The sequence below is a fragment of the Mirounga angustirostris genome, unplaced genomic scaffold (assembly GCF_029215605.1).
Source record: "Mirounga angustirostris isolate CCGP_5_RB_7025 unplaced genomic scaffold, mMirAng1.0.hap1 SCAF_13, whole genome shotgun sequence".
Lineage (NCBI taxonomy): Eukaryota > Metazoa > Chordata > Mammalia > Carnivora > Phocidae > Mirounga > Mirounga angustirostris.
Window position 1 is genome coordinate 3,784,472 of NW_026991721.1, and position 140,776 is coordinate 3,925,247.

A 140,776-nucleotide genomic window follows, 5' to 3' on the forward strand; every position below is an offset into this window, starting at 1 on the left:
TGGGAAGTGAGGCGCTACTTTCCAAATTTCATTTTATACCTTCCTCTCTCGTTCGGTGTGGAATGGGAGTGGGCTCCCACACAGGTGTTGTGCCGAAGCCTGGTTTTACTGAGTGCGGAGAACTTCTGCAAAGAGCCACAGCTCCCTGGCTCTGCTGCCCGGGCTTGGGTGCTAGACTGTCCCCGGGGACAGTTTGAACATGGAGGGGAGTTTCCATTGTTCACCAGCATAAGCGGGAGTATGACAAAGTTGCCCGTGTATACATGTTTACATGCTTAGGTGATCATTCCTTCCAGCTGGGTTTTTTAAAAACCACCTGGGTGGCTCAGTCGGTTAAGCGTCTGCCTTCGGCTCAGGTCACGATCTCAGGGTCCTGGGATCGAGCCCCGCATCGGGCTCCCTGCTCAGCCGGGAGTCTGCCTCTCCCTCTGTCTGCCGCTCCCCTTGCTTGTACTCTCTCCCTCTCTGTCTGAAATAAATAAATAAAATCTTAAAAAAACCCCACCGTTATAGAACTAGTGCAAGGTCTTTGGAGATAATTTAGGAGGTAGGAAAAATAGGCAGAAGAAGAAGCCTGGCAGAGCCCCCTGCGAGCCCCCCTCTTCCCACTGCCACCTGTGAACCACCCCCTGCCCCCCAGTGCCCTCCTCTTCTTCCCTGCCACGCCGGGTTCATGCTCGCACTGAGCTGGAAGCCCCTCCCAACACTTCTGCATTGGGGGTCCATGTTTTGGGTCCTGCGGTCTTCCCTTGGCTGCTCAGAACCCAGGCACAGAGGGCTTCTGGAAAACAGGGCAGCCATCTCACCCCTTTCCTCCCGGTTAGAGACGGGTCAGCGGCGCATCATGTCCGGCGCCCGAGCCACGCCTGTCACCCCTTGCTTCCCCCGCTCCCACCTGCCTGCCTTACTCCAGCACAGGTGGGAGAGCTAGAGGGGGGCACGCACAGTAAAGGCGGTCTACCCACCGCTCCTCCTCGGGGAACCTCGGGCTACCTGGACCTTGGCCACGTTTCTCTTTCTCCGGCTTCACTCCCCACTGGGCCCCCGACTTGATTTATGCAGAAAATATTTACTGAGAAGCGACGACGGAGGTGCAGAGTGCGGTGTTAGGTGCTGGAGAAACAGTGGTATTCAGGGGGTGCCTACTGTGTGCAAAGCACGGCACGGGGTGCTCAATTACTCTTGGGAGCAGCCCTGTTTTACAGTAGAGGAAACTGAGGCTCGGGGTCCAGGGAGCATCACAAAGCAGGTCAATGTCAGAGCCGGGAGCACACCGAGTGGGCCTGGCCCTGATCTGCAAGAGGCCCCCCTCCCTCCTATTGGAAGGACCACAGGTAGCAGCCCCCAATTTGTTCCCTGCCCATTAACGGCCCCGACCTCTGAACCATAGTGGGCGTCAAGGAATTAGAGCAGAGATATGCCACCTTTTGGGAGCTGACACCCCTATTCTTATTTAATTCCACCCCGCCTCCCTCGGTCCCTCCAAGTGTCAGCTGGCAAACATCTGTCCTGTAAATCAAAGCGCTCACGGACTCGCTGGGTTTGACGGGTCTCTGAGAATTTCAGGGAGCCCTTTGGAGAAGGCACCGTTGTGAGCTGCGAAAGCATTTGAAAAAGTTAAAAGCCTTCTTGGCTCGCACAAAGTGGCCCAGCGAGTCCGGCTTGGCGAGGGGGTCACAGCCTCGGGCAGCAGGGCGGCCAAGCGCCGACGCCACCCCAGAGACCAGCTCCTCTGACCCTCTCGGGGAACTCGGGGAAGGTTCTGGCTGGAGAAGTCTGAGTGGAAGGCCACTGTGCAGGACTCCGGGGGTTGTTCGGGAGGAAGGTGACACTCGGGGACCTGTAAGACGGTGCCGTCTATGCACCTTTGACCACTGGAGCCTCACGGACATCCCCGTATGTGGTCACTCACTGTCGACGCGGCGTTTCAGCGACAGAGTGGGGTCACCCAACCATGCCTCAGGCATCCTTTGTCTGCAGGCCCCGGGGGGATGTCTAAACAATATTGTTGACCGATTTACTAACTTCTGTGTTGTGATTATAAGAGGGATCCATTTCCAGTGGAGAAAATGTAGGGAAAAGCAGAGAACTATAAAAAGAAGAAATAAAATAGGTGAATGCTCTCACTTTTTATTTTTTTATTTTTTAAAGATTTTATTTATTTATTTGACAGAGAGAGGCACAGCGAGAGAGGGAACACAAGCAGGGGGAGTGGGGGAGGGAGAAGCAGGCTTCCTGCTGAGCAGGGAGCCTGATGTGGGCTCGATCCCAGGACCCTGAGATCATGACCTGAGCAGAAGGCAGACGCTTAACGACTGCGCCACCCAGGCGCCCCAATGCTCTCACTTTTTAAAAATGTACCTCTGTGCATGTTTTTGTGATGTTGTTTTTTTTCTTTTTCTTTCTTTCTTTTTTTTTTTTTTTTTTGCTTTTACACAATCAAATTTTACTGTATATTTAGTTTGGTGCCCTGTTTTTGTTTTTGTTTTTCCACTCAGCCTTATATGGTGACAATTTGAGGTGGGGGCACAAGTGCTTGGCTGGACACCCCCTCATTTGACCCTTTCGTTCCTTGTCATTGATCATTTGCCCTTTCAATCTGTTTCAGACTTATGGATTCTCTCCCTAAGCCTCGTCCGCTGTGGGAAGCCAAGGCCCAGCTTCCTAACGTGGGGTCTTTCCTGTGGGAACATACCAGCAGTGTGCCAGGGCCGAGGTTGGAGTGGCCTGGGGAGGGCACTTGGCAATCCTACCAGGCTGGTGGGAAACCAGGCCAAAGAGCCCCGTTTGGCCCCAGGGTGCCTGGAGGGGGTGCCTTAGAGAACCAACAGTCGGGAAGAATTCCTGGCCCTCTGCTGGGCTGACCATCCGAGGCCAGCCTCAGGGGCATCTGGGCCTGCTAGCCTCTCTCCAGGCTGCTTCTGCCCAGAGGACTCCCATTACTCCTCCACCCTCCTACCTGTGAGTGTGCTCTCCTGTCTCTTCGGGAGGACTCTCCAGCACCAACCTCTCACTACCCCATCTCCGGACAAAGAAGGAGCTATCTCTGTTGATGGAGAGGGCAATGTGTCCCCAAGAGGTGTGTCCACCTGGACCCTGTGATGTGACCTTATTTGGAAAAAGGGTCTTTGCGCGTGTAATTAAGTGAAGGATCTCAAGATGAGATCATCCTGGATTATCCTGGAGGGGGGCTAAATCCATTGACAAGTGTCCTTGTAAGAGCCAGGGGAGGGAGATCTGAGACAGAGACCGGAAGAGGAGGGACCGTGTGGAGGCTGCAGGGGCGCAGCTGCGAGCCCAAGGGAGCCGGGAGCTCCCAGCAGCTGGAGGAGCAGGGAGGACGGTCCCTCAGAGTATCTGGAAGGAACCAGCCCTGCTCACATCCTCATCTGGGACGACCAGCCTCCAGAACGAAGACAGGATTGGTTTCTGTTGTTTGAGCTGCCCAGTGAGAGGTTCTCTGTTAGAGTGGCCCCAGGACACTGACACAGGGTCCGAGGGTCCTGACTTCGAATCCCAGCCCTGATGCTTGCGGGCTGGCCGGCCTCGGGCGGGAAGAGCCGCGCCCTCTCGGTCGGTGGGAGGACCCCAGGTCACATCGAGCCTGGCACATAGTAGGTGCCCAGGAAATGGCCACTGCTGTTCTCGCAGATGCTGACCGTCAGTGGGCGGGGGCCCCTTCGAGTCCAAGAGCACGGAATGTCACGTCCCTATCCCTCGGAAAAGTCCCGTGTGAGCTGGTGGAAGGCAGGCGGTAGTGATGCCTGGGGGACGGGTGGTCTCTGGGGCCTCGGCTGTGCCCCCCTCCTACCCACCCGGCAGCACACTCCATACCAGAAAGGGGCAGAAGAGCCAGACGGGGCTGGCCACGTTTCACCAGGGCCATCACATAAACACATTCCGGGTCATTGGTCCCAAGTGCAAGCAAGACGGCTACCGAGACTCCAACTGTCTTGTGAGGAAGCTTCTAGAAGGAACCCTTAAAACAAACAAAATCACGGGAATCAGACACTAATGAGGGGAGAGGAAACTCCGCCCACGAGAGGCCAGGTTTTCTACACTGGCGACGTGTCCCCATTCTCGCCTGGCCAGCGTCTCTGAAGTGCACACCCCACCCGCCCATTACCGACACCCCCAGGGAAGCAGGCCGGCCTGGCTAGCTGAGCCACGGTCAACCTAGGGGAGGACAGAAATCAAGTTCACTTCTGCCCTAGCCATTGACCTTGGAGAGTGAGCCCATGGCTCTCCTGGCAGCTCAAGGTGCAGCCACCTTTTTGGACCCCTGGAGTGGCTGCCACCAGGGTTGGCTGCTGGAAATCCTGTCCAAGGACCACCGAGCACAGAGCGAGGCTGGAGATGAGCTACGCACAGTGAGGAGAGGCCTGTGCGTGGGGGGCACAATGCCTGCCGGGCTCAGGCTCAGAGGACCCAGTCCATCCACAGGGCTGACTCCTGGCCTCCCAGGGTCATGAGCATCCCAGAGAATATGTTGAGAACTGTCTCTAGGGCCCAGACACGAGATATCAGGAGTTCACGGATCTGAATTAACACGCGGGTAACGTCGAGACTTGAATGGGGCCTGTGGGCGGATATTTGTGGGAAAGGGCAAGAATGGGAGCAGGTTCATGGACAAAAGCGGACATGGGAGGGTTGAAGAGAAGGAGGGGAGGGGGTAGAGTAGGAGGAGGGGCATGGGTTGGGAGCCCCCCCCCCCAACCAACCTCTACTGGTGAGGACCAGATGGCTGACCGTCCCCAGGCCTCAGTCTCCATGTCTGTAGAATAGGGCTGGGGAGAAGTGGCATGCAGCCTAGGTCAGGCCCCTGCACACATGCTGCCTCCTATAGACAGTGGGGGAAACAGGAATCAGACCAGGAATAAGGGGGCAGTGGGAGGAGCGTCACCTGAGAAATGATGGGTCATCCCAGAATGGAGGGCAAGGCTACAACAACCCTGGGGGTGGGGGGCAGGGACCTAGAGGCAAGACGGGCTGGCTGGCAGCGTCGGAGTCTGGACCAGCCCCGGACAGGGCTTTGGGAAGACGTCCCTTCTTGTCACAGCTTAAGCATGAGAGGTCTGGATTGGGGCTAAGGGACCCACCCTCCAGAGGTGCTGGGTGCTGAGTCCAGCCCCTGCTGGCCTGGCCCACCTCGGGCCTCGGGAGCCTGGGGCGCTCCCCGAGCTTCTCCCTCCTCAGGCAGCCCTCTGTGGAGTCTCGTCCCATTTCCTAGATGGGGAAGCCGGGTCAAGTGCTAGTCCCAAGGCCCACAGCAGGAGCCTTTGGAAGGAATCTCCAACCCCCTCAGTCTGTGGTATGTGCGGCCAGAAACCCTAGCCGGAACTGAGCCCCGAGCATCTGTCTAAATGCCTCAAAACAGAAATACCTCTGGTCTCTGCTGACCTGCTAGAAAGGCAGGGCTGGAAGCCGGGAAGGCTGAAGTTACCACCCTCCTGTCCTTCTGCCCTTCCTTCTCTCCTCCTCCCTTAACCCATGTGAATCGTGCAGTTACCTGCCACGCCTGTGCTGGGCCTGAGCGGCAACGAACGGTAGGGACCGAGACCTCCACCCCCCGCCCCCCACCCCCGCCACGGAGCGTACAGACACCGGGCGGAGGGAAATACTGAGCGCACTGCATACATCTTTCTATGACAGTCATACTAAGTGCTGCCGAGCGACAAGGGTCATTCACTCGTCTGTGCAATGGAGACAGAACCCTCAGGACGTCTGCTGTGGGACCCACAGGTCACACACGCGTGCACACACATGCACAAATGCACACTCATAAGCATGCACACACTCATCCACACGCATACACTCGAGCACATGCTTAAACTCATGCACACGCTTATGAGGGTTTACTCGCACGCACACGCACCCCCGCACGCTCATGGGTGCACGCACACACACGCACACAGGGTCTGGCCCAGAGCAGGCACATTCAGCCAAGTGGTGACCATCATCGGTAATAAAACAGTGCAGAATGTTCTGGCACGTTGGGCTGGAGCCGGACTTCTCAAGATCTCTTTGTTCCTAAAAGGGCTGTTCCCTGTGACCTGGGTGCAGTTCTGCTCTTAGGTCCCACACAAGAGCAAGCACTTCAAACACGGTGCTGAATTCCCAATGCAGAATAAGACCCAACTACTGAGTTTGTAAAAATCATTTCCCATTAAAAAAAGAAAAAAAAAAAGCATTTCTTTTACCCCAAAGGAAGCTACCAACTGACAAAAGACTGAGTCACTATCTACTTGCACAGAGTAAGATGGGGGGTGGGGAGTGTTCCCGCGGGAATGACAAGACTTTGGGGTCATTCTCCAGGGAATGGCTGCCTCAGAAAATATGTCCTCTGCCTGTGACATCAGGGATGCAACAGGACTCCCGTTCATCTAGGAGACACGCCCCCAGAGACCCAAAATAGCCAGACTTCTTCTCCACACCCTACTTGGTGCTGCCGCTGTGGGTGGGCCACGTAGCCTCCCAAGCCTTGGTTTCCTGCTCTGGAAAATGGGATCGATGACAGCGACGGCACCCATTCACGGCATTCTCATGGAGCTTCCCCAGGACCGTGGCTGCGAACCCGGTTTGTGGGCTGCGAACCACGTGCCTGCTATCAACTGAAAGCCACAGACTGCTGTCAGGCAGGTGGGTTGGGTTTCCCCCCTCCAATATTTTCACTTTTGAAAAAGTCCACACCTCCCGAGAAGTTTCTGGAATACTGTAAAGAACACCTGTTTCCCCTCCACCTGCACCACCGCCCCAATGCCACCTTGGCATTCTCCCTCTCTCGTACACACACGCTTATTTTTCTGAACCATTTGAAAATCAGTTGTGCATATGACCATGTGACGGGGGCGCGCGGCTCGCATCTCAAGGACACGCTATGTAACCATGATGCGAGCATCCAGCCCGGGAAACGTAGCCACACACCTGTTAACTGACCAATGATAGTCCATCTTCAAATGTCCCCGAGGGTCTCAGCGATGTCCTTTGGAGGAGTTTACTTCCTGGTTACTGTTCTAAAAATTGAGGTGAAATTCACATAACATAGTGTTAACCATTTTATTTACTTAAAGATTTTTTTAAATTTTAATTATTTATTTTTATTTTTTAAAAAAGATTTATTTATTTACTTGAGAGAGAGAGAGAGAGAGCATGGGGTCAGGGAGGGGCAGAGGAAGAGAGGAGAGAGAATCTCAAGCAGACTCCTGATGACTGTGGAGCCCACCAGGGGCTTGATCTCCTGACCCTGAGATCATGACCTGAGCCGAAATCAAGAGTTGGACGCTTAACTGACTGAGCCACTCAGGCGCCCCCCCCAACTTTTTTTTTTATTTTTAAGTAATCTCTACACCCAACACGGGGCTCGAACTCACTACCCCGAGATCAAGAGTTGCACTCCATCAACTGCGCCATTTTAAAGCTTAAAATTCAGCACTTAATGCCTTCACGCCACCCTAAAAGGACAGTCCTTACCCATCAGCCGGTTTGGTCAGTCCCCAGGCATCCCTTTCCCCAGACCCCTGAAATAGCCAATCTGCTCAAGCAGCTGTTTTTAATAAGGAATCATCAGCATGTGGAGTTTTTCTTTTTTAAAAGACTTTATAACAAATCAGATGTTACGCCGGACTCTGTGGTGTTCTGGTCCCTTCTCTGCTGCCCACAGGATGAAGGTCTATGGGCAAATCTTTCCCCCTCTCTGGTTCTTATTGTGTTCGTTTGCTGATTCGGGGCTTCCAAGAAAGCATCTTCAAGGTCCTGTCCAACCCTAGAATGAGTAAAATGACTTGGAATCACTAGTTCAATGTCCACGTAAGCTTAGCCTCCCGGACTGTCTGTCCTGCCTGGCGGTCTCCACCCAGGCCTGGGGGGCAGCGGGGCAAAGTGGCAGGAGTGCTGTCCCTGGGGGATCTCACCCAGCTTCTTCCTCGGAGCCTGCTCGCGGCTCCTTACCTTCCCCATCAGCTCCTTACTGCCAGCCTGGCTTTGTGCCTTGGTGTCTCTTTTGCCAAATGGGTCCATAGCTGGCGCCCGGCGCTGCCGCGGAAACTCTGTGAGAAATGGCTTTGCTAAGCAGACCCTTCTCCAGAGGTGAAGTCTTAGAGGTGAGCGATGCAGGTGGACTGGCTCTGGTCCAGGGTGAAAGTCGCTGCCCTTCGTCCTCCAGCGCCGGTGGGTTTCTCTCTTCCACGGACTCCTCTCCAAGAGGAATTCCAGCATTCCCAGCGTCATGGTGAAAATGAGACTGGGTATGGCTGCCTCAGGAAGCACTCCAAAATATGCTTATGGTGCAGGGGGCAGTCCTCGGGGGTGGGTGCACTGCTGGGGACTTCTGGAGAGAGTTCTTGTTTGTGCTACTTCGGCTGGCCCCACTGATCCTGCAACAGAAACGCTGAGCTTAACCCTCCCTGCTTGCACCACTGGGTGCCCTAAGCACACCCCTCTGGCTGGGTCGGGAGCCCTGCCTCTGGGGTGCTGCAGGGCAACAAAAGGTCCTGCAACAGACACGTTGAGCTTAACCCTCCCTGCTTGCATCACTGGGTGCCCTAAGCACACCCCTCTGGCTGGGTCGGGAGCCCTGCCTCTGGGGTGCTGCAGGGCAACAAAAGGTCCTGCAACAGACACGTTGAGCTTAACCCTCCCTGCTTGCACCACTGGGTGCCCTAAGCACACCCCTCTGGCTGGGTCGGGAGCCCTGCCTCTGGGGTACTGCAGGGCAACGAAAGGTCCTGCAACAGAAACGTTGAGCTTAACCCTCCCTGCTTGCACCACTGGGTGCCCTAAGCACACCCCTCTGGCTGGGTCGGGAGCCCTGCCTCTGGGGTGCTGCAGGGCAACGAAAGGTCCGATGCATGAGATCTGACCCATCAGAAGTACTCCAAAAGGGTTGGCAGATCAGTGAACAATGAATATATCCAGCCACGGAAGCCAGGGAGAGGTGGAAGGAAGGACGGACAGAGTGTGCAAGGAAAGGATAGACAAACAGAAGAGTCCAGTGCATTCACAGCCACATCGACACCTCCCGGTTTCCTTTCAATGATTCGTACACTATCTCTCGACCAACGGCTATGCGTCAGGTTGTGCTCAAGGCACTGAGGACATGGCTGCAAACCGAGCGGATGCACTTGCCACCTCCATGGAAACGTGTCCAGGGAGGAGACAGATGGCAGTGACTGCACCAGGAAATACCTAACTGTGTCCGGAGCGCAGCCAACCGAGCCCCTGCGGCACTCCAAGGGGGAGCCCTCTTGCTGTCTCGCTGGTCAAGGGGCCACCGTGTCACAAGGGACTTTCCCCTGTCAATATTTTAAAGTTGTTTTTTTTTTAAGATTTTATTTATTTATTAGAGAGAGAGAGAGCACAAGCAGGGGGAGCAGTAGAGGGAGAGCGAGAAGCAGACTCCCCGCTGAGCAGGGAGCCCGACGCGGGGCTCCATCTCAGGACCCTGGGATCATGATCCGAGACGAAGGCGGACGCTTCCCCGACTGAGCCACCCAGGTGCCCCATCCAAGATCCATATTTTAATGTTATGGCTTTGAGAGACATCACTATGAGCACAGTTCGAGTTTTCTCATTCAGCTATTTTTTTCTTTAGGTGACATTTACCGTGTTCCTGCATTCTTGGATATTGATACACCAACAGGTCCAAATATTTTCCATTGAAACACAGGTCTGCCTTGATGAGTAGAATTCATATATGGAAATCAGCTTTCTGTGCCACTTGGTTGGCTGCTGGTGACTGTGACGTAAACATAGTCTCAGACCCACCTAAGGAAGCCTGGAGGAAGTTGAGCCTCCTTTAGTTTGGCTAGAGAAGGATAGTTTCCCAAATTCCAAGGGAAAGCTGCCGCACCCCACCTTAATCCAGTGTTTGTACGTGGACTGGGACCTACCTGGGAAGAGAGGCCATGGGGCCCGGCAATTCCCCTTCTGAAAGTGGATAGGTGTGAGATGTTTCTCCACGGATTTCCTCCCCTATATGATGTGGGAGAGGAGACTGGAAACAACCTAAATGTCCAGCAGCAAGGAACAGACCGTAACTCATGGCAGCCCATGCAGATCTGCCAGCGTCCAAGGGGGCTGTAAAATGGGTTTGATGTCCTGGGAGATGTTCACAGTAAGTGGGGGAAAGGAGAAGACAATCCAAATGCTGGTTGTTGCTTTTTTTTTTTTTTTAAGGTACATATATATTTTTTAAAAGTCTGAGAAAGAAATTCACCTAAATAGAAACAGTAGCTCATAATGCAATCATAATAGTCCAGGTTTTAGACTTGTCCCTGTTGTGGTTTTCTGTATTTTCCAAATTTCCATCCACCAACAAGAATAGCTTTCTCAGTGAAAATGTTCAAGGGTCCCTGGGTGGCTCAGTTGGTTAAGCGACTGCCTTTGGCTCAGGTCATGATCCTGGAGTCCCAGGATCGAGTCCCACCGGGCTCCCTGCTCAGCAGGGAGTCTGTTTCTCCCTCTGACCCAACCCCCTCTCATGCTCTCTCATTCTCGCTCTCTCTCAAATAAACAAATAAATAAAATCTTTAAAAGAAAATGTTCAAGCCCCACGTCACTGAGGCATAACTTAAAATAAAATGCACCCTAATTTTAAGGGTACCATTCAATGAGTTTTGACAAATGTCATTGCCTGTTACTCATCACCTCAATCATGAAAAAGGACATTCCCCTCATCCCAGAAAGCTTCCTCTTGCCCCTTTCTGGTCAATCCCCACCCCCATCTCCCGCCTCAGGCAACTACTGATGAGCTTTTTGTCCCTGTGGACTAGATTTGTCTTTTTTTTTAAGGGTTGCTACTGCATTTTAAAATAAGAACTAAACATGGCAAAGATAGCCAGAGTAGTCTTTAAATAAATAACAATAGCTACCCCTTCTATTATGCACCCACATATGCCATGTGATCTCTATGTAAGTATTTATCTCCCCATTGATAGAAAGATCTTTGCTAATTCTCACATTAACTTATCTGGAGGTTAAAAGCATTCCTTTTGCTGTCTTACAAATAAGGAGGCTCAGAAAAGTCTTCCCTTCCCCCCCCCCCCCAACAGCCTCTGCCAATTTCTGGGCTAGTGGGGTGCCGCTTTTTTAGGATAATGATCCTAGGAGGGGAAAAATGGATTTTGAGGACACGGAATGCTTTGGGGGAAATGATGCATGTTCTAGCAGATTCTAGCCAAAGTATTGGACTGACTCAGTCATCCCTGAGTTCCATTCTTGGCTTGACCGGGTACCAGCGGCTTCCCCCAACCCAAGTATTCATAGTCCTTTCTGTTCCAGGCTTGTTTTGCAGTTCTTACTTTTTGATGAAGATTTTTTACCACCACCCAGAAGTTTCTGTAATTACAAAGAACTTCTCAACTGTGGGGCGGGGGCAGGGGATTTGGGATGGGCATGAGGAGGTGCTTATGTACTTAAGAAGGCATGTTTGATATTGTAACGTAAATTTCTAGCCATAAAGCGAAAAGAAAAACAACTATTTTCCTAATGCAAAGACTGGAAGCGAAGCGGAACAAGATTTTCGTAGCTGCTGGGATGTGGGTTTAGAAACAACGAAAATCCCTTAGTGTGGATCTCATTTGCCACCATCAGGACCAACTCAGACAAGCTTGGGTTGAGAGAGGGTGACCCCGGGAAAAGGGTTTAAGGCAGCTCCAAAGGTCCCAGCTGATATCAAATCCAGAGCAAAGCACCTGGGCCTGAGACCCCTGAGGCCCTGCGGGGGCTGAGCGGGGCACCGGGGGTGACTTGGACTCTCGCTCCAATTGCCCTTCCACTCAGTGAATGAAACCTCACCGGGGTAAGTCACCTGGTTCAGCCATCACCAGAAGAATCCAGATCATCCCATCCCAGCACATCGCTGGCTGCAGGGGTGGGAGACTGCATTGGGTTCCTCCTGGGCATCGCTCACCTGGAGCGTTAGCCGCAGCGCCCCCTGCCGGCCAGCACCGCCTTTCCTCTGCCCCTCTAGTCTCCAACACACAGACCAGGGCTATCAGCAGACCTGCCAGGCCCCCAGCTCAGGCGAGCTGGGTGCAAACACTTGCTGCCTGTCTGGACAGCTCTGCATGCCTCAGTTTCCTGATCTGCAGCATGGATTAGTCACCCGGACTTTCAGAGCACCCTGTGACGATGAAATGCGTACGACCCTTAGTCGACCCTTAGGATGGCCGTCGCTCTTCATGAACTGTATCTGGTACCTTATGTCCACTCTCCCATGTGACCCCAGGACAAGACTCAAAGCAGGCATAAGGAGGCCACAGGCCCAGCAGGTCTATGACCTGCCCAGGGAGTGGCCAGGCATGGATCTGTGGTGGAGCGAATCTGACCAGGGAGCCCTCGCCCCTGCCTGGAGGCCACACCACCTCTCAGAGAGGAGGCACGGCCTGGATTTACAACTTGATGGCCTACGTTCCGATTCCATGTCCACCGCTTGCAGGCTGGGTCCCACTGTGCTGGAGCCCTCGTTTCCTATGTGTTCAAGGAGGTGGGGACAGAATACCATGGAGGTTCTTATAGGGGTTTAAGCTGAGAATACCCATAATGTGCTTAGAACAGGGCCTGGGCATAGGAAGCTGCAGCCTTTACCACCTTCCCCAGCTCCGTGATCACAGTGGACTCTCTCCTGCCACTGTGGTCATGGGAGGGGCAGCAAAAGAGCAGGGGTGGGGCCAGAGGCGGGGGTTCCCCGCCCCCAGACCCCATTCGGGGTGCGTCCCCCAAGGCAGCTTCTGCCATCCGCCTCAGTGCCCCACATTTATCCAGGATCTTTAAAACGAAAGCTGCAGGGGAGGGTAATTAAGTTTAATAGGAGCCGCTGTCGATTTAAAGCCACAGGGGGGAAGTAATTAGATTTAACAGAAGCAGTGGCTTTCTGAACCAAGACACGCAGCGTGGGGGTCCTGGTCTATAAAGCCTTTGAGATGATGTCTTTTTGTAAAGCCTTTCCTGGTGACATTTTCCGCACGCTCAGTCATTAACGCCAGTCACTGACTGGGGTATGAACATGGCCTTTACTCATTGAAATTCATTAGGCCTGGCACTGATTTCTCTCCCTGGATCCGACTGCTTGCCCGCCCATCGCCTTTGCGCTGAGACAGCATGGCTTTCCCCCCAAAACTGGCCTCCTGGGGGCCCCCCACCCCACACCTGGGGGAATTGGAGAAGAAATGAGAATCAGTGTCGAGCCGAAGATCCCTAGGAGGACCCTCTCCTTCCCGCCAGGGCATTCTCTGGATGCTTTTTCCCTTTTCTGGGCATCACTAGAGAAAAGTCTGGTTTGCAGGAGCGACTTCACCAAGTGGCCCCAATTTCCCGGCCTGGCGCCCGCCCCCAGCCCAGCAGCGCCCCTCACTGCCGCTCTGCCCCTCCCCGACCTCTCCTCCCCCCCAGTCCCCCAAGACATCGCGCCCTGGCCCGGGAGAAGAGCTCAGGGACCCAGGGACCGGACCAACGACAAAAGGCACTCAAACACAGAGGGGCCTCCCTGCGCTGCGCCTGGCCCGAGCTGGGAAGCCAGAGTTTCCCCGTCTGCAGAAGCAAGCCCACCTTGCCCCCGCGAAAGGCGCCTTCAGGACGACCGCCCATCCAGGCTCCAGCTCCGGGGACCGCGGCTTGAGGCCGAAACCCGGGCGGAAGCGCCATCTAGCGCTCGCCGCGCGCCACTCCCCCATTGTTCCTCCCAGGACTCGAGCCCGGCCCCCCGTCGGGGGGCAATTTACCGGGGTAAAAGGGGCGGGAGGGGGGCCGGGATCGCGAGAACATAAGACCAGGAAAACGTGAGCTAGTCCGAGCGGCAAGGGGAAATTCTAATGGACGGCTTTGCATCTGGAGATATGACGGTTGGGACCGTCGTGGGAGGGAGTGGATGTGGGCTCTTAAGAAGAGAGAGCCCCAAAGCCAAGGCGAAGCTTCTCCGGACAGGGGGTGAGGGATGCAAAGGTCAGTGCCCCAGTCTCTGGTCACGGGGTTCCTGCTCCCAGCTCCTGCTCGCGCCCCGCCACGAGCGCATTCCCTGGGGGAGCCGGTGGCGTGGGGGCGGGACCGGTTGTCTCCTTTATTGCTTTATAAAATCAAACTCTCCCAGCCAAGAGAGACCTGGCCCCCGGCCCCTGCGCTGCGGGGAGGAGCTCGCCGAACCCTCCGGTGAAACGGGGCCTCCTCCCCCAGATCCGGGAGGCCTGGGCGGGGTCACCCGGGCGGGGTCCGGGGAGGGGCTGGGGCAGGAGGCGGGGTGTGAGTGGGTGTGTGCGGGGGGCGGAGGGCTGATGCAATCCTGATAAGAAATGCTCGGGTGTCGCGGGCACCCACCCGCCGGGAGGGTAAGGCGCGCTATATAAGGCCGCTGGCCTCGAGCCGCCTGCCGTCGGAGCAGGAGCGCTGAGCGCCCGGAGCTCACCGCTGGCTCGAGGGACGCACCCCGCCTCGGCACGCACGGCTCTGCTGCCACCCGGCCTCCCGCACCCTCGCCGCCGGAACTGCGTGCGGAGCCCGAGGGAGGTGCCATGCGGAGCGCGCTGAGCTGGTGCGCGGTAGCCCGCGCCCTGGTCCTAGCCGGCTTCTGGCTGGCCGCAGCCGGGCGCCCCCTAGCCTTCTCGGACGCGGGGCCGCACGTGCACTACGGCTGGGGTGAGCCCGTCCGCCTACGGCACCTGTACGCCGCCGGCCCCCACGGCCTCTCCAGCTGCTTCCTGCGCATCCGCGCCGACGGCGGCGTTGACTGCGCGCGGGGCCAGAGCGCGCACAGTGAGTGCCCACTTGCCCCGGCGCCCCTTCCCTTTACCTCCTTCGGGAACCCCACGTTTGGGCGCCTCTGCGTTCTGCTCCCGGCCCGCGGCCCCTGACAGCGCGAGGAGCTGGGGGGGGGGGGGGCGCCGGCACGTGGACCCACCGCACCCACGCGTTATCCTTCACTTGCCCCCTTCCCTTCCCGCGGACCCCCCACTCCCAGGAACCCCAGATCTTGGCACGTGGGCGGCCCGTTCCCTCCCCAGAGTCCTAGACAGCACAAGGCTATGGGGGAGTGGGGGAGGGCCTGGGCCTGTGCACCCACCGCATCCACGTGCCGTGGGCCCCGCGGGTCCCGGCTGCAGCCTTCTGCTTCTCTCGCGCCCAGGTCTGCTGGAGATCAGGGCAGTCGCTCTGCGGACCGTGGCCATCAAGGGCGTGCACAGCGTCCGGTACCTCTGCATGGGGGCCGACGGCAGGATGCAAGGGCTGGTAGGTATCTCCACCGGGGAATACGCGCTGGGGCGCGGGACCTACGCCTGTCCCCAGGGGGGCCCCGCAGGGCAGCGGGGCGCGCAGGATCGAATCCAGGCTCTCCCCGCTTTCTGCCCCGGGTCCGGCGTGGAGCTCGGAAGGGAAGACGGCGAAGGGCCAGATTAAGCTGAAGTGAGAATTTTTTTCTACGGAAGTTTATGGGTCCCGGCTAGTAGCCAGAGGGTGAGAGCTGCCTTTTGCATTTTCAATTGCGCCGAAGGCCGGCCCAGTGGGACGGAGGAAACGCAGTGTTCGGCTTTCTTTGACATTAAACAGTGAGACCCACCTCGGGCCTTTTCAGTCCCGGCCTGCGCGTGTGTGGTCCTCGCCTCCGTTTCCCTCCCTGCGGTATGAAATAAAAGGAAGGCACGAAAAAGTATATTCACAACTTGGATCTTTTTTAAAAAAAGCCAATCTTCAAATAAGTCAGAACAAATTACATTCGGGGTGGGGGAGATTTTTTTTCTTAATTTTTATCCACTAGAAGAGGGTGGTTTTTGGTGACACGTTAGAAGAATATTCCAGTGGCGTTTGTCCTCGTGTCGCGCTCACCTGTACCGCAGATGCTTTTGGGGGAGGGTGCTGGGGGTGGGGGTGGGGGGTGGGGACGGGCTGGGAAGGCCCAGGTAACAACCGTCGAGGTCTCGGGGCAGGAAGTGTGCGGAAGCCGGGTCTCGGTCTCTGGGAACAAAAGACTGGGAGTTCAAAGGGAGCCCGCGCCCCTGCCGCGCCCCCGGGCTCACAGAGGAGGCTGTGTGAGGTCCCGGCCCCGCGCAGGGCCTCAATGCAGCCTGCTGGGCCGGGGGCGCGGCGGGAGGAGCGGGGCGGGGGGGGGAGGGGCGGGGAGACCGCGCCTCCTGGGATGCCCCCACCTCCCAGAAAAGATGCAGATGCCGGGCCTCCCCCGCAGCGCGAATCTTTTTAGTGTCCCAGTTGTTTTGTGCCTCGGAGGCCAGTTTATCCCATTTTTCCAGAGGGCCTGTTTCAGGTTTTATGGCGGAGTCCTGCGTGAAAGGACCAGAACGGAGGGAAAGAAAGGAGGTGGTCGGCTTGCTGAAAGCTGACACCCAAAGCCACTCCAAACCCGCAGTTGCAACTTTTGTTGTGACATTTACTTGGGGCGGGGGAGTAGGGCTGGAGGACCCGCTGGCGCAGATGGGTCTAAACCACCATTCTAGTCCAAATTTTGGGGTGGGGGTGTCCCTTCCCCTAAAATCCTGTTCTGCCTCTTGATCCCGTGTGTGGCTTAGCCAAAACGAGGATTTTTTTTTTTTTTTTTAAATAAATTCCACTTTCTCCAAACAACTCGAAATCATTTCCTTTTCTGTTTGGAGAAGAGAATGGGGTGCTAGTTTCTCCCAGAGAACCGGGAGAGTAAAATAGTGCCACCATTTGCTTTTCCTTCCCTTGTTTATTTATGCGTTTGCATTTCCCCCCGCTGTCTGGTGGCTCTGTCTCAGTGCAGGGAGCTGGGCATGTTGTTGCCTCCTTAGACTTGAGCCTTATCAGTGCCTTATCAGCACAGCGCTCATCCACCTGCAGTTCAGCGACCTTTGTAGGCTTGCGCACAAACGGGACTGGGTGCCTCCCGGGGTTGTTTACCGCCCTGCGCTCCTTGGCTCCCCGCCCTCTGCGTCCTCACCGGGTAATGACCTTCCCCAGTTTGGCACAGGACCTGGCCCACTGGTATACCTCTCTGCCTACCAGCGTTCTGGGACCCCAGGGGCTGCTCTCTGCCCTTTGGCTTGCATTTCCCGCCACCCCGCTGGGTGCAGCCTCCGTCCTGGGCCTGGGGGGAGGGGGCCGTCTTTATCTTGGTAATCCTGGCAGGCTGCCTGGAAGGCTCTGGCCACCGAAGGAAGGCGCTTGCGGGGGGCTGAGGTTTCCTACAAGGGCACCAGACAAAAAGGCCTCAGAATGGCCCACCGTTACTCAGGTCTAAATGGGGAATAGATGCTTTAATCTGGGCTCCAGACTGGATTAGGAGAGCACACCTGGTTTAGCCATGTCTCCCCAAGTGTGGCCACCAGGGGCTTTTTCAAGTCAATAGTCCTGCGTTTCCCGTAAGGGTGAGGGGTGCAGACATGCACGTTTTCGCTTCTGATTTTATGCATCTATTGCTCAGAACAAGACTAAATTTAAGAAGTGACATGATTTAGGGAGAGATATAAAAGATACACAGATATCTGTATATATAGGTATTGAGTACATACGTAAACCATACATGAAATATATGTGAAGTATATGTGTATATAAAGGTTATGAATGTATATAAGCACATATACGTATAAATTTGTTAAAGTGCGTATAATGTGTCATATTTAACATTTAGTGTTATAATTTATCATATTTATATATGAGTATATGCTCGATGTGTATATTAATGTGACGCATACTTTATGTAAGTATGAATTTACACGGTAAGCACGTACTTTATACGTAACTGTACACACGGATACATAGGACCAATCATGTGGACCCAAGTGGGAGTATGTAGCCCAAATGCTCACCTGGTGGCCAGCCTCTCTGCCACTTCTGGTGATGTCACCCCAGGGGGCTCCCACTGGTGCTCACGGCCACCCCTTTTCTCCCTAGCCTCAGTACTCTGCCGGAGACTGTGCTTTCGAGGAGGAGATCCGCCCCGACGGCTACAATGTGTACCGGTCTAAGAAGCACCATCTCCCCGTCTCCCTGAGCAGTGCCAAACAGAGGCAGCTGTACAAGGACAGAGGCTTTCTGCCCCTGTCCCACTTCTTGCCCATGCTGCCCGGGAGCCCAGCAGAGCCCGGGGACCTCCAGGACCACGTGGAGTCTGATGGGTTTTCCGCCCCCCTAGAAACAGACAGCATGGACCCTTTTGGGATCGCCACCAAAATGGGACTAGTGAAGAGTCCCAGCTTCCAAAAATAAGTGGGGCTGTGGCCTCCCCTCCACCGCCCTCAGAGGCCAGGACCCCCGACCTGTGGTGCTTGCAAAGTGGGTTCTGGCTATGCTTCTGCAAGTATAATCCTGGGCTCGTGCTCCGAGTAGCTTTAGGAAGAAACATCTAGAACTTGTGCATATACAGAGTTGTACATTGGCTGTGCCAGTTCCTAGCGGATAGACATGTATGATCTTGAAATCGTAAGCCCTCCACCCCGCACCTTTGCCATTGCTGGACAGTTTGCTGTGCTGCCCTGATTCTGCTTGAATACCTCCACTGACCGGGAACTCACCACCTTTGGGGAAGTTCTTATGCCAAGCTGAAACGTTCTGCAGTTCTCTCTCCCGTCATTTCCAGTAGGGGCAGCCAGAAGAAAAGCGGTCATTTTAAACTCACGTACGGGTGATCAGCTTTGTGAAACCTTAGGTAAATTTGACTCTACCACATGAGAATTGATCGAGGTCTCCACTCCAAAGAGGATCGTTGGTTCTCCCCCAGCCCCTCCAGGACAGAACTGATCAGGCATGGCCCACCAGGCTTTGGGAACAGGGAGAACCCAGAGGCCTCCAGCCTGGGTAAACCTTAAGAACTCCCCGCTACGGCTGCTTCTGGGACAGATGACCTTCACCGGACTACTTGGCAGTCTGCCCAGGGTCCATCGGGAATTCACTTGCCCCTCCCCTTGACCTCCAGCGCCCTGTACATAGCCAACACTTACCAGGGCTCACTGGTTCCCCTAAGTGAACGACCACCTGCTTGGGGGGGACAGGACGTGAGGACAGCCTCAGTAGCCCTCCTTCCCCAGGATCCCATCTGCTCTGGGCATGTGGGTTTCACACTTGAGCGCCCCTCTGGACAGAACCCCGTGGGCCCCCCCTTCCGGGTCTCCCACACAACGCTGCGGCTCTGGCGTGCTCCCTCCTTTCTCCAGCGCCGTGGATATGGACCAGAGAGGAGCAGACATGCCTTCTGGGGCTGTTTCCATGTTCCCAGCCCTTTGCGGGGCAGTGGGACTTGGCAGCCTCTCGCCTTACGTAGACCTGCTCATTGCGTTCAAAAGCCAGGAAAGGTTAGACTGGGAAGCCCCCGGTCTTGCCAGTAACTTGCAGAAGCAGCGGGGAGAGGAGCCCTTCCCAGCACTTAGTTGCCAACGTGGTATTTATGCGTAATTTATTTTGTTGGATATGTACATCTCTCTATTTTCTTACTTTATTTATACCCCCCCAAGTTGTATTTATGATGTACGTGAGTTTTGTTTTCTACATTAAAGCACAATTTGTACCAAAAGTGGCGTTTCGTTACCCAGCTGGATGCCTGTGAGGGAGAGCGGGAAGGGAGGTAGACCCCGGCACTGAGCGCAGAGGAGACGCTTCAGGTGTTTGCTGCATTTATTTTTTTTATTTTAAAGATTTTATTTATTTATTTGACAGCGAGAGACACAGCAAGAGAGGGAACACAAGCAGGGGGAGTGGGAGAGGGAAAAGCAGGCTCCCCGCAGAGCAAGGAGCCCGATGCGGGGCTCGATCCCAGGACCCTGGGAACATGACCTGAGCCAAAGGCAGATGCTTAACAACTGAGCCACCCAGGCGCCCCTGTTTGCTGCATTTAACATTGAACTTTCTACCGAAGCTCCTGGTCATTGGCAACCAGCCCCTAAGCTGCGGCTCAGATGGGTCGAATACTAGATGAGATTAACCCAGTGGTGGAGGCTGCTTGGGCCTGGGTGCCGGCTTCCTCCCACCACCCCTGCTAGGAAGGAGTCTGTGTGGTGAGGACAGCCACGGCGTAGGTGTGTGTCAGGTGCAGGAAACAGACTTCAACTAGTAGTGTCCCCCTCTGCATATTGACATAGCTCTTTGCTGGGGGCAGGTGTTCCTGACTGAGCTGGGATGATGAACAGCGACCCCGGCCTCTCCATCAGCTAGATGTGGGTGGTAACCCGTCATTACGGCTACTAAAAATTGAGAAAGAAGTTGCTGCATGTCTTAGGGCAAAATTCTCCAACCAGCTGTTCATTCTGGAGCAAATCATCCACTTCTCTGAGCCTCTGCCCTCACCTGTAAAACGGGGACAAGGATGGAGAGAGCAACGAGGAGTGGAGCCGCCATTCCATGCCTGGCACAGACTCCATCAGCAGGGAGTTACTGGGCACTCATGTCGGCAGGTAGTCCACCGAAGATCAAAGTTAAAGTCTCCCGAGGCCATTTCTTGGGCGCCTCCTGTGCCCCCTGCAAGTGCTCCCCACTCCAAACTGGCATGCACCCCACACTGCGGACAAGCCCAGAGTTGACCCTCCGCCACTTGCTCATCATGACGCTGCCTCACTCTTGAACGCCCCCCCCCCCCCGCCCCAGGTGGCAATGCCGAGTGGGTGACACCTGCTGACCACATCCTCTACCCCTTGTTCTACAGGTGAGGGAGTACAGGACCACAGAGGGAAGGCATGAGCCCAAAGCTGCGTAGCCCGGAAGCAGCATGGCGGAAGGGCTGTGGGGTCAGGCCACGAATCCACCCCCCCACGCCTGTTAACTGTGTCACCTTGAGTGAGTCAGGTCACCCCATAATTCTGCGTCCTCGTGTGGACGGTGAGATGAACAAGGTGTGCATTGCAGGACTGCTGGGAGAATCGCATGGAATTCTGTCTGTGAGATGCCTGGTACAGAGTGGGCTGCCAGACAGCAGCCCTCACCAGGACTAGAACTCGTGACCCAGAACAGTTATTTCCACTGGTTCTTAAATTCGGTTGCACGGTGGAATCACCTAGGGAAAAATCCAGTCGCTAATAAATAAATGCCACGTCCCCAGAGATCAGGTCTAATTGGAATGGGTATGGCCTGGACATTTAAGATTTTGTGAAGATCCCCGGTGATTCAAATGTGGAGCCCAGGTTGACAGCCACAGGAAAACCATTTACATGTGATTTTCTGTGTCCTGGAGACAAACACTTCAGGGGAAAATGAAGTGGAGTGTCCTCCCCACAGCACAGCTGACAATAATGACTAAATGTACATCTTTGTGAACTAATTCACACTAGAGTGTTGATGGTTAATACATTTTCACTCTGGGTCACGTTTTCACTTGACCTGGCAGCCAAAAAGCTGTGATGACCGTTTCTCTGGCTGACGTGGGCACTCTGGCAGGAGAGGGGGAAGATTATTCTTCAAGGGTGCACCTTGCATTCACCCCCCTGACCTGCCTCTGCTCCTCATAGGAAGGTGGCCTTGCCCTCTTGTGGCACCTCCCTTCCCTGCCTTAGAGAGTTGTCAAGTCTAGCAAATAAAAACACGGCATGCCCAGTTAAATTTGAATTTCGGATAAGCAACACACTTTTTAGTAGAAGTCTGTCCCATGCAACATGAGACGTACTTATGCTCAGAAATTATTCATTGTTCATCTGAAATTCAAACTTAACCAGGTGTCCTGTATTTTGTCTGGCAGCCCTACCTTTAGATCCACAGCACTGACGTGGGGTCAAATAACGAGAAAGTAAGTACCAGGGGCAGAAAGTGGCTCAATTGGATAAGCCTGTCCAGTGGTGAGATCCCAGAAGCAGAATGCAAAAGAATTCTTTCTTTGGGCTGTTTCTCCACCTGTGATGTGAGAATCCTTACCCTGCCTCAAGACTGTTATCCTGGGGGGTGGTGCACCTTCCTGAAAGGCCGGGCGTGCCTGGCTTCAGGCATGCTGTGAGAATGGGGGTGGCTGGACAGCACCAGCATCTCTCTGTCTCTTTGCATCTTCTCCCCTCGAAATGACAGGTGGTCCCCAGCAGCTGCAGCTTCTCTTCCATCCTCCGGCAGCCTCAGTAGGGGTGACAGACAGTCCTTTCCCACCAAAGGCTCCTACTAGGGTCCCAGAACCCTTCTCCCGTCCCATGTTAATTCCCCACCTGATTCCGGCAGCCGGGGGCCGGGATGCTCTGATTGGCCAGGCCTGGGTCACCCCCTCCACGCTGGGAGGGGTCAGCCTGGGACAGCTCAGGGATTGAGAGTGGGGTGCTTCCCCAGAGGAAAACCCCAGAGGGGACAGAATTCTCCCAAAATGCCTACATTTGTTGATTCACCATCCAGCGTGCTAAATTGGGTGAGCTTCCATCTTCTGGATCAGGAAACACCACCTAGAAATGATCCAAAAGACAGAGAAGTATAAGGGGGCGGTGGGCATAAGGCCTCCCTGGACCCAGAAATGGGTCATCCAGTTAGAGAGGGCAGGAGAACAGCGGCCCCTGCCTTGGGTTCAGGGCACTATCAAGGTCATGAGAAGGGAGTCTCAATTAGGGGATGGGGAGAGGAGAGAAGGGGTATCTTTTGCAACTAGGAGCAGAGGGAGAAAGACAGAGAGACAGACCGACAAGAGATATATTAAGCACCCCATCACATATTGTTACAATTTTTGCCTCAACTGTCAAATATGATTTTAAAACGCTCATGAGAAGGATCATCTAAAGGTTTACTCCCGGTTTTCCCAGTCCGATGCTCTGTTCCTTCCTGAAGTTCCAAGCCCTTTTCTGTTACAGATTCTTTGTCTTCAGAGAACTTCCTTTTGCCACTCTTGAGAGGCAGGGTGGCTTTTGGCAACACGTTCTCCTCGCGCTCCCTCGGCCCGAGAATGGCTGTATTTCTCCATCCTTCCTGCTTGTCTGGTCTGCGGAGGGAGACAGAACTCAACCACTTTCTTCCTCCCGTTCCCTTCCTTCATCCCCCAGCGCCCCAGAATGTGACTGTCTTTGGAGATGGGGCCTTTAAAGGGGTGATTAAGGTAACATGAGGTCACCATGACGGGTGTCCTCATAAGAAGGGAGGAAGGACCGGGGCGCACAGGGAGAAGACCCATCTTCTGCAAGCCAAGAGGGAAGCCTCCCTCTCGAGCAGCCAAACGGCAGACTTCCAGCCTCCAGACCTGAGACGACAGATGAGTGTTGGGATTTTTGGCACGGCGCGCTCAGCAAACTCCCGTCTGTCTCCGGATGGTCTGTTAGTGGCCAGACAGAGAAGGTGCACCTCATTCCGAGGGCCACGGGGGGCCACAGGGGTTACTCAGCACTGGGCTGCAGGTCCCTGGGAAGCTCCACCTGCTGCAGAGTGTAGCACAGAATGGGGGAAAGGGGGAGCCTGGGAGGAGTCCTCGCCTGCCGCAACTCTCACACCAGAGGCAGGACCCCTTGCCCTTTTGGGGGCCTCCACCTTCCAGCCTGTTGAATGGGGAGGGGGTCCTCGGATTCTATGTGAGTTTCCTTTTAAAGGGGTGTGTATTTAATCACACTAATGCCAATGTGAGAGTTATTCTCCTTGTGAAAAAGCCACAAGAGATGAAGTCCCTCCTAGTCTACCCTGTCCCCGTCCCCATCCCCGTCGGCTGCGTGTGTGTTGCCACATACTTGAGAGCCTCTGTGGTTCCAGGCGCCACATACGCCCCTCTGCACCCCTCTGCCCTTGCTGCCCTCACCCCTGCCTCCCCGTCTACCTTCCAGCTTCCGCTCCGCTCTCTGGCCTCTTCACGGCTTCTCCGCGCTGACCACTCACCGTGGGCTCTTTAGTCTCCACAGCCTGGACCCATCCCGTCTGTCTCTTTGATCCAGTCTTTCCCAGCCACACCAGCTAAGCTAGCCTGCCTGGCCTGGCACAGGATCCCATCCACAGAGGACAGCGCTCAGCACCTCGGCCTGTCCTGTCCGAGGCCCTGGATTGCCGCTCTGTCGCCTCTTCCCAGCAGCGCTCCCCAAACATCCTGTGTTCATTTCCTAGAGCTCCCATCACAAATTACAAAGAACCAGGAAGCTTAAAACAAGAAAAATTAATTCTCTCTGTCTGGAGTCCGGAATCCAAAATCAAGGTGCAGGTAGGGCCTCGCTCCCTCTGGAGCCATTAGGGGAGGATCCTTCCTGCCTCCTCCAGCTTCGAGGGGGGGGGCCCAGGCATCCCTGGGCTATGGCTGCACCCCTCCAGCATCTGCCTCTGTCTTCATGGGACCCCTCTGTGTGTCTGCTTTTCTGTGTTATGACATGACACCTGTCACTGGATGTAGGGCCCAGGTAGGTAATCCAGGATGATCTCGTCGCAAGAGCCTTACTTCTGCAAAGCTACGTTTCCCAACTAAGGTCACATTCTCTAGTTCTGGGGGTTAAGACTTGGACACATCTTCTTGGGGGCATCATTCGACCCATGACAGATGGAAAGACATGAGTGGTGTTGCTTTCTTGGAAAGGGTATGCACGTTACAAATCTTTCCAGAGGCTGCCGGATTGCACAGTCCATTTATCCAGAGGCCACTTTAATGCACACTAGGGCACAGTCAGTCCTCACAACCACCTCACCTGAATTTACCCGTAGGGAAGACTGAGAGCTGATGGGGAGGGTGCCAGGTCGGGGGTTTCACCCTCCACTGACACCAGCCGGGGTCTGCTAGGGCCCTGGCAGCTGGGCTTGGGAGAGCCCCAAGGCAGGCTGGGGGTCCCCTCCTTCCTTGTCAGCTGCCTTGCCCTGTGGTTCCTGGGCCCCAGGTGGAGTGCCTGCTGCCCAGGTAGTGGGGGGGAGCCCAGGCCCAGGTGAAGCCTGGATTCAACACCAGCCCTCGGGAGCTGGGCAGCAGGGCCCAGACCAAAGCAGGCTGATGGGGAAAAGCTCCAGAGCCTCTGTGCTCTTCCTGGGAGACCTGGGATGAAGTCTTCACGATCATGTTCCTCCATCAGAGCTGGGTAATGTCAGTTGGCCCGAGCGTGCATCCTCTATATGTGATCTGAGGGCTCAGAGCTGGACACGGGTGGTGGGCCAGGGCCTGCTCTAATGGGGGCTGGGTAGGTAGAGGCTGGGGCAGGTGGTAATGGAGGGCCATGTGGTCTGCCCCTTAGAAGCCAAGTAGCGCCCCCCCTCCCCCGACCCAGCCTCAGTGTCCACCACGAGTAACTGGTAAAATCCCTCTTCAAGACACGTTTTTAAGAATTACAAATGATAACCTAAGAAAGGGTCTGACACACAGATAAGTGGGTCCTTATCATCGTTATTGCAGCCTGGCTGGGGAAATGGAAGTTCGGGATAAGAACGTTCCAGCCCGGTCGAAGGGCCGCGGGGAGGGGTTTCCGAGCCCGGGCGGCTGGTGGCCAGAGCCGCGCTGGGAGGAGCGGCCAGAAGCGCAACGGCGCCCCCCAGTGGCGGGTGCCCTGGCACGGTCTCAGCCCTCCCGCGGTGGAGACGAACCTCGGACGCTGGACCCCAGGAGTGCTGCGAAGGGAGAGGAAGGCTTCTTCCCTTCTGCGCCCCAACATCAGATATACACCAGGAAGTTACCATGTTGCTAAGAGTCATTAATATATTTACTGCATCTCCTGCATGCCACTCATTCTCTTACCAACCCTGCAAGAGGGTACGTGCTGTATTCCTCCCATTTTACAGCTGAGCAAACTGAGGCCCCGGGGGGAGGTGCATTCCCCTAATGCCCAGCTGTGAGACTGCACTTCAGATCCCCAGAAGAGCTGGTTTCCTGGAATAGCACTACACACTGAGCAGAGGAGGAAGTGGAAAAAGGGGTTCCCATACTGGGTGTCTCCCCCCACCCCCCAAGGCTTACAGGGACCCTCAGCCTTGCCTTCCGATGTCACCGCCCTGTTGGGAGGGGGATAGTCAGGCCAGGAGAAGGAAGTGACAAAGCTGGCCCCACAGCAATCCGGGCTGTGGACAGAGCCCAAGCAGGAATGCCTGTTCCACAGAGACAGGAAAAGAGGGAGCTCTCCCAGGCGGGGGAGGGATGGGGGAAGCCAGGAGGGGCAGCGGGGAGGGAAAGCCCAGAGAGGGGTGCTGGGGCCAGAAGGGGTCACAGCCCTGGGAAGTCAGACACTGGAGGACCAGAGCTGAGGCCCTCTGAAGAAAGGAAGGGTGTCACAACGCAGAGACCCTCTACAGCCTCCGCTAGGGGTTTGTGAGCCCTCACACCTCCTCTCCAGGAACAGCAGGTTGGGGGTGGGGGGCAGGGCTGGGTCCTGCCTTCACAGCCCCATGCAGCCTCAACAGGACCGCTCCCTCTCTGAGGGGCCACGGTGGAAGGCCACCCTCTACGGGGATGACCCTGCACTCCGTGGTCAAACATGCCAGGTAAACAGCCCTGCTGGCCTCTGGCCCCTCCTCCCTCCCCTGGCCCAGGGGGGCCTTCCCAGCCACCTGCCAGCTGAGTTCATTCACTTACTCACTTAACACCATCTACAGAGCATCCACTCTGTCAAAGGCCCTTTGCAAAGGAAGCTTCGCAAGTTTGGCATCTGCTAATATTCAAACATTCATATGTTCTTTTAGAACTGTATTTACTTTGAAAATCACAGTTTTGGAGACACCTCTGCCCAGCCCATACTGGAGTCTGTGTAAGCGGGAATGAGCCCTTCCTGGCAGAAACCACGGAGATGTCAAGATGTGTGTTTGGGACTGTGGCACAGCCAAGCCTAAGCAAACGCAAGGGTGCATGGGAGAAGTTGGCGCCCTCTCAATGAAAGGGCCGAAAACAGATCTTTGTGCTACTCTCCCCCAAATAGTCTGCTTCTCCATAAGCATATGACTCCCCTGAGACCAACGAGCACTACAGAACTCTGGTGGGGCCTACTTGCCCAGACTCACCGTTTCTCCTTCTTGCATTTGGAAGCACTGATTAGGTCCCTGTGAGTCCCAGGGCAGTCAGGACCATGGAGTGATTAGGAGCTTGGGGGCGCTGGGGTCACAGGCTCTGGCCCAAATCTCAGAGCTTGTCCCAGGGGTGGAGGTTGATCCCTGCTGGCTGGGGCCCTTCTGTGGGTGTGAGTGTTCCAAGAAGCCTCTTGGTCACCGGTCACAGCACCAGACCCTCAGTCCCCCCGCAGGTCTCCTACCGTTTGGCTGCAAGAGATTCCTGAGCAGGCAGGTAGAAAATGGCCCTCCTAGGAAGCCACACTGGTCCAGCCACCGTGAACAACAGGATGGAGGTTCCTCCTCAAAAAGTTACAAATACAGCTACCTTGTTATCTAGTAATCACACTACTGGGTGTTTACCCCCAAAATACAAAAACACCAATTCAAAGGGATACATGCACCCCGATGTTTATAGCAGCATTATCTACAATAGCCAAATTATGGAAGCAGCCCAAGTGTCCATTGATTGATGAATGGATAAAGAAGAGGTGGTATATATACACAATGGAATATTACTCAGCCTTCAGAAAGAATGAAATCTTTCCATTTACATGGCGCCTGGGTGGCTCAGTTGGTTAAGTGTCTGCCTTCGGCTCAGGTCATGATCCCAGGGTCCTGATGGAGCCCCACATCGGGCTCCCTGCTCAGCAGGGGAGCCTGCTTCTCCCTCTCCTCCCGGCTTGTGCTCTCTCTCACTATCTCTGTCACTATCTCTCTCTCTCAAATAAATAAATAAAATCTTAAAAAAAAAAGAATTTGAAATCACTTCTTTTTTTTTCTCCTGATTACAAAAGGCACTTTTGCTCCATGACTAAAAGAAAAATCAAACACAGAAACACCTACAGGAGAAAAGAAAGATTACTTATAATCTCATCAGTCCATTAGCCAGAAATGAGCACTCCAGCTCCGTAGCTAAGGACAGAATTAATCTGCAACAGGATAGGGCTCCTACCCTTGCAGATTATTTTTAAACATATATCAAAACTGGTTGAGAGACCCGCAGTTTTCTTCTTTAACCACCATGGGAACAAATGACACTTTTTTTTTTTTTTTTTTAAGATTTTGTTTATTTATTTGACACAGAGAAATAGCGAGAGAGGGAACACAAGCAGGGGGAGCGGGAGAGGGAGAAGCAGGCTTCCCACTGAGCAGGGAGCCAGATGCGGGGCTTGATTCCAGGACCCTGGGATCATGACCTGAGCCAAAGGCAGACGCTTAACAACTGAGCCACCCAGTCGCCCCGACACATTTTGTTTTTAACTCACTAATAAATGGATGTGATTCCGGATTAGCAGTATAGATCTACATGTTCAGGTTTGGTTTGGTTAGTTTTGCAGGCTGCCAAGTATTTTGTGGCAGATACATGTAGAATGTAAAATAAGATCAATTCCAGTAAATGAATACTTTCCAATGAACTTTGAGGAATTTCGTTTTTCACTTTAGTGATATCGATTTGGTTCTCTTTGAACTTGAACAAGAATATGTGAAACATTACAATTTTTCGAAGTGTATTCTATTTCACATGGTAGATTCTCAGGAGTTGATTATATCATCCCCTTTATACCTTTTGTTATAAATTAAGTATTTAATAATAGTGTATTGAAGTCATTAGAATAAATACAATCAGGCAGCTTTCAGAGATCCTAAATACGGAAGCTCTATACCTTTGAAAACCTTTTTAGTTTTCATTGTACCTATACAAATTTATCATTTCTTTTTTTTTTTTTTAAGATTTTATTTATTTATTTATTTTGACAGAAAGAGAGGGAACACAAGCAGGGGGAGTGGGAGACGGAGAAGCAGGCTTCCCGCTGAGCAGAGCCCGACATGGGGCTCCATCCCAGGACCTGGATCATGACTGAGCCGAAGGCAGACGCTTAACAACTGAGCCACCCAGGTGCCCCCAAATTTATCATTTCTTATTCCATTCAATTAAATGCAGAAATTTCAGTTCCTAAGATCTCTACATAAGCAAATATCAGAATGTTTTTCTCAAAAAACTAAGATAACAAGGAGAAATACTAATTCAGAGTTTTTCTACCTACTTTTTAATGAATTCAGTTGCTAAAAAGGACACCGAATTTGAAACTTATTTAAGGATTTTCAAATAAATTATATTTGTATGTTCAAATTCCCTTTCTCTACCCTGGAGGCTCTCTTTTTAAAGTCTGATTCCCTATTTGAAAATGAAGCAATTTGTGAACAAGTATTACAAATCCAAGGTAACACAACCGATCTTTTATCCTTTAATGTTAAAACAATCTGGGTTCAAGACAGTATTTTAGGAATATAACCATGGAACACATGGGGGAAAGATCTCTCCAAAGCTTTATTTTCAAAACAATAGTTTGAATGAATAGTGTTGATTTTTGTTACACATGTAATCTTTCAAAACTTTGCACAATTATTGAAAGTTTGAAATTAAAACTCATACTCTCCTATATACATCTTTATTTATTTATTTTTTTAAAGATTTTATTTACTTATTTGAGACAGTGAGAGCACAATGGGAGGGAGGAGCAGACTCCCCGCTGAGCAGGGAGCCAGAGGACGATGCAGGGCTCATCCCAGGACCCGGGATCATGATCTGAGCTGAAGGCAGACACTTAACTGACTGAGCCACCCAGACACCCCTGTATATGTCTTTGTATCCATGGGTTTTATCCTATACTGGTCTGTTTCTCCACCACATACTCTTTTTCCATGCCAAAAGATGTAGCTTGTTTCATTTTCTTTCAGCTGATGAGGTTTATGTCTAAAAAATCTATCTTATATATGTAATAATGAGACATTTTTGGGACATTTTTGTAATACAATGTTAACTTTCATTAACTCATTAATAGGCGGGGATAAGGGTATAACATTGTACATATATTATTATTATTATTATTTTTAAAGATTTTATTTATTTATTTGACAGAGACACAGCGAGAGAGGGAACACAAGCAGGGGGAGTGGGAGAGGGAGAAGCAAGCTCCCCGCAGAGCAGGGAGCCCGATGCGGGACTCGATCCCAGGACCCGGGATCATGACCTGAGCCGAAGGCAGTCGCTTAACCAACTGAGCCACACAGGCGCCCCATATATTATTATTTTTACGTGAAAATTCAAAGGGAAAAATGTAACAAAATTAGCAAAACTTCATTGGTGGCAGGGCTCCTGGGTGGTGCAGTTGGTTAAGCATCAGGCCCTTCTTTGTTTCAGTTCATGTCCTGGTCTTGGGGTCCTGGGATGGAGCCCCTCATCTGCTCTGTGCTGAGCACTAAGTGGGTTTGGGATTCTCTCTCCCTCTCCCTCTGCCCCACCCCTGCACGCATGTGCTCTCTCGCACACACTCTCTCTCTAATAAATACATACATTTTTTAAAGAAATATACCTGATCTTTAAAAAAAAATTAGTTGGTGGCCAGAGTGGTGGGAAAGCAGATTTGTTTGCTTGTTTTGCTCTTTTTCCTACATCCCAAAAGTTTTGTGATTTTATCTGCTGATGAAGAAAAAAAACCACCTAAAAACGAAAAGATATTTAATGAACAAAATATACAAAGTCTATTTAATTTCATCTTCTAAAAAAAAAAGTTCTATGGGGCTTTTTTATGCTCCTAACTGAAGTTCATTGTGCAAACATGGACTACTACTGCTCAGAAAAAAATATAAAAGAGGACATTTAAAAATCAATGTAATTCCAAAATCTAGATCTAGTCACTGTGGACATTTTGGTGTATTTTCATTCTTTTTACAAGCGTAATCGTTTAACGTAGTCGGGCTTGGAGGATACGTAGACTTCTTTTCCTTGAACATCAGGAGCATTTTCCATGATCTTACTTTCGCCTCAAACACGATTTCTGGCGGCTGCTGGAGTCCTCGGGGTGCACGTGCAGACCGTGCTGAGCGAACATCAGAGTAAGTCCTGGAGGTGAAGTTCCAAGGTCACGGGCACAGACACCCCCTTCTCCACTCTGCCTGCCTGACCGGTGAATCCCGCTCTCAAGCCTTTGGCCCATCTCTTCGCCCCTGTTAGGATGCACTCATTGCTTATCCTTTTTGGTAAGTTCTTTATAAACCAGACACATTGTTCCCTTAGTTGCAGTATTTAGGACAAGCACACCCCCAGATTGCTCCTTGGCTTTTAACGTTATCACCACTTTGGGCATGCGCGTTTGCATTTTCACGTAGTAAAATACATCGGCTTTCCCTTCGAGATTTCCTCCAGGCTCTTCTTGCGGGAAGACCGCATCTGCACGCTCACCGGGACGTCCCACGTAGACTTTTAAGCCTCTTTCCGGCAGAGGTTAAATCTCGACTTCGCCGGCCCCGCCCCCGGCGCGCATGCGTCCGGGCCCCCGCGGCGCCGGCTGGGCCCTCGCGCGCGCCGTCCTTACCCGGCCTGCCCCGCGCCGCCGCCCCCGGAAGTGGCCTCGCCTCCGCGGACGCGGGGAGTGAGCGCTCGAGCCTCGCGGCTGGCGGGGGCCGTGCGGGGCGGCGGGGCGAGCCGGGCCGGGCGGGGGGCCGCCATGGCCGGGAGTCAAGACATGTTCGACGCCGTCGTGATGGCGGACGAGAGGTGGGTGGTGGGGCCGGGCCAGCGTCTGCCCTCGGCTGCGGGGGCAGCGCGGGCCTGGTGAGCCGCGGGCGCGGGCGCCGGGTGGGGGGCGGCCTGGGCCCGCGACGGCCGCGGACGCGTGTGGGGCCGAGGCGCTCTGGCCGCTGCTTTGCTTCTCGGCGGCGCGCCACGTGCCCAGCCGCTCCCCCAGACCCGCCTCCCGGTGCGGGCGGCCCCGAGCATCTGCTGGCCCTGGTGACTGCCTTCCTCTGGGGACGCCCGGTACTTGGGTGGGACGGGCCCTTGCCATCTGGGCGCTGCCCCTTTCCCTTGTTCCTTCGCGGTGGGACATACGGCGGCATTCATGGACATGCTGATGAATGTGTCAGACGTCATCCCTCTCCCTCCGGAGCCCCTGGGAGTGCCCAGCGCCGTGACGGTGGGGACCCGCGGGTTGCTCTGTGGCCATCTTCCAGTGCCCGGCCCGCTTGAGACGCCAGTAGACCTCAGTCCTGAAAGAGAGCGAACATTTAACCATCAGCCGCTGACATTTATTTAGAGCTTTGTGCGAACCCGACAGTGAGCTCAGCGTTGTGTCCCCGTTAACTGTTTTAACCCTCTTTGTGGATTAGATCCTGTTCTTCACCGTGTTTTACAGATGAGGAGGCGAGATCACTCCCCAGGGTCACATAGCCAATAAGTGGGAGCATACACTGCCTCACTGGGGACTCCAGCAAACTTCTGTTTTTGGTGATTGCGGGTTAAGATGGCCCCGCTTCCACTGCTGAGCCCTCAAAGTCCCAGCCGTTGCTCTGCGCTGGGCACCCCTGCCTTCGTACATTTTGTGGTGATCCGATGGCGTTTCTCCCTTCTGGTGTGCTGAGTTGTGACGGAAAGCCCTGTGTACGTGGCAGAGAGTTTTGAAGCGCTTGACGTAGTGTGTAGCTTCGACTCACAGAACTTCGGCTCGCTAACCTGGCTGCATACTAGAGTCACCTAGGGGGTTTCCAAAAGTAGATTCCCGGGCCTTCCTCCAGACTCGCTGAGTAGTGTCGGGGGCGAGGCCCTTGGATTTGTGTCTTTAAAACTTTCCCCTGTGTTTCTGGTATCTTACCAGGTTTGGGATTCACGAATTCGGCCAGAGGCAGATTGGGCTTCGTGAGGTGTGGTGACTTGCCGGCAGAGACTGAGGGGGTAGAGCTGGGATCGTGGCCTGTGACTTAAATTCGATACCCTTTCTACTGTACTGTGTCTTGTCTTGCTGACTCTGGGTAATATGGGAGAGAAAATTCCTGGAAAAATTTTCTTCCAGGAAATACACTCTTTTCTCCTGTTTCTTTGATCAAGCTTGCTTCTCCATCGCAGGTTTCACGGGGAAGGATATCAGGAAGGCTATGAAGCAGGCAACAGTTTGGGTATAATCGAAGGAAGACAGTATGGCACGTTACATGGAGCCAAAATTGGATCTGAGGTGAGTGGGACCCCCCCGCCCTTATTTTTAAAAATGAATCCTTTTCACTCATAGTTTATAGTTTACTGTGATGATCAGTATGGTAGAGCCAGAACTGGAGGCCTGTTTAAACGGCGGTGGACTAGAGAATGTTGATGGAGCAACATTCTTCATCCAGAAGGACAGAGCACGTTGGTGTGCGAGCACGCCTCGTCTCTGCGCTCCACAGATACTGTGATTTTTACAGATGGAAGGTCTGTGCACTCCCGTGCCAGGCAGGCTGTCAGCACCATTTTTTCCAGCAGTATTTGCTCACTTCTTGTGTCTGTGTCACACTTCGGTGATTCTTGCATTTCAAACCTTTTCATTATTACATTCGCTTCGGTGATCAGTCATCAGTGATTATGACTCGCTGAGAGTCTGATGAGGGTTAGTGTTTTTTAGCAGTGAAGTATTTTTTACTGAAGGTGTGTACATTATTTTGAGGACATATTGCTGTTGCACCCATGGTAGAGTAGAGTGTGGTGTAAACACAACTTTCCTATGCGCTGGGAAACCAAGCCGTTCACTGTCGCGGTGGTCCGGAACCGAACCCGTGTCTCTCTGAGGTGTGCCTGTGTAAGGAGGATGAAGTGGTACGGTCTGGGGAATGAGAAAGCCGGTCCTCGGCCACCTCAGTTTACGCCAGCGTATCACGGTGCTTCCGCCACCTGAATCCTTACCCTGTGTCACCCCTTCCCATTGAAGTCCTCTGAAATCCATAGTCGTCTTCTCTTCTGCCCTTTGCCCTCGCTGGGCCCTCGCTATGGACGACCGGCCTTGCTACAGAGGACCGGCTCTGAATGACAGCCTGTGGCAGTCAGGATCACCACAAACTGTGTGGGCCTCCGACAACACGCTGGACTGGGTGGTTCTGGCTCCGGGCCGCACGGTGCTGGAGTCCTGCCTGCAGCCATGGGAAGGCTCGCCTGGGGCTGGGAGGGCCACTTCTGAGAGGGCTTACTCACACAGCTGCTCTTGCCGCGTGGACCTCTCCATAGGGCTGCTGGAGTGGCCTCATGACCCTTGGGTCAGTGATGCAAGACAACAAGGCAGGAGTGACGTCGTCTGCTATGCCTAAATTCAGCAGCCATGCGCGGGGCCACCCCGCTGCAGTCAGAGGGGACCACACAGGACATGCAGACCCAGGGGCGGGCCCAGCGGCACCTTCTGGGAGGCTGCCGCCCCACTGAAGGCTCGGCCACCTGACTTCTGTGGTCTCGTGCCCAGCAGGTGCTTCCAGAACCGCAGCGTGAGAAGCACCACTGTCCTTCCTCCCCACCTTTAGTTTCGAGAGCTTGATAATTAGATACAGTGTAGCTTGTTGCTTATTAATTTCACGCTTAACTGTTTTGTGAATTCACAGATTGGGTGCTATCAAGGCTTTGCTTTCGCTTGGAGAGGTCTCCTTCACAGTTGTACCACTAAGAAAGACAGGTAAAGTTTAAGACTTCTTTCTTTTTCATTGTGTGGAGGAGGAGTGTGGTTCCATAGCTTACTCTGACTTGGGGCAGTTCGTGCCTCAGTTTTCCTCATCTGTCACGTGGAGAAAATAGACCAAATTTGAATGTTGTCACATATTCACAGGAAATCGTAACTAGCGCAGAGCTCATTTTCGGTGTCTGGTGAACACGCGTTATTACTTGTCGAGCCTTCTTGGGGCCCTCGGCCTTTTCCCTGCAAGCATCAGAGCACCAAGTGGATTTTAGATCCCCTGCCAGTAAAATAATGTTGAAGTGGATGCTGTCTTCTCGTTTATCTTTCCTCGGAGCTTCTGATAAACGCAGTACGGTAACCTTGGTATGACTAGGGTTGGAAATGGTGACTCTGTTGTCACTAGGTTTTTAGTGCAGCCAGCGAGGTGTGCTAGTGAGATAAGGTGGCGTGTTTAACACGTGTTTGGTTCTTGGAGGCACTGAGTAAATGCTAGCTATTTTTCGGATCATTTGTAGTCTTTTTAAACTGTTCTCGCCATGTGCTACCCGCCGAAGCCCCCGGGACCCTGTTGCACATCTGTCTTCATTCTTTTTTTTTTTTTAATAGATTTTTATTTATTTATTTATTTATTTGAGACAGAGAGAATGAGAGACAGAGAGCATGAGAGGGAGGAGGGTCAGGGAGCCCGATGCGGGACTCGATCCCGGGACTCCAGGATCATGACCTGAGCCGAAGGCAGTCGCCCAACCAACTGAGCCACCCAAGCGCCCATCTGTCTTCATTCTTAACCTGGGAACGAACCCTGAGGTGAAAGGCACGGGTGGCCTGGCTCTCCCGCTGCTCCTGGGAGCCCAGAGTCCGCTTCGGCTGGTGCCCTGCCTCCTGATGTCTGCTGCCTTTGCCTGGCCTGGGAGGGGCCCAAGGAGAGTGGATGACAGCAGGGAAGGTGGCAGTCCCCTGTCCGAGTGATTCGTCTTACTTGAAATATTTTGAATTTCTAAAATTTGGGCACCTCTGTATTCGAATATGAGGACAAGGGTGCTCACAGCTGACTGTGGGTGATGCTGAGATGGCCTGCCCTACCCCGATGGAGTCCCTGGGCCGCTCCGGCAGCACGAGTTGCTGGCAGTGGACCAGATGTATACGGGAGCCGAGGCGCAGCCGGGGTGGGGATGGTCCTCTGAGGACTGCGAGAGCGGTTGGGATGGCGCTTGGCAACTTGGGGCGCCACTGGGTGGCAGTCAAAGCCGAGCTTGGCTCTCTTCTCCGCTCCTCTCCGCTCTGCGCTCCAGTCCGTCAGAGGATGAGCAAGGCCGTCCTTGGAGCTCTCCCTCAGCCTCCCCTTCTCCGTGACTCCGACATGTGCCGGCTCCTAGAGGAGCGCCGTACCCTGCGTGGAGGGTCGCACACCCAGGGGCTGCCGCCCCGGCCCCCCGAGCAGCGGCCCCCTAATTTCTTAAAGCCACGCACCCTGTCTGTCTCAGCTAGAGGGGGGCCCGCGCTGGTTGGCTGGGGGCTGGCAGAAGCCGTCCAGCGCGCCTCGCTGTCGCCCCCTCCCCACCAGCGCAGCTCGAGGGCCTCCTTGAAACGCAACCTAGAAGCCTGTCTCCTAGGGCTGTGGGTCACGGTTTTTTGCATTCTTATGTTAGTACGGTTTTTAAATAATGGTAGAAGGCTGATAGAGGATCTTCTGTTTCTTTACGTTCCAAGTAAGGGAAAATCCCTATCTGCGTTATCATTCAGTAAGATAAGGGGCTTTTAACGCCAGAGAAACCACGGAAGGCGGTATCTCAGACTGAAGGATGGGGCTTTATGTCAGACGACCGTGGCTTCCTGATGGACTCGGAGGTGCCCCCCGCCCAGCAGCCTGGTGGGGCCGTGTGCAGGCCAGCGTTTGGCCAGGGCTGAGCTTGAGCTCTGCCGTGTTGTTGGATCAGCCGGGAGCGGGCACACCCCCCTGACGCACACCGACTTTGACGGTGTGACGGGCTGGGTGTGTTTCGAGTAGCTTCACTGACCAGAGAAGAGTAAGTTGCTACTTGCCTAGTTAAAAGTGGCTGGCATTCTTACCACGCTGGAATACAGCCGTTTCCCACATGTTGGCATTGGCCTTCCATCGCCCTGGAAACCGAGTGCTTTGTTGCTTTAATTTACTTCCTTTTGACCTTTTACAGTTTGTATTAGGTAGCCATCTCGTTCTCATAAACCGACTTGCCGTCGGCAGACTTCCTTGCGTACCTAAAAATAGCAGTTATGAGCAGGTACTTAGGAGATGTTGGTTGCTTTTGAGTCATCCTGGGGAAGAGTTCTGTTGAATTCCCATTAATCAAATACCTAGCATCCTTCTGACACTCAGATGACCCAGTGTGGTCTAGGGGAGGGTGCTTGTCAGGATCACTGTGCATTTCCCAGATGTGCACATCTGGGAATGGTCTCCCCCACCCCCAGGTGTGAGCCCCGGTATCCAGGGTCCCATGGAAGCCAGGAGACTTCACGCTTACTGAACACCTACCCTGTGCTAGGTTTTGGGCTTTACGGAGGTTACTTCCCTTGAAAGCCGTGAGGTGGCTGTTAAATGTGCATGTTACAGAGAAGTTAAATACCCGAGGGCCTGGGAGCCACCTCGCCTCCCAGCAGAGCTTTGCCTTCCTGGGAGAGGGAACTGGACCCAGATACCAGACACTGATTCTTGCCCTTTGGAGGGAGGGGCTTGCTGGTCTACCTGCCGCTGAACTCCCCAAGGCTGTGAGCGTGACATTTCTGGGTCCCGGAAAAATCCCAGGCCTACAACAGGCTAGATCGTGTCCCACCGCTCTTTTCTTGCCTGGTTTTGTCTGTTCCCACGTCTGTGACCTAGGGGAGGTCGGCGGGTTGCCTCAGTTGCTTGCTCCCTGGCTGGGATACAGGTATATCCATAAGCTTGATACGTACTTGATGTTGAGTGCGGGGTGTGGGCAAGGGTACGTTGCTAGGTAAATAAATATTGAGTGTAGTGAGAAAATTATTCATCCGGCTTCTGGACTCAGGCATGCTGAGCACGCCCATTGCTTTCAAGTAAGTGATCAGGGTCGTTGTTACATAAGCAGAGCCCACTGTGTACAAAGGACTAAAAGTTTTTATTTCTGTGCTTTACAGCAAAAAGATGAAGGCCTTAGAATCGTTGATTGGAATGATTGAGAAGTTCCCTTACGATGACCCTACTTACGATAAACTTCACGAGGACTTAGACAGAATTAGAGGGAAATTTAAACAGGTTTGTCCACTGCGTGTCTCTCTTTGATAGGAGTGCCTTTCTCCGAGCCAGCTGTGTGCGGTCCTGGGTGCTCATGTCGCTCGTGGTCTCGGGGCTGCTTGTGTTTTGTGCGTGGTCCACAGAAGCACATCATTTTTATGTTTCTATATGAGAAAACTGAAGTCAGTCTAGAGGATGAACAGTCGTTAGAACTTTAGGGGTTGTGTAGACACGAAAAGCTGTAGGTAGAGAGAAAGTTTTGTTCTAATTTGTGAGTAGAAATATATAAGATTTAAAAAAAATACATCTTTTTTCTTCTGTGTTTTCAGCTTTGTTCATTACTAAATGTTCAGCCGGACTTTAAAATTAGTGCGGAAGGTTCTGGACTTTCATTTTGAGGATGACAGATGAACAAAGACGAAACATCAAGGAACAGATGTCCGTATGTTCAGTGTTTAAAAATGTGATTCAAGGCAAAACAATGATGGAGTATTCATTGTTCTGTGGGGAGGGTTCCAGTTTGGCCAGTGAAAGGGCTTCCTTCTCCCCGGGGGCTGCCTGTGTCGCCTGGGTGCCCCCTGTGGCCCCTCCACACAGGCTCAGCCTTTGTTGGGCCCTGTCTGCTCTGCAGTCTGAGTCCCTGCCAGAGCCCTCGTGAGGCCGCTCACTCCTGGTCCAGGGTTGCTGGCCTGTGGTCCCCTCCAGCTGGGCAGGCCTGGCCGGTTCTAGACCGGGGGTGGCTCTGGCTAGGATTACCCCCCGAGCCTGGACTTGGCGCTCAGAAGAGCAGTTTTTTAGGAACTGAGAGCACCAGGGTTGATGTGACGTGAGTTGGAGGCGGTGTGCCAGGGCTGACATTCACTGACCCTGAGGATGTGCCGGTGCTGGGCGCTGGGCTTCCCTGTTCTGTGTAATCCCTTCAGTGTTCCCACTTTACAGATGAGGAAACCGAGGCCCGCGGGGACTGCCCAGTCCAAGGGATCAGCAGCAGAGCTCGGACTCCGATCCTGCGCCTGCCTGTCACCGCCATCTTGTGCTGCCTGCCCTGGAACGCGCGGTCACGGCGATGGAGTGGGTCGCTGTTCTCAGGCCCAGGGTGCGCGGGTCCCCACTGTGCTCCGTGGAGCCACGGGGAGTCACTGTGGCCAGGTGACACGGCATCTGGCTGAGAGGGGCTTCAGAGGGAGCCTGGACATACTCTTCACACCGTTTCCAGATGGGGGTGGGGCTTTGCAGCATTAAAATGGTTAAGGCGGGAAATACTTCAGGCCAAAGACTGAATGTTGGGCTGCTGCTGTCTCTACAGAGTTCGGGAGCCTTGCGTTGAGGACACTGGGTATCTCCTGTAACACGACTCCTCTTGTCTTCTGCCCGTACTTCGCAGGCATCTGTATCCACAGGGAGGTACTGGGGGCTGTAGGAGGTTCCGTCAGTGATTCTTGAGCATCTCTCTGCCCGTCCCCTTGCGCACCCCCCAGGGGGGTGCCCCCAGCATCGCTGGCAGGTCCCGCCTGCTCCCGTCCGAGGCAGCGTGTCTGAAAGTCATGCGTGAGACGAATAAAGGGGTAACCGGGAATCTGTTCCAGTTTTTAACATCATCCTGGATCGTCTTAGCGGTTGTTGCCATGCTGCCCAAGCCGGTGGTCCTGAGAGCCCGCCGGGAGACTCGGCTGGGGGCCCCGCAGGAGCAGGTGTGGGTGTTTGCTTCCCTCTCGTCCGGTTCCCTGGGTCAGTGTGCTGAGGGAGAGACCGGGGCTTGACCCTGCCATGCCGCCGCTGGCGTGTGAGTCCCCGAGCACGGCCCTGGCCTTGGCCGCCCGAGCTCCCGGGAGCTGGCGTGCTCACGGCCGTAGCCAGCGCCTGCCCGCGACCCGATCCCGCGGCCACCAAGGCCAGCAGCCGACCTCCCTCGCCAGTGGGACGGGCCAGGGGGTGGGGAGGGGGCGACTGTGGTGGTTTTCCTTGATGGATTGTTGTGTTTTCTAAGTTCTCTATTGTGGTAATATATTACTTTCACAAGTGGAGAGAAAAATAAATAGCCAGTTTTAAAGCAAAAGGCTGTCTGTGGGAGCATTTATAATGTGATATCCAGCAAATTCATTCCTTACTCCAAGGTATCTGGGATCCAGGTCCGAGGGCAGGCGTGTATTGAGTGGGCCAGACCGCTGCTTCCTGTTACGTTTCTGTCCACATGTCTCATTAAAACATGTTGTAGACACAGTTCCTGCGAGAGAATGGTGCCCCGTGATGAACGTTAGAGGAGGGGTTCATTCCTCCTCAAGGACCCTGGCTCAGCCACCTGTCAGCCGTTGTAACTGATCCCTCCTGCCCAGACTCCCTCTCTGTCCCCCACAGTCTCGGCCTCCCGTTCCGGGGTTTCGTGTGAGCCGCAGGCAGCCACGGGAGGTGGAGCTGCCTCCTGATTTCCTTCAGGTCTCTCCGGACACCAGGCTTGACCTGTGCCTGCCTGGATTCGGTTTCCAGGAACCTCTGGTCGCCCTGACAGACCCCGATTACGGCACAAACAGGGCACCTTAACGCTTCCTTTGCTCTGTCCCAGGTGATGCCATCTGCATTGATGGGTCAGGTGTGAGCATGGCTCTTCTTGGCCGAAGAGATGGTAGTGGAAGTCTCCTGAGGGCCTCTGGGAAAGGTTAGGTCACTCTGGAGAGAGATCTTACCTATTTTGGAAGTTGTCCCATGGAATTACTTGTCCCATGGAGGTGACACCTGGGCTTACTACAGGCAGCTGATCCCTGGCTCTGGATGAAGCCACACCTGGGCACGTGTAGCAGAGCTCTGGAGAGAACCTGGCCCTGGTGACCTTGAGCAGCTGACAGCCAGCCCCTGAGCTGCTTTGCTTTTGGACTTCATGTTACACGAGCTGATGAATGTCTTACTCTAGTTCAAGGCTGTTTGGGGGGGCGGTTTCTGTTGTTCACAGGCAAGGTATCCTGCTTGCTCTCCCCCATCCCATCCGATCCTGTCCTGTGTACCTACTTCTCTTGGATGTTGACCTTTGTCCAGATTGGCCTTGAGTTTGGGAGCTCTCTGGTGTGGGTTTTGTTCCTTTCTGATGGAACAAAAACATTGGTTTCCCAGAGCTTTGGCCTGCTCTCTCCTTCCTGCTGGAAACTCCCAGCATATTTTGTGCCACTATTGGTCCACTCAGGCCACCATAACAGACACCACAGATGAGGCTCACTCAACAGACAAGTACCGTCTCCTGGTCCTGGAGGCCAAAGCCCGAGGTCCAGGCGCGGGCGGGGTGGGGTCCTCCTGAGGCCTCTCTCCTTGTGTATGGACGGCCATGCTCTCCCTGTGTCCTCATGGGGTTGTCCCACCGTGTGTGTCTGTGTCCTGTAAGGACCCCAGTCACACTGGATCAGGGCCCACCCTGGTGACCTCATGTTACCTTGATCACTTCTTTAAAGACCCCCGTCTCCAGATACGGTGACGTTATGAGGTGCTGGGGGTCAGGATTTCAACATTGGAATTTTGGGGACACAGCCCGTAGCCACCCTGAGCGGCTGCTGGGAAAGAATGTTGACCTAGGACTTAGGAGAGGAGAAAACATTTCACCTGGAGCTGCTTCATCGAATTCTGGAATGTGAGTCATCGGGACCAAGGGCAGTCTGTACAGGCCAAACTGTCCTAGGAGAGGGCCACGGTTTACTTTTTATTTCATATTCACCATGCTTTTTCTCCACCCAGGGTGAGAAAAGGATTTGGAGGCACTTGGGGAGCCTGTAAGTGGTGTGTTCAGAATGAGGGAAGGGGAAGGTGGGCAGGGAGGGCTTCCTAGAGGAGGTACCCTTCACCCTACTGCTTTATGAGCTCTCATGTGACCTCAGCCCCACAGACCATTTCCCGTCCTATCTGAGAACAGCAGTGTAATTTGGAGAGATCGAAAACTGTAATTACCCTGTGAGGTCCTCCTAATTCCTACGGTAATCCCAGTCCTGAATGAATGAAGTGGGGAGCTGGTCTTTGACTCAGGAAACTGAAGTCACCAAGCAGGGATGGTTGACCAGAGACAAGTGGGCACAGTGTCCCAATTCCTACAGGATCGGAGTCCTGTAGTTGAGGGCCCTGCCACGGAAGGCTGGATGGCTTGTCCAAGTCCACGTGATTAAGTGGCCCAGCTGGGGCTTTGCAGATTCCTTGTCCGAGAAGGAAAGTCACTCCTAACTCTTCGGGGACTTCTAACTCCTTTCTGATTAAAATCGTCCTTCCTTGGCATCAAAGTCCTTGCTGGTCTGTCCCTCGGGGGCCCTGCGGAGACAGCGCTTTGGCCACGTCTCTCTAGGGCCCTGTAGCAGATCAGCTGGGCCTTGGGTGGTGGGGCTGGAGGTTCTGTCTTGGGTGGTACCCAAGCATGACCCCGTTTCCACTGCTCAAGAGTGATGTGCTGGGGAGCGCAAGTGCCCTGGAAACGCTTGCTCACTGAAGCCTTAGTGATGGGTTGGTTCCATCTTTTATACAGGATTCACTGAGCACCTGCTGTTCCCTGTGGGGGAGTGCCCCTGGAATGGCGGGGTGCTCACTGAATCCCCTGAAATTCACCTGTTTCAGGTTGAATTGTCCCCCCCCCCCAAAAAAAAGCCATGTTGCAGAGCTAGCCCCTGGTACCTTTGACTGCGACCTCATTCAGAAGTAGGGTCTTTGCCGATGTGATTTAGGCGTAAGTTAAGATGGGTCGTACTTGCGTGGGGGAGCGTGACTGTCCTCGTAAGGAGAGGAGACACATACAGGGAGGGGATGCCATGTGAAGGCAGAGGCGCAGGCAGGGCCGAGATGGGAGTGATGCAGCTATAAGCCAGAAGGGGTGCTAACCAGCAGCCACTGGAGGCTGAGAGAGCGTGGCCCTGACCACACCTTGATTTCAGACTTCCAGCCTCTAGAACTCAGCCCTATCGTTTATATTGGGGTTTATATCGTTAAATCTGGAAAAGGTAGAAAACACACGTACGTTGTTATAGTTAAGAATCTTTGAGCACCAAACGACAGGAAACCCATATCAATGGACTTAAACAGAAGGATAGTAACTGTCTCCTGGAACAAAAGGGGGGATCTCCCTTCAGGAGAGGCTTGATCCAGCAGCTTGTCCAGAGAGCTGGTACCTTCTTTCTGCTCTGCCGCAGGGCTGGCCTCAAGCTCAGAGTCCACCCTGTGGCCCACAGCAGCCCCGTCAGGGTGGTGGAAGAGCCACACCAGCCCCCGGAGTCCTGAGGAAGAGAGGGGAAGGCTCTCTTTTTCAGAAGCTTCAGAAAATGTCTCTCCCTGTCTCGTTGGCTCTGTTAGATTTCACATTCACCCTTGAGCCTGCCACCTGGGGTGGGGGGCGGATGTGCTGTTGGGTTTGAGCCTGTCAGCGCCTGTCCTGGAGCTGGGGATGGGGTCATTCCCACCCAAGCAAGCCACAGAGCAGAATGGTCAGCACCAGGCAGGGGATTGGGGCTGGCACGAAGAACAAGAACTGTCTGCTTCATGAGCCCAAAGAGGGAAGGAAGTATGGCCTTGCCCCTGCCACCCGGAGAGCCTCTCCTTCCACACCTGGATGACGCATGGGGTGATGCTGGCCTTTATTGAGGAGTGACTGTGTCGGGCGCCGTGCTAAGTAACGCACACACTCGGGCCGTGTAGCCCTCACCCCAAAAAGCGCTCACTGAACTGAGGTTACTGGGCCCCTGTTCTGGGCTGGGTCAGGTCAGAGAGTCCGAGCATCAGACAACGCCCTGCCCTCCTCCGAGCCTCCGTTCTCGTACACACAATTATCCCCATTTTTCAGATGAGAAAATAGAGGCGCAGAGAGGTAAAGACACACAGCCGGAAGGTGGCGGGGCCAAGATCCAACCCCTGGGTCTTTTCCTCCAAAACACGTATGTGTACTGCGTGCATGTATGTGTGTGTGAGCTTTCTTTCTGCATGACAGTCGGTCACCTTACACCTCTGCTGCCAGTGGGCCTGGCTGTCCTTCTCCAGGCGCACTGACCAAGACACTGGCCTGACTTCAGGGACTGCTGACTTGAAGCCTTGGACATTGGTGGACCTGACCTCGCCCCCTGGGCCTCCTGGCAAAGCTGGGCCCCAAGTGCATGCACTTGCCTTTGGGTGAAAAGAGCCACATGAAGGCTTCGTCCATTTTACTTATTTATTTATTTATTTATTGAATTAAAAAAATGTTTTTTAAAGATTTTATTTATGTATTTGAAAGACAAAACAGAGCACGAGCCGGGGTGGGGGGAGGGTGAGGGGCGGAGGGACAAGCAGCCACGCCAGTGGATAGGAGGACAGGCTCCAGACACAAATCTGGCCCTGGGCCCGGCCCCAGCAGTTTCCGGGCTGTGTGATCCTGGCCCAGTTACGGTCCCCTCTCTGGGCCCTGGTTTCCTCATCTACCACAGGAGGCTGAAACTGCCACCCTCAGCCCCCCTGCGGCCCACTGCCCATTTGGGCACACAAAGCCCGACTGGCACGCGGCTTCGCTCATTCGTTCACCGCCATCCGGGGCTGCTTTTGCCCCAGGGCGCAGTTGAGCGGGACGGAGACCCTGTGGCCAGCAGAGGCTCGGCCCCCCCCCTAACCCTTTCTGTAGAACCTGCCCGCCCTTGGCCTAGAAGGCGGAGATTGCAGCCATGAGAACACAGGGCCCGCTCACCAGGTGGTTTCAGGATTTAGGGGGAGACCGTGTGTTGGGCCCTGAGCACAATGCCTGGTCCACCGTTTGTGCTCGGTGAGCAGGGGCTGTGACTCTCCTGAGCTGGGCGAGGGCAAGAGCGCCAGGGGCCGGGGCCTGGGACGCTCAGCTCAGAGGGAGGCCATGTGGAGACAGCCGCCTGTCTCCACCGCCTGTAGCCGAAAAGGAAAAGGATTGGTGGCCCCAGCCTTCTCGGAGGCTCAAGGCCGACTGAAGCGCCCTCAGGAGGGCTCCGTATTCCTCTCCCCCACCCTCCTTGCGTGCCCCTGTGAGTGGCCGTGACAGTGCCCCGGATGTGGGCCCCAAGGCCCAGGCCGGAGCTGCCCGCCCACCGTCGGCTGGCTGTTGTCTGCCCCGGGCCTCAGTGTGGCTCAGGGCTGGGGGCCGGCGGGCCAGGGGGCTGTGGGGACGGATTAGAAGCCCTGGGCTGCGGCCCCCTCTGCACAAACTCCTGATCAAAGGCATTCCTGGGACGACAGCCTGGTGTCCTGCAGAGGCCTGTCCAGCGCGCGGGGCGCACGCCCCACGCCGCCAGCCCGCTGGGTACATGTGTCCCTCTCTAGCCCAAGCTGCGGTGCCCGCCGCTGGGAGTGGCCTGTGGTGTGACTGTCCCCAACCAGTCGCCGAGCCAAGGTGTGCGGGCAGCGAGGCTTCCAGGAGGCCCCGGGGGCCACAGGCTCAGATGGGTTCTGGGAGCCTGACATGGTGGCTGTGGCCGTGGCCCCTAGGAGCCCGGCAGTGTCCACCTCTGCAGATCTGACTCACCTTCCAGCTCAGCGCCGTGTCCTCATGACGCGGGGGTCTGCCCACCGCACCCTGGGTCAGGCAGGGCTGCCCCTCTGCAGCTCACAAAGCAAGCTGGGCCTGGCCCGTGGGCCCAGGGATGCTGCCCTTTCCATTCTGGTCCCGTTCCCACTTCTGAACACCTACCATTTGCCAGGCTGGGAATAGGGCCGCAGAGAAGGAACAGCAAGGCACCTGTCCTCGGGGGCTCATAGCCCAGAGTGGGGAGCACCCAGCTATCGTGATTCCTGGACCTCCCAGAGCCACCTGCCAGGGCCAGGGGTGGGAACGCCTGCAGGGGGCCCCCGACGGGAGGGGGGCACTTCAGGCACAGAACTGGAGGCAGGAAGTAGTTTGGTGTACCTGTGGTCCCATGGGTGCAGACTCGGGGCTGGAGAGCCTGAGGCTGGGGGAACAGGAGGGAGGGGGCAGAGGTGAGGTGAGGGGAGCGGTGCGGGGGAAGATGGGTGGGGGTGGACAGGGTTGAAGGGGAGAGCTGGCTTAGGTGTCAGGACCTTGGATGGAGCTGGAAGGAGCTAGAGGCCCCTGAGGGTTTGGGCACAGGTGGTTGGGAGGTAGGGCAGGTCCCAGGTGAGGCGGTGGGGCCCAGCGAGGATAGGCTTTCGGGCTTGGGAGAGGGGCAGCAGGGGGTGACTTCATCCCAGAAGTCCCTCAAAGGCCATTTGTTTTCTCTCACAGATGCTTGGGGCAGCCAGACCTCCCACCAGGGGACAGGGTGGGTGCTTTGCCAGGTCAGGCCTAGAGTCCTTTCCTGGGATCTTCCAGAAAGACCCGAGGCGGGGTATGGAGGATTCCAGAGCCCTCCTCCCCACTGCCCTCTGCACTGCGCGGGGGCTCCGGCTCTCCCCTCCCCACCCATGCCTCCCTGCCTTTCCACTGAACCCGCGGACCAGTTCTGCAGGCCTGGCTCCCCCACTTGCTCACCCCGATTTCTGCTTGAACCTGATGCAGTGAGATTGTTACCTCTGCTCCCCTGAAACCGCTCCTCAGGATACCTCTGGCTTGCCCCTGGGGCTGGGTGCCTCCCCTGGCTCTGACCGCCCCTCGGTCTGCTGTGTCAGAGGCCCCTTCGGTGTACCTGCCCAGCGTGGGGCTGCTGTGGGGAAAGAAGCAATCCCAGTCCCAGCGCACCCACGCTGCTCCCAGGTGCTCCAGTGCGTAGCCCATCTGGAGGCTTCCCGCTGGGAGGAGGGGCACCCTGTGGAGCAGGGCTGTATACAGCAGGAGCCTCATAAAGGCCCCAGCAAATTGACCTGACAAGGAGTGATATCCTTGGCATGTGACCCGGCTTCCCTTCTGGGCACTCACCACCCGACAGCCCGGGGGCGGGGGGCGGGCGTTGAAGACACGCTGGGGACCCCAGACTCTGGGAAGAGGCCCAGGCCCCGTGGAGCTGGCCCTGAGGCCTGCTGCTGCCTTCCCTGTCCACTCCCCACCTTGGGCTGGAAACGAGGCCGGCCACGTGCATCTGAAGCCGAGGTGGACGTCACAGGTGTCCGCTAGGTCTCCCAGGTCACTGGGTCCGCGTGAAAGGCCACCGGACTGAAGCCCAAACATGCGCTCTGCTGTCCTCCCCAAGCTGGGGGTGCCTCGGGGACCGGGACCGTGATTCACCGAGAGCAAACAGCAAGTTTGCGCCAGAGGGTTGGGGAAAGCTGGCTTGTTTATTTTCCTATCTGCAAATAGCCTGGTGGGGGGGTGCTGGGGAGACGTGGGCTGGGAGCTGATCCTGATCTCGCCACTCAGGTGGTAGGAGCCGCCTCCGCAAGGCGTCCTGACCTCTTCCCAGCCCTTCCCCCATTTCCTCGAAGCCGAGAGCATCACATACTCCCTCTGGATCCCAGGGGACCTCTGGCAATGTCACAGTCATTTTCAGTGACAGTGAAACAACCAGAGACCGTCCTGCCATCTGGTGAACGGAGGCCAGGGGTGCGGCTCCCCGCGACGGAGGAGGATCTGGCCCCAAACGTCGGCAGTGGCAAGGCAGGCATCCCCGGCTGCCTGCCATCCCCCCAGCCCAGGACCCAGCAGCTCGGGCCCTGTTCCCCCGCCCCGCGCCCCAGGAAACAGGCAGGCACCGTACCGGGGTTTTACCGATTTTATTTCTAGACTTTTCACGTTTGTCTTTTGCTTTCTGCTGGGAACGTGCCGGTTACATGTCTGTGCCACGGTGTGCAACCAAAACACACACAGACCAAGAGCGCCCACCCCCAGAGACCCTCGCAGACTGGCTGGTCACAGGACAGACTCCACTGTGCTCCCCAGGCCTGCCACCGGCCTTTGGCCTTTGAGCACACAATGTTCAGCCCCCCACCCCCCCACGAGGACAGACCGTCCCTCAAGGACCCCGTTTGGTTCAGACAGAGATGCCGCAGCCAGAACGGATGAGGTAAGCAGAAGCAGTGTTCCTGCAGGGGCGGGGCGGGGCGGGGCCGGGGCCTGCCAATGGCCAGGGAGCACCCAGGCTGACCCAGCGGGGGGCAGGGGCCGCCCGTGGTGCAAATCCTTTTGGTTCGGCAGCGTGCTAGGCGACTCGGGCACACAGCACTGTTAGCTGGCTTCACTGAGATCTGGAGTCTTTTTTAAATTAGCATTATGCTGCAATGAAGAGAACAAACAGAACACTAGTACATAACGACAGAGGCGACACCCGGAACTTTCACCAAGTCCAGAAGTGATTCCGCTCATCCCGAGTGACTGAGTCCTGCAGCACTGCGGTGGCACGTGACGACACACTTGTTACAATAATAATAATATAATAATGCAACTTTCATAGCTACACGTAAAGAACAATACGGCTGTAAAAACTAGGACGGTGGCACGTCCCAGTCGGGTGGACAGCCCAGGGTTACAGGCGCAGGGGGAAGGAAGCGGTCGCGGCCCCACGGACGCCACGCTGCGTGCTCGCTCGCGGCCCAGAGCCCACCCTACCAGGCCCATTTCGTGATCCCGGTCCGCGTGTCCTCGGGAGCGGGAGGCCGCGGGTCAGAAGGAGCCTGACCGCCTGGTCTACACATGGCTAAGAGAAGCATGAGGTATCGTGAAACAGGAACCTTTTTGGAATAGAGCAGTAAATCACATTAAGTCAAAATTGATCACATAAAAAAAAAAAAATCTACCAAAAAAAAAGGCATCCTTAATACATTTTTCTATGAGAAAATTAAAACTAGAACATGGCAGTATATGACATTGTAAAACAAAAACAAAAAAACTGATCTTCCAATAGCAGCAAAACAATGTGAAAGAGATACAGAAAAGTGATGTGAATCGGTTTCCAAACTGTGCTGGGAAGTCATCGGTAGCAGCGAATCGGGAAACTGAGCCGCAGCCTGCCCGCCACGTGGTCCCGCCGTCGGCCCTCCGCACGCCCGCACGCCCCTCTGCGTCCCCGCCAAGCACCAGCCCTGTGCTCTCGCCGCCTTCGACTCTCCCTACATAGTCATTACAAAAAGGTACATAGCCAAGATGTGCAAATTGTCTGTTGGTGGTTAAAATTTTTTCAAAAGGAGGGGACCGGGGACAAGAATATGTTGGGGCTGAACTTGTTTTTGGGTACCCTAACTTTCTGTGGAACTCCGAGGCCTCTCAGATGGGGTTCCCATTTGGGAAACCGCCAAGACGGGCTGAGTCAGCCAAATCCATGCTCTCTGTGTTGTTCCTCAGGATCTTTTTCTCTCTCCTACGAAAAAAGACCTAACTTTGACAAACTGTATGAAACCTGCAACATCAAAGGCAAAAAAGTGTGTGTGTGTGTGGGTGTGGGTGTGTGGGTGGGTGTGGGTAGGTGTAAATCAAGGGGAGATTGCATTACTTTATAAATCATACTGGCCTTATGAACATCCTCTGCAATCCTCTGCAATAAATATTCTTTTTAGCCTTAACTATAAATTATATATTTTAGTGTTTAAAAACCTTCCTAACCCTTAAACTACGCGTTCTCTAGGTCAACCTTTAAAGGCCCCCTATGCTTTCAAACACCAGTTGGCACCAAGGACTCCCGAACTTCCACTGCTCTACAGAGAAAGGAATGCATCATCCTGGCAATGTAAGAATGCACTTCTTGACCGGAAGCTCGCCTTCAAGAACATCCCCTTCCGCTAACTCCTTAAGTGACATGCACTTGCCTCGCCATCCTGTCTGCACACAAAGACGTGAATATTCCCAAACCATTCCATTAAGAAACTGCCCCCCCACCCGCCCTCCACACACAACAGAAACAAGAGAGGTTCCCTATAACCACTGGATTGAAAGTGCTTTGAAATGGAATGGTTCTAGAATATTGAGAAGGAAAAAAGAAAAAAAAAAAAAAGGAGCTGTGGATTTCACCTGGATGTGAGCAGGCTGCAGGTCTGTGGGGGTGAAAAACCAGCATCTCATCAACAGGCAACTACAAAAATAGGAAGATTATAAAAATAGAATATATTACGTCGCTATGGCGGTTCTCTTTACCAGCAGCGCGGGCCGGGAGTCGGAGCTGGTTTTCCGTGTCCGCTGTGCCGCCAGCCGGGGCCCCGGCCACCCGCTCTGGGTCGGGCCGCGGCGGAAAGAGGGCCAGCACGCGACCACGCTGAGCTCTACGCTACGCTAACTGAGGTTACATCAGCCACGGACAGGTGAAGAGGTTACACGCCTACCTACGGAATAAAATAAAACACGCGCGAAGGACTGATAAAGTGACTACATGCACGAGCAAGCGAGATGCAGGGTACCTAGGACCGCCTTAAAGCCGCGCTCCTCGGGGACGGCACGCGAGTGCGTTTGCTACCTAAAATCCTGTCTACTCCAAAAATGGTTGGTTGGCTTTTTTCTAGTTTTTAAAACGTTTTTATGCTTTTTTTTCCCGTTTTGTTTTAAACACATAAAGAATCAAATCTAATCCTCCCCTGCAGACTCGTTCCTTGTGTTAATGCCTATCCTTAACAACACAGAGACACAAACACGTCCATATAAAATCTAGTTGATTATGGGGTATAAGATCCTCTATTTTTGTAGCAAACCTCCCCCCACCCCCCAGCTCAGGGTTATGCAAATACTATTTCTTTTTTCTCTCCTTTTTTTTTTTTTTTTTTTTTAAAGACAGTTTTTCTTCTTTTGCTTAAGTCAGAGACGGAAGGGAGAAAAGAGCAAAGGAAACAAACCCACAGTAAAGGAGAAGGAAAGCTTTCCCTTCTGGTGGTGACCGGTCCTGGCAAGGAGCACGGTCCTGTCGGGAGCACCCGGGGCCGGCCCCTCCCGCGCACGCGCGCGAGCGCCCCCTCAAATGTTCACGTCTCGCACGTCGGTGGGTGTGCAGGCCAGGTCGGCCTCCTCCTCCTCTTCCTCCTCCTCTGCCGCCTTGGGGTCCAGGCTCTGCTGCTGGGCCTGGCGCAGGCTGGACTCCAGCAGGGCTTCGATCTGCTCCTGGCATGCCCGGAGACAGTCCTGGCCAGAGGGGAGACGGGGGTCCTCAGATGGAGCCTGCCGCCTGGGCCCTCCCCCAAACACCAGCACTTGATCCGTTTTAGAGAAAAGCAAGGCTCATCTAAAGCACTGCTTCCCCCAGATCGGGTGAAGGACAACATGGAGCCAGTGCCCAAACCCCAGGACCGACCAGCATGGGCCCCCCACCCCTGCCGGTGGAGCGCACACACCTACTCAGGACCAAAGGCCCCATGCAGGCCATCTTCCGTACACGAGGACGCCCTCGGCCTCCCGTCCGGTGTCTCCCTGGCCTGCCCTGAGGCCCCCGGGGCCTGAGTCCCCCACTAGAATTCCTCTGCCAGCCTCTGATCCCAGCTTGCTGTTCCCACCGGCCCCGCCGCTGCCCTCAGCGGATTCGGTGCCATTTGATCCAGGCCAGAGAGGACCCCTGAGCCCTGCTTTTCGGACTTAACCTCTGCCGTGTCAGCCCTTGTGGTGAACCCAGCCTTCCGTGATGAATGGCCGTCAAAAGCGTTAGGCTGTGCATGACTGAGAATGAACGTTGGGTGGCCTGGGTGGGGGGGGCCCGGACCCTTTGTCCCCCTCCGTCCTCGCCCGATTGGCCTGCACCCTGGGAGAACGCACTGGCCTGGCCCGGCGCCCTCCCAGAGGTCTCAACGCCCAAGAGGAATCTTGGGAGTCCAGGGGCCTCTCCTGGTCTCACGGGAGCAAATCTCCCGGCGGCTCGGAGGTGGCCCGTCCTAACTCCTGGGATGCCCCACTGGGCTTCTATTCTAGAACCAGGTAGAGTCTCCAGGCCAGCCTGGAAAACAGACCTGTGCCTTTCCCATAGGAACAGGGAACCGTGGACGCACCTGGGGAAGGTGCCGCTGAGCTCCCAACCAGGTGGGGCATGAAATGGGTATTCACTGCCTAAAAGGAGTGGATCCAGGCCAGCAAGTCTTCCGAGTGAGTCCCTGGGGCTCGGCCATGTTTGCAGAGCTCTACGTTTTTACACGGAGGGCCTTCCTACCCCACCCCTTCTGTTATTTGTCATGGCAAGTAACCAAGGCAGGATAGGTGCAAACAGCCAGTTTTACAGATGAGGAAACTGAGGCTCAGAAGGCCTGGTATGGAACGAAGGACTCCTGATAGCTTCCCCAACCCCCAGCACAGCCCCCCATCCCACCCCCGAGGCCCGGCGGCGCCCACCCACCTGCCCACCTGCAGTGGCTCTCAGCAGGCAGCTCTTAGGGGGCGACGGTTTTCTTGCCCCTGGGGACTCGGGATGGGGGGCTGTGTGGCGGAGGGGTGCAGGAAGGGACTCCCCCCGGCCGCATGGCCCTAACTTCTTCCTTATGGCCACTGAGGCCTGCAGCCTTAGCCCGGGAAGAGCCACAATGGTGACCGGGGCGGCTCTGGGGAAGGGCGGACGCAAGCTTGCGGCCCGAGGACACGTAGGCTCCAGGGCCCAGGCTCTGCTGCGTTGGTCGCCGGGTAACCAGACTAACGAATTTCAGTCTCAACTGATTTCTCCCCCGGCCCTCAGCTGCGATCTTGGTTCCGATCTACAGCTGTCTGTGCCCAGACTGTCTGTGGTGTGTCTCCCTCGCCGAGGTGAGCCGCAGGGTGACGCTGGCCAGGACACCCCATCCCTCTAGGAGGCCCAGTAAGCACGGAGACTGAGAGGGGACCCCCCCCTTCCAAGAACAGCCTGCTCCCAGCAGGGAGAGAAGCAAAAATGTGGTCCCCTCCAGGCAGCCGGCAGCGCTGGGCAGGGGACGGGCAGGCTTCTGCCCACAGCCCGGCTTTCCTTCCCTCCATGGTGCCGTGAGGCAGCAGCTGCTAGGGCCCACAGGGCCTCCGGGGGCCTCGAGGGCGGACCACCAGAAGGCAGCCCGAGCCTGAGCCCGAGCTGGACCGGGGTCAGGGCGGTCACTCGCTCCCACTCGGCACACCAGCGGAGGCCGAGGGCTGACCCGCCCACCTCGCTGGTCTAATCTGGTAAAGGCCACAAACCCCCGTAACTGTGATTTCCATTCTTCCTCTAAGACAAGAAAGGAATTGGGAATCCAACAATGGCGTTTTGAAGAAGGAAGACACAACCGGCCCCGACTTGGGGCCCCGAAGGCCGCAGCCTCTCAAAGGGGCCGTAAAACACGAGGTTGTCTCCACGGGCCATTGTTGTGCCTGCAGACCTCACAGAAGCCTTTTCAAGCCCCCATTTACGAGCCATCCGCATTGTGGCCCAGACAAAGCCCAACTGGGCCCCAACTCCACATGCCATTAGGGCACGGATCATTGACGGGCCTGCCTTGTGGCCCCTCTTCCTGGACGGCTCCCCGGGAGGGCTGTATGGCTCCCGCCTGCTCCTGGGAGCCCCGGGGGCACCAGAAGCCTGAGGACCCTCCTGGCCCACCCACAAGTTCTGGGAGATGCTTCTCCTTCCAGAGGAGCCCCAGGAGAGTGGGGTGAGGCTCGCACCCTATGAGCCTGGGCCCCGGTCCCATGCCTCTGAACACGGCACCTGTCCCGTCCCACACATGGTCCCCCCCATCATCTCTGGGGCCTTGGCACGAGCCACGGCATTTCCCATCAGTGAATTTGCAGCTTTGGGCCCCCAGGTACTAGAAGTTTCTAGCAGAAGAGAAGGATAGAAGCCAAGCTAGCGCGGGGGCAGTGCCCTCGATCACTTACCGCATCACACTTAATCACTTTGGAGAGGAACCGAGTGAGGCGGTGGTAGGACAGGAAGCTGTTGGAACTCCCCAGGTGCAGGCCTTGCACGGCGGCCACCACACTCCCAGCTGCCACCATGGAGGGCGGGTTGGAAATGAACTTCACATCTGTAGCAGAGAAGGAGAGAGGCAAGGGGGCCGTGAGCTGGGGACCCTCCATGGGACCCGTGATCCCGGCAATCCCAAGCACCAGCTCCACATCAGGGTGCGTCCCCGCCAACGGCTGGCCTGGGCTGTGGATTCTGAGGGCGGGTCAGGAGGAGCTCCGGCTCCCGGCACCACCCAGCGCTGGACAGCAGAAGCCAGGCCTGGGATTCACCCAACTCGAGCTTGTGACGTTCACTTGAAAACAAAAAAAGCAAACTGAGGAAACCTCCACTGGCAGAAACAAACCACAAAGGCCTCTGGGGAAGGGACAAGGGACATCACTATACTTGAGCCTTGGGAGCGTGTTGCTTATTCACAAAATTTTAAAAAGGTGACAGACTACAAGGAACAAGACGTGTGGCCGGGCCCCAGGGACTGGGGGCGGCCCATCAGGTCTGCACTCTGGGAGGGGCACACGGGTCTCGCCGTCCCCCAGGGCGGCCCTCCGGGAGTGCGCACAGGACAGCACTCCCCGTGGTGGCATGGGATGCTTATCCCCACTGTATCTTCCTCCTGGGACCAGCGGGGGTAGCGTTTCCTCACTACCTCACCTGCCAGTCACCAGCACGCCGTCCCCTCTGCCCCGAGGCACAGCTCAGATAGATGGGGGGACTCCTGCTTTTGTTCCTAGGCTGAGCCCCAGCACCTCCCACACTTGTCATGAAAAGGTGGGGAAGCGGGAAGGATGTGTAAGTGGCCGCATGGAGCCTGTGGGCTGCCATTCTGTGGCGCCCAGTGAGGAATTCTTGGTGGGGGAGGCCGCTGATTTCTGCGTCTCAATGGGGGGGGGGGGCACCGACGTGCCGTCTTTATCAGCCCTTTCGTCCTGTCCCCTCTTGTGTGCATGGAGTGCCAGGACCAGGCTGGGTGAGCTGAGCGGGAGGGGATTCGTGGGCCCAGGGGTCCCACCCCAGTAGCCCAGCTAAGGCTGCGTCCAGGGAGCAGACTGCAGGCCTGGCCCAAGGAGCGTGGCCAGGCAGGGGGCTGGGGAAAAGGGCAGCCACCCTGGGGAGCGACAGAGCCCGCTGCCGGGCGCCGTGAAAGAGAAGTCCCTCAAGAGGCAGCCACCTCTTTCCCTCTTTAAATGAAAGAGCAGTGCCACCCAGTCTGAGCCGGGAGCCACGGACGACTAGCTTTTCGTTGAGGCACATCAGGGTTGCAGACAGAAATTGCTGCCGTCCCAAGTTTGGCTGGACCTTGAGACCAAGCGGGATGGTGTAGTGGGGGCAGGCTCGCTTCCGAAGCCCGCCTCCCCACGAAGGGTGTGCGTGCATGTGCGTGTGCAGGGCTTACGCATGTAGATGAGGAGAAACCCCACTGCATCCCTGAAGCTCCGACACTTGCTTCCACTCTGCCTAGTGCAGAGAGCCTGGGGCCGTGGCCGGAGCCAACACTGGGGTCATCGCTGACCCTTGCTAAGACCTACTCACTAGCTTCGATGATTCGTCAGCTTCCCACCAGCCCTGGTCATTTGCTTACCTAACCCAAGGCAGCACCCCGAAAAGCTCCAGCGTACACAGACGTACATACACATTTACAGAAGAGCGTGGGGGATGTGTGCACATGTGTGGGAGACCCAGAGCAAGAACAGAGCCCCCCCCCACGGCATCATCAAGCGGGACCCTTGATATGGGGGACAAAAATATCTCCTGGGGTTTTTGCTCACACCTCCACCTCACTACCGTCTCTGCCAACCTGCTTCTGAGCTGCCATCACGTCACTCAAAAGTGAGAGGCCCCCTTGTGACCAAAGGCCCTGCTGCGTCTCAGGTATGTTCGAACGGTGCAGGCAAGGATCAGGACCCGGAGAATCTTTCTGAGGGCCCTGGGGGGGCGGGTGACCCTCTCCTCCTCCTGTTCCCTGTGGGGCCCCACCAGCCATCCCCCCACCTTCCCTCCAGGGAGGCCCAGGCCTTTGGGTGCAGGCTGCAGCCTGCAGGCCGGGGGGTGCTTGCCGGGCCCAGTCTCAGACAGAGGCCCGGCGCTCACGCACACCAACCCATGGCAGCTGGGAAGTCAGCGCCGAAGCCCATTTAGGGCCTCTGCACCAGGCCTGCTCCCCGCACTGCCAGGCACTGCATGCCGGCTGCACACCCCACTTCCCTGGGGTTCTGGGGGAGGGGGAGCTCCCGGCCGCCCCCGCCATCCTGGGGGGGGAGGGTGTGCAAGAACCGTTCCTTGCATTATCTCCAGGAAACTTTGCCGTTTCTCTGAACCACTTTTAGCTCCATAAAAGGCTGCCTGGAAGTCTCCAGAGGCCTCTCTCTTCCGAGGCGCCCCAGCCAGAGAACGCCTCCCTGCCTGCTTGCGGGGCTGGCCCCTGGAGGCCGAGGGGATGGCCAGTGGGAGGCTCCCTGCCCCTGCCCCGGGGCCGGAGCTGCCACCCCTCAGATCCATCCAGGCCCACGGTGTCCCCCTACTCCTCTCACTTGGAAGGGCTTGGAGGAGAGGGTCACGCCTTGAGCAGGAGGCGGAGGATGGGGGGGCCGGCAGAATCTCCCCGACTCTCGCCCGACCCAGAAATAGCAGCCATCGGAGCACCCTGACATCAGGAGGGTGCCAGGAGATGCCAGACTAGGGGTTCTACCGCTTGTGGGGAGGGAGTGATAGACGCCAACTTCGCCCTTGGATGCTGTGTGGCCCTCCGGTTGCCCGCGGTGAGCCCCAAACACACGTGACAGCTGAGGCCTGACCAGGGGCAGAGGTGGCCCACTGCAGAGCTGGCTGGGATGGGGGCATGGGTCCCCAGGCAGGGTTCTCCACATCTCCTGGGCCCCGCCCATGCGATCGCAGGGAGAGGCAAAGAGGTCACAGGGTGTCAGGGTTAGGGCTGGGGGAAATGGGGGGCGACGCGGGGCCTGTGTATGTGGGTGTCTGCGATGAGGGCTGAAACGCTGGCTGCCTAGGGGCTGGGGCCAGGGCGGTGTCAGGGAGGGGCCTCCAGGGACCATCAGAGCCCTGCCAGGGGGAGGGAGGGCTGGCCCCCTGCTGCCAACGGCAGCAGCCCAACCCCAGGCTGCTCTGAGGCCCCTCCCAGGACTCAGCTGAGCTGCGCCGGCCTGAGACACCCCTTGGCGGGGCCTCAGGCGGCCAAGCTCCTCTGCTGGCCGCCCCCGCACCAGGGCTGCTGCTGGCCGCCCAGAGCACGTGGTGCAGGCACTGCGGGCCGTCGCTCCCCACCCCTGTAGGCGCCCCTGGCAGGTGGCCCAGCCCGGGAGAGGCCAGAAGGGGGCCCCTTGAGGACATGGGGAAGGACTGGTGATGGGGGGGCGGGGAGGAGGACAGGAGTGGGGGAGGCAGGCTGGGCAGCCAAGGTAAACCCCTTTCAGCAGGGAGTGGCCGCAGCCTGGTGGACCACCCACCCCCATCCCCAAGGCACTGCATGGTGGCCGTGGCCAGCCTCAGCTGCCTGACCCAGAAAGGGACCCCCCCACCCTCCACCCAGCCCCAGCACTAGGTCCAAGGGAAGAGGAGCACCTCTGAGAGCAGTAGGGCCTGGGGCCCAGCTCTTGAGATGGGGAAACCGAGGCAAAGGGCAAGATGCTCCTCCACCAGGGGCAAGGGGGCACCCATGGAGGCCAGGATGGGGGACCAGCAGGACCCAGCCGCCCTACCTGTGGCACAGAGAGCAACGAAGGTCTGTGCGTGCTTGCGGATGATCTGTCTGTTCTCCTCGGCCACTGGCATCTTGGAGAGGAAGTGTTCGATGAAATCATGCGGGGTCATCGCGGCCAGGTTCCACTTGAGTTTGTTCACCAGGAGCAGCTCCATTTGCTGTGGAAGTGGGGTGAACAAGCATAAAGTGAGGTGCAGGGGGGGAGCTCCGGCCCAGAAGAGAAAGGATAGGGCACGTTGGGGGTCCAGGAAATGGAGGACAGCATGCCACCCCAAAAGAGATCCCAAAAGAGAGGGTGCCTGGAAGAGGCCAACGGTTCCCAAGCGGGGACAAAAAAGACCCACACCTGGAAAGCAAGTCCTTATTGTAAGCAGCGCGGGCTGCCCGACGCTGTCGCTAGAGGGCGCGCGCCGCCCACTTTTCGGCCTCGCTAGGGGGGCAGACGAGGTGGGAGTCCGAGCTGCAGTGTGCGGTGGGGAGCGCTGGGGACGGGGGGCGGCGGGGGTCCCGCCCGCTCCCCGAAAGGGGCCCCGCCGGTGTGGCCGCCGGTGCTCGGGGCGTAGGGTGCGCCAGCGGCGTGCGGGGGGCCGCCCGTCCCCTGCACCTCCCCCACCCCCGGGGTCCAGGGGCGCAAGGGGCGTCGGTGGGCGGCGGGGGTCCCAGGTTACCAGCAGCTCGTCAGGCCGGATGGAGTTGTCAGTGTAGATGCACAGCTTCTCGGCCGTCAGGGGGATGGTCTCCTTCATCTTCGAGGCCACGAACATGCAGGTGGCCCCCAGCAGCTGCAGGCGGCTCTTTTTCACGGGCTCCAGCGACAGGAAGCGGTCCAGGTAGTTCATGGCCAGCGGGAAGACCTCCTCCTCGCACTTCTGCTCCTCGCAGACCTGCCGGGGCACGGGGCCGTGACCGCCGCCGCCGGGCCCCTCCGCGGAGACCCCGCGCCCCCACCCCCGCCCGCGCCGGGGTCGGGCGTGGGGGGCGGCAGAAGCGCCCGCGGCCGCGTCCCCTCCCCCGCAGGTCCCCAGTGCCCACCCACCCCGAAACTGAAAGGGAAAGTCCCCGGGAGGCTGGCACGGTGGGGGCGGGAGTGGGCACGGCCGGCAGCGCGCGGCGCGCGCGGGCTGCCCGCCCCGGGGACCCCGGCCCGCGTGGGTGCTCCGGGGCGCGCCGGGCCGGGGCTCGCCCCCAGGGGGTGCGGGGCCGCGGGGCGGGCCGCGGGGCTGGGCGCCGCGCTCACAGCGCCTGCGAGACACAAAGGTGGCGTCCCAGGCCGCCGCGCCGCATTTCCCCAGACGTCATCTTTTCAAAAAATATTTAAAAATATAAAAAAAATAACTGGGCACCTAAGAACCCCCTGAAAATGACCCTCGGGCGGCCCTTTACCCAGGTCGGGGGTCGAGGGCCCGTTGCAAGCTCCGGGGAGAGCCCCAGGAACTCAAACTCGGGGCACCCCCCTTCCCCCTGGGCGCGGGCGCCGTTTCCCTCTCGCAAGGGCACCACGCCGTACTTTCAAAAATTATTTTAAAATATCTGCGGGCCCCCCGGGCGCCCGCCGAAGGCCTGAAAGTGTGCCCCGGGCCGCCGGCTCGCTCCAGAAAGGTCCCCCAAGCTGAGACCCCTGCGGACCAGGGTCAATCCCCAGTGTCTTGGGGGCCACGCGACCTTGCAGCTCGGCGTGCTCGCCGGCCCAGGCTGGCCGTGCGGGGCGCCCCGGGACTTGCAGCTCGAACAAAGGGGCCCCTCTTCCCGAGCGGGGTCCCCCCCGAGCTGCCCGCGCTCCGTCCCGGCGCCCCTCCCTTCGGTTCCCGGCGGCCGCGCGGCCCCTCGCGGCGGCCCCAGCGCCTCGCCGGCCGCTCCCCGCCCCCACCCTGCCCCCAATTATTAATAAACACTTTTGCTTTGCAATAAAAGAACAAAGATGGCGCATAATACTGGCACGAGCGGCCCTTGCATACGTGTCCATGGATATTAATTTAAAAATCAAATCTATGCCCCCTCCCCCTGGAGCCGGCGGCTCGCAGCAGTGCAGCCGGAGAGGAGGCGCAGCGGGGTTCGGGCGCGGGAGGGGGCCACAAAGGGCGCCCAGGCCGCCGGCCCGCACCCTCGAGCCAACTGGGGTGCCCCTGGCAACTGGCTTTCCCCGAAGGGTCCCCTCCCCGACCGCTCCCCCCCCACTACCCCCGCCAGGACAGGGAATTTCAAACGACCCCACCCCCACCCCTTTTTCGTTGGAAAAATACCCACAATATCTATATATTCTGAAAATGCGATTCCTAGCAACACCCCGGCAAACTTCAAAGTTGGGGTGGGAGAGATGGGAGGGAGACGAGCGGCAAAGAAATGTGGGCTTGGGCAACAAGTTGCAGGAAAAGTCCTAAGAGAGCCGCCCGAAGCCCCGCACCTCCAGCATCCAGGTGGCCACGATCTTCCGCATGGACGGCAGGATCTCCTTCTGCACACACTTGAAGTAGGACACGGAGGGCGCGCAGGTCTCCTCCGCCTTGAGCATGGCCCGCAGCACCCGGTCGTTGAGGAGGTTGGCATCGGGGTACGCCCGGCGGATGGTCTCCACCTCGCAGCATAAGAGTTGGTGTGCCATGGCTGGGGCTCTACTGGGCGGCCTGGGGACGGCGGTGGGTCCCGGGTCGGTGCGCGCTCGGCTCTAGCTCCCGCTACCCCGCGCTCCCTCGAGCTCGTCTGCCCCTCGCCGGAGCGCGCGGACGCTGCTGCTCGCTGCTACTGCGCCGACAGCCCTCTGGAGGCTCCAGGACTTTGCAACTTCCAACAAAACTCCCCTGTAGTCCGTGTGACGTTACTGTTGTTAAGCAGAGATCAAAGCCGGGCAGAGAATGGGAGCGGGCGGGGGGGGGGGGGGCGGCTGGCGGGCGCAGGGGGAGGGGGCGCGGGCTCCGAGCGCCGGGGAGCGGAGAGGGGCAGAGCCCAAAAGCCATCCCGGAGGCGCCGCGCCTGCCCCGCGGCGGAGTTGCCCCCGAAGCCTGGTTTTCATAGAAATGCAAATCGCCCGAGGCTGCCTTTCTCCCCGCGGGGAAAGAGGGGTGCAGGGGTGCCTGCCCTCCCCGAGGGGGTCCCCCGGGATTTGGGGGGTGGGTGGAGGTGGCTCTGCAGGGGGGACAGCTGGGGTGGGGGGCGGCCAGGCCACACGCAGCCGGGGGTGACCGCATGGGGGGGGGGGACTCTGGGGCTCGGCGACACCCTGTATCCGAGCCGGGAGAATGGGCGCATTTCCGAGAACGCCACGAGGGCACCCACGGGCCGAGAGGCGGCCAAGGGACCTCAGCGTCTGCATCTTCTTTCATTTTCATTAACACGTGTAAATTTCAGGAACCACTTAGCACTCGGGGACGCCGAGCAGAGTCCGCGACCCTGGTGGAGACTTCGTTCCCGCGCCAGGGGGGTCGTTGCAAATGCCCGAGGGGGTATCCCTAAGCCATAAAGGGATTTCAGCCTAGCATGTGCTCGCTCAAAAAATAAAATAAATAAAATAAATGCCCGAAAATTCCAGCAGCAGCCCAAGATGGTGGCCAGCATTTCCTTCATCCTGTCCTCCTCGCCTGGGGGATCTGCGGGTTGTCTTCCTACCTTGGCCAATACATCCTTTCAGGGATCCCCAATCCCCCCCCAGCCCCCCACGCCCATCCCGGCAATTTAAGAACTAGGAAAACGCCCTGAATGGAAGGCTACAAAATAGTGGTCTCTGTCCTGACTTATTTTTTAATAAAAAAAAAAAATTAAATCGCTGGAAATATTAGTCGCTTCTCTTGCCTGTGACAAGACCACGGGACGCTTCCTAATTGGTTTTGTTGGGGGTATGGACATCTCTGCACCTTTACAATTAGCCCGGGGCTGCATTCGTGAGCCTGTTGGGGGGGGGGGATGGCAGGGGCTGGCAAAAATTAGAACAATTGTTAAATTAAAGAAATGGGTGTATTGATCCGGTTTTAAACAAAATCTAGATATATTAGTGGTTATACGAGAGGGAACGCAATGTTATCGCTACCTCAAGAGCCATATAAAAGAATATAGAAAAGTGGGTTTTTAAAAATTTTTGTTCAGATTTAGTCTCTTTGGTGCCTTTTTTTTTTAAAAAATAAAAGGACATTTTGCCAAATCTTCAGGGTTTTTTTTGAGAAGTTTTCACACTACTTGCCCCCAATTAAGAAAACTGTTCATTTACTTCTCTCTGAATATAGTTTAGTGTCACCCAACCGCCGTATCCCCTAACACTAAAGGCTCAAAGAAAACGGATGAAAAAGCCCCCTCCCCTTCGCACGGGTGCACGCAGTCAGACAAGACACCCCCCTCTCAGGGCTGAATCTTCGCGTCCCCCTCCCCCGCCGGGAATTAGGGTTACTCATATTCCGGGTCCAGGAGGGTAATTACCCCCGGCTCACGCCTCGGAAGCGGTGGGTGGCCCGAGCAGGGAGCGCCCACCGCCGTGTCCCCCTCCCCGGGCACCCACGCTCGCGTTGGCCCCGGGCACGCCAGTGCCTCGCAGTAGCAGCAGCCCGCGCACGAGGGCGGCCCGGCTGCCTTTTCATTCATAAAATCCCGACCGGGCGGCTGCCCCGATGATTTATGGGGCTGCGCGCTATCACCGGGCGGCTGCTGCCCGCCGGGCGAGGGGCCCGAGCCCCGCGGGCGCCCCGGCCCGGCCCGCGGAGGCCGGCGACGGCGAGGGGCAGCGGGTCACCAAGAGGCTCGCCCACTACGGCAGAACGGGCTCCGGGTCCGGGAGGGAGCTTCCCCCTAACCCAGGAGAAAGACAGAGGAAACTGGAATTAGCATGAGCCAATGGGGCCGCGGCGCTGTTACTAGGCGGACCGGGCAGATCTCAACTAGGAACTTCGTTGATTTCCCCGCTCAGGGACGGGCGCAAAAGTGCAAGCCCAGCCGGCGAGCGTGAAGAGCCGTCCAGGAACCCGCGGGGGAGGCGCAGGAATTTGGGGCCTGGCGGGGAGCGCCAGTGGCCCAGCCCCCATCCCGGGGCGCCCAGATACGCGTCCCTGGAGCTGTAGAGGGGTCCGCCAGCCCTGGGCCCTTGAGGGCGGCTGCTTCTAGGAGGGCCGAGGACGCGTTTTTATTTTAATTTTTTTTTTTTCCCCAAAGAGAATAGCAACTCTTAAAAACTTTTCTGTTGCAGTTTTAATCTTGCATTGCCTTTTAAAAACCCACCACGAGGCAGGAACTGCGAATTCTGGGCCCATTTAAAGTGCTCTGCGCTCATATCTCGGTGACTATTCGGAGACAAAGGACCAGCGACCCGATCGGGAAGGCACTACGTTGGTTGGAAAGAAAACCCAAAAGTAACTTAAATCACCTTCCCGCTTTCCTTGCCGCCCACCCGTCCGCAGGGGAGACCGCGGCGGGCCGGAACGGATCTCCGGCCCCGAGAGGGCGAATTCCGCGGCAGGCGCGTTTGCCACCGTCCCTGGCTGTGGGAACCTTCATTCAGGCGGGGGAAGGGAGCGCGTTCATTCAGGAACCGGCCCGCCGCGGCGCCGACCCCTGCTCGCACTGCGGCTGCGCGCCGCCCCGAGGGGCGCTTTGGGGAGGGGGCGCGGGGCCCCGTGGAGATCTCCTTCTGGCGTCGACCTCCCGCAGCCGCCCACCCTACACGGGACCGGAGGGGGCGCACCCAGGCGGGGTCACCTGCAGCGGCATACCTGGCGGCGACTTGAAAGGACTAAGCCCTTAAGTCGCTCAGGAAAATGCTTCCGAATGCGGGCCGCGGGGTCCCGGGGCAGTGGGGCCCCCCTTCCCCCACCCTGGTCGCCCCCGAAGCTCCTAGAGGTGCCTGCGCTGCAGCAGCTCCGCCAGGGCTACACGGGGCGGACTCTTGGCGCTCCAAAGCTGCGGGGAGCGCCGGGACGAACTCTGGGTCCGGCACCCACCTGGGACAGCCACACGCTGGGAACAGGGCAGCCGCACCTCCCACCGTCCCAAGCCACGGACTTGTTTCCGCCCCTGATCAATTAATTTTGGCCACACACAGACCAACCCCCTCCCCGAGCCCCAGTCGTCGGTCTGGCAGGATGCGGGGGACGGGACACTCCTCCCCCAGCTCTGAAGGCCGCGAGCAAGGTGTGCCCGGAGTTAAAAAGCAAACCCCAACAGGTGCTGCGGGGGCGGGGGGGGGGGGGGGCGGCGGCTCACAACGCCTCCGGTTTCCCTAGGGAGAAGGTGCACTCCTAGGGGTGAAAGCATCGAACTCCTTGAACTTCGTCCCTCAAAAAGCATCGCCTGGTGCCCTGAGCAATATGAAACCCCCAAATTCGCTAGGAATTCCCTGGCCTCTTGACTCAGGCCCCTGGCCCGTCTTTAGCCAAGTGAGGCGGAGTGGGCACCCAGACTGAGCACGTAACCACCTCCAACCGAAGCAAAGAAATCGGTTGGGGGGCGGGGGTAATGACCTAGGAGGCCAAGTCCCATCCGCTTCTCCCTCCGCCAAGCTGGGCTGCGGCCTACCCGGGGCGGAGCACCCCTGCGGAGACTCGCGCGGGGGGGGGCAGGGGGAGGGGCTCGGTACCCAGCCGGCCTGCTCGCTGGAGCGGGACCTTCCCGGAGGAGGACCCGTGCTAAGACCTGTGGGCTCCCGCAGTGTTCTCCGCCCCCCTCCCGGTAAGGGCTCGACGCCTCCTCATTCGCCTGGAGGATTGGTCACTCGCTCCCCATCCCTGCGCTTTCCCAGAGACTGTGTTCGGGATGTGACCACATCCTCGTGCCTCCTTCTTTGTGCCCTTGGAATGCCCGAGAGCGAAAGCGTTTCCACCCTTCGCTTTGGCCTTGGGGGTGGGTGGAGGAATGGCCGAGGTCTTTATTATGGGGAGCCTCCGAGTTCTGGGGCTCCAGACACTTGCCAAGAGGGGAAAAGGAAAGGAAATTCTTTTCCAGGTGCGGGGAGAGGGGCTGCATACCCAACGCCCTCCACCCCTGCTCTTGGGTCCCCTGGCCTCGTGCGGTCGGGGCTGGTGGCGGCGGTCACGGGATTGGACCCTTTGGGGAGTTCTGGGCGTGCGGAGTCCGAGGAGCCCGATGGTCTGTCCCCAAACGCCGCCAGGGTGCTTGCGCGGGGCTCGACCTGCTCCGGCGACTCCCGGGCGATCGGCGGTGGGGGGGGGGTTCCGATTGAGGAGAGATGGGAGGCGAGGGCGCGCGCCGCGGGAACCTGGGCCTTGGCTCGGGAGCCGCGCGGGGCCGCGCAGCGCATTCCGCACATTCCCGCCCGGCCTCGGTTCCGCCGCCACGTGGTTGCTCTGCGCGCCGCGCTTACCGTAAGGCTTGGAGAAGGCGCGCACCCGGGGAGCGGGTGCGGACCTCCCAGGGTGCGGGACGCGGAGGCATGGATAGATTGTTTTTTTAAACGCAATAAGGAGAGTTGTCCTGCTGGAGTAATGACATTGATTTGTAAAGGCAGACAGGAAGAGTCTCAGGCCCTGTTGGTTATTTGTAATTGGGTGACCATCCATTTGAGGAACAGGAGTGACCATTAATGCCTTCCCAGCGGTGACAGAGCTCAGAAAAGGAGCTGCAGCTTCTGATCGTTTCCTTCTACTTCTCCTTATTATTCAAAAGCAGTGGGCAGCACAGCCCAATGCCCTGCACAGTTGGGAAGCCCAATCTGGGAAGTGCTTAGCCCATAGGAAAAGACCCAATAAACTGGCTACAGCTCTTTTTTGGTAAAGTTCTGAAGGGTCTTTTTCTGAAGATTAGTTCAAGATAAAGAGTTGAGCACATCCCAGGATCCTGAGCAGCTGACCTTAACCAACAGGATGCTTGCCTCTACCTCTGGGTCCCACTGGCGCCCACAGGACCCCAGCTAGGCCGAGGTCCCCCAGGCTGGGAGGGGTGCGAGGAATTCCAAAAGCTGTCCAGATATTGCCACCTCTCCCAAACCTCGAGTGGGCAGAGGGCTCACCCAGCAATCTCCGAAGCAAGGATGGGTGGGGAGGGGGGAAGAAAAGGCTACTGGAAACACATCAGTACCAGCAGCCCTCCCCCCTCCCCCTTGAGACATGCCCATTTACTCAGAATCTGGGCTACTGGAGGGTTGGAGAGCAAGCCTCCACTCATGGACCCATCCTCATTCCTCACTTCTCCTGCAAGGTACCCCACCCCCAGGCTCATCGCTGTCATGCATTTAATCTTCAAAACAAACCCCAAGAACACACTTGGTGGGTGGGGAAACTGAGGCACCTTATCCAGGCTCACACAGCTGGCAACCGTGATGTCCTGCTGTCTAAGCCCTTAGGCTGTACCTCCCTCAGTGTTCATGGACACTGTCAGAACCATTTCAGGGCCCTTTGATGCCGATAAGGATAATAATCTACTTTTTCAAGAATTCCTGCAAAACCAAGCCATTTTTTTCAAGATGTCAGGGAGTTTGCAGCCATATTTCTGAAACTGCCAAGAGTATCACCTACAGACCTGCCTCTGCCAGGAGCTGTGCGGTCTCGGGTGAATCTTTGTCTTCATCTGTAAAATGGGGTATGACTTCACTCTTCCCAAGGCCACAGAGCAGCATAATTAAGGTAATATGTGTGAAGCAGTTTGCAGGAAGGCCTGGTGTATGTCAAGGCCGGTTCAGTGTGTTCATTCATGTATTTGTTCTTGTGCAGAATGAAGGCCATGTGATGCACGGTGTATGTGGACTTGATTAAGCATTTCAGTTTCTATCCAGAAAGAGGATTTTTAAAAAATGGCTTTCTAGTCTATAAACTTGCTTTTATTTGCTGACTTCTCCTGAGCTGTCTGTGGACGTGAGATTTAAATCCTAGAATGCATTTTTAAATTAAAAAAAAAAAAAGTTGAACCACATTAAGCTTCCCTTCTTCCTTCTTGCCCTGGAAAAGGAATAAAAAGGTTTATTTATAAAGTAAGTACACTGGGGCTCCTGCGTGCCTCAGTCGGTTGAGCATCAGAGTCTTGATTTTGGCTCAGGTCGTGATCTCAGGGTCGTAAGATCCAGCAGCCCATCGGGCTCCATGCTGAGCAAGGAGTCTGCTTGAGATTTTCTCCCTCCCTCTCCCACTGCCCCTCCCCCATCCACGTGCATGAGCCTTCTCTCTCCAAAAAAAAAAAAAAAAGGTAAGCACATTCATTAAGGGCACAAATGTCAATGCAAGGAAGGGGGACAGATATAAAAGTGGGGGGTTTCTTCTGGGTCCAAGAGGGCCGCTACCCTACGGCGCTGCTCAGGTCTCTTGGATGAACAGAGCTTGTGCCTGTCTTCCCGCCACATATAAGGAGCCACTCTTTACTCAAGGGGAAGGGGGGAAGGCAGTCCCAGGTGAAACTGGCCAAAGGTGTGGGTCAATGACATGGCTGAAAGAGAGGCGCAGGTCTCAGGAAGCCATGAACCTGACTGTGGGAGCCCGTGGCCGGGGCACAGCTTGGCCTCCAGGTCTTGCTGCAGTGAGAGGAGGATGGGGAGGGTGGGGAAGGCTGGCTTAAATGTTTAGCTGTGGTTGGAGCCTCGTGGGGAGAGAGGGCTCTGGGACCCGCCAGCCTGGAGGTGGAGTCTCTACCCCCGGGGTACTGATGGGGCAGGGGGGCCGACTCATGGGGGCGCCTGGGCCTCCACATGACTTGGGAGCCCATAGGGAGACCTGGAGAGGCTGAGAGGCTGAAGACAGGCTCCTAAGCCCTTGGGGGGTAGGCATCGCGATTAGGACCCCGAGCTGAGTCCTAAGTAAAGAACTCGGTATTATATCCAGCCCGATGGCCACAGAAGATTTACCAATACCAGAGAGAAGGGGTGAAGCGGAGTGGGCCAGCCTAGTGCTCACCCTCCACCTGGAGCCTTAACCCCTCCTCGGGCCTGACGAGACCCTGTGACAAAGGACCACACATTGTTGGGGGGGGGCTTAAAATGACAGATATTTGTTCTGTCACAGTCTGTAGGTCAGAGTCCAAAATCGAGATGCAGGACTGTGCTCCCTCCGGAGGCGCTAGGGGGAGGATCCTCCCTGGCTCCTCCAGCTGCTGGGGGCTCCGGGCTTCCCTGGGCTGGTGGCCGCACCCCTCCAACCTCTGCCTCTGTCTTCATGTGGCAGCTCCTCTCTGTGTTCTCTTTTTCTGACTCTTATAAGGACACTTGCTATTGGGTTTAGGGCCCACATGGATAACCCAAGATGATTTCATCTCTAGATCCTTCCCTTGATTACATCTGCAAGGACCTTTTTTTCCAAATAAGGTCAAATTTACAGGCTCTCGTGGTTAGGAGGTGGACACAGCTTTTTGGAGGATACTGTTCAGCCCGCTAGGGCTAGGGAGAGGGAGAAACTTGGGATATGCCTTGTAGCAGCTTAGAATAGGCAATCAAATTCCTGTGTTTGGTCTGAGTCAGTCCTTATTAGCCGTTTAGGGGCAAGGAGACAGGCCCCAAACATGACTGAGTTACGGTGTCTGTCCTCCAGGGCTTCCCATGGACACCTGAGAAATAATGCATGGAAAGCTGCTTTTACACGGGAATTCATGGCCAAATTGGCAGGTGCCTTCTGCAAGCTACTCTCCTCCTTGTCTTGCTCGCTCCTCTCCGGAGGTAGACAGGTGGAAGTCCCGAGCAGCCTGATTGCCATTAGCTTTCTGACTGGGGTGAAGAGAAAGGCTTCACCCAAGAATGAGGAAGGGTAGAGAATGAACAGGCAAAGAGGGAGGAGAGAATGTTCTAGATGTTTGGACCGCACAAGAGAAAACCCTGAAGGGAGACAGTGCAGGGTCCATACTTCCGTCAGTAGCGAAGAGTCTGAACTCTCCCAGGGTTTCACTAGCTTGAAAGCAAAGTGGCTTTGCTTCACTAGCCCTTCCTAGTCCCAGCTCCTCCATGGCCCATGCACGTGACCTCGCCCTCTCTGAGCCTCCGTTCCCTCACCTGTAAAACGCACATGATGATAGTGCAGACCTTGCAGGGTCTCCACACAGATTAAACAAATCGGGGGAGCTAAATCTGGTGAGTGCCGCCGTCATTAGCAAAGACCCACCCTGAATCCTGCGCCCCGAGGACTTGAGTGGGGGTGAAGCACACCGCCTTCATTAGGTCCCAACCAACTCGCCTTCCCATTTATTTTAAAAATCAAAGGCTTCTATAAGCAGGGTTGATATTCTTCCAGCCAAAGGGGAAAATATATGTGAAGTTTTCCTTTCATTGCCCTGTCCTGGGTGAGGATCTTTCTCCTCTGTTTCTCTTTGCTTTTGGAGTGGTCGAAAAGCAACAGGTCTCGAATGCCCTTGTGGTTTCCCAGGTGACAGTCACAGCCGCAAGGGGAAAGCCCTCAAGGGTGGGCTTCACAGTCACTCTGGGGACAGTCCCTTTATCCCCATTTTACAGACGGGGAAGTTGAGGCCAGCAGGGGTCCTGTGGCCATGGTGGAGCTGGGATGCCTGCTGGCTCTGACTCTAAAATCGGGGGGTGGGGGGGTGCGTGGGGGGAAGAGGTAAATGACAAAGCACCTGCAGATTGCAAGTTTCACTTTGTAAAAAACAGCTTTATTGAGATATAGTTTACATAGCACGTAGTTTCCCCATCTAGAGACAAGCCAGTGGTTTTCAGTATATTCGCAGAGCTGTGCAGCCATCACCAAGATCTAACTGTAGACCATTTCCATCACCGCCGAGCGAAGCCCTGTGCCCACTGGCAGTCAGGCGATCCTCCTCCCATTCCTCGGAATCACGCTGCTGTGAGCGCTGGTGAGCGAGGTTTCGTGTCGACGCGTTCCCACGTCCCCCGTGTAGCCGGGCCCATCCTGAGCGAGCCTCCAGCGGCGGGGGAGACGTCGGGGCTTTAGCTCTCCGGGACCCAGGAGACGCTTTCAGAGAGGATCTCTCAGCCGTTTCCCGCCTCCTGACTCACCCTTGTCTGTCCTTCCGTCTTGCCTCCTATTCCTTCGGCAGGGAGCTCATCAAGCCTGGAACCACAGGCATTTATAAGGAATGTTTTTTTGCTGTGACACCAGAACCACCGTCCTAAGGAGCCGTGTGAAGGTCAATGCTCTGTGAAGACAGAGGAGAGGGTGGGCATTACCAGCGGCCTTTGAACAGGCGTCTGCGGGGCCTCGGCTCCGCCTCCTGCCGACTCAACCCACACCTTTAGCACCCCAGACATAACCCAGGGTATCAGGCTGTAAAGGGAGAAAATAATCTTAGCCATGCTTCCAGACTCTTTCCCCTTCTCTGTCCCCGCAGGAACCCTGGGGCAGCTGACTCGCCCTGGGACAGGGCTCTTAGGGCCGCACCTCTGCGGTTAGGGAGTGGGGGGTGTGTTGGTCCTGTCGGCCCCCTGATGTGTGTCCTCCACCCCAGCCATGGGCTGGGCTGCCCCAGAGCAGGCAATAAGAGCTGGTACCATGACATCGGAAAGCTAGGGATGTTCTTACACCTCAGTGGGGATAGGAGCCCAATCTCCTCCCTTCCCCCTAGCATCCCTACCCACTCAGGGACCTGAGTCTCCTCTTTTGCCAAGGGGGGCAGCTGGAGAAGGTGGTCCCTCGCAGGGCCAGTAGAGGATTAGAGCGAACCTGCCGTGTGCCTGTGTCCCCGTTCCTGGGGCTTCTGCTCAGAACAGACACCATCCCTGCTCCCAAGGAGCCTGCCTTCCAGCAGGACAGGTGGACATGCCCCCCGGCCCCCCCGGCGCTGAGTCCTGTAACAGGGCAATGGCTGACGGCTGGGAGTAGGACCCCCGCCCCCAGGAACCCACTGCAGGCTGTTGACGGGTGTATTATCCACTGCTCCATAACAAAGGAATGCGACTGTCAGCATTAAACAAGCAGCGTGTCCCTCATGCAGTGTTTGCCTGATGGTAGTAACTTCGTCCGAAGTCAAGGGAATGTGCAAGTGTGGGTCTGTTTATGTCCCGTCCCACTGGGCTAGGGTTCGGGTTTAGGGTTTTCAGTCTGAGGTCACAGGGTCTGGTGACGGGGTCTGGGCCATGCAGTCATGCTGCAGAGTCTGGTGGGAGCGGCCCAGGGGCCTCCTGAGGCAGGATGCGGGGCATGGTGTGGTTGTGTTTCAGGCTGTCTTATCTCCCTTATTCTTTTTTTTTTTTTTTTTAAAGATTTTATTTATTTATTTGAGAGAGAGCATGAGAGGGAAGGGGGTCAGAGGGAGAAGCAGACTCCTGCCGAGCAGGGAGCCCGGTGTGGGACTCGATCCAGGGACTCCAGGATCATGACCTGAGCCGAAGGCAGTCGCTTAACCAACTGAGCCACCCAGGCGCCCTCTCCCTTATTCTTGCCTGTTCTCTCTGTCTAGGTTTTCTTTTCTACTTAAATCCACCAATGCTGGGTCGTGGCCTTAAAACGCACGGGCACATGGCAGAGTTGTGGGCTGTGAGGTTGACGTACAAAGGCCAGTTGCTTTTCTATATCCCAGCAGTGAACAAGTGGAATTTGAGATTAAAAACACAATCCCACTTACATTAGTGCCCCCAAAAGTGAAATACTTAGGGGTAAGTCTAATAAGACACGTACGTAAGGTCTACACGGCGAAAAGTCCCAAACTCTGATGCGTGAAATGAGAGAACTAAATAAATGAACAGAGATTCACGTCCATGCATGGACAGATGCCACAGCGTCTAGACGTTGGCTCTCCCCGGCGTGGTCTGCAGATCCGGTGCAGTGACAATCCAAGTCCCAGCAAGTTATTTTGTGGATGCTGACGAACGGATTCGTAGTTTGGAGGCAAAAGACCCAGAATAGCCAACACAATACTGAAGGAGAACCAAGCTGGAAGGCTGACATCACTCAACGTCAAGATTACTCTAAAGCCACATCCTAGAGCTGAGCCCCCGGTTATGCTAATGGTCACCGGGCTCTGGGTGTGACTGCTCCCTCCCCAACCCGCCTTGCCTGACACACTTGAGGACTCTCCCTCGTGATGCCACTCTGTACTCAGGTGCCCTCCAAGGCTCTTCAAGCCCTCCTGAAGACAACCTACAATCACCAGCCTGGCATTCCCAGACCATGTGCCTGAATCAGCTTCTCCCTTGCCTCCCACTCATCCCTGTAAAACGTCCACTCCTGTCGTTACACACCCACCACTCCCCTATTTCTGCCCTTGACCTTCAGCTGCCCCGTGCAGTGGTGTCCCCTGTCCCTAAGTGCATCGCACCTTGGCCTTCAAAGCAAGATGCAACTGCCGTGCAGACTCTTCCAAAAGCCTGCTCTGTGCTCAGCTACACCTATCAGCTCCCACTGTGGGTGCCTCTCACTCTGCTGGTTGCTTTGGGTAGGACTAATGTCCTACAGAGTGACCACCCTGTTGCCTCCCACCACCGTCCCAGCCTTCCCAGGAGCTCGTGGACGGGAGAGACCCCACGTGGCTGGCCTTGCAGGGAAGACCTCTCTTGGGAGTCTTTGGAGTTTGGAAAACCAGCTCTGAGCTCTGACACAGCGGTGGGCTGCAGGGCGGGGCCGGGGCCGGGGCCGGGGGGGGGGGGGTCTGTCTGCGAAGGCAGCTGTTGGAAGTCAGGAAAGCACAGAGGCTCCTCGTGCCAAGGGGCCCCACACTGGAGCACCGGGGCCACCGGAGAGCCCACTCATAGTGCCCACTCACAGTGCCCGGCGGCCGCCGGGGGCAGGGGCAGCCAGCCTCTGGCCAGCGCTGTCAGCATGGGTATTTGTTGTTGTAGACTCGGGCTTTCAATGCACAAAACCTCCTCAAAAGAAGAGGGAGAGGAAAATTACAGGGAGACTGCCCAGGAACTTTGCAAAATTGGGAAAATGAGCGTGCTCCCCATAGCAGAGCGTGTTGGCCCATCCCCTCGACCCTGATTAAGGGGAACTGGTGTTTGTGGGGGCGTTCAGCAAGAGGCCTCTGATGGGGAGACAATTTTGTGGCTTCGGCCTGTAATTTGGATTCGAGGGCTCAGGCATCGTTAATGTGATAAACTTGCAAACCTCCGCCTGCGACCAGACGTAGAGCGCAGCCCGCACAGGCAGCCATCCATCCCGGCCGGCCGGGCAAACGTTCTGCTCCTGAGTCCACGCATGGCCAGGGAGGACTTTGAAAATCTGGAAATACAAGTCACTGGTCTTGTGTATCACCTAATTCTAATGCACACTGCTGTCAACTTTCATTTTTGCTAGACTTTGGTGTTTGAGATTATCTGCGTCCTAGGCAGGACGGGAACCCTCCCTACCTTACCCTGGGGTCCTGCACACTGTAGGGGCTTTGCACAGGTATGTTGGACCAAGGAATGAAGGAATCAGCAGAGCTGAGGGTGAAAAAGACCCGTTTTGGGGCTTGAAGAGAGAGTGGTGGCTACAGGCCAGTCCAGGTCGGGCCTTTGCCCCAAGAGATCTCCCTGACTGTCAGGGTCATTTGAATGTCACTGGGAACACATGGGCTCTTTCTGGCTAATGACCACTTCAGGATGTTTCTCTTGCTTCCTAAATCACCAAGGTCAGGCTGCTGAGTGTGTGTGTGTGTGTGTGTGTGTGAGAGAGAGAGAGAGAGAGAGAGAGATGTTGCAGGGGGAATTGGGAGGAGGGAGGAAATGGTTGGGGAGGGAGAGGGAGGAGGGTGGGGTGGGGTGGAGAAATCAATATCCAGCCGTGGGTCCCCACCATCGCTCTGTCCCTGCAGGGTCCCCTGGGCCTGCACTGACCCCCGTTGCCCTCGAGAACGTCCGTCATCCGTTGGCATATGTATAGTCTCTGATGCTCTGGTTTTTATACCTGTGTGTCTCTGGTTCAGTCCCCCCTGCCTTACGATGGGACCAATGTGGGGTGAATTCCCTGCTGCCCTCCTTTGGGCTGGGAGGAGATCAAAAATTTTTAAGCAGGAATGCTTCCTAGGAAACAGAAGGCAAGCCAGCAGCACAGGAGACTGAAAAAGACACGAATGAGTTTATTTGGTGCAAATTTCTGGTCCTGACTGACAGTCAGATCTAATCAGGGGTTGGTCGGTTAGCTGAGCCGACACCATCGATGGGGAACTAGGCTCCTCTTCCTCCCCTTCCTAAAGGTTAACAAAGATACATGGAAATCTAATGCTAAGTATACTTTCCGGTTTGACTTCGGCGGGGCATGTGATTTTTTTATAAGATCTCTGGTTTTCCCAATTAAACAGGGACCCTGCACAATGGCAGTGGGGAAACAGGACTCCGGTGAATGACCACAGCTCCATCTCCTCCTGTTCAACTCTGCAGAACGACTTCAAGAAGAAGTGGAAAAAGCCTGCTTAGCTACCTGGCCAATGAGAGAGGACTTAGCCTCAAAGGATTCTTCGTAAATACAGCTGAATTGGGTAAGCCTTCCTACGCTGGGGTAAATTCAGGTAGTTTCAAAGTTTTGCTCTTATAAATAACATCTTTATACAAAACACTTTTCTTATTCTCAGTCTGATTCCCAGCAGCCTTGTGCTCCGTGAGATGTCAACAGTTATCATAAAAGGATTCTGAGGCCAAATCCACTGGGTAAAGGCTACCTGCTCTTGGAGATTCTCAGGGCACGTTGCATGTAAAGGCACTGAGAAGTCCTGCAGTAAAAGCCATGCTTGCCTGTGACCAGAGCGCTCTTTTTATGTCACATCTACTGACATCCTGGGGCAGGGTTCCAAAAAGTTTACTTGGGAAACACTACCTCCGATCATATTTTTGAAAGTCATATAAAAGAGTATAAATAGCTTGTCTTTTCTCCTCAGAGGACGAAAAGTGCAGTCAGAGGACTTGCCAGACAGAAGCAGATTATGGCAGGCACCACCAGCATGTGGAGGGGCACGGTTTTCCCGCCACTCCCCCCACACAGGGTCCCACCACTTGGATTCTTTTTTGGCTGGATTAAGAGTCCAAATAATGACGCTTCCATATTTGGTGTTTTATTTCTTTAATTGTTTGGTGTTTTATTTCTTTAATTGCTAGCAAAGAAGCTTTGCATTTTCCCGTGTGCCAATTTGTTTTCTGAATTTTCTGGTGTAGACATTGTATTTTCTTCTTCTTTGATCACTTGTTAAGTTGAAGCTGATATTGATCTCGTATATTTTATAGTGATCGTTCCTTCATAGACCCGGAGAGTTAGCCATCTTTATTTATGTTTATTACTTTCCACATGCCTGTTGCCCTTTTTGCATTTTATCACCCATATGATTATGTAAGAAGTTATTTTTATTTTTATTTTTTTTTACATAATCAAGCCTCTCCATTTTGTCTCCAATGAGATGCTCCCTGCCCCTTTGCTTTGGTCAGAATTCATCTCCTTTGCATGGATGGGAAAATGCTATTCTCTTTTCCTCTTGCTTGTTAAAGCAAATCTGAAAAAATAAAACGTGTGTTTTCCCAACATACAAGTAATACTTGTTTCTAATAGAAAATAAAAATAAGAAAAAATAACGTACCAAAAAACCCACCTGCAATCTCACCACCCAGATCCATTGGTAATATTTTTGTAGCTCTTTCCAGACTTTTCTCATGTTTATATGCAAGCTTACAAATCGTTCGAACTTTAATTTCTTCAAGCGAGCACACCCGTGTGCACACACACCCTTCTCCCTCTGCAGTCCTTTCTTCTGCTTCAAGAGGAATTTCAGAATTTCAAGGGCAATTTTAGAATTTCACCGTGAATTTATCATATTCCTAAAAGTACCAGTAAAAACAGCTCTGGGCTTTACTCAGTCTGATGGTGTTCAGGGAAACCGGCTTTTAGGGAAGAGAAGCCCTGATCTGTGGCTTTTGCTGATCTCTGTGGTGTGGATACCCCCACCGGGCTGAGCTCAAGCTCTGCATGATGTCACCAATGGCTTGTGAATTTCCTGGATTTTTAGCCATCAGCTCCCACCTGTTGGCAGGGACCCCCTTGTCACCGTTACTATGCTTCTGCTTCTCATCAGGAGCACTGTAGAGTTCTGCTCTTTGTTTTCCTGTTTTCCTCTTATTAGGGTCTTATCATGGCCTTTGAATAAGCGTTTTGTGTTCCCCAAGTAAATGGATACTCAATTATTTGATTTTTAATTGCTCTTGAAATCTCTTTTGTGTTACATGTGTATTCTAGTTGTGTGATATTTATGTGAGACACGGTTGATACACATTTTTTTTATGTACCATATCTTCCAGAATTAATTTACTAGCCCTTCTGATGGCTTCCCTAGGTTTATACTCATGACTCCAACAAGACTGACATTATTATGCCTTCTATTCCTATATTTAAATGTTCCTTCTTTTTCTTATTAGCTCTCATCAACATTTCTGGCTTTACATTAAAATAGGATCTGTCCCTGGATGGGGCACACTGCAGGATGATTTTGATTTTCAGGGCTAATGAATTATTAATTCAGGAATACTGGCTGTTGGTTTTGAAATTCACAATTGTCATCATGTTCAGAATAAAACCTGTCACAGGGATTTTGAAATGATGAATTTTTTTTCAAATGCCCCCTGACATCTATTGAGATAATTAAATGACCTTTTACTGCTTCTCATGCTAATATGATAGATGGTGTTCCTGCTTTATGGACACTCAGTCTTGAGATAAACCCTGCTTGCTTGCTGGGGACACTTCTCTTTTTTTTAAGTGCTGAGATTTCTGCTTGTGTTTGGAATTTTTTTAAATAAATTTTTTGGGGTGGGGGATGGGCAAAATAGGGGAAGGGGGACTAAGAGGTACAAACTTTCAGTTAAAAAACAAGTAAGTCACAAGGCTGTAAAATATAACATAGGGAATACAGTTATGATATTGTAGATAACGGCGTATGGTCACCAGATGGTGACCATGCTTACCATGGCGAGCTGGTAATGCATGTAAGTGTCCAATCACTCTGTTGTGCACCTGAAAGTAAATACTATTGTATGTCAGATTCAGTTTAGAAATAAAATAAAATAAAATAAAATAGGGGCGCCTGGGTGGCTCAGTCGGTTAAGCGTCTGCCTTGGGCTCAGGTCATGATCTCAGGGTCCTGGGATCGAGTCCCAGTCGGGCCCCTTGCTCCGCAGGGAGTCTGCTTCTCCCTCTCCCTCTGTGCTGGCTTGCTCTCTATCTCTCTTTCTCTCTCAAATAAATAAATAGATAGGTAAAATTAAAAAACAAAAATAAAATAAAATGAGTGTTTTGTTTAGGAATGACTTTTTTTTTTTAAGGATTTTATTTATTTATTTGACAGAGAGAGACACAGCAAAAGAGGGAACACAAGCAGAGGGGGTGGGAGAGGGAGAAGCAGGCTTCCTGCGGAGCGGGGAGCCCAATGCGGGACTCGATCCCAGGACCCTGGGATCATGACCTGAGCTGAAGGCAGACACTTAACCATCTGAACCACCCAGGCGCCCCTAGGAATGACTTTTGATGGCGCAGGCTTTCCGTCCACCCCTCACGCAGGCTCCCCTCTTGTTAACGTCTTATGCGACCGTGGCGCGCTCAGCGGAGGTGAGACCTGGCTGCGTGGGCTCAGTAAAAACGCTGTTGTTTACTAAACCCCGGGCTGCGTGGGCTCTGGCTGGTTTTCCTACTTGTGTTTGGATTTCTGAGTCTCTGTTTTGTGAATGAAGCTAGTCTACACATTTTCATTGTTCTTTACATTTGATCCGAAACTGTTGTGTGGTCCCCCTACAGCGTGCCCCATTTTCATGTGTTTTTACAATTGTTTATGGAATGGAAGAATTACTTATTCCTGGAAGGATATGATCTTCCCTGATTCGGGCAGGTGGGTAAACGTAGGGGGAAGGTTAAGATGTTGTGATAATAATCTGCGTTCTTGCTCTTCTAGAAGAGTCTAGGAATGAGAACCATCTTTCCCTTCCCTGTCTCTCCTTCCAGAGGGCTTGTGAGTCCTGGAGGCAGGGAGATCAGGGCTCCTCTGCCCCCCAAGTCCGGGGCTCGTTTACTCTGGTTTTAGGAAAGGGTTGAAATGGCTCAAGAGCAGGTGAGGCTCAGGTTTGCGTCCGGCGGCTGGACCTGGTCAGCAAGACGGGGGATTTGTTTAAAGGGGGGCATTCTGAGAGTGGAGACGACCCTTGCCCTGTCCCCCTGCCCACCCAGGAAAGTGGCAGGCCTCTGACAGGATGGCACCTGAAAGCCAGGGTTGGGGAAGGACAAGGGGGTTTGGGGTGACACTCAGGTGGTCCACACCTGGCACGGCAGGATGGAGCTCCCTCTCAAACGGCCAGTGAGGGCAGCTCGCAGGTGACCCAGATGGCCCAAAGACCAGCGGCCCCTCCCGCACCCCAGAATCATGTAATCCGACCACCGCAGGTGGACCTGTCCAGCTGGGACTTGGCCCTGGACCCCCACATTCATGAATGGCGCAGCCATTGGGTATCTGCCCTGGTCCCCTAGTCTGAGTTACAGACCTAACATTTCCGAGATGTCTCCAACGTGTCCAGGCTCCTGACACCTCCTCACCGGCAGCCTCCCCATCTGGGCCGGTCCTGATTCTATCCCTCCAGCTGAAGCAAAAACCTTGCGGTTAACCTTGACCCGGGTTTCCACTCACACCCACGTCCAGCCCATCAGCAAGGCCTTTCAGCTCTGCCGTCCAAATAGGTCTTGACACTAGCAACCCCTCCCACCCCCCCCTGCTATTTTCCTGCCTGAGCCGCTGTGGTCTTTGGCATGGATCTTGGTGATGCGCTCCTGCACGGCCCCTCCATCCCTGGGTCAGGCTGCGTCCTGCTGTGGGAACAAAATCTCCAGCCTCAGTGTCAGAGATAACACAGGCTTCTTGTTTGTTCATCAAGCGGGTCAACAAGGGGCTTGGCCCAAGGCAATCCCAGGGGCCCAGGCACCACCGTCCCAGGCCAGGCTGGTCACGAGGGAGCATGAGGGTGGGGATAAGGGGGCACCTCCCTGGCAAAGCATGCTCTGGATTTAAAACTGTCCGCTCAGCAGGGTTGCTGGCATTCCACTGGCCTTCAGGTGGGGAGACGGTGCCGTCCTATCATGTGCCTGGAAGGAGACGGAGCTGGAACATTTGTGGCTGGTTCCAATCCCCCTGCAGCCTCTCTAGACAATTCCCCGTGTCACTCAGAGAAAAGCCAGAGTCCCTCCAATGCCCCCAGGTCCTGCTGCACTTCACCTTTCCCACTCGCTCTGTCCTTCCCCGCTATGACTTCCTGTGGCCCTGCTGGCCTCCTGGCTGGTCCCCCAACACACTAGACATGCTCCTGCCTCAGGGCCTTTGCACTGGCTGCTTCCCCGAGCTATCAGCTGGCTCTCCTACGGGCTTGAACTCTTCAGATGCGATGCTCTCAGTGCAGCCTGCCCTGCCCACCCAGTGCATCCCCTCTGCCCAGCATGAGCCCCCCCGCCCAGCCCTTTGCTTTTTTCTAGTATGTATTGCCTTTTTTTTTTCTTAAGATTTTATTTATTTATTTGAGAGAGAATGAGAGACAGAGAGCACGAGAGGGAAGAGGGCAGAGGGAGAAGCAGACCCCCCGCTGAGCAGGGAGCCCGATGCGGGACTCGATCCCGGGACTCCAGGATCATGACCTGAGCCGAAGGCAGTCGCTTAACCAACTGAGCTACCCAGGCGCCCTGTATTGCCTTTTTTTAAAAAAAGATTTTATTTATTTATTTGATAGAGAGAGAGAAAGAGCACAAGCAGGGGTAGCAGCAGAGGGAGAGGGAGAAGCAGGCTCCCTGGGAGCATGACGTGGGGCTCAATCCCAGGACCCCGAGATCATGACCTGAGCCCAAGGCAGATGCTTAACCAACTGAGCCACCCAGGCGCCCCTATGTATTGTCTTTTGACCTACTCTGCAATTCACTTATTTATGGTATTCGCTTGGATGTGAGTTCTGCGGGGCAGGACCTGGGTTTTTTCAGGACCCACCTCGGGCCGCCGCTGCATCCCAGAGCAGCGCCTGGCTCGGGGGACCGCTCTCTGCCTGCTTGTTGGGTGGACAGATGCGCTGAGCACTGATGCATCAGGCATTTCACCGTTACATTTTACATGTGTCTTCAAGAAGGACCCCTGCCTGGAATATTAGTCTCGAGACCGAATAGCTTGCCTCTGCAGGTTCAAAGTTAGACCTAATTCGATTTGGAAAGAACACCTGGCCCAGGAAGGATGGCTGGGGAGCAGCTGGGCAGTTCCGAGGACCCGGAGTCGGGAGAGGAGGGGGAGCCGGGCGGGGCCCACGGAGAGCCCTGGGCTGGGCTTTAATGGCCTGCTGGTCATCAGGTCGGGGGAGACGGTGAAGTTCGAGAGTCCACTGGCCGGCCGCCTTCTTGCCGTGCGCTCACATGTGTTGGGGGACCGGCCAGGAGGCCAGCAGGGCCACAGGAAGTCATAGCGGGGAAGGACAGAGCGAGTGGGAAAGGTGAAGTGGGGCAGGACCTGGGGGCATTGGAGGGACTCTGGCTTTTCTCTGAGTGACATGGGCCTCTCACAAGGGCGCGCAGCCCGGCGTGGGGCCCACCCTCATGACTTCATCGGACCCTGAGCACCTCCCCAAAAGCCGGCTCCAGATACTGCACCTGGGTGGGGGTGGGTTTCAACACAGGGGTTTCGGGGGGACACGAACTTTCATTCCACAGCAGCCTACCTGGGCTCGCATGGCTCGGTGCTCCCCACAGGCTCCTCCTCACCCTCACCTCCGTGCCGGGTCGGGGATGGGGAGAAGTGCGGACGGACCGCCGAGCCATCAGAGCGAACACGAGGGCCGTACGCAGCCTTAGGTCTTCCACCAACGCCTCCTGGGCCCCCCGGGGATTCGATTATCATCCAGTGGCTTCTGCAGATCGGCATCAAGGCATCTTAGAATCTCCGAGCCGCCCTCTGGGAAACCAGCCTCCCCATCTGTGCGTCGGGAGGTGGAGCCTCCCCAGCACAGGGCAAAATCATGGTTCAGGAACCGAAAATAATGTGGTTAACAGTAATTTAGAAGGCTTTTCACGGAGCAAGATTTAAAACAAGGCGGGGGAATGAAAAAAAAAACAGCTTGTAAAAATCTGTTTTAAAAAACTTCAATGGAAGTCATTGCTCTAAAACGCTACCATTGTTTCTAACTAAATTCAGTAAAAAATTTTATTAACTTAATTATCAGCCCCCCCATCGTCCTGTTTTTGCACTCAATAAAAATATCTAAACAACTTTTTCAAATGGTCCCGAATCAAGCTTTTTATCTTCACAGGGCAAATTCCACCTGCCAATTTGCAAATGGGCTTGTTTGGGTCAATAGACCACAGCGTTTCCCTCGGCAGTTTCCACTGGTAGCTGGTCCAGGCCTCTGCAAGAGGTGCGGTCACAAATTCAAGTAATTGACTGAGGGTATGCGTGGTGGGGGAGCAGAGTACAGATGCACCAAGCTTCTTTTTGTCCTATTTTATGGCTTTCATAGCTTTGGAGGTTTTGAGGGAGGGAGGGCTTGCCTGAGAATGGCAGGTCCATCCTCGGGGACCCCCTACTGCTGGGTCCCAGACCTCAGAGGGGCCAGTGTGTGTCGGCTGCCCTCTGGCTGCCCTTTCTCGCCTTGCTCAGGGGGCCCTTCCGATGCCCCCTGCCTCTCCCGCCATCTCTGTGCCACAGTCTGCCAACAACCTGGGGGCAAGTACTCACCTAAGTGCTACTCAGCATCTTCCTGCATCCTGTGCTGGGCAGGGTGGGGTATCCTTTCCCCTGCCTGGCGCCTCCAGCCGGGTGGGGACCAGCATCTCTACAAACCATCACCAAACAACAGGCAATGATCGAGAGGTGGGGGGGTACACAGTGGAAAGGGCAGGCTGGATTCGGGGTATGGGCACGTTGTCCGTCGTCGTGTGAGTGCATTTGGAAGCTATAGGGGGGGCAAGAGTCCCCGGGGGTAGGGGGAGGGTGGGGAGGGCAAAGAGGGTGGAGGAGTTGGAGGAGGAGGCGTGACTTGCAGGAGTGGGCTGGGCCAGAGCAGAGAAAGTGGGGCCCCAGGTCAGGGAGCCTGGGATTTATTTCAGGGACGCTGAGGGGATGCCCAGGGTTCTTGAGTAGGGCGAACTTCTTATGGGGTGGATGGGGCTGAAGACAGGAAATCCTGTTGGGGGCAGGGAGGGATTCTGACCCAGCAGGAGAAGGCCAGGCTCCTAGCCCAGGTTGGCTGCCTCTCTGGATCCTCGTGGGAGGATCACACTCCTTAAACAGTAAAATGAGAACCTTCTTAAGAAGAGAAGCATCTCGGGGGGGGCCTGGGCGGCTCAGCAGTTAAGCGTCTGCCTTCGGCTCAGGTCATCAGGTCCTGGGATCAAGTCCCGCATCAGGCTCCCCACTCGGCAGGGAGTCTGCTTCTGCCTCTTCCTCTGCCGCTCCCCCTCCTCGTGCTCTCTCGCTCTCTATCTCTCTGTCAAATAAATAAAATGTTTTTTGGTTTTTTTTTTTTTAAAGAAGGGGAGCGTCTCATTCATTTTGTGTCCTTCCTAGGAGCAAATGTCCTCTGTGTGTCAGGCTGGCCTCTGTTAGCCCCTGTCGATTACAGGGATCCCAAGTTCCAACACATACTGCCATTCTCATGACGCTAAACCAGACTAGAGCTCTGTCCTGTGCAGGCACCTTTCCACCTTGGGGTGTCTTCCCAGCTGGTGGAGTTCATCCTGAGTCGCAAGGCACGAGATGATGGTCCTTTTGGTACCACCACCTGCTAACTCAGGAGGAGCCAGACTCTTGTCTCCCAGCTCCTGAAGAACAACACAGCCCTTCTGCGCCAGGAGTCCCTCACCTGGGGTCCGTGAACTTGGAGGGGACAAGCTCTGACTGCAGTGGGGCATTTTGAAGGTGGGCAGCAGACCACAGGGGAAATGGTAGAATGAGGGGCTTTCTGCTGATAGAAATCACGGATGTTTTCAGGGGCGCCTGGATGGCGCAGTCCGTTGAGCGTCCGACTCTTGGTTTCAGCTCAGGTCATGATCTCGGGGTCGTGAGATCGAGCCCCATGGTGGGCACCGTGCTCAGCAGGGAGTCCGCTTGAGATTCTCCCTCCCCCACGTCCCTCCCCTTCTGAGCTCTCTCTCAAAAAAAAAAAAAAAATCACAGATGTTTTAAAATCACATCACGGCTGTTGCATATGTCTTGAGACATATGTTTGTTTGTTTTTGCTCAGGATCCTTCAAAATTGTGGAAATTTCTAGACATGCTGTTGGGTTTATTTTATGTACAGTGAAACAGAGCCATTTCTATATCACAAATTAATTTAAAAGACTATTCGGTTAACCAATTTCGGCGCTGTTTGGTTTTTTTTGTAACCCTATACATGTCATGTTTTGCATTTACAAGTGTTATTCTGAGATTCCCGCAGCATTTACACCCTACCGAAAATCCCATGTTGCCGAAAAGGCTCAGAGCCCCTGCCCTAGGTATCTCTTCATTCCCAAGCAGCGAGAAGTGCAAACCTGAGCCCTGAAATCAGAAGCATTTCCAATGGTTCTGTGTGGGTGTCGTGTGGACATGGTCACTAGAATGAGCACAACGTTGAAAACCCTCACGGAGAAGTCGTGGAGAGTCATGTCTCCATACGTCTGACGGGACAGGCTCACCCGGGGTCCTCAGCACTACCCCGCCCTCGCCCGCCGATCCAAATGTCGCATATCCTTCAGAGCCCTGCTGGGCCTCACCTCCTCCAGGAAGGCTGCCTGGACCCATGGAGGCCATGGGAACCCACCTCGCTGCCGAGGGCCCTGATCTCTTAGGCAGGGCTCCCCGGACTCCACTTCTGGTTCTGCCAGAGCCTCGAGGCCTGTTCTGGCCAGTGAACCCGGGAGAGAGGGATCCTGCTCGGGGTCCCAGCGCTTACCCCTCCGCTGGAAGCCTGCAGGACCACCCGAGTGACAGGTTGGGAGAAAGCTGGCCCATGCTCAGGAGCACCTGAGGAGTCAGGACAGACGGAAACAGCCCAATCTTCAGGCACTGAGAAGTAAAAGTGCTCGCTTCCCAGGCTGCACCGCCAGCGACCCCCTCTTTGGGGGTGTTGCCTGCCCCCTCACCCCCCAGCCTTGCTCACCATTCCTGAGCCGGTCCCATTAGGGTTTCAGGACTGAGTGTGAAGTGCCTTGTGGCTATGAGCGAGCATGGGATGTCCCACTGGGAACCGAATCTGGGGCACAAGTCCTGAACCCCCTAGACCTCCCTGGGGCTCCCTAAACCCTCTGAGGGGTCCCAGACCCCCTGAGGCCTCCAGACTTCTGTGGTCCCCCAGGCCCCTCAAGGACCCCAAGCACCCATGGCCCCCCAGGTCCCCCAAGGACCCCCCAGGCCCTCTGCCTGGGCAGGTTGTTAGGAGCAGCCTGGCTGAGGACCCCTGTCCATTCATGAGCCCTTCAGCCAGGGGGTTCCCTCTGCCTTCAGCCATGTCCTCTGGCGGTCAGCATTTTTTTCTGGGCCAGCGTGGAGCAGAAACGAGGCAGGGGATTTGGGGTCCCAAGAGCTGGCTTTGAGCTTGAGCCCTGTCCCTTCCACATGGTGCCACCTCTCTGAGCCCCACTTCTTCACCAATGGAAGTGGCCAAAGGCCAGTGACCTGCCAGTGTGTGAGCCTCAAGGGTTGGACTTAGGACAGGCGCGTCATGTTTATGATATGAGCCCCTCTCTCTGGGAGGGTTCCCCAGCCAGGCTGGTGGCCTGTGCACACCAGGAGCCTGCCTCTGGGAAAGGCCAAGGGCACTGGCATCAGGAGGGAGAGCTGACAGAGCCGAACAGAGCTATTTTGCTCACAGAGCAGGAGGATGCAGCCAACTCCCCTCTTTCCGTTCCCTTCTAGGACAGCGGGCAGAGAATTCGCAACTTCCCTCCTACCCCAGATGTCTAAATATGTTTCTTATCAAAATGCTCATGTTTAGCAAATTGTACCATTAAAGAGGAAAATCCCAAAGAATGAAGGAAAAGGAGGAGAAAGAGGAGGAAGAGGGAGAAGGAGAGGGAGGAGGAGGGGAGGGAGGAGGAGAGGGAGAAGGAGGTGGAGCTGTATTTACACTCTAGAATAAACAACCCCTTGCCGAAAGCAGCCTTCCCAGCCACAGAGGCTTCTGATGCGCTCATGTGTGATTTCAGACTCGTGAATCCACTGATTTAATGGGCACCTTCCCTTAAACCACCTGGAGCCTCACTGACCCTACCCAAATCATTCTTCAGATACTTGGGGTCTGTGTCAGCTGGTGGGCCTGGATTCTTAGAACAAAATTTTGGGGTGTGGTCTAGTGGGCAGAGCAAGTGGTTTGGAATCGGGGAGACTCCAGTGCGCATTTCAGAACTTCTAATGGATTCTCGTCTATCCTTAGATCTTCCGTGTTCTTATAATATGGGCAGCATTTTGTCTGACGATGTCAATTCCTCATCCTCACTTACACAAAAAACCTAGGTGTACAGTGTTTTGGCAGGCTGGCTGGGTCAAGGTCGATATCATGGCAGGGTGAGCGGGGTCCTCTGGGATGCAGGACGAGAGGGAGCTGGGGAATGCTGCACCCCCCAACTCCCCTGAACCCTCCACCCCAGCAGAAGCGACCTCCTTACTACCCTCAACAGAGGCGAGATGTCCCTTTGCCAAGAGATCCCCTAAAGCCTCACTCACCGTGCTTGACGCTTTTCCTGGCCATCACCCCTCCAGACATAGAGGCTGATAAGGCTGACATCTAGGATGGGTCCTCAGCAGGGTCCCAGGGGAGAGAGACGTTTCCTGCTCTGGGAGGCAGGAGACTATGCAGAGGGAGCACAGGAGCTGCTGAAGAGATGCTCATGGGAATCCAGAAAATATTCAGGACAGAGGTTCTAGCTCAGGTCACAGACCCAGACCCCATTGATTCATTAACTAACTGATTAAAAGGGAAGTTGGGTCCCTTGAGGAAGGACGCTGTAATGTCAGTGCCGGTTTATTCAGCAATCCTTTCCCTGACCCTTCCCCAAAGTGACATGTGGCTGTTTGGTGGGGTGCCCGCGCACGGAGGAAAGGGCACTAACAAGACTTTCCGGGACTGTTGGATGTAGGGTCTGAAACCAGGAGGCCTGAAGCTCCATCACTTACAGTGGGGGGGGGGCTTGTGGAGGTCAGGTGAGAGATGGGGTTCCTGCCCAGGGCCATCTCACGGTGGATCCGAGGACTCAGCCTGTGGGCATTTCCGTGGCCCCTTATTGTGTCATTGGACTAGCTAGACCTCTGTGTCGGAGGGTCCTGACTTGGATTCTCCCACTTGTGGAAAAAGAACCTCTTGGTGGGAAAAGTCAAATGGAATCTGCCCCCTCCTGGTGAAGACGGTACATCGGAAGGAATACCACAACCAGGAGGAATTCTAAAGATTTCGTTCACCACAAAGAACTTAAGGAGGCAGGGTGCTGCCTCATCACTGGCCCCTGCAAACACCAGGTAGATCATGGTGCGTGGGGCTATCATAAGCTTCACCCCCATAGCAGCTGCTGAGCCAGATGTGGGGTATCCACTCTCTGATGCTGGCATGTGGCTATTTCCCCCCCTGACTTACCAGGTCAGACACTCCTCATTCCTTCTGACTGGTGCAACTTCAGCCTGAAGAACATCCTGGTAACAAAGATCTGCTGGTAATAAATTTTCTCAGGCGTTCTTGACCTGGAAATGCCTTATTTCAATTCTCTTATTTAAAAAAAAAAAATTGTCGCTGGATATAACATTCTGAATTGACAAGTCTTTTCTTTCAACACTTGAAGTATCTTTTATCTCTTTCCGCTGTCCTCTGACCTCTACTGTTTCTGATGAGACACCAACCATCATTTGTTCTGTGTGTGTAATGTGCTTTTTTATCGGTGGCTGCTTTTAAGATTTTCTCTTAATCTTTGGCTTTCAATGATTTTACTGTAATGCACCTAGGTGTGGTTTGTGTGTTTTTTGGTTTTGTTTTGTAATTATCTTGTTTGGGATAAAAGTGAGTTTCTTGGATCTGTAAGTAGCTTTTTCCTCCCTATTATATGGAAATCATCAATTTTGGGACTTTTTTTACTTGATTTCTTCAAACATTTTTCTCTGCCTCATGTCCAGCTTTCTCTTTCTGGGACTGTAATTACACATAGGCCAGGCCATTTGGTTTTTGTTGCATAGGTCTTTGAGACTCTGCTAATTTTCTTTTAATTTTTTTGATCTGTTTTTTAGATTGGATAGTAGTTTCTATTAATCTGTCTTTAGATCATTCCTTGTCATTTCTAATCTTCTTTTAAGTAAATCCATTTACTTTTTCATTTATTATTGTGCTTTTGAGTTCAAGAATTTCCTTCAGTTGTCTTTTCAAGTTCTGATTTCTCTGCTGAGATTTCCTAGCCATTCATTCATTAGGACCATACTTTCCTTTAAGTCCTTGAACATGTTTATAATAATTGCTTTAAAGTCTGTATCTCCTAATTCTAACACCTGGGACATCTCAGGATCACTTTCAATTGACTGCTTTTGCCCTTGAGTCTGAGTCACATTTTCTTGTTGTTTGGCATATCTAGAATTTTTTTCTGTTATATGGAGCTGCATTTTGTATATGGCATTGCCTATGACACATTGTAGATATTTGGGATTCTTATACTTGCCTCTGAGTAGTGCTGGTTTTTATTCTAGTGGGTGGTTGGATTCTTGGCTGATAACATGAACTTGCATAGACTTGGATCTGGTGTTTCCCCTCTAAGTTGACTTGACTCGCCCCCCAGATTCTGCTTTCCAGCCACATGAAAGGCCCTTGTTGAGACTTGGTTTAGAGACTTAGACCAAACCTCACTCTACATTATGGTCTTTACTCCTAAGGCATGACTTTTCTGATGTCTCTTATGTCTAGAATTTAAAGGAAATCTCTCCTTTCTGGCCGGCCTGGAACTCCAGTATGTCTCAATGCCATTTGGCCTCCTAACCCCAGGGCAGCTGGTCTCATATAATTCTTGGGTATCTTTCTCTGCATCTGCACAACGCCACCCTTGGCCAAGGACTTGCAGGTAACCACACAAATGTCTGAGCTGCCCCCACTTGGTGCAGCTCCCTCCGCTGATGTCCTAACCACAGATTCGAGTTATTTTGGCAACCACTTCAGCTCGGCAAGATTGCCATACTCTGCTCTGCTCCAGCCACCACAGTCAGGAAATTTCCCATCGGCAGAGGACTAGGGAAATTGGTGGGATCAGAATCTTTGCTCCCTGTTGTCCAAAGCCCAAACACAACTGTTTCATATCCCCTCCCCCCCAACTTTATAGTTGTTTATAGCAGGAAGGTTACTCTGGTAGTGACTTTTGGAGCCAGGAATGGAAGTTGGATGAAATGACTATTGATAGAGTGAATGTGTTCTTCTCCATCTCCCATCAGTGAGGAGCATAAAAAGCAACTTGTCATTGTATGGGAAGGACAGCAGGACACATTCACTGTCTTATTCCAAATCCAGAAGATGAATCTCCTGTTCTCCAAACAAGATACCTTGCAGGGACCATAGTCATCTTGATATTCTGTAGATAATACCACTCTGTTAGGCTGATAACATGTGCTAACTGGCGCTGGTGGGCAACGAGCAGCGAGTACCCTACGAGCCCCAGTAAGATCCATGCGTGCCCAGGAAGTGGGAGACAAACTCATGAAAACGTAAGGCCCTACATATCAATGAAATGATTAGGGATTCAGTGTTGGGGGCATGCTGGGACAGCCCCTCCAAGGCAAAGAACAATCTGTTGCCCATCTCGCATCTCTTACTACTAAGAAAGGAGTACAACACTTAATGTCTTTGGATTTGGGGAAGGGTGCACTATATATCACACCTCAAAATTCTGTTTTAACCAGTTTCTTGAGTGGTCCGAAAGGCATTCTGTGGGACCTGGGGCAATAGAGAGCTCTGCAGCAGGTGGAGGCCGCAGTTCGAGCATCTCTGCCACTGGGGACATGTGATTCTTCAGACAGATGGTGCCGACTGTATCCACAGGTGGAGCGTGCAGAAAGCCTCTCTAAGAGAGTCTCTGCATGGACCTGTAGAGTTCTGGACCAGACATGCTTTTTACGATAGAAATGACTTGCATTTGAAGAACAGCTCAGGGCATGCCATTAGGCTGCAGTAGCCATCAAGCACCTGGCCATGGGATCCCAAGTGAGTGTGCGTCTGGAGCTGTCCATCATGAGCGATACGTTACATGATAGGCATGGCGCATCAGGCATTGGATAGATGTAAGTAGGTCTGGAAGGCATGAGTAAGTGACACAGACAGGTATGCAGACTCCCATGTTGCCTGCCCCGATGCACCTATATTTCTCCCTCAACACACACCTATGATCTTACGAGCATGTCCTCTGCAACAAACTGATGGAAAAGGGGAAAGCTCAGATCAGGTTCGCAGAAGGTTGGCCCAGTATCTTGGTGCTAGCTGAAAACACTTTTATTTTCTTTCCAGATTTTTATTTAAATTCCAGTTAGTTAACATAGAGTGTAATATTGGTTTCAGGTGTATAATATAGTGATTCATCTCGTATGTACGCTGACTTCTTTTATATTACATCCGCACTGAGGAGTAGCCCTCAAAGAGAGTGGGGTGGAGGAATCTGTAGGCGGCACAGTTGTCATCCACTCTGCATGAGAGAGAGATGTCCGAAGTAAGAGCATGCATAGACTCCTGGACATGGGGAGACGGCTTGGCTGACTGGACAGGAGCCTGGAGGGAACGAAATTAGAAGATGATGAACAAGCTAGTCTGGAGAAAAGGCATGTAGGTGGACCTATGGGAGTGGACAAATGTGTGTGCATCTTGAGTGCCCAGCAGAGGGCTGTCCCACAAAGCAGGCTCTCGATGACCAGGTGAGTAGGATGACTTGTCAGTCTTTCTCCAACCACTCCAGTACTCACGCTGGATGTCCACCCTTTCAGCAGCACAGACAAATGACAAACCTTCAACAAGTCTCCATTCCTGGAGGACCACCGAGTGGCAAGTGGGTTACATAGGACCCCTTATAATCTCGAGGGGAGGGCTGTTTGTCTTCTCTGGAATTGACACTACTCTAGATATGGATTTGCCTTCTCTGCTCACAGTGCTTTGCCATCATCAAAGAGCTTTACAGATCTGTCACAAGGTATTATGGCATGCCTTGGACCAAGCACTTGTTTTGTAGCTGGAGACGTACAACAGTGAGTACATGATCATGGGCTCTACTGCTCTGATGATAAACCTCCATCAGCCAGAAGCAGACAGCCTGAGAGAATGCTGGAGTGTCCTGTTAAACATTCAGCTAAGGGGGCAACACCCAGAGGCATCCGGGACCCTGTCTTCGTTCCAGTCTCTGCTTTTTGGGGACCTGGAGCTAAAAAAGATGGAGATAGCATCCTGTGCCACTGGATGGCTGAGGCCAACCCTCTACCAGCATTGCTTGAGTTCTTACTATGTGCAAGGTAGTATTTTAGGGCTAGGGATATGGCAATGAATTAGATAGACAGCCCCCACGTGCACCCCATGGACACTGCGCTCTAGGGTGGGAGATGGACGATAATATGTACAAGAACAGATCATCATGCAAAGGAAACAATGCCGGGTGAGAGATTGAGAGTGACAGTGGGTGAGGGTGAGGGGGCAGCTGGAGGGGCCGGGGGCATCTGTGTGGAGCTTTGAGTCAGGCGGAGGTGGGAGCCAAGTGACCTTCTGGAGTAAAGTGTCCTCTGCAGGGGGGACAGCAGAAACCCCACCAGGGAGATGAGGGTCACTTTCATTCCAGCCTGTTCGGTGTTTAGAACTAAAAAATACTCAACTTCACATAATACTCCTGAGAAAGTGGCTTAGCAGGATTACGCAACCACCTCGAGTACCGGTGAGCCTGGGAGCTCCCGACCACACATGATCCGCCGTCTGTTTTTCTTGCCAAGTGGACACAACCAGACCAAGAAAACCATGTTTCCAAGATGGCAGATCAAAAGGCAAAAACAAAACTGCGTGCAACCCAAATCCTTTCATTAGAGCCCAAATTTAGTTAAAATCAGTCAAGTCTTTCTCCTTTATTATGGTACAGAAGAATAAATAGAAGACGGTGCCCCCAAGACCTCGCCTTGGCTGCTCGTTAAGAAAGACCGTTGTGTTTTTGAGCAATCTAAGCCAGGTGTGGTGGGTACCACAGTCATCACAGAACGATGCTGTCGGGGATGCAGAAATGAACACGAATCCGTGGGAGACAGCCAAGACACGTTTTCCTTCCTGGAAATGATGTTGTGAAGGAGTGTGTTCAGACCGAATGACTATTGTCTTGGAGCGTGGCAAGTGGCCCGTGGAAACCAAAGGGCTTTGCAAGGGTTCAAAGGCAGGTGTGTCGGAGAGAGGGACACCGTAGGAAGCGCCATGGCCGGAAGGGACAAAGTTCAGATAACGCCCACAGCATTTTATTGCAGAAAGGACGGCATCCGATTGGGCCCCATAATAACACTCCGCGTTTGTGGTCTGTTTTCATCTGAGGATCTCAAAACATTTTCAAGCACTAATTAAGCTTCACAATAATCCGAGGCAGTGGGTATAATAAGACCCATTTCTTAGCTGGGGCATCTGAGGCCCATTAAGAGGAGCTGACTTGCTTAGGGCCTTCGGGGCTGACCTTCTCGTGTTCAACACCACCTCGCCTCGTTTGTCTGAATGTCTCCAAATCCGAGAGAGACATAAACATTTAAAAGAAGTTTTCTTGGAAACCAGTTGCTGGACAAGTTCTTGGGCGAGCCCTCGGTGGGCGTCCGCGCGATTATGCTCTTTCATCAATGCGGACTACCCGAGGTATTTTTTACACGCCTTTCGGACAAGCCGATGTACGGAAATACTGGAAAGTGCAAGGGTGGTCCCCAGGAGCTGTGCAAAGTGCCCCTTTCCCATGGCCTGACACGGACTCCCTCCTGGGGGAGCAGGAACCGCAGGTATGCCGCTAATTTGCCGTCATTCTACCGCGAGGCTGTAAAATGTCTTTTCATCTTGAGTTACATACGTATCCAACACATAAGAAGACTGTTATTACAAAGGCAACCACACAGGGGGAAGAAAAGGTTTCGTGTATTCTGAGTATCTGCACCAAACACGTCGGATGCCTTTGAAGGGACTCCTAAGTACTGAGAAGGAGAAAAAGGCACCCAAGTCCTTTTAAAAATGCAACCTGGCTGTGGCTGACGTTGGGTCTGGTGAGAACGCTATTGTCCATCGGGCGAGGGCTGTGCGATCATAATCCATCCTGTGATATTTGCATTAGTTTCCCCTTCTGGCCAACAGGCAGCTTATGCAAAGCAGCTCGCCGTATTCTTATGGAGGCTGGGGGGCAGGGACGGAGGCTTGTTCGATTACTTCAAAAACTCTGCTCCCGACAATGGAGAGCATTTGCAGTAAATATGTCATGCTCTGGATGTTTTCTCCCTGCTTCTTCAGGAAAACAAATGGGTAGTTTCTCTGACAGGGAGATTTATAGGTAACCGAAGGAAGTGTGTGGTAAAAGAGTGAATTCTCTGTTTTTAATGTTCCCCATAATCAAGGGCCTCTTTCACGGAGGTACCCCACCGCACTCCGTCTCTTCACATTCTTTCCTCTTGACTGACTCTCAAAAGATCCATTTCAACGAGGAAGAAAACCCCCAGCGTCTTGGATGATGGTTGCGGATTCTGACACGGAGATCCGTTGTCTGTTAAACAGATAGCTTTGGTTCGGCCGTATTGGACCGCTGACCTCGGGGTGAGTGGACGCGCGGACGTGCGGCCTCACTCCCGGAGGGGGGATCTGGGGTGGGGGGGAGCCAGCCCCTAGCTTAGGAACCCCCTGGGGTGGGGAGCCCAGATGGATTCAGGTGCTCAGTTTCGTCTCTAATCTTTTGGGTGATGTGTGTTCCGCCAGCGACCTCTTAGGAAGCCTTGAGCTGCGTGGAAAGAAATATAAGTTCCCAGTCTCTGTCCCCAGGGCCACCCGGATGGACGGAGCCAGTGCTGAGAGCCCTCCAGGCTCCCACCGGTGCCCAGACAGGGTGTGACACCATCCACACCGTCTACGGGGAGGAGAAAAAAAATCTCTGCTGGGAGGGACAGGAATGCCTGTGACTAGTGTAAGGCAACATCATGGGCATATATATTGAGAGATGCACAAGAATGTTCCAGGTAAGTGATTCATTGTGTCTTGGAGACCCCGGAACGATAACTACCTGGATTATAAAGGAAACAGTCCACATCAGTGAGGGGAAGGCTGGATGCGTTGGCTGCCGTCCAAAGTGCCATAGATGGGGGGCTTAAACATTCACTGTCTCCCAGGCCTGGAGGCTGGAAGTCAGCAGGGCACCCCCCCAACCCCCGAGGCCTCTCTCCTCGTGTGTGGACGGCCATGCTCTCCCTGGGTCCAAACGGGGGTCATCCCTCTGTGTGTGTGTGTGTCCTGATCCCCTCTTCTTAGAAGTTATACGGGATTAGTCCCTACCTTAATGACTTCCTTTTACCTTAATTACCTCTGTAAAGGACTCCAAATAAGGTCACATTCTGAGGTACTGAGAGTTAGAACTTAAACATACGAATATTTAGGGGACACAACTTAGTCCATAACATGGGAGAAGGAGGTCTTTCCCCTCAGGACATAGATACAAAAGGGCAGGGTGTAGGGTGAGGTTTCCTGGACACAGAGCCTGAGGCAAGGGTTGGGATCCACATGATTTATTGAGGTAGGGCTCTCAAGAGTAAGGAAGTGAAAGAAGCAGGAAGGGGCAGGGGGGAAAGCTCACCAAGATGGTGGTCCTAGGCAGAGACTGCCCTCGGCCTGATCCCTCAGGAGGCTCTGGAGTGTCCAGTGTTCCATAGACTTGGTCCCACCTTGAGGGCCACCACGGGGGTCTTTTGTACCCCTGGGTGAATCAGACATTGGGCTGTGGTTCTCCCAGCCAGGGTGACCGCTGTGTGATATTGAGGCTCCTATGCAGTTGAAGAAGCTCTCTGGACAGTTGAGGACTTGCCCATGAGTCCTCAGCAGCCCACATCCAAGGCTGGGGGTTCTCCTGGTGGCCAAGCCCATAGGGAGAGGTAGGCAAGCACCACGGCTTCCAGAAGCACAGTGAGCTTGGGGCTGAGAGAGCGGCTGCCCTCGTGGGTTGACCACAGGGGCCAGACGTAGCAGAGTCCCACTCCATACAGTGGATCTGGACAGACTTGAACTGTAGGAGGGGAGTTCCCGTCTGACCTGTGTCAGCCATCCTGCGTCTGGTGTCCTCTCCATAAACACCCAGATCTGCCTGCCTGGCTGAGTCAGGAACAGGAAGCTGCAGGCTCCCCCCAGTTCAGGCTTTCCTCTGGCCCGGCTGGCCTGGGAAGCTGGGGACGAAACAACACTGTCTCCCGAGGTCTCTCTGCCCTGCCACCCTCGCCCAAGTGGCCTGACGCATGGCAAGGATCCCGCAAGGGGGTTAAGAGAAAGCACGTGTGGACCAGCCACGGACCAGCCTCTGCATCCAGAGAGCTGTTTCCACCCTCATTCTTTGGGCTTTTATCAAAAAGAGGCGATTTAAATCTGATGAATAAATCAAAATGGATTGAATAAATAAACGGATCCAAGCTTCTCTGCAGAGGAACCTGCTGCCCAGCAAAGAGACAGCAAGAAGACAGCCACGGCCCTGGGGGAGGGCAGATTCTGAGCCAAAAGCCGGCACAGATCTCCTCTTCACGTAAGACGCGCGTGCAGGGTGGTGGGCCTGTCCACCAGCGCCTCTCCCCACTGTGGACACTGGCCTGGGAAACTCTTCAGGACACCAAATGGCCGAACGAGGGTGTTAATGAAGGAAGCCAGAATCATCAGCTCATCATCCCACTGAATCTGTCCAGGGCCTGAGGATAGAGAATGGGCCGGGGGTGCTGACCAAAACAGGGGTGCCCCTGTTTTGATTCTGTTTCTGGGAGGGAGGATACCAGAAAAGGCACACAGCTTAGGGAAGTAGTCACATTTTGCTCGTATCAGACAGTTCCTTTGGGAAACAGAGCTGCCTGTTATAAAAAGGGATAATTTCCTTAGAGAGAGAGTTATAGAGACTTTGTATTCAATTCCTCATAGGAATAGGTTCTCCTTTTCCCTTCCCCGTAGGGCCCTGACCACCAGATGGACGGCCGACGCATTTTAGATCCAAGGCAGAACTCAGCTTTGAGCTCGACCTGGGGGAGCAGGTGCTTGGGGGCCGTGTCCCACGAGGGACTGCTGAACGGCAAACATTCTGGTCTATTAATTTTTATAAAACGATGATGTTTATTTTTAAAACCGAAGGGCATAAAGACAGACAAAGAAGGAAAGGGAGAAATGCTAATTTAACCCGAGCTATTTTTTTTTTTTTTTTTTTTTTTTAGCTGACTTTAAGGCACGACAGAAGTCTGGAAAAGATAAAGCCTCAAGTTCAAATGTATAGAGCTTACTTTTCGTTTGCATCAAAGCAAACCAAACATTGAGAAGGTCTAGATGCAGAGCTAACATACTCAATTGATCCTTTTTTCCCCCTGACCGACTGCTGGGGACCACGGATGCCTCAGCCTCTTAAGTAGCGCTCGGAACAGCGGGTCGATTGTGTGGCAGGGCCAACGCTGCCCCAGGTAGCCGATAACTTCCCGTGTTGAAATGATGACTTGGAGATTTCATCATGATATCCCTGCACAGCAGGAAATATCATCTTACAGACCTGCCATTTCTTAAAGTAATCGGTAAGAATGCCATTAAAGTCTGTGTCTTAATTAAGCCGAGCATTAGCCAAGGAATTGCAGGCATCCGAAGGCTTAGCCGTCCTGCGGGATCCAGTTTCACGGGGCGGCCGTGTGCGACGGGCTGGGAGCTCCGAGGGGGACATCCGCTGCTGCGAGGAGCGTCAGCCTCGCGGCCGCCCAAGCCCAACCCTGGAAGGCTGCTCGGGAGCCTGCGGGAGGTGCAAGGTGAGCTGGAACCCGAAATCCTCTGCCCTTTAATCCCATGCTTGGCAGTCTGTCAGCGGCCTTTGCGCTCTGCAGACGCGTGGAACCAGGCTGCAGGGTGGGTGCTGCCTCCGACTGACCAGGTTCCTCTGTCACGGAGCCTAGTAGAGGGAAACTGAGGCCAAGCAGAGGCTGCCGTAGCCCTGTATAGCTGGGGAGCTCTGTCTCCACCCACCTGGCTGCCCCAACACTAAACCAAGACGGCCCAGACTACCTGGAGGCTCCCCCTCCCTGCCCCCCCGCAGCTCCCGAGCAGGCCCGGCTTCTAGGCATTTGGTTGAACTGCTTCTGTTCTCAGTTTTCAGCTCTGGGAAATGGGACCCATGTGGAGTGAGCCTGCGTGTCGGTAATAAAAGGCTATAAAATGTGACTTTGGTGTATAAGAAATGGCACTGGGCCGGGGCCCCAAGACCAGGTCCTGGGCCTGGCCCCACCACAGCCCATCGTCCACCCCGAGGGACGGCGCCGTCCTTCCGGAGAGGGTAAGCACCAAGAGGAAAGGGTAGGAAGGCTTTCTGAACACCCGAATCCCTGTGCACATGCAAATGATGATCGTTTTTAAAACGGGCACCTGGGTGGTCTGCTTGGGCCGCCACCATGAAGCGCCACAGAATTTAGGTTCTAATGGTCTGGAGGCTGGCGGGGTTTGGTTTCTGGTAAGGACCCGCTTTCTGGCTTGCAGATGACCCCTTCTCACTGTGTCCTCAAGTAGAGAGAGGAGGAGGGGAAGGGGAGAGGCCTCTGTCCTATCTGATCAGGACCCCACCCTATGACCTCACGTAACCACCGCCCTGAAGCCCCGTCTCCAAATTCAGCCCCCTCGGGTTTAACATTTCAGCCTATGAGTTTTGGGAGGACACCACCCAGGCCTCATGGAGTTGGTTTGTGTTCTGTGAGGTAAGAACCAGATCGGGCCCCTTTGGCCTTAAGGTAAAATGATGTGGAGCCAGCTGTCTGCACCGCAGGCCCCCTTGCCTTCCTCTTCTTACCCACCTCCTTGTGCTTGCTGTCCCGTCTCTCTCATCAGCAGGGAGGAGGGCAGCCCAGGTCCACTCACACACAGGTGAGGCGTGAGGCTGCCAGCCCCGGGGACCCTGGGGGCTGCCCGGCCCACGCTTCCTGGGCCTGGAGCACCCCCCGGCTCGTGTGCGGGAGGAATGCACCTGCTTGCAACTACACAGACAGGGGGCAAGGAGCGAGAGCAGACGCCCAGGGTCCTTGCAGCGCCCCGCGTCAGGCCCGTCTTATGAGGCTGAACCTGAGGCTTGGAAACTGAAGAGCGCAGGGAGGGAGCACCCGCCCACCCCCCCTGGAGTCCTGGTTCGTCCTGGTTCACCTACACGGGGAGGCCCGGGACGCTTCACAGAATGTTTCTTCTCCAACCCTTTTCTGCTCTGACGCTGCATTTCCCATTCTCCTGCTTTCCTGGGCCGCCCGTGTCACCCCCCCCACTCTGCCTTTGCGACCATACACCCCTTCCTCGTCTGTGTATCCCCTCTCAAGAGGACCCTTGTGGTTGCATTTAGGGTCTGCATAACCCAGGATGATCTTCCCACATCAAGGTCCTCCACAAAGTCCCCTTTTCCTTATAAGGTAACATTTAAGGTTCCAGGAGTGAAGACCTGAAACCTCCAGGTGGCTACCATTCACCCGCCACCGGCCCACCTGCCCACGGGTGGTGCTGGATCAGGGCTCCTGGTGGGAAGGTTGCCACTGGCAGAGACGCAGCTGTGAGGAGGGCTGCCTTGGTCCCTTCCCGCGTCACCTCCCTCTGCCGTCTCCTGCCCCATTCATCCTTCCTGGCATCGTTACCTGCCGGGACGGGCCCTCAGGCAGCCCACGTTCCCTCCCCTGCTGCCCACGTGAAGGGCTTCTCGGGATGGCCAGCCTCGCCCGAGCAGCAGACGGCGGAGAGGAGCCCAGACGTTCTGGACGCTGCTCCCCGCCTTGCTCCGGCCATGCTGGTCCAGAGGCCCCGTGTCGGGCGCTGGTTCCCGACCCCTCCACGTAAGCTGGTGGCTCATTGCTGCCCGCTCGTGGCTGGGACCCCGGCTGGGCACCTGCACTCGCCATAGGCCTCCCTGCCTCCATACTTCACCCCTCGACCCTGAGCTTGGAACCTTGTAGCCCGTAGGTAGTTACCCAGCGCTGCACAGCAAATTACCTTGCAGAGTTAGCGCCTTCAGGCAAGCATAAACAGCCATTATCACACTGGGTGAGGAGTCTGGGAGCAGCCCGGGATGAGTGGCTCTGACTCGAGGTGTGGGGCGAGGCTGCCTGGAAGTTGGACAGGGGCTGGAGGACGCCCCTCCAAGATGGCGCCCTCGTGAGTGTCCGCTCTTCACCCTGCGGACCTCTCCACGGGGCTGCTTGCGTGTCCTCACAACATGGCGGCCAGCTTCCTCCAGAGCACTGCTCTGGGAGATCCGGCCCCCTAAGTCACACACCAGCATCGCCACACTCCTAGTCAGCATGAGAGTGACCTGCGAAGGACAAGTGACAAGGAGATGCATGGGGGCCATCTTGGGGGCTGGCTGTCACCCTGCCTCTCCACCACACCAAGGCTGCTGCTTTCCTCAGGCAAGAGGAGACCAGCTCCTTGGTCCTCTTCCTCCTTAGGGAGAACACGGCCGCCTTCTAACCAAGGGCTCTGCCTGCCATAGCTCTCTGGACGCCTTCCTGTATTTGGTGCAGGCGGTCATCTCCGTGGCTTTAACCAGGTGGGGGCAGGTGTCTTCTTAAGCCCCACCTGTGTGGCCTCTAGTTCCTTCTCTCCCCTCCATGTGGCAGGGCTGAACCAGGGGGGCAAACGTCCCCTGTGAACACCCCACTGGCTCCCAACGGCCTCTGGGGGAACGACCCCTCTAGGGCTTCCCAGGCTCAAGGTTGGGGCCCCTGGCTGGGGCTCCCCCCGCAGCCTAATGCAGGAGCAGGGAGGGCTCTGCTGTTGGGGACACAGTCCCACTTCCTGAAACTGCTCACCAGGTAAGTAGTGAAAGGTAACTGCTGTGGCCGTCGACTCGCAGGACGTGCGCGGAAGGAAGCACTTCTGTCTCCCCAGTCATACTCCTGGCGAGGTCCACTTCCTCCCGATGACGCAAGGACTCAGAGTGTGTGCGTGCTGTGTCAGGTGCTCACATCTGTGGGATGTCCGTACTCACACCAGACCTCAGTGGCGATGGGAGCTGGTGGCCATTTTTTTGGTCTAAATAAAACCATGGCTGCGTCGGTAACAACAGTAATAACCTAATGACAATCCTTTGAAAAGGCCGGCATGCTGTCAGCTTCTCAAACTTAGCATCCTGCTTGGAGCTTGCTAAAAGACGGATTTAATGTAATTTGCTCCCCCCAAGCGTGCAGAGTCCAGTGTGTGAGGGAGCCGGGCCCTGGTGTGACCTCTCCTGGCCTGGAGGGAAGGACGAGCAGCATCCTTCTCTCTTATCCTATGCTACGGCTTGAATTGGGTCCCCCGCATGTTGGAGCCCTTGCCCCCCGTACCTGTGAGTGTGGCCTTATTTGGAGATTTGGTCTTTGCAAACAGGTTAAGATGAGGTCATCAAGGTGGGCCCTGACCCATTAGGACACACACACACACACACAGAGGGACGACCCCATGAGGACCCAGGGAGAGCATGGCCGTCCACACATGAGGAGAGAGGCCTTGGGGGGACCCCGCCCTGCCCGCACCTGCATCTTGGGCTTCCAACCTCCGGGACCAGGGGACAGTGAATGTCTGTGGTTTAAGCCCCGCCTGTGGGACTGATAAGTCCTGTGAATGAGCCTTCACCATGATCTCTCAGAGGCTGGAGCTGCCCTTTGGAGGGAGGCTGTCCCCGGGGACAGAGGACCGTGCTCCTGGGCCACCCCTCTGCCCCCATGACCGAGGCTGTGAGGTGGGCGGGGGGCTGAGGCACCCACCGGCTCCTTCCCAGGCAGGCTCACGACGTGCCTTTGGTTTCCATGTGAGGAAAACGCAAACCAGGCGATGCTTGGGGTCGTATGCAGAAGTCTGTGGCTGGGCCAGGCTGCCCAAAGCTGAATCCAAAACAACAACAGAACTCGGGGTGATTGTGGGAGACCTGCAGGTATCATCCCCTCCCTTGTCACATCGTCACTGGGAAGGCCTGGCAGGGCTTCCTGGACCCTCAGCGTCCTACAGCGAGCCCAGAGGCAGAGGACCCGAATGCCTGACTATTGGACAGAGCCAGCACCTCGCCGCTCGGGAGAACAGAGAGCAGAGAGAGCTGGAGAGGGCCTGGCTGCCTCACGGTGTCACGCAGCCCCGTGGCCCTGAGTTGGGAGTCGCTGGTTGGGGTGGGATGGTCACCATCTGACCGCTCCCTGCCTAGCACCCTGGTCTGCCTCCTCAGGGTCTCCGGGTCTGGACGCCCCAGACATCGCTGAAGGACAACATCTCTGATGGAGCAGATTGAGATCCGAGTCCGGGGTCCCCAGGGCCCCGTGTGGTGGCAGAAGGTGAGGATGACCGCTGAGGTCCTGAGTTTCAGGTGGGAAGGGGGCAGTTGTGGCCCCGGTGGCTGGGACTTGAGCCGTCGCAAGGACAGAGGGGCCAGGTGGTGCTGGGCACGGGCCTGACCCCTAGGAAGACCCTCGCTGCCCTTCAGGAGCTCAAGCCTGGAGACGCTGCCCTCCCGCTGAGGAGGGGGACGTGGGCTCACGGGTGCAAGCGGGCATTGTCCACGTGGTGACTGTCTTCTGCAGGGACAGAGAGATGGTGGCAGGGATGGCCCAGGGGAGATGCAGGTTGGCCCTGTTAGCGCCTGGCCATGGCATCTTCCAGAAGGAGGCAATTGTGTGTGTGTGTGTGTGTGTGTGCACGGATGTGTGTTTGTGCGTGTACCAGAGAGGCTTCCGGGGACAAGGGATCCCCTGTGCCTCGGAGGAGGAAGAGGAGGAGACAGAGTCTGGGGGAGGGGTGGGGGGCACTGCAGGAAGAGGACAAAGGCATGGAGGCCACCGCATCTCAACACTCCCTCCGGCGGGACCGAGGAAGCAGGGACAGGGATGTCCCGTTGATAAAGACCCAGCAAAGGGGAAGACCTTGGCTTCTGAGGATGGCAGAAGTATCTGACATCGATCACACATGTCAGTAGTTGAACAATCAGCACGGCTTTGATGACAAGAGTCGCTGGTGAACGTGCAGGGTTTACCTGGCCCTGCGCTGAGCTTTGGGCACATCCTCCTTCGCTCCCTCAGGATCACCTGCCGTTGGCGTCACCCTCCTTTCTCTGCCTTTGGGCAGTGTCCGGAGGCGGCAAAGCCCTGTGTCCTAAGACTGCCCCGGCAACTGCGTCCCTGCACTGTCCTCTGGTGCAGCCCCAGGACGGCCCTGAGGAGGGCCAGTGGCTTGGGGCCCCTGTCCCTGCCTTTGGGAGTGGTACATCCTCAAAGGCTTAAAAGTTGAGCCAGGAGAAAAAGCTTAAAGGGGGTGTCCGGTGCCTTCTGTGAGGGCTGAGGGAGGAATGTTGGCCCTGGGGGGGACCCCAGCAGCAAGCGGGAGGCTCCCCGTTGCCCTCCCGGCAGCCTCGTGCCTGCCCCCACGTGGGGTTGGGGGTGGGAGAGAACAGGGGCAGAAGAGGCCGCTGCCTTTCCCACGGACTCCCCCCTTGCTCCATGCATCCGTGCGCCGCCCTTCCGCATCTCCATCGCCCATAGAGTGTGGGCAGCCCTCACCTGGATCCCTGGTAGGCATCCCAGGGGCAGCTTTGGAGGAAGATGGAGGCCACCCATTGCTCTTCTGGCTGCATCCCCCTCAGTTTATCTAAAGCTTCCCTGTGGTCCTCAGACGGAGCCACGTTTGCGAAGCCCTGGGCCAGACACCAGGTAGCGTTTTTTAAACCAGGACCCCGGACAGCGCGCGCTGAATGTGGCAGGCGTGTGTCCTCAGAGTGAGGGTCCAAGGTCCCTGGCTTGACAGTCTAATCTAGATGAGGGGACGGCACGCTGGGAGGCCACGGAGGCCCCTGAGCCCCTCCAGCATGCGGGTGGTGGGAGTGGGCAGGGCCCCCGCAGTCCCCTGGCACCATCAGGCTCAGTGTGTGATGGGAGGGGAAATCATTTAGCCAAATTTAGCACTTGCCTGGATTCTGAGTGTTCTGACAGTGGAACAGAGCGGGACGCGGGGGTGGGGGGGAGGGTTGGGGGATCGTCTGAATTCATTTAGAACTGCCAGAACGTGATTCAAAGCAAAAATGGCTTCAATGGATCTATAAAAAGAATACCCAAATCCTCTTAGACAGACAAAAAAGCATTTTGATGATTTCAGTATAAATGAATCTGGAACATAAGGATTAAATTTCTCTGAAAATACTCGAGAATCTAAAATGGTTCAAGGGAGGAAAATGATGGTGAAGAACATGACTGCTTTTGGAGAATTTTTCAGGGAAAATGTGGCTCGTTACGGTGCCCAGAAGCAGGTCCTTTTGCTTCCCAGTGTCCGGGGGAACAAGACGGTGGTTTGGAAGAAGGTCGTCTTTCTCTCGCGGATCAGGGCCACCCTAGTGACCTCATTATACCTTGATCACCTCCTTCCAGACCTAAATACTGCTACATTTTGAGGGCCGTGGGGAGTCAGGACCTCAAAATATGAATTTTGGGGGGACACGGTGCGGCCCGTGAATGTTGCCATCAGGGTATTTGCTGGGGTCAGCCCAGATGACCACCAGTGTTTCTTCTAGTTTGACAACCCCAAGAGCATGTCACAATCTTATGACAATCAGTGGTTTAATTAAACATGTATCTCAGAGAGGAAAGGACATGCTGGTGTTATTGCGTGAGGAAGGGGGTGGGGGGACATGGGCAGGGACTCTGTGCTGACCTGCCAGAGCAGGAAGTGACATCAGGACAGGACGGTAGGCACAGTGTGTCTCCCCACTCATCATTTCGTGAGATGTTTACTTTCACGTAGTACATTTTATGGGGGGTTTTGTTTATCCTTTTCATATTTTTGGTCATACTGAAAAGGCCTTCCCCTCATGTGGCTATAAAAGAGCTCTTCCCCATTTTCCTCCAGTCTTTCATGATTTGTTTCTTTTCTTTTCTCATCTGGCCCTTCGGTTCACCAGGGGTTTATGGCGGTGGTGGTGAGCTCTCCTAACACCGTCTGTTGGCCATGCTCTCCCCATTGACCTGAGGACCCGTCCGTGCTCCATGTCCACCTGGGCCTCCTGGACTGTGTCTCTGGTCAGCCTGTGTATCTGCTCATGGCCCCACACTGTTTTAGAGACTGATGCTTTGTGATGTTTTACTACCTGCCAGGATAATGGCTCTCTTTGTCCCTCTTCTTTTTCATGGTTCTCCTGTCTGTCTTACCCATTTTTCTTCATGAAGCTTAGCATTGCCTTCTCTGGTCAGAGAAAAAGAGCTGCTCATGTTTGCATTGGAGTCAAGGGAACTTCATAAATCAATTTAGGGAGAGTGACTTCTAGAACCTGGCCTGCCTTTCCAATTCCAATTGTTTTCTGTCCTTCAATAGTTTTTTTAAATGAGTTTTCCATATAGATCTAAAAAATTCTTGTTATACTTATTCCTGCTATTTTATCTTTTTAAAAAAATTAGCTGAAAATCAAGTGTTCTCTTCCAGTGTAGCTCTCCCTCTCTCTCTCTCTCTCTCTCTCTCTCTCTCTCTCTGTGTGTGTGTGTGTGTGTGTGTATGGAAGCTATTTTTTTTAAATATAGTTGCTCCCTTGCTCATTTATTTTATTGCTTAGAACAGCTTCTCAATGGATTTTCTAGGAATAAAAGCATATCATCTGCAAAGAGTAAGACTTTGTCTTGTTTTTGATCCTCATACTTCTCATATCCTTTAAAATTGTATTTGCTAGTAATTCTGGAACAATGCAGGGGATGCAGGGGATAGCCTTAGAGTTTCCCTGTTGAGCATGAGGCTGGCTGGGATGGATATATTTTGTCATATTAGAGACACTTCCATCTATTCTTACTTTGTTGAGGGGTTTATCAGGATATTGTCACATGTTTTTCCAACTATGGAAACAGTCATTTGATTTCTCCCACTAGGTCAATTAATATGATCAATTATATCAATGTATTTCCTACTATTGTACCAGTCTTGGTCTTTAATGTGCTTCTAAATTCTGTTTATATTTTATTTTGGATTTTCTCCACGATATTTATAAAAGATATTTATCTAACCCTTCAACAAGTTTTGGCATCAGTATTAACACTGGCTTTATGAAAACAATGGGAAAGTTTTCTTTCTCGTTCTTTGCTCCACAGAGTTTTAAATGGCATTGGGATGAAAGGTTTAGGAGGAGGGTTCCCTGTGAGAGCATATGGGTTTGGTGTTTTTCTTTGAGTGGAGGAGTTTATATAATTTGCTTTTAAAAATAATGCCCTAGTGAAAATCCTTTTATATCTGTCCTTATACACTTAACGAAAGTTCTTAGGTTTTAATTCCTTGATGCATAATTGCTATCAAAGAGGATCCAGCTTCAAGTTTGATTAATAGGACCACACAGACCCCACCTCTCCTGTGAAGGCTGGAAGGGTTGATGTTTCCACCAACAACCAGTGATGCCAGGTTCTGCCAACTTCTTTTGTCTTTGCCAATTTGATAGACAAAACAAAAACACGTGCCCTTATATTATTTCAATTTTTGTTGCTCTAAATAATAATAAGGTTGGGTGCCTTTTCATATTTTTACTGGTAATTAGGTCTTTTGTGTGTGTGTGTGTGAATTGTCTGCTCATGTCTTTTCTACATTTTCCTATAGGCATTCCCTCTTTTCTCATTGATTTTTAAGAACTCTTTATATATTAGGGATCCTTAACCATCCCATGGAATATGTTATCCTAGGCCAGCCTGAGTCCTCCTGGTGAATGGATTTTGTTATAAATATTATGTAGTGAGTCTATGGTATCTAAGTTTACTCTACTGGGCAGTGGCCAAAGTGCGGATGAGTCAGCCTTGGGTCATGCAGAGAACTTGAACTAGTTGATTGAACATTCAGAACTAACTTGAGGAACTTGACTCAACTCTTCTGTGTCCAGTTCCAACAAGCTCTTACAGTGCCGGAAAACAAACAAACAAACAAATACCCAAAAACAAACATGCCGGCAGCTGGAGAACTCCCATTGATCGGAAACATACCAACAGATACGTGTAATTCTGGTCACCAAAAAGCATTTCCTGAGGAGGTTAGAAGCATGAGTCTGTGCTTGAATCATTGCTCTAAGAAGGGAAAGGAGCCATATGCAAGTTTTAAGTGTCAAAATTCCGCCAGGTTGTCTATGAGGTTGTGTTTACTGATGTGCTACAGATTTCTGGAGAAAACCATAGGGACACAGTTGAGATGCAAGAGAAGTTTCATGGCATTCACTGTTGACTCTCACCCCAGGGTGTGGCCAGGAATCCTGACGGGTTCCGGCTCCTGGCTGATAACTTCACGGGGCAGGTGTGGAGAGAGAACCATCTGATAAGGGATCCACCATAAACAGCTTTTAAAATGAAGCAAATCCACCGTGCCTATTACAGACCCCTCCCTTTGGAAGCTACATCTTTTGCCTCAGACTTCAGTCCCAGCCCATGTGCCCTAGCAGGAAGGAACACAGTGATGAGCCAGAAGGACAGAGGAGCATGGCTCTGTCCTCTGCTGTGACAGACAATCTTTTATGCTTCAGGCATTGACCCTGTGTCAGGCATTGTCTGTGGCCCTGGGGAGACACAGGTATGAAGGGTAACGAGAATACAATCACAGTGAGGACAAAAGTCAGCGTTCCTTTCCTGGTACTGGCTCTGCAGAAAAGCACGTTACAGACACTCTGAAGGAGGAGGCAGGTGCTATGGGCACCCCAACTTGTAGATGAGTAAAGCAGGCACGGAGAGGTCGAGCCCACACCCATATTCCACGCCAGACCACCTCCCAAGACAACCAGTCCGTGGGCACGTCCTCCCAAGTCTGAGCGCAGTGATGCTGTGGAGAATAGAAATCAGCGGCTGCCAAGATGGGGGACAGACTGTGAGACAATGGGAAGCAGACTCAATCAGAGAAGACTGTGGGTCCCGAAGGATGAGCTGGATTTTGGCAGGAAGAGGAGGAAGGGGGTAGAAAGAGGGTGGACTTCCAGGGTATGGACCAGCCTGTGGGAAAGAGCAGAGCCATCGAGAGGACAAACGACATCCAGGGCCAGTGAGGAGGGTCAGTGAAGCTGACCTCAGGGGAGAGTGTACAGAGGCTGGGGGCCGCTCTGTGAAGAGTTTTGTAGGGCTAGCCTATATGGAGTTTGGCTTCAGTGTCTCAGCGTGGGAAACACTACAGTCAATTGAGCAGAAAAAGGCTTGATTAGATTCATGATTTCGAAAGCCCATGATGACCACAGCCAGGAGGGAAAAGCCAGGGGGTACTCAGTGTTCCGCACATAGCTCACCACCTAGGACCCCATTTGGAAAAGTCTGAGACAGGTGGAGATATTGGTGCAAGGTGACAACCTGACTAGCCCAAGGGGGTACACGTTTGCTGAATGAAGAAGGCTTAGAGCAGAATTGTCACACTATTTACAGATGTGTGGCCCCCATAGGCTCCCGCGAATGGTGATAACAAAGGTTGGCTGTGTAGCCCAGCTTCTGTCAATGAGGAACGCTACCGTGGGTCTCATCTGCCTTATAACTTTGGACGTTTGCCTATGAACATGATTTTTAAGGCTAAAACCTGCTGTCATGATTATCAGAGTACTTGCTAATACATCACCCTGATTGCTGCAAGGGAAGGTTTATCACTGTTAAACTGAGCAGATGTTGTTCTATGTGTCTAGGCAAAAAGCATCTGCCATAAGCTTTGGCTCATGGCTCCCTTTTGCCTCATTCGCCACCTTCATTTTACGTCTGTAGGTTTATGTTAAAATTACAAGGTGCTTAATGTGTGACTCAGAAGAACCAAACTTTACATGGGTTGTGATAGCATGAGTTGGCGGGGGGTGAGTTAGCTAAATGGTACAAGGTAACATCTAGAGCTAATTCTCTTCCCACTTCTAGTAAAATGCCCCCAGGGACACTGAAAACACCAAAATTTATGACACCACAGAAACAGCGAGAGGTGGCCTAACATCAAAACTGGGAAAGAACAGACGGAACTCACCCCAGCAGAGCAGAGAGTAGGATTCTAGGTAAAGCTCTGCCCAAGGAAACTGGGGATCAGATTGGAATCAAGCACTTAACTTGCTTTCCTGTTGGGATCTTGGAAAGGAAACCCAACCAGCGTGACTGATTTGCCAAATTGTTTAAAAACATGGCACTGAACAAATCTTGCTTTGTTCAGGGATTTAAAAAGCAAGCAAACAAACAAGCAAAAAAGAATAAACTCACCGATGTGGGACAAGACAGGAGAAGTAGAGTAGTATCCAGAAGATGAAGCCTTCTGAAAATGATCTACTACAGAATCCAGAGGGGAGAAAAGTCAGGAAACTGATCGGCATTGACAAAGCAGCAGGAGATAATGGCCAACTATCAGATTGAACACTGTAATAAATTTCCACGTTTGTAAGTCCCAAACTGAAGACTATAGGCAATTTCATAGGATTCAACTTAGTATAGATTCTACACACCAAGACGAAGACACAATGAATGATAAGAAGCACATGCACACAATAATAGAACAAGGAGACAAACAGGACTGAATATCTTACCTATAATAATAAATGTAAATGAAATAGATTCTTTTATTAGGAAGACTCTAAAATTGAACAAAGAATTCAAATATCAAATATGTGCCATTTCTTTCCAAAAGGTAAAAAATAATAACTGAATAGGTGAGTATATCCAAAGAAGATGCAAACAAAAATAAAGTAGGAGTCACGATAATAATATTGCCTCAAGTAAAATTCAACAGCAAAGCACAGCAGAACAAAGAAAGCACTTTTATTTTGATAAATAGTACAAATTGCAATAAAGACATACTGACTTGAGCCTTTTGGTGATAGGTAATTATGCCCTAAAAAATATAATACAGGGCGCCTGGGTGGCTCAGTTGGTTAAGCGACTGCCTTCGGCTCAGGTCATGATCCTGAAGTCCCGGGATTGAGTCCCGCATCGGGCTCCCTGCTCAGCAGGGGGTCTGCTTCTCCCTCTGCCCTCTTCCCTCTCGTGCTCTCTGTCTCTCATTCTCTCTCTCTCAAACAAATAAATAAAATCTTAAAAAAAAAATGTAATGCAAAATTGCTGGAAATGTAAAGGCAGAAACCCACCAAGGCCCAACATCTCTTTCCCATATTTGGAACACCCAAAGCTCTGAAAGGCAAAACTTCATCAGCCTGATGCCCATCAGGCAGCCAAACGGGATCTGAATTGATGGGAGGGCATTGTAGCGCTGTCACTTAGTGCTAATATTTGTGCATTTCACTGAAAAAGAGCAATTTTCTGTGTAAGTTTTATGTAAAATACCAAATGTTACCCTTCATAAAACTAAAACATTCTGAATTCTGAATCATTGTCTACTAGTGGATACGGTTTGTGGGCCCGTAGTAAGGAAATCTATGGAATAGGCAAAAAATAGAGCATACAATATGATTATAATTAATAAACATTTTTTAGATATGTGTGAGTGTACAGACCAGCCACAAGCAAATTCCATATCCTACACATAGAGAAGGAACATTTCCCAGCTCTTAGGTCATATTTACGTAAGTCATATGCCATGATTACAAAGCAGTACAACCAGAAATTTATAATCCAAGCACGTGGTCTTAAAAAACACACTTCTAATTTTACTCGCAAAAAGAATTAAAAAATAAAAATGAGGGGGCGCCTGGGTGGCTCAGTCGTTAAGCGTCTGCCTTCGGCTCAGGTCACGATCCCAGGGTCCTGGGATCGAGCCCTGCATCGGGCTCCCTGCTCGGCAGGAGGCCTGCTTCTCCCTCTCCCATTCCCCCTGCTTGTGCTCCCTCTCTCGCTGTGTCTCTCTCTGTCAAATAAATAAATAAAATCTTTAAAAAAAATAAATAAAAATGAGAACACTCTTCTAAATTAGGGCAAAGCAGAAGTAAAAACTGAAATTACAGACATATTGACATTTGTGGGATGAGGTCAAGGTTGCTTTCCGAGACAGATTAAATGCTTTCATTATGAAGGTATACAGAGAGGAAACAACTGAGGATGGGCATGGGGGCTGGCCACAGGGCCTGCGGTCCTTCACACAGTTCTCGCGAAGGCTGTGTAGGACTCATTACTGAGAAGTTGCTTGTGTTCTCTGGGTGCTCGTGAGATGCCGGCTGCTGCCTAAAAAAATGGGAATGACCCAGTGATTGAATGAAGACAAGGTTGACAACCTGAAAAGTCAATCACCCAGAGGAGAAACTGAAAAATTATTAAAGAAATATCCTCCAGGAGTTCCATCAAACCCTCCAGTAACCCCACATCTCTATGCAATTTAGACTACTCTTCCCAGTAAAAATAAAGATGGACAGTCTTCCTATTTGCACAAAGCAAAGCTACAGATATACCTAAGTTATAAATATAGATTTATAAAGATTTCAAATAAAATAATGGCAAATCAATTTCAATCATATTTTTAAAAGCATATAGCATAACCTGTTAGGTTTATTCAGAGAAGGGTGGGGCTCAACATTAGAAAATCTGCTAACATAATTCTCCACATTACTAGGTCAAAAGGAGGAAAAGTCTATGATCATCTGGATAATTAAGTCTGGGACAGGCTAGAATGCTCCATTATTGCTATTACTCATCAATATTGTTCCAAAAGTCCCCACAGAGGTATAGTTTCAGTATGGAGAAGACAACACACATGTATGATGGTCTGTCTACAAATCCTGAAGTAGTCACAAAGAAATGAGTGTAGGAGAATTCAGAAGGTGGCTAGTTAGAAACTAATTCTACAAAAATCAATAGCTTTCTTATAGACCAGTGATGCTCAGGAGGAACCATCATAACAAGTGCAGACCTTACTCACGACAGCAACCCAGTTTTTAAAATCTCTAGTAATAAACAAGGAATGTGCAGAAAGGACACTTATATAAATAAGAAGAGAACTATAAAACTTTACTGAGGGACATAGAAGGTTGGAGTAACAGACCACTTTTCTATTAATGGACAGACTATCTATGACTTTACAGAAGTCAAGTGTCTGCCCGAAGAATCTATGTGTTTAACACAAGCCAAATAAAATCCCAGTAGGATTTTAGGATGAGGCTGACAAAGAGAATCTAAAAGTTATCCAGAAACATAAATGTTCGAGAAAAGTGAAGGAAGCATTAATGAAGGCTATTGCAATGCAGGTGTAGAGATAGCGTGTGGTACGATAATGGGAACAGACGTACAAATTAATGGGATGAAAGAGAAAATTCAGCAACGGACCCCCAATAAGTAGAATATAGTTTGTGTTTCAAATCAATGGGGAGTATATGGGAAAAATATAAACGTAGATCCATACTCATCCCCTACTCAAAAATAAGTTCCAGATGACTAAAAATAATTAAATGAGAAAACAAAGAAACAAAAACCCAAACCATGAAAGCTATACAGGAAAGTGGAGGTGCATATGTTAAGGAATCTTGGGGGGAGACATTTCCTAACTGACGGTACAACGGTCCTTGCATCTGTCTGGCCCTCAGCAGAGAGACGTGTAGCTACTCTTCCTGTCATCTTAGTCTGACGCTTCGCCGTGCCCCAGCCCAGATCCGCGCTCCTGATCTAGTCTGTAGTTATCTTTCATCTCATTGTGGTGGGCAGTTTAAGGGACTAGGTTTGTGTAACATGGAATGGTGATTGCTGCCTCCCCTGCAGACTGGGAGCCTCACAAAGGCGGGGCACCCAAAGGCGGCATGCAGCAGATGCTCGACAAAAACTTAGTTAAATTATTAAGTTAAAAAAAACTAACATGTAAGCTTAATCACAATTGATTACAACTAATCACAATTCATGATACAGACATTCAATTAATAAAGTAGTATATACAACATGATCCCCTCTCCCCCCCTTTTTAGCATGGAGCCTAATGTGGGGCTTGAACTCACCACCCTGAGATCAAGACCTGAGTTGAGATCAAGCATCAGAAGCTCAACGGACTGAGCTACCCAGACACCCCCAACATGATCCCTTTTTAAAACATTAAAAACATGTCTGTGCATGCTCAGAAATAAGCCTGCAATCACAGGCAAGAGTTGATGATGCTGGTGTAGTCTTCGCTCTAGTCTCTAACTGTTCTAGAGTCAACTTACATTGGTCTTGTAAGAAGAAAGTTGTCCTTTTTTTTTTTTTTTTTTTTTTTTTAGTTAGCTAAAAATATAAGCCACTATGCAATGGAGCCACTGGAAAACATATGTCCACGGCAATACGTGCCCTAGACCCACTGTGGCCCCTTCCCGATTTCCGTCTATCCTTACTTGTCACCAAGCATGGCTTAAGCCAGTTGAGGTCTTGTCCTCACACTGCCAATGGCACCTTTCCAGCTCACTGTGAACCATGGCCGTTGGCCAGATGCCACCCGGACTAGCACGGATTCACGACCTGCAGTCAGCAGAGCGTCAACAGCCCGGCTGTCAGGCTGACCCCAGGGACAGGGAGCTAGTCCTGCCACAGTGAGTGCCGGGTCCTATTCCTGGTGGGGAAGGTTCCCCCTCCCATCTCCCCAGCAGGTAACGCGACTGTTAGTCCTCTGCTTTGCAACCCCTGCAACACCAATTACGGCAACCAACTTGGTCCCCCGTGGATGGACGACGGAGCTACTGTTCATGCTCTTCTTCCAGGAAGACCCACGTTGCTTTCCAGAGTCTAAACGAACTTCAGTACAGTGAATTCTACAATCCTGCTTGCAACGACCACCAACTTTTACAACCTGCCATTTTTAGGACTGCTTATCTTAAATTCTCTACTTATACCCCCCAAACGTCGAAAAATAATGAAAACGAAAGACATTTTGTAACAAAGCTTAGTGTTATTTCATCGTAGGTGCCTATCTGAAACACGGCTTTCCAATATGGGTAAGCCGCCTTGATTTAGGTATGCCTAATGCCTGTTTTTAATGGGAAGGAAAACAAATGAAGGGAGTGTCGTGTAATTAAGTGAAGCAGTGAAATATTCCGAGGGGACATTCGACTATATCCCTGTATCTCTTGTCTCCCCCAGATTCACATTCAAGCCACGTGTCTAGGTGTCCTGGGACACAAACCAACAGAAATGTACTTACACTTCTGGAGAGGAGAAGTCTGAAATCAAGGTGTGGGCAGGGCTATGTTCTTCCTGCAGGCTCTGGGTGAGGGTCCTTCCTGCCTCCCCCGGCTTCTGGAGAGCCTGCTGAGTGGCGAGCCCGATGCAGGGCTCGATTCCAGGACCCTGGAATCATGACCTGAGCCAAGGGCAGACGCTCAACTAACTGAGCCACCCAGGCGTCCCACATATATTTAAAATTACATGTGACATAAAATGTCTTGATGCAGAAATACATTGCTCTTTGTTAGTCTCACATCTTATGACTTATTTTGTTGCAACTCGTCCCGTGTTTTCCAGAGCGTGTCCCCCTCCCCTGTCTGGGTGGACAGCTCCCGTGGGCCACTCAAGGGGCCATTCACGCCAACGCAGGATGGACACTTTCTCACTCCTCTTGTGGGGCTAGAGCATGAGGTCAGTCCCAGGGGGAGTTCTGAATACGTGCTAAACGCCCTTGCCTTCTCTGGATGGCGGCCACCACAGGTGTGGAGAGTCCCTGGAGACTGGGGTTGTGTTTGCTCGCGTGCCTCTCCAGATAGGAAAGAAGTAGTCTGACTGCATGTCTTAAAAAGTCCAGAATAATGTCTTATGCAGCACAGAAGTTTCTCTTCCTCCTAAAAGAAGCCTGGAGGTAAGCAGGCCGTGGCTGCTACGGGGCTTCACCAGAAACCCCGTTCCTTCTTTAGTCCATCTGCTCTACCAGCCTAGCACACAGTTTCCAGCCTCAGAGACACCTCGGGGTCCAGACTGGCTGCGGGAGCTCAGCCATCCCATGCGAGTTCCAGGCAACAGAGAGAGGAAGGGCGGAGGGCGGGAAGAGCACACCTCCCAGCTGAGCCAGCTCCCTTTCAGGAGTGTCCCCGGAATCCCGTGCTGCCCTTCTGAGTGATTCTTCCCAAAGCATTAGCAAATGATAGAACCTGGGTCGGCAACTGAGATCTTCACTCCAGTATTTCTTCAGACTCTGCTGCTTGGCTAAGTTAGTAATGACAATGATTGAACCTCACCGAAGAAGATACACGGATGGCAAGTAAACGTGTGAAAAGGTGCTCCACATCACACGTTATCAGGGAATTGCAAACTAAAACAACGAGACACCACTGCATACCTATTAAAATGGCCCAAACCCAAACACGGCCAACACATGAGGATACACCGTCTTGGGAACTCTCACTCACGTGGGCGGGAAGGCAACGAGGGGCAGCCACCTTGGAAGACGGTTTGGCAGTTTCTTACAAAACTAAACATACTTTGACCAGACCACCTAGCAACTGTGCGCTTTGATATTTCCCCAAAGGAGTCGAAAATGTATGTTGACACCAACCTGCACACAGATGTTCATAGCAGCTTTCTTCGTAACTGCCCCAACTTGGGAGCAACCAAGATGTCCCTCAGCAGGTGGATGGATAAACGAGCTGTGGTCCATCCAGACAGTGGGCTAGAGCTCAGCGCTAAAAAGAAAGGAGCTCTCGAGCTACGAAAAGACGTGGGGGAAGCTTAAATGTGTTTTACTAAGTGAGAGAAGCCAATCTGAAGGGCTACGTATTGAGTGATTCCAACCGTGTAGGACATTCTGGAAAAGGCAAAACTACGGAGACAGTAGGAAGATGAGGGACTGCCAGAGGTTAGGGGCAAGGAGGGTTGAACGGGCAGAGCCAGAGGATTTTGGGGGGCGGTGAAAATACTCTGCGGTGCTGGACGCTTGGCATTATACACCCGTCCTATCTCAGAATGTGCGACAGCAAGGTGGACCCGAAGGTAAACTGTGGCCTCTGGGTGAAGATGTCAAGTCGATGTAGGGTCCCGAGTTGTCACGACCATAGCACACTGATGCAGGATGTCAGGAACAGGGGACCTGGGGAGGGGGAGGGGGCGAGAGGCCCACCGTGGGAGAGACTCTGCAAGGACTCGACGGGGTGAGCCGGCCTTACCGTGGGCGGCCGAGGGGCTGCGGAGGCTCCGAGCACAGATCTAAAGGAGGCTGCCAGCCCTGAGGGGGAGGCGGTTGCCAGGCTGGGTGGGCACCCCACTCTGATGGAAAACGAGGTGCGATCATAGAGTCATGGGGGTTTCTAGCGGGGCTGACCAATCCTAAGAGAGGTGCTCAGACTGTTCCGAGCCAAGTCTGGCATTGAGGGGCCTTGAAGGGACCTCTCTGCAGAGACGTTTTAGCGAACTTAACCCAGGGCCGTGTCTTTCCTGCGGCTCTGAGCCTTATTCCCAGTGACCCCTGTCTTCTGAGACTCTGCAACTGTCCCAGCCAGCGGGAGGAGTGGGCCGGGCGCTGCTCTGTGGGCAGAGACTGGATCTGGGCCGCTCTGGGCTCAGCGGCAACACCAGCCAGCCCACCCGGTGGGCAGCCCAGGCCTGGCAGGGGACAGAGTCGGGCCACTGCCACCAGCCCCCGCACTGCCCCAAGGCCCCAGTCCGAGGCCTGCTCAGCCTTGCATCTGAATCTTGCCCTGCATCCTCCTGCCTGGAGCGTGGGGCCACGCACACCGCCCATTCCGGCCTGCAGAGGGGAAGCAAATCCAGGACCCCCCACCCCCCCACCCCTGGGGCTCCGAGCGGGCCTGCAGCCAGCTCATCACCGGCTAGAGGGCATGTATAGCTGGAGGGGGCCCTGGAGCCCTTCTGCCCAGGCCTTCCTTTGCTGACGAGGTCCCTGCCGGGTGACTCGCCCAGGGTGATGCATCCAGAAGAGGTAGCCGGCTCAGCCGTCCTCACGGTTGGTCACTGTCCCCCCAGAGCCTCCCACACTGGCCTGGGGCCACCCGCTGGGGTGAAACTATGCTGCCATGTACAAAGGCAGGTGACCTCTTCCGCCTCCTGGGTGCCTGAAGCCCAGGACTGAGAGCCTAACCCCCCGTGAGTCAGTATCTCCTGCCCGCTAACGCCTAGGGCGCCCTCATAAATTCCTTCCTTCTCCCTCTGGCCTGAGAACCCTCGGGGCGGTGCTGGAGTCCATCCCACATACCGCAGAGAACTTCCAGCAGTGAGGGGGATGAGCATGGAGCAGAAGCCGGCTGGAGAAGGAGAGAGACGGAGAGAGACAGGGAGACACACAGAGACAAAGAGGCAGAGAGACAGAGAGAGCGAAAGAAGCGCGAAGTCTTAGGACTTTGGGAGAGAAAGTGCCGAACCCTGGCCCCCACCAGGCAGTGGGTTTGGAGGTGGTACCTCCACTGTCCATGTAACCAGCCCCCCCAGGGGATACAGACACACGCAAGCTCTGTCCCTGATCTCACCCAGCTTTCCCTCTGGCTGAGGTCACGTAAAGATAACGCAGAGCAATGAACAGACAATGGCCACCCCACCCCGTGGCGATGCCCCCAACAGCCAAGGCCCCAGCGGAGAAGGAAGACCCCGAGCTGGTGGAGGAGGCAATGAGCTCGTGCCCGCCGTCTGGAGCCGAGGTCAGCGGGAGTTTTCCTAGCTCTAGTCTTCGAATTTGCAAGATATGTTGCCTCTAAGTCCATGGGCCTTGTTTCCAGCGCCCATGTTCTCCCCAGGGTGCCCTGAGAACCTCTCACCAATCACACCCCCCAGGGCCATGGGGGGCCCCATGCCACGAACTCAGCCAGCCAGCAGGCCGCACCCGGACAGGTGACACTGCATTCCGAAGCCTTCCTCCAAGTGCAAAGGTCAGCACAGTCAGGACCCAGAACTTGGCAGTCTGGCCCTCCGGACAGAGAGCTGGCTCGTGGCGGAACGAAGACAGAGCATTCAGAGGAGAGCAGACACGATTCGAGCCGTTGTTTGATGTCAGAGCCATCTGGTGGGGCAGCTCCCCGGCCTAAAGCAGAAGAAAACACGGGGTTTGTTACAAAGATCCCTTCAGGTTGGAGACTCCAGGGAATGAATTGAACACCTGGCCCCTTTCTGCCTCCCTCAGAATTAATCAGTCTTTGTACGCAAGAGGGTAGAGCCCATAGGGCCACATAAGGGCCCCGCCTTGGGACAGGAAGACGCGAAGAGTAAGAAAACAGAGTACCAAGCTGAGGTTCCCCTCACATCCTGTGTCACCCATGAAAGCCGCAGGAGTGGTAATGGGCAAGTCCATGAGAATAATTAGGCTGAAGAGCAGACTGCATAATTGACGTACCCACGTCAGCTCCTGGGTTTTTACTGGCCTTGAGCTAAAGCTCAAACCCCAAAGCCTCACCCCGTCCCCACCTCCAGCACATTCTGGGTCTCTAAATAAGCGAGACCTCCTTGCTTCCTTGCTTCTGTTTTCTCTCTTGAATTCCATTGCTCCTCTTCATGACTGGACTGAGTTCTACTTTCCAAGAAGCCCTTGAACTGTTACCTCCTCCGGAAAGCCCTCCCAGATCCACCTCAGGTGTGGTCCAGTCCACCCTCAGTGAGAACGTGGCTAATGCCACCCTGCCTAGGAAGTTATGTTCCCCTCCCAGGGGGCAGCCCACACCAATGGCCGACTGATAGGGGGTCCAAAAGCCTGCCCCAGTCTCAGAGACAGCTCAACAGTGTGGTTTGTGCCAGATGTCCCTGCCCCACGTCCTCCCTCCCCTTTCCTCTCTCACAGGCTTCTTCCTCAATAAACCTCCTTCACCAGAACCCTTGCCTCAAGCTCTGCATCCAGAGAACTGGCCTTGCGTGGACAGGAGAGCCCACTGCCAGCCTCCTATGTGGACGCGCCCTTAGGATATGGAGTCTGCGCCATTACAAAAGAGCAATTTCACAAACTGGAAACAGCGAACATGTCCATCAGCTGGTGACTGGGTTGGACAATGTGCTGCACGTCTGTCCGTAAAAGGGAGGAAGCTGAGAGTCTGTGGGACAATACGAGTGAACCTCGGAAACACCACCGAGTGAGAGAAGCCCCTCCCAAGAGACCACGCACTATTCAATTCCTTCATATAAAACGTCCAGAAAGGTGAACAACAGAGACAGAACGTGGATTGACTGAGGCTTGGGAGGTGGCAGGGGTCTCATTCGAGGGGAACGAGCTGTGAGTGGGCATGAGATGTTCGTGGGATGATGAAAATGGCACAACTTGGTAAATTTACTGAAACATCATCAAATTGTATCCTTGAAATGGGTGAAGTATGTAATATGAAATTTACCCCAGTAATAAAGTTCTTTACAACCTCCCCGATGGATGCAGGACGTCCTGGATGTGAGTCTGTGGACAAGACCACCAACATTCCCATTTTTTTATTTTCCTCAGTGAGAATCAGGTAAAATCTTTAGCGTCAAATAATCTGGTTTGCAAAAGCATTATGAGGTTTTGGGGATTAATCAGGCAAAATAAAAGGTGCTTATTATGTGGTGCTTCTTTGGCTAAGACCCGTGGCCAAAGCTCTGGACACAACCAAGAAGTTGTTCCTATCACCCGTGAGCACAGATCCTTGTGGGAACATGGTTTTTTAAAAAAGATGATCGCAGTGAGAGATCCCAGACTGTATTTCTCTGGAGCAGATTTCCTCAGACCACCTGCATCAAAATCATATGGAAAACTTGGTAGAAATGCAGATTCCCGGCCCCCGGCCCAGACACTGTAGATTAGAACCTCTAGGGTGTCCCCTGGAATCTGCATTTTCACAGGTGCCTGGGGATCCTCGGTTCCAGCGAAGTCTGAGAGCTGATTACAGGGACGGGAACTGTCTAGCTTTGCAAAATCAGCCCGGCTGCAGCTGTCGGGGACGGACTGCGGGGACAGCCCTCAACTCGCCACGTTCCATTGAAAAAGCGAATTCGTCATCCCAGAAACACACTTGTTTGCATGGAAATATTTACCACGCTCCGCACTTGTGTAAAGGATCAGACAGTTCTGCAGCGAGGGACAGGCGCTTCAGAAGACCCCGGCGGACAGCCCGGGGGTGACACCTGTTCTTTGAGGGACAGATCAGAGCAGGGGTTGTCTTCACAGTGGGCCGGGCTCCCACATTGCGGGCTGGGGTCCCCAGGGGGTGGAGAGCCATGGTGCCAGGCGCAAAACCATGAACATAGGGACCAGGGGGCGTTCCTTCTGCAGACCATTGACTATCAGTGCTCGGCTCGTTTAAGGGTGAAGATGACTCGCCACCAGCTATTTGGCCCGTAGACTTGAAAATGAGCACTCCTGTAGGGTCTGTCCAATTTTGTGCACACAAGTCCAGTGACATCAACACTTATCCCTGCAAGCCCCCTGAGGTCCGGTCTTAGAGGAATGGTCACAGGAGCTCCTGTTTCCCGAGGTGCAGTGAGTCCTGTGGGGAAAGGGAAAACACACAGGCCCCCAGGGTCATCCTGGGAATAGTGAGCAGTGGGTGGGTTCTCCTTCCTGGATGAAAGGCTGACAGGTTATTTTGGAGGCGAGGGTGGGGGGAGGGGAGATCGTTCTTTTCCCCTGGTAAGGGGCAGACACCCCAAGGTGAAAGGGTAGCTTTTTAACCAAGAGCCAGAAGGACAATGCCATTATCCCGGGCCACCGAGTCTCCAGTCCCCGGGAACTGTCCTGAGAGTTTGGCAAGATGAGACTGGGGGAGCGGGGACAGCCGGGGCTCTGGGCCATCACTCAGCTGTCCTCCAGAGGTGGACGGGAGCCCTGCCGAGGCTTCCTCTCTGATAGCTGGAGATAGGCGGCACCCCTGCCCTGCAGCACCCCTACCCTGTGGCGGGAGGAAAAGGCCTGGCTCCCTGGTGCCCCCCTTGTTCATGCCCCTCCAGGAGGCAGCCCAGGGCCCACTGCCCAGAAGAAGGCTGACGTTGGTGCTGCGGGATGCAGGAGCAGGCGGTCCCACACAGTGTGCTCCCCGGGGGGTGGCCCTTCCAGCCTGCTTCCTGTGGGGCCAAGAGCGCTAACCGAAGGGGAGGCCAGAGCGCTGTGCCCACGTCAACCCTGGTGCACAGGACGAGGGACACTGGTTCCTGCCAATCCCATAAGCCAAGGGGGAAGAAGGGCCATCAGTGAGGCTCCTCCAAACCGGGCTCTGGCCAGACATGCATCCACATTGCCTGGAGAGCTTGTTACAGGTGTGAGTCTCTGCAAGGCGTGTTAGCTGGCTAGTGCGTCATCCTCTGGCTGCTGGAGCAAACGACTGGACACTGAGGCGCTTATGTGTATTTTCTCCCGGTTCCAGAGGCCAGAACGCCCAGATCGGGTTGTCAGCGGGGCCAGACTCCCTCTGAAGTTTCTGGACGAGGATCCTTCCTGGCCTCTTCCAGCTGCTGGTGGTGGGCTTGTAGCTGCGTCCCTCCGGTCCCTGCCTCTGTCCGCACCTGGTGTGTGTGTGTGTCTGTGCCCAAACCTCCCTCTGCCGATCCGGATGCTGGGCATCGGCTTGTCCAGCACCAGGCATCGTGCTGTAGGTACAGAGACTGTCCAGGCTCACCAGAGGTCCGGGAGGCTGGCAGGCTCAGGATAGCCACCACGGAGGAGGGGTCCTTGAGAGAAGCCCTGGCAGACAGGTGGGCCCGAGGGAAAGGCCTGCCTGAGGGGAGAAGGAGGAGGTACAGGGATCCCAGGAAAGTTCCGGATGGGGAGGTGGTGGGGATTCATTGCTGGTGGAGCGTGAGCCCGACAGGAGCCCATAACACCCTCCACCTGCCTCTCACTGCAGGCTCCACTCCGCACAAGTCTCTGCTTGTTCGTCCGTGTCCCTCGCTAGACTCTGAGTTTTTTGTGGACACCTTACCTCTGCAGTGACCCGCATGGTGCCCGCTACAGCAAACCCCGTCTTTTCTCTCATGCAAGGTAGACTTGGTCCAGGATAGGCTGGCACAGGGTGCATGGTGTCACCGAGGACCCAGGCATGTCCTCCTGCTGTATTGGCTTGTTTACTCATCCAACACGTATTTACTGAGCTCCTACTATGTGCCAGACAGACGGAATTTGCTAAGGCTTGCCAAGCTTGCACACCGCGTGTGCAAGACAGAGAGCTGTCAAGGTGACTCCAGGGTCCATACCTGAGCCATGGGAAGAGCAGAGACACGGCTGTCCTCTGAGTTGGAGCAGACGATGGGAAGAGCGGATCTGGAGGGGGCAGGAAGCTTCTTAAATGTTTCATATGAGAGAGCTCCATACGTGGGACACGCAAGGGGAGACACTGGCCAGGCAGGAGGGAAGGGCGGGCTGGGATGCAGGAGGAAAGTGGGAGCCCTTGGCTTATGGGTGGTCTTCAAAGCAATTACCGAGTCAAGGCGTCCTCAGGGTCAAAGATGGTGACTGTCCCTCCCTAGGGGGGTCCCTACTCCAGGCAAGGAGGGGGAAGAGACCAAGGCTGATGGGCAAGCCAACAGGTTCTGTCCTTTTTCAAAGCTTTCCCGGGAGTCTCAGCTAATGGCTTGCACCGTGTCGCTGTGGTCTGACGTGGCTCCGTGGCCACACCTGGAGGCAAGGGAGTCAGGAAGGTGCGCACTTGTGGTTGATGGAGAAGGGGCCAGGACAAGGTCTTGGAAAGGCAGTCAGCTCCCAGGGTCTGCCTTTGGGGATGAGGACATGGAAGGACGCAGGAAAATCAGCAAGGAGATGCCTGCAGGAAGCCCAGAGTGTGGTGATTCAGGCCTTCCTGGACACTTAAAAGCACAGAAGTACTCTAACTACTCAAACACCACAGGAACTAGGGTCATGAGCCCTCCCAAGCAGGGGATTTCAGCCTGGGCACTGCTGACGTTTGAGCCTGATGATTCTTCGTGGCTGGGCCGTCCTGGGCACGTGGTCTGTGCGGCATCCCCCGGCCTCCACCAACTAGATGCCAAAGCATCCCTCTGACTCTGGCAAAAATGCCTCCAGGTATTTCCAGACAACTCCAGGGGGCAATATTGCCCCTGAAGGATCAGAAGGAATTAACTAAATTGTGTGTAACTGAGAGTCATTTACTGAGAATTTTCACACCTGCTCCTCCCTGTTGGACCCCATCCGTACACGTGAAGAAGTGGGTGCAGCCATACCATCCAGCTCCAGACGTCCTAGAAAGATTTTTCCAAACACACACACACACACACACTTATGTATCCAATGTATTGTGTAGGTGCACACGTATATTAATCCCTTGTGTACAAACAGTCTGGTTTTCTCTTGCCAGAGTCTCGGGTTTGCTCTTAGCGAACGCGCGGACCCCTCCGCCATCAGGCGCCACTGGCCACACGGGGAAGTTTCAGCAGAGGGACGCGAGCCCACTGTCCTAAGCCGAGTGTGTCGGCAATGGGGCTGCTCCCCCCGCTGGGCCTCTCTTTCTGGGGTGTATTTGTGACGCGGTGACCAGTTGGGAACCCACGATGGCCGAGGAGGGGTGGTTATGTGATCTGCCACGAGGACGCACGGCCACTGCTCGGGCAGTGGGCTGCAATCCACGTGCACTGCTGAGCCCTCGAGGAAAAGGTGGAGGAAACCCAGACAGACGGGGACAGGTGGACACTCTTGGCACCTCCAAGGGCAGCGCTGGCCCTGTGGAGCCTGGGACGGGGTGCCACAGCTGGAAGCCGCTGTCCCAGGCCACGGCGCTGGGGCTGGGCCTGGGGCTGCGGCCACCAGGGAGTGAGTGCTACCCCCTGGCGGGCCGCATGTGTGGCCTCAGAGCTTCTTGTTTTTAAAAAACTGACATCAGGTGAAGCGTCCAAATGTCAAATTATGCACATGCCCGAGTTGGATAAAGTTAGAAAACTACATATTTTACAAAAGCAATCAAAACAAAACTGAAAGCTGAGTAGTCTTGATTTGTCTCAAAAAAATCAGAAAATGAAATTTTGAAAAGTGACCGGTTGTCTGGACCCTGAGCACTGTGAGGTGGTTCATGTCGCTATGGTATGGGGGCCAATATTTCTTTTTAAAAATGAGATAATTCTGTATGTATGGCTTTGTAAGCGGCATTCTTTTAAAAAAATTAATAGACATTTTTAGAACATTTCTTAATTCACAAAAAAATTGGGCAAATAGTACGGAGTTCCCATAGACCTCCCTCCCAGCCCCCCAGGACCCTACTGGCTACATCTTGCATCAGTGTGGGGTCCATCTGTTATAAATGATGAGCCGATATTGATACCTTATTATTAACTAAGTCTGCAGTTCCCATCTGGGTTCACGCTTTGTCCTGTACATTCTGTGGTTTTTGACAAATGCATCATGTCTGTACTCACCACCACAGTGTCACCCAGAGTAGTTGAACTGCCCTAAAAATCCCCCGTGCTCCACCTGTTCATCCCTCCCTCCCCACCAGGCCCTGGCAACCGCTCATCATTCTACTGTCTCCATAGTTTTGCCTCTTTGAGAAGGTCCTAGAGTTCGAATCCTACAGCAATACACGGTGAACATCTTTCCATGTCAAAAAATATCCATCTATCAAATCAACTTCAAAGGATTCATAGTCTTTCCTTGAATGGATACCTCCCAGCATATTTAACCAATATATTTAAGAGTTTTCACTTTTTTTTTTTTAATATTTGAAGCAATCCTTTGATGGGTCATCTTGCACATGGGTCTGCTTGATTTCACAAGGGTGAATTCCCAGAAGTGGAAGTTCTAGGCCAGAGGACGACACACAGATCTGGAAGGCTTTGGGGAGGTAGACAGGTTGGCTCATAGAGCAATCGGCCCAACGTACCCTCATGGGCACCAGCCGCCGTGTGGGTCTGTGCTGTATGGGGTGCGAGATGTGTATTTTTGAGTCCTCAGGTCCTGTTGTGATGAATGGCCGTAAACTTGGTGGTGTAACACAGCAGAAATTTATTCCTAAAAGTCTGGAGGCCAGAAGTCCCCAAAGAAGGTGTTGGCAGGACTGTTCCCCTCTGGAGGCTCCAGGGAGTCTGGTCCAGGCTCCTCCGCCGGCCGTGGGTGGTCGCCAGCAATTCCTGGCGTTCCTTGGCTTGTAGATGCACCCCTCCGTCTCTGCTCTGTCTTCACATGGTGTGCCCTCTTCTTGAAATGACACTTGTCACGGGACTTAGGGCACCTAATTAAGCCAGGATGATCTCATCTCGAGATCCTTCACTTAATCACATCTGCGAAGACCTTTCTCCAAATAAGGTCACGTTCACAGGGACCGGGGATTAGGACTCGGACATCTCTTTTTGGAGTCCACAATTCAGCACGCTGGAGGTGCTTGTACAGAGAAGGAAGTGGAGGCTTCCCTGCCCGAAGACGTGAGGCCAGAGCCCACAGTCCGGGTGCTGGGTATTTGGCGAATGATGTGGTCTTCCCTCCTGGCCACACGTACCCTCACCACTAACGATCTTAGGGGGCGTTCAGCAAGCTGGTTTCAGCAGCTCCATCCCCAGGACGCTTCTGATCTTCAAGCATGACTTTGTGAAATGCTGAAAAGCTTACTGTTTTTACTATTTTTACAATGATCCGAGATCCCAACCAGCCCTTCGAATGACTGAATTGGGTGGGTCCAAAAAGGTCACCTAATGTTGAATGTCACGGTGTCCTGATGAAAACCCCTGACCAAGGGCTGTCTGAGCAGCGTGCTGGATAAGCGTGTGGGCCCGTGTGGCCGTGGGCAAGGGGTGGACCCCTCTCCAGCCTGTTTCTCCATCTGTAAAATAGGAATAATAATGCATATGCCTCTGGGGTCCTTGAAGGAATGTAACAGCATAACACAGAGTAAAGCCTCCGTAAATCCTTGCTTCCGATGAAGGGGCTATTTCTGTATTCTCCAGCTTATTTATCCTTTCTGTTTTCCGAGCACCGATCACTGCTTCCCCTTCTCGGTCCTCCTGTCAGCACAGTGTGGGTCTTCGCACAGATGTCCAGCCAGGAGTCCGCTCAGGATGCCCAGCCCCCTTTCCCGTTGATGGCGAGTCCGTAGGTGGACACTCAGTATGACATTGCGTCGGCTTCTCTTTCTCTGCCCCCTGGGAGCTATTGAGTGCTGTGCAGGGCAGGGCCTCCCTGTCATGGCCAGCCCTGCATTCTTTCCCTTTGTAACCGAGCTCATTTGTCAGAGGAGGGCCCATTATTTGGAGGAATAATGTGGTCAGGCCCATGTATTCCAGGCCTTTTGATGTCCAGAGTCCTCTTCATGTCCCAGATAAGAAAGTCAGCAAGTAGACGGCACTCCTAAGGGACACACGGGCAGTCTTGCTTTCCCTGGGGACATTCTCGGTGAATCAGACCCCTCTTGCCTCCGAGGGGGCCCTGAGTGGACAGAAGGGGACGCTGTCTTGGCAGTGGGTCCTGCAAGGAGGAAGACCCTCCCTGGGCCTGACCTGACCTCCTGAGATGACACGACAAAGGATGGCCCACCCGCCCACTGCCCTGCCATGCACACGAGGGACGGAGGCCTCGCTTGGTGCAGGGGGAGCTGGGATCCTCCATCAGTGGCCTGCCACCTGGAACGGGGATGGGTGGGGGGGCTCCAGCAGATGCTCACTAAATCCCCAGGGGGGTGTCATTGTGACTTGGCTCTGCACTCCTCCGGTAGCATCCACCCTCAGCCCGACAGCGGGTGGGATTGCATGGTTCTAGAATTCAAGAAGTTGGCGGGCCTGGCCCCTTCCAAACACAGGGCCAGCCCTTTCTTGTTGTCAGTAAGGCCCGAGCCGATTTCTGTTTGCAATCTCATGCAATCAAGGCTCCAGAGCAGTGAGAAAAGTTCATTGTGAATCCATTTTCAGGGAGTGGGGACCCCAGGCCGAGAGATTGTCCAAGGGCCCTGGGCTGGTGAGGATGGTGAGGAGCAGGCCTGGGGTCCTCTGGCTTCAAGCTCAGGGATGTGTCCCCGCGGGCCCCCTGGGCTGCAGAGAGCGGGGCTGGCTTCCCGGGGAAGGGATGCTTGAGTCGCCCAGGACCCCGTGCCCAGAAGAGTCTGCCCTGGGTTTGAGGCTTGGCTGTTGCCATCTTCAAATTTGTAAGTGTTTGAATAAGGGGCCCACGTTTTCATTTTGCGCGGGCCCCCGCAAATGTTGTAACTGATTTTGTGCACAGCCTTGCCTCAGCCTCCCGAGCTGCAAGATGAAGCAGCGGGGCTAGGCCAAGTTTCCCCATGTGTGTTCCATGCACACGAGCCGCTCATGGGGCCCTGAGACACAGGGGCCTCTTATCGGTGAGTCTGTGAACCCCAGGGCCGCTCGCATGGTCAGGCGTCTTTGTAGCCTGCAGCCTGGCCACAAAAAAGCCTGTCTTAGGGGGGGAAAGGGTATGCGTGCTTTCTAAACAGATTAGACCCTCCAAGCCCTTAAACAGTGGAATGCATGCAAGGTATGCCCTGGAAAACGCGGCGCCAGCAGGTACCCCAACTCCCTCCCGTGTGCTGCCTTCATTTCCCCTTCCCTGGCAGGGCTCATGCCACGCAGGGAACCTCAGAGCAGGTCAACCCAGCTGACAGTCCTGGAGAAGGTTCTGGAAACGGGGAAGTGGGCTGCATTGCCCTCTGCCTTTTTATTGTTGAGTTGTCAGAGTTCCTAACGCGTTCTATGCATAGTTACCAAGGTTATGAGTTGCAAATATTTACTCCCCTTCTGCGGGTTGTTTTTACACTTTCTTAAAGCACAGACACGTTCAGTTTGATGAAATCAGACTTACCTATTTCTTCTTTTGTTGCGCGTAGCACTTGGGAAGATTTCTACTGAAGATGGTTTCTCGGCTGAACACAGGGTTGGCAACACCTGGCTTTGTGGGGCAGGATGTGGGTCCTCAGCCTGGCGCCCTGCCTCCCGCATTCCGAGCCCCCCACGTGTGCCCTGAGCCCCCCAATCCCATCTTGTCTGGGCTTTGTCTCAGCGCTCACCGCTCCATCTGTCCAGGGGCCCTCGTCCCCCTTTCTTTTTTTGGAGGCAAACTGATATTCATTCATCCATTCATCTATGTGTTCTCTAAGAGACGCTGGTTCTAGTTCCAATTCCTAGGAATATAGTGGTGAAAACAACAAAACAAAGAAACCAGGAAACCTCAGCCCCCAGGAAGACCCCTGCAGGGGGAACACAGACGGCTGGAGCTTCCCTCTTTGGAATACACAGGTGTGTGCACGGGGCCTGACATCTGTTGCAGGAATTATTTATCCTCTAGCGATCTCCCTACCCGATTACTGACTTCTTGAGACAAGGACGGACTTGGCCATCCTAGAGTCCCAGAGCCAGTTTCCTGGCACACTCAAGAAATGTGTGGCTCTTCCTTGCTGTGTTTCTGCCGGAGTTCGCCCAGAGCGGCACCCGGTGCGGGTCCATTACAGATCAGGTCAGCGGAACACACACGTACACACGTTTCTTCTGAGCGTGACTGTTGACGGGGTGAAGCCCTGATGTTGGGGCAATTTCATGTTCTGTAGGATGGAAACTCTCATGAGAAGCACTCTTGTTTTTCAAATAAAACAAGAGCATAAAATGAGGCTAAACGTATTTGCGGGAAAAAAAACCTCAAAACAAAGTTTCAAACTGCACTTTGAGTCGGAGGGCAAGGATAATTACATTTGCATCATTTATGTGAAAAGTAATTCATTGCTCAGAATATCAAGCTTATTCACAGTTCAGACAACTGATTGAAACAGATCTCAAGCCTCTAAATGTACCTGTTCTAATAACACATCATCAAAATGAGTGTAAGCTCTTCCAAGTAAAGAGGAGCTTTGGGGTCACACATGGCAAAATGTTCTTGAGAAGATTTGCTTGGAACCTGGAGGTTTGCAAGGGGCAGAGCAGCTGGTGAAGTGGCTGGACACCAGGATTAGAGTGCCTAACTAAGCCCTCCGCTGAGTTTTCCAGAAAATTGCATAACAGAAACAGGAACATCGTTCATTTTTTCCCTTGAGCGATTGTGGAATGATTGCCCCAGGACAGCCCTGGGGACGCAGAGGAGGAGAGGGACAAGGTCTCCTTTCATGAAATCTATGCTTCTGGACTCGGGGTCCCTCTAGGCCCCCCGGGGCCAATGGGTGGGGGACCAGCCTTCAAAGCACCCACTGATTAATGCAGAATTTACACAACCAAATGGGCGTTTGGTCAACTTGCTGCCCCAGAGCCAGTTGTGGGGCTGTCTCTTCCTGGGACCAGCTGAGCAGGCAGTTCATTGCTACCATTGAACCTGGCAGACCTCAGACAACCGTGTACGTGTCTGCCTCCAGGGACCTCAGGCTGGAGAATCGGGGGGACAGTGGAATTACCCTCAGGTTCTATGAGGCGCCATGTAGCACTTTCCTGACTCTGCCAGAGCAATGAATATTAGATTCCTTCTCCACGTGGGAATCTCATCCTTAGCAAAATTCTCAGACCCATAACTGGCTTGCTCAGGCACGGGGAGGGCCAGGACCAAGCACCTGCATGTTGCTTTAAAATTCTATAGTCTCGGGGCGCCTGGGTGGTTCAGTCTGTTAAGCGTCTGCCTTTGGCTCAGGTCATGATTTCAGGGTCCTGGGACCGAGCCCCGCATCAGGCTCCTTGCTCAGCAGGAAGCCTGCTTCTCCCTCTGCCCCTCCCCCTGCTCCTTCTCTCTCCCTCTCTCTCACGCACTCTCTCTTTCCTCAAATAAAATCTTTAAAAATAAATAAAATTCTATAGTCTCATTAGCCATCAGGGAATGTGAAGCAAAAGCACAAGACATCACTTTGCCCCCACCAGGATGGGGACCCCAGACCATCCATCTGCCTCGTATTCCTGGGGACCCCAGCTCACCCTAGGCCCATCTCAGAACTGGGGGCCATGAGGATCTGCAGGCGCCAGGCCAAACTGTGGGTGGGGCCTGGCAACAAGTTTCTAGAAGGTTTGGAGAGCCCTACCTTGGGCATGAGGGGGCTGGGGGTGGGACTTGAGCAGAGCTGTCTGGGGGGCAGGGCTACCCGAAATAAGACCCCCCTCATGGCTGGTCCCTGTGGACTTCTTCCCATCAGCCTCAGGTGCCCAGCCTTGACAGACTTCATGGTAGGCCCAGCTTGGGACATGAGGGGCTCACCTTGGGGCTTTCCAGGGTCAGGATCCCAGCTTTTTTGGTCTAGAACCCTCCACCAGAACTCCAGGCCTCATTCCCAGCATTCTAGGTCCCCAGACATTCTGTCAGTCATTCAACAAACATTTGTGGCTATGGACGCCGGGGACAGCTCTGAACAAGACAGACTCAGCCCCAGCCCGGGCTCTTACCTTCTGGGGGGAGAAGGACAATAAGCAAGAAACCATGATGCAGGAAGGGCCATGTCTGGGAGGGGAAGGAAGTGCTCTGTGGGGAGAGTGTGGCCACACCTGGAGGTCCTTCCCAGGCCTGGGAGGGAGCCCAGCCTTCCCTCGGATGCTGTCTCCTGAGTTTTCCTTTGGAGACATTAAAGCTCTCAGGATACCATCCATCTGCCGCAATTTTGTTGCTACCTGTTAAGAGAGGTGGAAAGGCATTTCAGGCAAAGGGAACAGCATAAGCAAAACTTGGAGGCATTGAAACAGCATCACAATCCAGGTGTCACTCACCCTTAGAATGAGAGGAGCGGGACAGGTGGGTACTTGCCATAGGACAGCAGCAGCCCCCCTGTGGGGCCACCCAAGTGCAGGTCCTCACTGTTTGCCACATGGGGATCTGGCGCAGTGTTGGTCCATCTTTATATTTTTAAGAGAAACTGGAAGTCAAGACATTTATTATGTGACATCTCCAAACTTTTAATGTTAGGTGATTAGAATTAAAAACAAAATGCAGGCCAACCAAAACATGTCTTCCAGGTGAAACTTACGGCAAGGATCCAGCCTTGTGTCCTGGATCTTGTCTTTGCATTTGGAATTGTAATGATCGTGTATGTGCAATTTTTTCCCACTTAACAAGTCATGAATATTTTCCATGTTTATGTAATCCTTTAAAAGCCATTTATGATGATTACATAATGTTTTGGATGTGTCATGATTTGCTTTACATTTCCCTCCTGGTAGAAGTAGAGGTTTCGGGGTGGAGCTTAGACCCATTCCCGCTGTGGTTCTTCGTTCTGTTTCCCCCTGGTGGGCAGTGCAGGGGAGGAGTGTCAGGTGCATCTTACCTGTCCCTGAAGAGCCTCTGAGATTTAGGATTTCAGTGCAGGAAGGGACTTTACAGACCATTTGTTTCCATTCTCTTGTTTTTTGGGTGAAGAAACTCTGACCTTGTCCATGGTTTCAGGGCCAAGGTATAATTATCCTTTTATGATGAGAATAAACACACTTCAATGAAATACATTAACGAAGAGTTAGCACATCACTTCTTTTTGTACTGAAACGGCATTAAATCTATAGACAATTTTGGGGAGAATCAACACCTGTATGATAGTGAATCTTTTATCCAAAAACATGCTACATATAGATACATTTTTGTTAGATTTACTCCTCGGTTATTTATGCTTGTGCACACAATTTTTGTTTATTTTTGTTGCTATTGCAAATGGCATCTTTTTAAAACTTGTGTTTTCTAACTAACTGTGACTGCTCTCTAGGAATGCAGCTGAGTTTCATTTATTGGTTTTGTATCTACTGACCTTGTTTAGTTCTCTTGTTAATAATTTTCCACAGGTTATTTTTGGATTTTCTATGTAGACAATATTTTCATCTCCATCTAATAAGAATTTTTCTTTATCGTATTACCTTTTCATGTCTTATTTCATAGGTTAGGACCACGAGTTTGATGTTATGTGGAAGTATCTGATCCTTGATCTTAAAAGAAATCCTTTTAGCATTTCTACATTAACTGTAATGATTATTGTAGGTAATTTTGATAGGTGCTCTTTATCAGATTAATGAAGTTCCCTTCTATTCCTTTTTTGGCTAAGATTCTTAAAACCACAGTTAGATACTGATTTTACTGAATGCTTACTTTTTGCATTTATTAAGACAATCATTTGGGGTGCCTGGGTAGCTCAGATGGCTAAGCGTCTGCCTTTGGCTCAGGTCATGATCCTAGGGTCCTGGGATCGAGTCCTTCATCGGGCTCCCTGCTCCTTGGGGAGCCTGCTTCTCCCTCCGCCTCTCTCTCTCTCTGTCTCTCATGAATAAATAAACAAAATCTTTTTAAAAAAAGACAATCATTTAGTTTTCCTTTTTAAATTTGTTATTGTGGTAAATTATGTTAATAGATTTTCTCTTCTTTTTCTTATTTTCTTTTAAAGATATTATTTTTTTAAGTAATCTCTACACCAAAGTGGGGTTCGAACTCACAACCCTGAGATCAAGAGCCACATGCTCCACGACTCAGCCAGCCAGGTGCCCCAAGATTTTCTAAACCGATCTTGTATTCCTAGAATAGACCCAACTTGGACATGACTTACTATCAAATATTTTAGGACTCTAAATTTCCTTTTAAGTATTGCATGTGATGTGTCTTAGTTAACTCAGGGTGTTTAACAGAATGACAGAAATGAGGTGGCTTGAACAACAGAAATTTATTTCTCATGGTTCTTGAGGCTGGCTTCTTGCAGTGTTCTCACAGGATGGAAAGAGAGAGCTCCGGTCCCTTCCTTTTCTTATAAGGGTGCTAATCCCATCATGGGGGCTCTACCCTCATGATGTCATATAAACCTAACCACTTCCCAAGAGCCCATCTCCAAACACCATCACATTGGGGGTTAGGGCTTCAACATATGAATTTGGGAGGGACACATTCAGCCCATGACATGTTGCATCTGATAATTTGTGGTATGAAGTATGTATTTTTTAATTGCTTGGTTCTAGGTGTTTAAAAAAATTCCACTATGATGTTTTTCCTTGACCTTTCATGCATGTTTTCTAGTGCAAACACTTGGGTCTTCCTAGGTATCTTTCTGCTACCAACTTCTAATTTAAGTGCATTCAGGTCAGAGAATGTGGTCTGTAGACCCCAGATCAGGTGAGGCTAGCTTCATGGTCTAGTGCAAAGTTAATTTTTTTTAAATGTACCCTCTGCATTTATAAAGAATGTTCACTTTTCTATCATTAAGTACGATAGTTGATAAATATTCATTAGGTAAAATTTTTAATTTGCTCTTCAATATCTCAATATTCAACTGATTTTTGTCTTCTGGATTTTCTAGTTACTGGTAAGCAAATATTAAAATTTCTCACTTTGTTAAATTTACCAATTTCTTTTAAAAATCCTGTTAATTTTTGTTTTCTATTTTGAAGCTCTGTTACTGGGTGTATGAAATTTTAGAATCATTATATCCTCTTGTGAACTGAACCTTTGCCTTAGATAGTGAACCTTGTTATCTCTGTAGTGCCTTTTGGTTTAAAGTCTATTGTATTTGATATTAATATCATTACAGCATCCTTTTTTTGGTCTGTATAGGTTGATATATGTTTTTCTATTCTTTGTTTTACAATCTTTTTACATCCTTAGTTTGGAAGGATCGTTATTAAACAGTATATATATATAACTTAAACTTAATCAGCATCTTCATTTTCCTCCCCCAAAATGCAAGAACCTCAACTCAACTTTCATTTTAATCACGTCTTCCAATCCATAGGCTAGTTTCGTGTAGTGGTTCAGTGTTTTTCTGTTCCCACCCCCCAATTCGTGGGGGTTTTATATAGTCAATATGTATTTAAATTTACCCAAGTATTTATTAGTATATTTGCTCAGTGTTTCTTATTGTATCTCAAATCTTACTTCTGGAATAATTTTACTTCTGTGTGAAGTTAGAATTGCCCTTGGTTAAAGGTATCTTGATTTTAAACTCTCAATTTTTTAATTGTTTGAAAGTGTCTTTACTTAGTTCATATCTCTGAAAGATGGCTTCTCTGAGTATAGAATTCTAGGTTGGGCAGTTATATTCTTTTAACACAGTGAGGATATTTGTATTTGTTTTCCATTGCTGCTGTAACAGATTATCTTAGGGGCTGAAAACAACACATATTTACCCTCTTATAAAGGTTCTAGAGGTCAGATGTCTGCAACGAGGCTCACTGGGTGAAACCTTAGGCATTGCTGGGGCTTTGTTCCTCCTGGGGGCTCCAGGACAGAGCCCATCCTGGGCCCCCTCTAGCTTCTAGGGGCTGTGGTACTCCTTGGCTTGGGGTGGCGTCGCCCCAAACGCTGCCTTCTTCTGCTCTGAATAAGGACAGAAGTGTCTGAGGACACTTCTGAATACATTAGACCCGCTGAGATAATCCAGGACGATCTCCCCACCTTGAGATCTCTAACTTAGTCCATCTAAAAAGTCCCTTTCACCACCTGAGTCCACATATTCACAGGTTCTGGGCATTCAGAAGTTGACATCTTTAGGAGCCATTACCCAGTTTAGTACGTTATTCCACTCACTCGTGGCTTTCCTTATTGTCGTTGGGAAGACAGCCAGCAGGTAATGCCATTAGTGTTCTTTTGTAAATGATCTTTTCCTTTTTGGATACTTTTAAAATTTGCAGTGCAGACATTTTACCATGATGCATCAACTGTGAGCTTATTTTAAAACATGTATCTTTCTTGCTGTGTTTTTGAGAAGCCATAATCTCTCTGAATGTTCTGTCCTCTCCATCCCATCTATTCTCCTCTTTTAATCTCCAGTTGAGCTGCTTGTCAGACTTTCTCCCTCTATCCTCTGCTTCCTCTAATAGTTGGGGAGTGGTATCTCATCATGGTTTTGGCTTATATTTCCTTAATGGCTAATGATGTTGAGGAAGGTTTATGAACTTACTTGCAATCTGTACACTGTCTTTGGTGGAGTGACTGTTCAAGTCTTGCACACACATTTCAATTTGGTATTTTGTTTTCTTATTATTGAGTTTTGAAAATTCTTTTTCTTTTTTTTGAAAATTCTTTTTTTTTTATTAAAAGATTTTATTTATTTATTTGAGAGAGAGAATGAGATAGAGCATGAGAGGGGAGATGATCAGAGAGAGAAGCAGACTCCCTGCTGAACAGGGAGCCTGATGCGGGACTCAATCCCGGGACTCCAGGATCATGACCTGAGCCGAAGGCAGTCGCTTAACCAACTGAGCCACCCAGGCACCCCTTTTTTGAAAATTCTTTATATATTCTGGTTATAAGTCCTTTGTTAGATATATGATTTGCAAATTTTTTTTTTCTCGGTCTGTAGTTTGTGGTTTTTATTCTTTTAATGATGTCATCCTCAGAGCAAATGCTTTTACTTTTAATGAAGTTTGATTTCTTGGTTTCCTATTTTATGCCTTTGGTGTCATGTCCAGGATCTCTTTGCCTAGCTCCAAGCTACAGAGAGGTTCTCATCTATCTTTTGGTAAAATTGTTATGGTTTTATGTATTACATTTAGATCTGTGATCTACTCTGAGTTATGTAAAAGACATGAAGTTCTGGTTGAAGTTTATTATTATTATTTTTTTGTATGTGGATGTTCTAGCACCATCTATTGAAAAGATTATTCTTCATTGGATCCTTTTGCACCTTTGTTAAAGATCATTCTGTCAAATTTTATGTGGGTGTATTTCTGGGGTTTCTATCCTGTTCCATTGGTCTATGTCACCAATCCTTAGCCAATATCACATTGTCTTGATTACTGTAGCTTTATAGTATATCACAAAACTGGATAGTACGATCCTTCCAATTTTAATGTTTTCTAGTTATTTTTAGCTATTTTAGTTCCTTTGCCTTCCCATGTAAGTGTTAGAACCAATTTGTACATATCTACAAAAAAAAAAAAAATCACACTAGAATGTTGTTTGGAACTGTGCTAAATCTATGGATGAGCTTGGGAAAATTGGCACATGGACTGGGTTGAATTCCAGTTCTTAAACATGCCGTACCTCTCTATTTAGGTCATCTTTGATTTCCTTCCTATTTACGTAGCAGTTTTCATATGTAAATACTGTACATATTTAGATTTATACCTGAATATTTCATTTTTAAGGCCTTATTGTAAATCATGTTGTTTAAAAATTTCAGTTTCCAGTTGTGTGTTGCCAGCACATAGATACACAGTTGATTTTTGTGTAGTGACCTTGTATTTTATGACCTTACTAAACCTACTAGGTAGTCCTAGGAGAGTTTTGTTGTTGTTGTAGATCACTTGGGATTTTTCATATAGACGGTCATATTAACTGGGGATAGGGATAGTTTTATTTCCTTCCTTCCAATCTATATTCCTCTCATTTCTTTTTCTTACCTTATTGTATTGGCTAAGATTTCTACTATGATGCTGATTAGGAGTGGTGAGAGTGGACATCTTCACTTTATTCACAAAATTTGGAGCAAAGTCATTTACTATAAAGTATGATGCAAAGAGGTTGATCTTTCAGGGGACAAACTTTTTTTTTAATCGAAGAAACATTGATAAAACATAAAATCAACCATTTTAATGTGAACAATTCAATAGCTTTTTATGCACACACAGTGTCATGCAACCACTACCTCTGTCTAGTTCCAAAACATTTTCATCACCCTAAAAGGAAAGCTGTAACCACTAAGTACTTGCTCCCCATTGGGTTAACTTTTAGGAGCCGGAAATGATACGGGAGCCACTCTGAGATGCAGTTGTTGCCCAGACACCTGGTTGTCTCTGCACAGCATCCCCCTTTCCTGGGCATCTTGCCTCACTTCACACTCCTTTTCCCTCACTCCCACCACCCTAGACTTCCATATCCATCACAAAGGATCAGGATTGAATTCCTCCCTCAGGCTCTGGTTTCTAGAACAGAGCTTCTCAACTCTTTGAAGTCTTGTCCCAAAGATTCTGGTTCAGTGGGTCCAGGTGGGGCATTTTTAACAAGCTTCCAGGTGATGCTGAAGCAGGACCCAGGCCAAGACAAGTGCCAACCCTCGTAGACAGGCACAGGGTGCTCTCCCTACAGGATGGTGACACTTGTCACTTCTCTCTCATTCTTTTGGAATGCTTCTTGGAAACAAGTCATATGGCCACACCTAAGTTGAAGTGGACAGGGAAGGGCAACCCCCATGTGCTGGCAAGAAAGCAGGCTGGAAGTCACCGGGGAACAGCATTCATAGTGAGTGCTCCACATCTGAGTGACGTATTAGAACTCACTTTCAAATACCTGCATTTCTGGGCTGGATTGTCTTACCTATGTTTGCAGAATCATTGTGAGAACTGAACAAGACAATGGACAAAAAGCTCTCTCAAACCCACATGTAAATCTCAAGTCCCATGCATGGTGAGGAAAAGTGCATGTGCTCTGAGCCTTGGTGCCTCTTGCCCTCTGTGCCAGCCGCTTGGCCCCCTTCTGGCATGTGTCTCATTCAAGCTGGGTGCACGGGCTCTCTCTCTGCCCAGAGCAGTGGTCATGTGGCTCCCATATGCAGTTGTCACCTCCTTAAAGAGGCCTTTCTGAGCTGCTGTATAGACCACAGCAAGGCCATCACCCTTGAGCCCCTTAGCTTACTTCTCTTCATAGTGCTTATCTTGACTGGACGGACATTCTATTAGATGTTTGGCTATTTGTTTTAATCTATCTCCCTCCCCAGAACTGTGAGCTCCATGAAGACAGAGGTTCGAGCAGTGCTTGCTCTTAGAACATCCTTGTGCTGGGTTGAATAGTGTCTCTGCAACATGCAGGCTCCTCCCAGAACCTCAGAAGGTGACCCCATATGGAAATGGGGTTGTTGCAGATGCAATAAGTGAAGATGAGGTCAAAATGTAGTAGGGGGGGCCTAAATCCAATGTGACTTATGTCTTTATAAGAAAAGGGACACTTGGTCACAGAGACAAGGAGAAAGCCATGTGATTATGGACACAGAGATTGGAAAGATGCAGCTACATGTCAAGGAACATTGAGAAGAAGCTGGAAGAACAAAGAAGGATCCTCCCCTAGAGCCTTCATAGAGAGCACAGCCCTGTCAACACCTTGATTTTGGACTTCTGGTTTCCAAGACTGTGAGCAGATACATTTCTGTTGTTTTAAGTTGCTCAGTTTGTGGTAATTTGTTACAGCAGCCACAGAAACTTCTCAAATAAGTATTTGTTGGATGGATAAATGGGAAGATGGATGTGTGGATGGGTGGGTGGGTGGGCAGGTGGGTGGGAGGATGAATGATGGGAGGATATGTGGGTGGGTGGATGGATGGGTGGGTAGGTGGGATGGGTGGGTGGATGGATGGGAGGATGGGTGGATGGGTGGGTAGGTGGGATGGGTGGATGGGTGGGAGGGTGGGTGGGTGGGAGGATATGTGGGTAGGTGGGATGGGTGGGTTGGATGGTTGGATGTGTGGGTAGGTGGGATGGGTGGGCAGGTGGGTGGGGGATGGGAGGATGAGTGGATGGGTGGGAGGATGGGTGGGTGGGTGGGAAGATGGATGGTTGAGTAGTTGGGTGCATGGATGAACAAGTAAATACATACCGCTTCTTACAGTGGTCTGTAATGATCTGTTGGGTTGCTCAAGGTCATGGGCTGTGTCTTTTTTGTCCAGGTGTCTCTGACACGTGGTTGGCCATGACCTATCTTCTGGGTGGATGCCTACGTGAACCTGGGTGGGCAGTGCTGGTGGCCAGGAGGCTCACAGGGTCCTGCCTTACAAAACGTGGCAGAAGTCGCACCTTGAGCCCCGAGGCGTGGTGGGAATGGAGCATGGGAAACTGTTCAGGCCACCCTGGCCGCCTGCAGGCAGCAGGAAGAGACGAGGCTCCAGGGAGGGAGGTTTTGAGCAAGTCGTAGACACAGCACCCGGCTTATGGCCAATGGAGTGCAGTGTCGCCTTTGCCCCAGAAATGGGCCAGGGCAGCTCTTTCGCTCCCGGCTGCAGATACTGGCAGGGGGTTTCCTGGAAACCATTGTGATATTTCAGCCCGTGCCCTCGAGGTCTTCTTGGAACCCTCTTGACCATGAGGAGCAGCCTCATTGACACAACGATAACACAGTCGCTGATGAAGATTTGTGTGTGTGTGTATGTGGGTGGGTGGGTGGGTGGGTGGTGGGGTTGGTTTTTTCTGTTTATTTGTTGATCAAAATCAAGCTTTTCTAGTCTTGAAAGCAATGGAATCATCTAAAGTATCTCTTTAAAAGTCCCTCAGGGACTAGCACCCCAGTAGATACTGCTGAGGCTTTAGAGCTGAAAGACCATGAAATCCATCCCAGCGGATGCTGGAAGCTGGGATCTTTGGGAAAACCCTCTCCCTTCCAGGTCAGCTTGATTCCTAGATGTTTAAGGGAGGAAAAAACCTCAAAGCCAACAGGCCTTGTGGGTTTCAGGCACGTGGCCTCCAGCTGTTCATCACCGACCACTGGCCTTACTGAAAGGATGGGCCACACCCAGGGTTGGGATTACTCAAACATCTTTTCAAATGTTCTGGGTACAGCAAAACCCCACATCTATCTGCCAAGTTATTTTTCATTTAATTATTAAACCTGAGCGTAGTCCAAGGGAAATTTAATCCTCATGTTTCTGATTCATCTACACTTAATTCATCAACATGCTTTATAAGCACTCACTGGTGTCCGAGACGCCTTCGGAATCTCAAAAGGCTCTCCTCACTCCCTCTCTCCGCTCACCCCCTTGTAAACAGAAAGCTGAATTTTGCCAGCATTGAATGAACTTGAACACCAGAAGGACTGAGCTGAGCTTGAAATTCAGGACCCTGGAATTTCAAGAGGGTTCTCAGGCTGTTGCGAGCAATCTCAACTGCAGAGCGACAACCGGGAGGAAGGATCCAGAATGTTTGCAGATCACGTGCACTCTGCATTAAGCAGCTAACGGGGCCGAGTATGCTCGTGTGTATGCTCCTGTTGGGTGCATCAGCAGTAGGGAGAGGTGCGTATGACCGCTTGGTGGCCTTGCCTCATTTAGCGTCCTGAGACGTGAGAAGAACCTAATCATGATCCCACCATTTTCTGCTCAGAGACACTGAGAAGACACTCAGGCTCTGTCCCAGCCTCACTCCTCACTTGGGATCTGGGGGAGGGAGGTCCTGGAGCCCCTGGCTTCTCCCTCCACGTTATGCATGAGTCCACTCAGCCGCCAGACCACTGTGCAGGCCCCACCTCCTCCAGGAAGCCCTCTCCCGGCAGCCCCATCTGTCACCAGATGATTCTCAGCATGTTTGCGATGTGGCGCTGGGGCCAACCTACCAGGCAGCAAGACACCCACGCTCCCTGCCACCTTGCCCCCCAAGGGGAGATGCTGTGCCTCTCTAGGCCTCATTTTCCCACCTGTAAAACCTTCCCCAGGTCTCTGAGGTCCTGTCCGATGTGATTATTCCACGAATCTTTAAGTGGAATATTCTGGTCCACGGGGAGGCCCTGGCAAAGCTGCCTTTCCTATCACCGATTGTGTGGCTCAGTGACTCCTTTGTCAACAACCCAAGGTCCTGAGAAGCGTTTTAGGAGGTGGGCGGTCCTCTAAGTAGATCTCCAGCTGGTTGGTTCCTAGGCTGGAGGACAACAGATGTGAAAAGCACAACACAGATTTTCCCCATGGTTCCGGCTGGGGCTGGGTGTGACCAAGGCAGGGTTTGGCTTGGCAGTCTCCTCCCACCAAGTTGCCGGGGTGCTCTGGTCCCGTCCAGTGCTTCTCCCCAGTGGGAGCCTCGGCACTATGGTGGTGGCAGTAAAGGAGAGGCGGCCAAGCCTCAGACCCTCGACGACCCTGTGGGCCGCAGAAGGCTGTCCCCTGGGTATGGAAACCCCGGCGCTGTCAGCTCCGAGAAATCAGCACTGCAGAGTTTGTGTGTGTGGGTGTGGGTGCAGGGGTGCGGGGTTAGGGGGAAAGTGGAGGGAGGGTGGCAGCGGGGGGGCAAGCGGGCCAGCGGTGAGGGTAGAGGCCGGGCCCCCAGGATGCTCTCCAGCATCTGCAAAGCCCTCTATCATAGGAGTGGCATTTTTCCTACTTGGAGGCCAAATGGGTTTGCCAGGCTGGGTAATCCTGAGGGGACGGTCTTTGGGAAGGACGAAGGCCTGCCCTGCACCCAGAGCCCGCTTCCGGAGGTGCTCTCTGCCCCCAGGGATTCCCAGGGCCGCCTGGGCTCCCCTCTGGCTTGGCTCTTCCTGCCCTGGGGCCGGACGGTTGTCATCTTCGCTCTCCCAGGGCCTTTGTCCTCTCAGGTCAAGCTGATGTGTCCCAGAAAGGGATCAGGTCCTTGGAAAAGGGTGGGGTGGGAAGCTGGCCTCCAGCACTAAAAAAAAAGCTGCCTCTTTCCTATCAGTTCTTTAAAGTTGTTGGTAGAGGCTGGGCAGAGGGATTCCGCTGGTTTTCAATTCCTTCTATGAGAATCCGGTCAGGTGATTCTCCAGCAGAACCTTCTTCCCCTCTGAGACGGGGAAGTCACTTCTGTGGGGGACAGGGTCTCCAGTCTGGGGGCTTGGTCCTGGTGCCCTGAGGGGTGGATTTCCTGCAGACGCCCAGGGTCCCGGGGGCACAGAGTTCCCCCCGCTCAGCTGCAGGGTCCTGCCTGGGGCTCCCGGCCTTGGGGCCCTCATGTGTCAGCTCCCCCATTTCCTCCCACACAGGGCCTCCGTTCCATAACTCCTCTGTGGGTCTGAGCTCTCCCACACCTCTAGGAGTCAGCAGGGGCCTTCTATTTATTTGTTCAATCATACATTTGTATCGATTTTGCAGACCTGTAAGTTTAATTTGTTTGAATGGCTTATGTGTTCACGTGGTTACAAAATCTCAAAGGAGGCAGGAAGTGAAGTCACAACCTCCACCTGCTTCCCTCCTCCCCACCTCATCTGCTGGCCTCTCCCTCCCGCCAGGCTGCGGGCACACACCAGCAAATGCCCTCTCTGTCCCTCCTCTCTTCACACTGGGGGGCAGATACCGGTCACTGGGGGGCTCCTTGCTTTGTTCATGCCACACTGCCTACAGGGGAGCCTTGGGAGTCTCCAAGACGGATCTGGTTCTGATGGTGATCAGGCAGGGGAAGAGATGGGGACGTTACGGGGCAGCAGGTGCTCCAGCCAGATGAAGTCAGGCTTTCCCTCCCTTCCGCTGAGGCTGGTCTGAACCCCACCTCCGCAGCCTGGACATGGCCACTCCGGTGCTTCCGCTGTGTTCTCAGGGGGCTGCTTATAGATCAGAGTCAGCAATCCCTGCTGATGCTCCAGGTGTTGGGTGAAGCAAAGATCTGGTCACTGGGGCCATGGCAGGCATAGGGGGCCTCAGTTCACAGGCAGGAATTTTGATGCATGAGAATTTCCTGTCTGATCCTGCACCCCAATCAATCCCCCCAGCTTTCACCAAGTTGTATCGCAGGATTGTTCTTATCCTGATGAGAAGGGACAAGCACGTTCTGTAGGGTCTTCCCAGCTGCCCTCCAGCCCTTCTGTTGGCTCTGACCCCCAGGGGAAAGGGAGGCAGCCCCCTCCACGGTCTGGGAGGTCTGGTTCCCCTTCCATGTTGGGTGGTCATAACCAGGATCCCAGCTCCCAGAGGTGTGCTGGGGGCTCTGAGACCCCACGGGGAGCCCCTGTATAGTAGTGGAGCAATGTTGGGTGCCTTGGGGACCCTCCTGGACCAGCTATGCTGAGTGCCCTGGAGAACCTATCCAAGGGGCCCACCACTCGGGACGGACCCACTGCCTGCATTGACCTGTCACATCCAGAGTTCTAGCATGTGGACTAGGCTTCTGTTTGTCTTTAAGGGAAGGAGACATTAGGACCATCCTTTCCAGGAGATAAGCGAGCAGGAGTAAGATTTCACCCTTTGACTCAGAAATGGAGCATTTTGCACCTTTGGAGACTGTACCTTTAACCCTGGGTCTACAAACACCATCAGGCTTTGAGGGCTTTCCCCTCCATAGGAAAAGCCTAGGATTCTTTCTATATCTTGGATACCTTTAAGAACCAAGGCATTTACTCATCCATCCATCCATCCTTCCATCCATCCAACCATCATTCATCATCCATCATCCATCCATTCATTCATCATCCATCCATCCATCCATCACCAATCTATCCATCCATCATCCATTCATCCATCATCCATCCATCATCCATCCACCACCCATCCATCCATCCATCCATCCATCCATCCATCCATCCATCCATTATCCATCATCCATCCATCCATCCTTCCATCCATCCAACCATCATCCATTAGCCATTCATCCATCCATCCATCATCCATCCATCCATCCATCATCTATCCATCCATCATCCATTCATCCATCATCCATTCATCCATCATCCATCCATCCTTCCATCCATCCTTCCATTTATCCAACCATCATCCATTATCCATTCATCTATCCATCTATCATCCATCATCCATCCATCCATCCATCATCCATGCATCCTTCCATCCGTCCATCCATCCTTCCATCCATCCATCATCCATTGTCCATTCATCCATCCATTCACCATCCATCATCCATCCATCCATCTATCCATCATCCATCCATCCATCATCCATCCATCACCCATCATCCATCATCCATCCATTGTCCGTGATCCATCCATCCATCCATCCATCCATCCATCTGTCCATCCCTTTGTTGAAATAACAGCACTGAGTGTGGCTCCTGGGAGCAGACACTGGGCTGGGGAGACAGCCATGACTATGATGTGTCATTCATCCTGGGGAGGATGTGTCTGGGCCATATCAGTTGTCAGTGACAGGGCAGGGGAGGCCTTTTGCCCACCAGCCCTGGAGAGCTGAGGAGGAGGTCGGGAGAGGTGGTGCTGGGTGTGGATCCTAGAGCAGCAGGAAGGAGTTTATCCCATAAGGTTGGTGTGCAGGTCCCGTGCTTCCTGGCTCCCAGCCCTCCAGCAACACTGCTGGGTGCTCACTGGTCCCTGCTCATGGTGCTCTAGTGACAAGGATGCAAGGGAGTGCCTTCCCAGTGGCCGCTCAGCCAGAGGAGCCAGAGCCAGACTCAGGTCTGGGTCCCGGATCCCAGCCTGTCGCCTTTCTCGCTGCGCCTTCAGCAAAGCCTCACACTTGGGAACTGCTCCTCAGGAAGCAATGCATCTGCAGGGCAATGTGCCTGGGGAGCCCCAGAGCCAACTCCCCGCTCTGCTGGCGTTGGGACCCTCCAGGCGAAGGATGGAGGAAATCGCTTTGTAGTGGCCTCGGAGAGGAAGGCGGGGGTTTGGGGGCACAGGAAGTGTTCTCCAGAGGATTAGGGGCAGGAGGGATGCAGGAGGGACTGCATGCTGGGAAACCGAGTGGGA

At 53.3% G+C, this 140,776-nt stretch overlaps 3 protein-coding genes and 1 long non-coding RNA gene across 7 annotated transcripts; 3 read left to right on the plus strand and 1 right to left on the minus strand.

Moving 5' to 3' along the window:
• The first annotated feature begins 14,365 nt into the window (after positions 1–14,365).
• On the plus strand, positions 14,366–19,315 carry FGF19 (fibroblast growth factor 19). The gene is made up of 3 exons (XM_045895218.2): positions 14,366–14,742; positions 15,113–15,216; positions 17,854–19,315. Exons 1-3 carry the CDS (start codon positions 14,502–14,504, stop codon positions 18,166–18,168), a joined length of 660 nt encoding a protein of 219 aa, XP_045751174.1. The 5' UTR covers positions 14,366–14,501; the 3' UTR covers positions 18,169–19,315.
• An 11,999-nt stretch (positions 19,316–31,314) lies between these two features.
• Positions 31,315–39,577, plus strand: LTO1 (LTO1 maturation factor of ABCE1). Its single transcript, XM_045893086.3, has 6 exons — positions 31,315–31,384; positions 32,729–32,834; positions 34,219–34,289; positions 37,425–37,542; positions 37,851–37,963; positions 38,461–39,577. The coding sequence occupies exons 1-5, from the start codon at positions 31,335–31,337 to the stop codon at positions 37,917–37,919; spliced, it is 414 nt and encodes a 137-aa protein (XP_045749042.1). The 5' UTR covers positions 31,315–31,334; the 3' UTR covers positions 37,920–37,963; positions 38,461–39,577.
• A 7,532-nt stretch (positions 39,578–47,109) lies between these two features.
• On the minus strand, positions 47,110–59,756 carry CCND1 (cyclin D1). The gene is made up of 5 exons (XM_045893084.3): positions 59,327–59,756; positions 57,594–57,809; positions 56,924–57,083; positions 53,123–53,271; positions 47,110–50,446 (listed from the first exon to the last, which is right to left on the minus strand). Exons 1-5 carry the CDS (start codon positions 59,522–59,524, stop codon positions 50,282–50,284), a joined length of 888 nt encoding a protein of 295 aa, XP_045749040.1. The 5' UTR covers positions 59,525–59,756; the 3' UTR covers positions 47,110–50,281.
• Positions 59,757–62,654: 2,898 nt separating this feature from the next.
• LOC123856865 (uncharacterized) lies at positions 62,655–116,491 on the plus strand. 4 transcript variants are annotated; one of them, XR_010406753.1, is made up of 5 exons: positions 62,655–63,564; positions 73,015–73,191; positions 91,273–91,468; positions 91,691–94,671; positions 95,009–99,071. It is a non-coding gene; the product is annotated as an uncharacterized LOC123856865 (long non-coding RNA). The 4 variants fall into 4 exon arrangements; XR_010406752.1 differs by having other exon boundaries at positions 62,656–63,564; positions 91,691–91,884; positions 94,099–99,071; XR_010406751.1 differs by having other exon boundaries at positions 62,657–63,564; positions 91,691–99,071.
• Positions 116,492–140,776: the final 24,285 nt, after the last annotated feature.

Coding starts and splice junctions, on each gene's coding strand:
- FGF19 (XM_045895218.2), top strand. CDS start 14,502: ATGCGGAGCGCGCTGAGCTGGTGCGCGGTAGCCCGCGCCCTGGTCCTA. Junction 14,743..15,112: donor GCGGGGCCAGAGCGCGCACA/GTGAGTGCCCAC, acceptor TCTCGCGCCCAG/GTCTGCTGGAGATCAGGGCA. Junction 15,217..17,853: donor ACGGCAGGATGCAAGGGCTG/GTAGGTATCTCC, acceptor TTTTCTCCCTAG/CCTCAGTACTCTGCCGGAGA.
- LTO1 (XM_045893086.3), top strand. CDS start 31,335: ATGGCCGGGAGTCAAGACATGTTCGACGCCGTCGTGATGGCGGACGAG. Junction 31,385..32,728: donor GTCGTGATGGCGGACGAGAG/GTGGGTGGTGGG, acceptor TCTCCATCGCAG/GTTTCACGGGGAAGGATATC. Junction 34,290..37,424: donor TGTACCACTAAGAAAGACAG/GTAAAGTTTAAG, acceptor TGTGCTTTACAG/CAAAAAGATGAAGGCCTTAG.
- CCND1 (XM_045893084.3), bottom strand. CDS start 59,524: ATGGCACACCAACTCTTATGCTGCGAGGTGGAGACCATCCGCCGGGCG. Junction 57,810..59,326: donor TGGCCACCTGGATGCTGGAG/GTGCGGGGCTTC, acceptor GTGCCCCGGCAG/GTCTGCGAGGAGCAGAAGTG. Junction 53,272..56,923: donor CGTTGCTCTCTGTGCCACAG/GTAGGGCGGCTG, acceptor TCTCTGCTACAG/ATGTGAAGTTCATTTCCAAC.